Source organism: Ammospiza caudacuta, chromosome 3, assembly GCF_027887145.1.
Source record: "Ammospiza caudacuta isolate bAmmCau1 chromosome 3, bAmmCau1.pri, whole genome shotgun sequence".
NCBI classification, from domain to species: domain Eukaryota; kingdom Metazoa; phylum Chordata; class Aves; order Passeriformes; family Passerellidae; genus Ammospiza; species Ammospiza caudacuta.
In genome coordinates, this window is record NC_080595.1 from 107,901,992 (window position 1) to 108,046,170 (window position 144,179).

Genomic DNA, 144,179 nt, shown 5'->3' on the forward strand with positions numbered 1-144,179 from the left:
GCGGGAACCCGCACGGCCAGCCTGGAGCGCTGCGCACCGGAGGGAGCGCTCCGCGCCGCTGCCGAGCGGGGGCAGGGCGGCCGAGAGCCCTCCAGGAGAGTGAGGAGCGGGAGTCGCGCCCAAAAGCGCCCCGAAAGCTGTAAGAGGGCAGGGAGGATCACGCCGCCCGGTGAAGCAGGCACAGCATTTATCTGAGCTCTTCCCGAGGGTGTCTGCTTGTCTCCATCAGGCGTGAGCATTGACAAAACAAACAGCAAAGCGGCCGTTAGATTTGTCAGGGAAAGCTGGGCACCTTTTCTTTTCTTTCTTTTTTTTTTTTTTTTTTTTTTCTTTTTTTTTTTTTTCTCTCCTAAAGTCTGTTGCTCTGTTTCGTCCTGCACAGCTCCCCGGACAGAGCAGGCTTTGGAAAGACCTTTGTGAGACCGCTTTCCCAGCCAGAGAGGCTGAATCGCCTCTCCTCTCCTTCCAATTCACCTGCTTTTCACGCCAACAGAAACGCCCTTCCAGCTCCAGCACGGGGCGGTCATTTCCCAGCCAGGCTTTTGAGCACTAAATTGCAAACTCCGTTGCACCAATCGCATCTGGGTCTGTCTCCAAGAATTCAATAAACAAGCTGTATTAACTCCAACCAGAATTTATCTCGTAGACTGATGGAATTCGTCTTTTTTTTTTTCTTTTGCTTCTTCTGCTTCTTTTCCCCCCAAGGCCTCATATTCACCACTCAAAATTTAGCAGCCTGCCTTTGATAAATTACTCAAAGTAATCCCTGCAACTGCTAAGTCTGACTGGTTGACGTTGCGTTAGAAGTCTTCATAGCGGTATCTGTCTATAAAATATTCACTTGCGGACTACAAAGGGTGGATCATTTTTAATGACAAGATTCAGAACTGGAGGATGAAGGGAAAAGATTAATATCCGTGAATTCAAATAATTTAATTTCAAATACTGAACTTAGAACATTATATCCCACTAGTTTAAACACTGATGCAGATAAAATAGCAGATTCTCAGATGAATGAAGCGGCCGGAAGAATAGAGTTGTGGGGAATGTTGGGAATGAACATTAATACAAACTTTACGGGAACTTTTTTTTTTTTTTTTTTTTATTCTACACCTTTCTACGTTCTGTCTTCTGGGATAATCAGTTTCTAGCAGGGCAAAAACATACATGATATTACATGTACACGTGTGTATATCTATATACGCAGGGAGGGAGTTTTTTTTTCTCTAGAGATAGGTGGAGAAATCTATTTAGATAGAGGATTTTAATTTCAATGGGTAATGTGAGCTTGTGCAATCAAAGTTATCAATTTCTGTCCTTTTTGTTTAGATTTCTTAGTTAAATGTGTTTGTTATATCTACCCCGAGGAGAAGCAACTTGAAAGTGTAGCTTTTGAGTCATCTTATAAATACATCCCTGAGGCTGCCGCTCTTGCCGCTTTAAGCAGTTTTCATTAAAGCAGCCAGCTGCCTCTTTGTGTAGATTGGATTTTTTTAAAGCAATCACTTGTGAAGCCCCGGCCTCAGTTTTGTCTCTCCGCAGGCCCTTAAAGTTGAAGTTTCATTCATGTCTTGGGTCTCTCCGCCGAATCAGACTCCTCGGAGCAACACTGGAAAGAGCCACACGAAAGCACAGGCTTGAATACCTCACAGAGAAAGGTTAAAAAGGAAGCAGAGATCAAAACAATCCCATCTCACAAAAGGTGCATTAAATGCGCCCCAGCAATAAGCACAAATCTTCCAAGTTGGCCTTTAAAGCGAGCACCAGGAGTCTCACGTTTATTGCACCCAGCAATTCTCTGAGCGACTCTCCACGTCTTTGCACTCCTGGAGCATTTCCTCCTAAAACAACATCTAATGGGTAGATAATAGAGACGCGGAAAGGAGGCGCGGGGATTTCTCCCCCTCCTCCTTTCCTTTCAGCTGCGTGAGTCTATCTCAAGGTTTGGAGAGCAGAGTTTAAAAAAAAAAAAAAAAAAAAAAAAAAGCTTTTCACCTCTAAACACAACAGGCATATGCAAATACATATTCCCCACCCTGCAGCCGCACGCATCCAAAGGCGCAGAGGACCGCGCGTTTGGGGAGCGCTCCCCGAGCCCCCCGAGCCGGGCAGGCTGACGAGCGGCGGCTGGAAGCCGAGGCTCGCTAGGAACGAGCCGTGCTCTTGTTTTGCTGCTGGAAATTCAGCTTTCTCTCCGGCACGCACGGAGTTGAAACACCAGGGAATCCAACATCTCGTCAGCCGGAGCCCGCCGCGGCAGCTGGGGCGGGTGGCGGGCAGGGGACCCCCAGGTGGGGATCGGGGGGGGCCGGCGGGGGACGGCCACAGGACCCCCGCAAGCCGCCCGCGTCCTTCTGGATGCACCTGATGTGTATGCAGCACCTCGCCTCCCAGCCAGGACTCAGCTCCAGTTAAGTGGCGCTCTATGTATTTTATAGCGAATATTCTCGAGTAGCTGCACTGCAATGAAGGAGATATCAAGGAGGCCTGTCAGTTCAAAGCTTTTGGGGTTGTTTGAAAATCTTCTTCACGTCAAAGTAAGCAGCCCTAGTATTTGAACAGCTGCTTTGAACAGTGAAAAGGGCTGAGCTGAATCAAAACACTGCAGTGTCTGCCCAAGACACCGCATCACCTTCAACCTGCTTTTATGCGAGCAGAGAAAAGGAAAGAAAGGCTGGTGAGACCTCTAATCCCGCGGGGTCAGCTCCGCCAGAAAGGGGCCACATGACTGTCTCTTTTACATCCCTAGCGGCCCGGACCTGAGCGGCGAGCAGAGCCCGAGCCCGCGGCGGGCAGCGGAGAGGCGACAGCACCGGCGGTCGGGCGCTCGCTCCCCGCTCCTCGGCGCTCCTCTCCACGGGGGGAAACGGGAGCGGAGGATGCTTAAGGAGCGGTATTAATGACAGGGCTAACAATGATGGGGAGGACGAGGAGGTGGAGTCTGCGGCGGCTCTGAATGCACCGGCCGCGCTCCTCGCTGCTCCCAGCTGCGCCTCCGTGGGCGTGCGCTCCGCCGGGGAGGGGGCAGCCGGGACGGCGGGGGCCTCTGCCGGGGACAGCGGGGTTTGTCCGCCTCCTAAGGCCGCGGTGCTACTCCGGTAGCTGTGATTGCCGCTAGCCCGTGAGATGCGCCGCTGGGGCGGCGGGGGAGCGGCACGCAGGACGGTGCCCATAGTGGGCAGCACCTGCCCGAGGGCCGGCCGGGACAGACAGGGCCGGGGAGGGAGGACGGGAAATGCACGATTGGGGCAGGCCCGGAGGGGTTTCTCCCTTCCCAGAAAAGCGTTGGGTGAATCTCGCTGACCCCGTGTCCCGTCTGCTGGTGGCAGCGAGCCGCGGGGAGCGCGGGGCCGTCGGCTGCCCACGGGGCCCAGCTGTCCGTGGGGCGGGGACACGCCGTGGGGCCGGGGCACCAGGGAGCGGCCTCGGGGCAGCTCCGTGCTCGGCGAGCACCGCACGCTGGAGGCGCCCGCGTGAAAACCTCGCTCTGAAAGGACGCGTGGCGTGGTGGCCCCTCGTGTCTCGTCCACGCAAGAACTTTTGGCAGCGGAGCTGGAGGGAAAGCCGCCCCCGGCGGACCTTCGGCGGCCCCAGGAGCGGGCGGGAGGGCTGGCCCGGGCGCGGAGAGTGGGGCGGCTCTCCCAGGACGGTCCCCGCGATGCCTTGGCAGAAGCCTGCTGCGGACTTGCCCTGTTGTTTTGTTTCAACTCACTGGTCTACACCTAATTGGGAGGAGAGAGACGAGAAAATGAGCATCAAATTATAAAATTCCTGGGTGCCCAGTTGTTTACACACAGGAAACAAAAGGCACAGCTTCACTTCAGAGACACTGACTTCCCTCTCCGCAGCCCTCGCAGAAAAGGCAGTATTGTTCTTTCCTTCGCCTGCACCTCGAAGAAAGGGGGGGGAAAAGCCACCCCCAAACCTTAGGAAGAATCTCCACTCTTTCACGGACAAAGTTTGCGCCCCCCTCCTCCTCTCCTCCTCCCTCCCTCCCCTCCCCACCCCCCGGCAGAAGGAGCTCTTGATACGCCGCTAAACTAACGAAACGAGGTAACTCCTGCTGCGCCCCTTGTCTCAGGGCACTGGATATCCTGTTTATGCTGCTGCTGTGTATATGTTTATGTGCAGGAGCCCATCCCCCCTCTCCTCCACACCCCCACGCAGAGGAATATTTCGAGGCAAGGAGCCCTTCCAGCGCTCACGTTAAACACGATGATTTATAAACAACTCGCAGAAGAAAGCTGTTTCTTGTTAGTAGTAATAAATTCCCCGGTCCGCCCTATTGTGTTATTTCGATGAAGATAGTGGGAGCCTGCGACGCGCACCTAGCCCCGTGAGCAGTTTATTTTCGAGACAAAGCTATGGCTTTCAACTCAAAAATGGGCAGCGAACTCTTTTCGCGTCGGCCAGCCCGGCGTTGCTCATTCCTAAGAAATCCGAATCCAGTTCCAGGGTCTCCTTCCTTCCTGTCCGGGCCGCAACTTCTTTTCTTTTCTCTATCCCCCTCTTTTTTCCCTATTTGTTTTTTCCTTTTCCCACCACCCTCTCATGCCCATATTCCGCATCCACGCAGAGTCGCCAGCGCCGCTGAGGCGGTCCCGCAGGCACCCGGTCCCCACGGGACGGGACGAGCGGAACAAAACCACCTCCGCAGCGCCGAGGTGCGAAGCCCCGACATCCCCGCAGGAGCGGTGCGCCCCGGCGACCACCGGGTGGGGGCCGCCCGCTCCCCGCCCCCGGGGGCGCGGCGCTCCCGGGCCGCTCCGGCGGGGCTGGCGGCGAGGCGGCGCTGAGAAAGTTGGGGGTGGGCAGGCGAGCACCCCCGGCCCGCAGCGCCCGCTCCGGGGCGCAGAGACGCGCGTCGGGGCGCGAGCAACAGGAGCCGGCGGGCGCCCGGGCAGCGGCAGCGGCAGAGGCAGCATCCTCCCGCCGGCCGTGCGGTGCGGTGCGGAGCGGGGCGGGCCGGGGCGGGGCCGGTGACAGCGGCGGCGCGCCCCTGCCCTCTGCCGCGCTCCCCCCGCCCCGCGGCCGCCGCTCCCCCGCGCCCCGTTCCCCCTCGGAGTTGGGTAGGAGCGGGGGCGGGCCCGGGGCGGGGCCGGGGCGGGGCGCGGCCGGCGGGGCGCGCCAATGGCGGGCGGCGGCGGCGGCGGTCGCCGGGAGCGGCGGCGTCCGTCAGGGCGCGGGGAGCCAATGGCGTGCGGCGGCGGGGCGGGGCGGCCGCGCGTGCCTTCGCAGTGGGCCCCGCCGCGCGGGCCGGGGGGGCGCGGGCGCCGCGCGGCGCCCGAGGCGAAAAAGTAGCTGTCAAATGCGCGGCGCCTTTAACCGGCGCGATCAGTGCGGCTCGGCGAGTCATGGCGACCGCAGCCTCCAACCACTACAGCCTGCTCGCCTCCGGCTCCCCCATGGTGCACGCCGAGCCGCCCGGCGGCATGCAGCCCGGCGGCGGCTACCGCGACGCCGGCGCCCTGGTGCAGGCGGACTACGCGCTGCAGAGCAACGGGCACCCGCTGAGCCACGCTCACCAGTGGATCGCGGCGCTGTCCCACGGCGGCCCCGGCGGTGGCGGCGGCGGCGGCGGCGGCGGGGGCGGCGGCGGCGGCGGCGGCGGCGAGGCGCCCTGGTCGGCGGGCGCGCTGGGCCAGCCCGACATCAAGCCGGCGGTGGTGCAGGCGGGCGGGCGCGGCGACGAGCTGCCGCCGCCGCCGCAGCACCCGCCGCCGGGGCGGGCGCCGCACCTGGTGCACCACGGCGGCGGCGGCGGAGGGCACCACGCGGCGGCGGCGGCGGCGGCGGCGGCAGCGGCGTGGCGGGCGGGCGGCGCGGCGCACCTGCCGCCCGGCATGGCCGCGGCCAACGGCGCGCAGGCGGGGCTGCTCTACTCGCAGCCGCCCGGCTTCACCGTCAACGGGATGCTGGGCGCCGGGCAGCCGGGGCTGCACCACCACGGCCTGCGCGACGCCCACGAGGAGCCGCCGCCGGGGCCGCCGCACCACGGCCCCGAGCACCCGCCGCCGCCCCACGGCCCCCACCCCGGGGCGGCCGGGCCGGCACCGTCCGCCGCCGCCGCCGCGCCCCCCGGGCCGCCGCCGCACCACGACCCGCACTCCGACGAGGACACGCCGACCTCGGACGACCTGGAGCAGTTCGCCAAGCAGTTCAAGCAGCGGCGCATCAAACTGGGATTTACCCAAGCGGACGTGGGGCTGGCGCTGGGCACCCTCTACGGCAACGTCTTCTCGCAGACCACCATCTGCCGCTTCGAGGCCCTGCAGCTCAGCTTCAAGAACATGTGCAAGCTGAAGCCTTTGTTGAACAAGTGGTTGGAGGAGGCGGACTCCTCCTCGGGCAGCCCCACCAGCATAGACAAGATCGCGGCGCAGGGCCGCAAGCGGAAAAAGCGCACCTCCATCGAGGTGAGCGTCAAGGGCGCGCTGGAGAGCCACTTCCTCAAGTGCCCCAAGCCCTCCGCCCAGGAGATCACCTCGCTCGCGGACAGCCTACAGCTGGAGAAGGAGGTGGTGAGAGTGTGGTTTTGTAACAGGAGACAGAAAGAGAAGCGCATGACTCCCCCGGGAGGGACGCTGCCGGGCGCCGAGGACGTGTACGGGGCCAGCAGGGACACGCCGCCGCACCACGGGGTGCAGACCCCCGTGCAGTGAACTCGCGGCGGGGGCGCCCGGCCCCTCCTCCTCCTCTCCTCCTCCTCCTCCTCTCCTTCCCCCAACTTTTGATTGTCCTTTTTTTTCTTTTTTTTCTTTTTTTTTTTTTAATTTTATTTTCTCCTATCTTTAAAAAAAAAAAAAAGACAAAAAATCAAAAAAAGAAACAAACGCGAAAAAAAAGAGAAAAGAAAACAAAAAGCGAGCGAGCGAGAGGGCGAGCGCGAATCACAGCGGACAGACAGATAGACAGACAAAGCACCTGCACCACACCGTCCCTTAGACTGTAGGAGGTGTGATGCTGAATTTTGACCTTTCCAGGCGGGTGCCCGTGGACGGGAGTGGAGTGGGTACCGCGCACCGGCAGGCAGGCGGGCACCGGCAGGGCAGTGGCGGGCACCGGCAGGGCAGGCGCAGGGCGAAGCGGTTCGCACAAAACTCCCTCGCTCGCTGGCCAAAAGAGACGGCGCTGCCCTGCCGGGGAGGGGGCGGAGGAGAAAGGGGGGCACGGCCACCTCGGGTCCCCTCCGCAGCCCCCTCCCGCCACACAAAGGCAGATCGCATTGTGGAATGTCGCTCGGTGTTGGCACATGCTGCTGTGTTTATTTTCTGTGGATCCCCTGTATGAATATATATAAAGACAAAAAAAAAGAAAAAAAAAAAGGAAGAGAACTGAAAAGCTATCCCTTTTGATGTAGACAGTATTTAACCGTACCAATTTGCACTGCAAGAAAATCGAAGTTTACATAAACAAAATGTTTATTTTTTTCTTTTTTCCCCCTTCCTTTCCGACCTTAATTTTGCAAATGACTTGCATTTTCCACAGTGAGCGTTAGTCAACCAGTGACCGGTCTACAATATGTTACTGTGTTTTAGCCTTTGCTTTATGTGTATATGTGAACTTTTGTTATAAACAAGTATTCTTAAATACGTGTAACGCTTATTTTCTCCTTTTACCATAGCAAAAAGAATTAGTATATGTGTGTGTATGTATACATGTGCACGCTTGCACAGGCATACATATATACACATATATATAATCTCTCTATATACACATATATATGCACCTCCAGCTCCCATTCTCCAGAGATGTGACTCTCGTAATTGTTTAATACACGCCTTCAGTGGCAGGAGTCGAGTTTGGAGAAAGGAGAATAATGCAAATCAACAAAGTAAACTTCATTTTCAGGCAGTGTGTCCGGGGGTCGAGGCGCAGCCAAAGGGGGAGGAAAAGAATATGTGCAACCCTTCCAGACCGTGTCAGTGCGGGCCAGCAAGGCCTGGTGTGGAAAGGCAGAGAGGGAACAACGTGTTTCCAGAGTTTTCCCAGGAAAAGGGGCATTTCCTTGAGGGGGAAAGGGAATTATTTATCTCCCCCACCACCACCCCCTCAGTGTCCTTTCCTTCCCCTCCTCCCCTCCCTGCGTGCCTTTGGCATCCCCGGTCTCGCCTCCTGGGCCGATATCAGCCTCCAAACTTTCTTTTATTGAGCAGTTTTATGTCCAGGCAGAGCCAGGGAGAGCCCGAGGAGCTGCTGGGCCCGAGGTGGGGGTCGGGTGCTTACACCTGCCTGTAAACACACGCTGCCCCCTCCTCTCCACTGAGACCGTGTGCATTTCTTTTTCACTTTACTTTCCGTATTTATTTTATTTTCTGTTTGTATCCAGCCCCTCTCCCTTCCCATCCTCCCCTTGTCCTTTGGTCAGATTGTGGTATAATTTATTGAAGGAAAGGACCAGTTTTAACTTGGGCAGCCTTGTGTCTTTCACTGGGGAATGAAATTAAGTGGGAAAAAATGCCATTTTTCAATCCGTCTTTCTCACCCCCCCCCTCCCTTCGCTAATAGTTTTAAAGTGCATTTCGTGACATTATCTTGATGAGAAATGGTTAACTTCCCAAAATAAAAAAAAGAGGAAAAACCCACGGGGACAAAAAGGAAAAAAAATGGAAAAAAAAAAGGAAAACAAAAAGCTCTGAAGGGAAGCAGAGGAGCGGGACCTCGGAGCAGCGCATGTATGTGCGTGTGTCTGCGTGCGTGTTTGTGTACTTATGCACACACACAGCTATGCATATACATTAGAGGGACTTTATGATAGTTATAAATTCATAAAGGGATCATTTAGTCAGCACAAACGGGTGCTATAGAGACAAAGCATTTTTATAATCTAAAAGTTTACTTAGTTGAGTGTTGGACAATTATGGAGAAAAAAACAGTGAAGCATTCTCTCGCAGAACTCTCCTATAAATATTGCATTCAGTAGCTAAGGCTTTAGAATATGTTTCTCATTGTCTTTTAAAATGCCTGTGACACTGGGTTTTCTTTCCTTCTTTCTTTCTCCCTTTCTTACTTGCTTGCTTTCTTTCTTTCTTCTTGGTAAGACAGATGATGATTTCTAAGAGGCACATACATTAGCCTTTTTCCTGGTTTTCCAACAATTGTTAAAAAGATACGGGCACCAAGCTTTTCGCTTTTCTTTCTTTTTTTTTTTTTTTTTTGTTTGGTTTTTTTAATTTTTTGTTTGTTTGTTTATGTGTTGAGCTGCTTGTTATTTAAAGTGTTGAGGACTAGCGCCTAGTGAAGTGAATCAGATCAGGGCAGATCCAGTGGTAAAGGGAGGAAATGAACTTTCAGACACTTATTAATATGTGCGTAAGGTCAGACAACGGAGTTGAGAGGATGTTTGAGAAAGCCTCAAACTCCAAATAGGTTTACTAAAAAAAAAAGTTACCAAGCAAACCTTACCACTATGTATATATGTTTAATATTTGTCCTTTGAAATGCAGAAATAGTTTCAATGTTTTCTTTGTCTATTTTTCTTTTTTTTTTTTTTAAATGCTACCCAGGGAAATATTTTCATATCATTTTTAAGTGGCCTGCCTCAATGTATATTTATTTCTTTTAAAGCAAACAGGTTCTGGAAACTGTTTTTCTGTAGCTTTAAATGAGTAGGTGAACAAAATCTATATGGGATGTAATTTTTTTTTTGTTCAGTCTCTTTAAAAATACTTTGTTTTGGTACATTTGGATGTGCTTGTGGGGAAAAATAAAAACGCAGAGATCCTTATATATTTATGTTAAAGTAATATTTTATTATCTACATAAAACAGAAATGCACAATACCTTCATAGTTTCTTCTAATTATTGAAATATCGTTATTTTATTTTTAAAGATAGCACAGATTTGCATAGTTCTTAAGATCTGGAGGGAGAAGACCCCAGTACTTATACTGAGCTGAGTTCTGTGTAAAAGCACCGCCGTTCCTTTCTATTTCATGGAATTTTTGGAATAAATTTGATGCCTATACCGAGAGGTTCCACGCTTATAACTTTGAGGGTGGTGAAGGAGAGCCTCGGGAGCTGTGTTCATTGTGTCTCTCGGCCGATGAACCACAGCCGTGTGTGTTTTGGAGCATTGATTTCTGTGCGGGCAGGGCTGTCCTGCCTTTGATGCTGCTGGGGAGAGCTCAAGTTTTTTGCATGCTCTGGCGGAAGGCACGGGGGAGAAGAGGTTCGACTCTTCTCGGTCCCTTTTTATAATTTAACATCTGACTCCTTAAAAAAAAAAAAAAAGAGAGAGAGAGAGAAAGAAAAAAAGCAAAACAAAAAGGCGGGGCTTATTGATGGGAGTACCGTTTGGAGGAGGAAGGGAGAGCGCGGTGCCCAGCGGGGCTGCGCTCCCCCGGGCCGGGCCGGGCCGGGCCGGGCGGCGGCCCCGGTGTCGCGTTCGGTGTCGGCGGCTCCGTGCGGTGACGGGCGGGTCGGTTCGGCCGCAGGGTCCCGGCCGGGGCCCCGCGGGGCTGGCGCTGACAGGCGACATCGAGTGCGCGGTGTTCCCACGCGTGTTCGGGTCCTTGGCTGGCTCGGGTTCCTGAGCGCGATACCCTGCTCTGCTCCCCCCTCCCCTCCTTCGCGATAGTTTCCAGGCTTATTAAATTTAATCATCTTTTCTAACTTCTAGTCAATATTACACTCATCCCGAACAGATTCAGCTAAATGATCTTATCAATAGTTTCGAAGAGAAGTGACAGAAAGAAGAAGTGTTTTGTGACCGCAGACGTGCTGACGGGTAAAATGTTGAAGCTGGGTATGGATTTAGAAGTCCTTGGTCAATAGCCCGCGGAACGGGCTGCGGAAAGCGAGCAGCCTCTGCCCTCTGCAGGACACTCGGGTGGGCGCCCAGGGAATATTTCGCCTTTGGCGGCGGGCCCCGCTCCCGGGGAGCGCTCCCGTCTCGGGCGGGCAGGAGGCGATGGCGCGGACGGTGCCGGTGCCGGGGCAGGCCGGACGCGGGGATGGCGGCTCCGCCGGTGGCGGTGGCGCGGCTGCCGCTGCTCGGGGCAGGCCCGGCCGAGGTCCCGGGGCTGCTCCTCCGGGGCTCTTTGCCCGGAGAGAGGCTGACCTTACGGGAGAGACTTCGCTCGTCCTTCCGGACTGGTTGTGGGAAGGCCGGCTGGTTCGGGGGTCATTCTTTTTATCGCTTTCGATCTCTCTTTTAAGAGAAAGGAGGGGGGAAATGGAGCAGCCATAGGATGCTCCTTCCTCAGATGGATGTCAGGGTGTGCGGCGGCTCCTCGGGCTCCCTCGCTCTCATTTCCAGGCAGGGACACTCTGTCGTAGGTCAGATGTCAACAACAAAAGCCCTGTTTCCCTCAGTTCGCTCTCTCTCTGGTGGAGGCCGAAACTGGGAGGCGAGAGGAGAGTGTATATCATCAAGTCTGTCACCCCCAGTGTCCCCAGCCCCGCGGGGGCCAGAGGCAGCAGTCGGCGCTGCCCGGCCCGGGGAGCTCCCGCCGCCTCCCAGCTGCGCCGTCTTTCCTGATAGTGGGCAGTGGGGCCGGGGTTTGGAAAGAGAGAAGCGGAGGAAGGCGAAATCATCCTACAAATCCCCCAGGCTGGCCGGGATGGTGGCGGGCCAGGCGTCACTCTCGGGCTGGGCAGCTGTGAGAGCCCCGCTGGGGGCAGAGGCCGCGCTGTCTCCGTCGGGCTTTGCTGGCGGCAGTTCGGGGCTCCCCGTATCCCTTCTCCAGGGCCCCGGCTCCCGAGCGCTCCTCTGGCCGTGGCCGGGCCGCGGGGACAGCGAGGGACGGTCCCTGCTCCCTGCGCCCTCCCGGCCCGCGGCGCCGGCCCTGGCCCCAGCCTGGGGCTGCTCCGGCCCTCCGTGATCCGATGGGGGAAAGCCCTGCAAACCCTGCAAATCCTGCAAACCCTGCAAACCCCACAAACCCTGCTAACCCTGCAAACCCCGCAAACCCTGCTAACCCCGCAAACCATGCTAACCCTGCTAACCCTGCAAACCCTGTCCCCGGGCTGCCAACCCCTGCCTGCCGGGTTGTCCCAGGCCGCGCTGTTGGAGGTTTGGTGGCTCTTTGTTGCTGTGCCGTCGGTGAGCGGGACAGAGAGGTGACCCGGCCGGGGAAGGCAGGCGATGGCCTCCGCTGGGCGATGAGGCCCGGGGGAGAGCGATCACCGCTGGGCTTGGTCCGGTTAAACTTTGGCCGCAGATGCAGCTCTGGGGAAGGTGGCGGGCGTGGGGGACCCCAGGCCGAGCCTGGGCAGCGCCTTGCGGAGCAGGGAGTGGGGGTGAGGAAAGAAGGAAACTGCCCGCGGCTTTTTGGCTGTGCACGGGGCAGTGACGGCTTTCTGCGGCGTCCGGAACCGAGCCCGGGCGCTGGGGTCTGTCCTGGGAATCGTGGCTCTCCCGCCGCCCCTGTCCTGCGGGCGGGTGTCTGTTTGTTGGGCGTTTCGGAAGGGGCGCGACCTGGGCTGCCTCTCTGGCTTTAAATCTCGATGTGGAAAATATAAAAATCCAAGTTTTCAGAGTTGCAGACGCTAAGTTGGCTCTCTGTGAGCATGGCCGGGTGCCGTCGGGGATGTAGGAAGGCGTTCTGCAGAAGGGAGTTTGCCCTGGCTCGGACGGGCGACGCTGGGGAGCGGGCGCTTCTCCGGGGAGAATCAGTTAGAGCAAAGCCAAAGCGTGCTTCAGCAGAAATGGTAAAACAGAAAGCAAAGGCTTGTCTTCAGACCCGACTTCTCATCAAACTATAAACCAAACAAGTGGGCTCTCCGGCAGGCGAGTCCCAGTGCAGATTCTCACGCCGCAGTCGGCCTCGGCCCGTGGCCTGGCCCCAGCTGTGGGTCTCTTCCTTCGAAGCGTTTATCTCTCCCTGCAAACTCCCTGTAAATACCAGAGAAACTGGGCCAAGTGCCCCGGGCATGCCGGGGTTTCACGCAGGGCCCTCGGGCCGGGAAGGCCGCCCGTGCCGGAGCGGAGCCTCTTCCTGCCCCGCACCTCCGCCCGAGCGGTCCGGGCAGCGCCGCCAGCCCCGAGCATCCCGCGGGGACCCTGCGCTCCCGTCGGCGGGCAGAGAGAGAGGGATGGGGCAGGGACAGCGGCAGCAGAGCGGCCGAAGCTGTGCCCCCGTTACCGGGAGCAGCGGCTCAGGGGCTGGGGAGGGGGCGCCGGGACCCCTTGGCCCCAAGGAGGCCGCGGGTCTGGCCCGTGTCCGCCCGGCCCCGTCCGTGCGCTGCCGGGCCGGAGCAGGAGCTCTGCCTCCCTCGGCCAGGGGGATGCGGGGCTGGGGCCGCCCGGGAGCCCCATCGCGGCTCCGGCAGGGCCGGGGGGTTCGGGCCGGCCCAGCCCCGAGCTCCGGTCCCGTCCGGCTGCAGCTCCTCCGGCCCGCTCGCCAGGTCCCGCCGGGCCGGGCTGGGCCGTGCCGCGCCCTGTGTCCCTGGGCCTGTCGGCACCGATATCGTTTGTAAGGATTAAAAAGAGAGCAGGAAGTTGGCGTTTCTCTCTCCCCCTCCTCCTCGCACGGCGGTAAATCCTGGCAGGCTGAGGCCGCTTGTAAAAGTGATGACGGGACCGCCCTCCCCCTCCTCTTCCCCGTCCCGTCCCGGGAGCTGTGAGAGGCGCTCGTCTAAAAGTTCGGACTTGTTTTTAGCCAGCCTGACTCATTCATTAATTCTCCTTCCCTCCTTGATTCATTCATGTCTACAGTCATTCATTGCCAAGTCCATGGAGGCATCAGCTCCTTGGTCAGTAGGGGAGACGTACAAACAAGGATGGTGCTATTTATTTCCCTCTGCCTGTGGATTTCTAAGACGTTCAAGCAGGCACAATCATTAAACTAATTTGTATTTGATTGTTTGGGCGGACGGGGGTGAATTTTATTGCACTAAGCATTCAAGCACGCACGCATCGCTGATTACCAGTATACATTAAATAAAGTTGTTTGTACACATTGTCTTACCACATATAGGCAGTCTTATTATTCTAATTACTCTAATTAGTGCATTGAAATGTTTTCTACTTGATTTGAGGAGACAGTGATTAGTTCTATTACTTCTTTTAACTCTTATTTCATGGAAAACTGTTGATGCATGTTCCAATTACCTTGTTTTTCTCTTTAATATAGCGTGGGCCAAAATTATTATGAAATGATATTGTTAGCGGGTAGAAACATCCATCTATTTTCCCTTTCTAAAAGAACTTTCATTTTTTTGTATCCACCACCACCAGATAGAACACCCCCAAAGTGTTCACGAGTAATTACTTCTAGCCAAAGCAGCACGTTTCTTCTTTACGATTTCTTCTGCTAGTGCTTTAGTACTTTGTGGTTGTAGCATTAACCTTTATAATTTTTTTTTCCTAAAAAGAAAAAAAAAGGAGTCTGACATATACTTCACGCAAAGCGATTTCATAAGTTTTAAATTAAGGTTACTATTAATTGATAGGATCAGTTCATCAAACATGTTACTTCGATAGGGAATTGTAATTAAAACCTTAATCCCGTTTGAGACTTAGTTTTATCTTGAACACTTTCTTGAGGGATTTTTCCCCCCTTTTCCTCGGCGGTCGCCGCTTGAAGCACGGTGGGGGTACAGAGTGGAACCCAGACCCCACCAGGGCAGGGAGGTTATTTCGTTATCGAAATACCCGTCTTCACTATTGAGCCAATTGAGGTTTTGTGTCGAGTTTTGGGATGTGTGCGTGTTGGCCTTTTGTGTTGATGTGGCGGCCACTTAAACCCAGACGGTGACAAAGCGGGCGGCGGGGTTGGAATCTCGCCTTCCTTTCACGTTACGGACAGGGAGACTGGCTATTTCTCGGTCATAAAATACTGCCTTTTTTTTTGTTAGCTTCCCCCCCCCTCCTCTTTAGGTTAGTTTGTTAAATAAATAGGAAGGGATGGGGGGAAAATAAAGAAGGGATGGGGGAAGGAAAAAAAGAAAGAAACGCAAACCATCCCTTAAATTCTTGGAAGTCCAGGTCTGGAGGGAAATCTATGGAGTTACATAGGTAAATATTTGGCCTAGGCTGCTTATACTTTTAATATTTAAACTGGGATCATGGTGGATCTAAAGACGCCTTCCTAACCTTTGCCAATTGCCTGCGCGAGGAGAAATCCCGCAAGATGCACAAAGGGGCGAGACGGCTTCCACCGCCTCTGAGGAACGACCCCGCCGCCGGTGTGGCGGGGGAGCGGCTTTCCCCAGGGTCGGGCTGGCGGGGCACGGGCAGCGCTGGGGTTTGGGGCTGTTTGAAGGCGGGGGTCCCATTCCTGCTTCCCGCGGAGCAGCGTCTGGCCCCGCTCACCGGGCCGGGCTCAGCGCCGGCAGCGCCCCGGGCCGGGGAAAGGCGCCACGGGCCGGGACGGGATTGGGGCTGGGAACGGGGCCGGGGTTGGGGCTGGGAATGGGACCGGGATTGGGGCTGGGAAGGGGACCGGGATTGGGGCTGGGAATGGGACCGGGATTGGGGCCGGGACTGGGGCAGGGATTGGGGCTGGGAAGGGGACCGGGATTGGGGCTGGGAAGGGGACCGGGATTGGGGCCGGGATTGGGGCCGGGATTGGGGCTGGGAATGGGACCGGGATTGGGGCCGGGAACGGGGCCGGGGTTGGGGCTGGGAATGGGACCGGGATTGGGGCTGGGATCGGGGCCGGGATTGGGGCTGGGAATGGGACCGGGACTGGGGCTGGGATCGGGGCCGGGATTGGGGCTGGGAATGGGACCGGGACTGGGGCTGGGATCGGGGCCGGGATTGGGGCTGGGAATGGGACCGGGATTGGGATCGGGGCCGCGCGTGGAGCGCGGGCGCCCCCCAGCGGCCGCCGCCGCCGCGGGGGCTCCCCCGGGAAGGGCCGGGACGCATCCCGCATCCTGCATCCCGCATCCCGAATCCCCCATCCCGCACCCCGCATCTTGCATCCCGCACCCCGCACCCCTCATCCCCATGCTGCATCCTGCATCCTGCATCCCGCATCTTGCACACCGCACCCCGCATCCTGCATCCCCATCCCACACTCCGCATCTCCCATCCCCCATCCCGCATCCCGCATCCGGCGTTCTCCCATCCCGCATCCCCCATTCCACACCCCGCATCCTGCATCCCCATCCTGCATCCCGCATCCCCCTCCCCGCTCCCAGGCCCTGCGCTCTCCCTGAGAGCAAGGACGGCGGGGCTGGCCTCAGGGACACCCGTCGGAGAGGTCGCTGGAGCCCATGGTGCCTCTGGGAGGGGGATGACAAAGTCGTGAGTACACTTGTTGTCTTTTCTTCCTTTTTTTCTTTTTATTTTTTGGTGACTTGGTTTTGGTTTGTTTGGGTTTTTTTTTTTGGTTTTTCATTTGTTTTTATGTTTTGGGGGGTCTTTTGTGTGTTGTTTTTTGTTGTTGTTTTTAAAATATACACACAGAAACATAAAAATGCCATGTTAGAAATGTTGCTGGTCCTGTGGTCTAGAAGGGACTTTAAAAAACCCCCAAAAAACTACCACCCAGGAAATCCAAGGTTTATTTGTAAGCCCCCAAAAACTGGGAGAGATGCCATTTGCCACCTCTCCTTCCTCTGGGGAGCTGTGCAGTCCCTCAGACTGGCAATCCCTCTTCCAGCTCAGGCATGCTGGATAACAGGACCAAGCTCTGCCATTTCCCCGTGGCACAGCAGCAGACCCATGGCTGGTCCCGTGGAGGGGACACCCGTGGGACTCGGCTGCTCTGACCACGCTGCTGTGTGAGCGTCGTGTCGCTGCTGCTGCTGCCCTCAGGCTCGCAGGGAGGTGCGGCCCAGCACATCCAGGCACCCTTCAGCCTCCAGGAGCTGTTCCTGTCCCGCACATCCAGACACCCCCCAGGAGCTGTTCCTGCCCTGCACATCCCCAGCAAGCGAGGGCACCGCTGGGGCAGCAGGACCGGGGCAGGTCCCAGGGCCCTGAGCACAGCTCTGCCAGCACCTTCCCTTCTTCTGGGAAGGCAGGGGGCTCAAACCCCACCATCTCACCAAATGGCTTCTGTTCTTGCTGAAGGTAAACCACCCCACATGCCAGACCGGTGTCACCAAACACCTCCAAAAAAACCACAACAACCCCAAAACTCTCCTCCATCAGGTGAACCCCCCAGGATCAGAGATTTGGGGATAGCCCTGGTTTCCTGCAGAGCCTTTCTCATGGTGTCTGCTTGCTCTCTTTTTACAACAGCCTCCCCAGGCCATCTGAGATGTGTCAGGAGCTGGGCTCTGTATGTTGGGCCCACAACTTGTGGCAGCACGGGCTGGTACGACCACACAGGTTTACATCTTGTGTTTATTTCAGTGCTGCTGGTTTGTAACTACCACTTGCCATGCTGTGTATGTAGGTGCTGAAAATGTTAAAATATTGTGAATATCAAGAACCCAAGACGTTCAGACATTCTGCTGCAGCAGACTTCATTGCACTGAAAACTGATAAGTGACATATCACGATCTCAGAGTCTCTTGTTAACTCAACAAGCAAATTGAGCTGAAACAAAACAAAACAAAACACCCAAGACAGATTAAATTTTAGAAAGAAACAAGCATTCTGCACAGAGCTAATCACACTACAGGCAGCCAATACTGTAGCACTGAGCAGACATGGGAGAAAATAACCTGTTTTCCAGCTGAACATCAATGCTGGACTTGTTCAGCTAACAGAAAGAAGATGCTGTGGGTACAGCAGGAATTGGAAAGGTAAGCTGTGGCTACATCTTCAAGTACAGACCAAGTCTGTGTCCATCCTAGCTGTGGAGATAACTCTGTTCACAGTAGGCAAAATCCATAAGGTCCAGCCTCCAAAAGGAACAGCTGGCTTTGTCCCAGGGACCCTTCCTTAACCAGCTGATAAGTAAGGATTCATTTATTTGCTAATAGGTCTGAGGAGCTGGAGAACATTGGCCTTTTGCATACTAATTTTGCATGCATGCTCAGTATATATATAATATAATATATAATATATAATATATAATATATAATATATAATATATAATATATAATATATAATATATAATATATAATATATAATATATAATATATAATATATAATATATAATATATAATATATAATATATAATATATAATATATCGTATATCGTATATTGTATATCGTATATCGTATATCATATATAGTATATCATATATAGTATATCATATATCATATATCATATCATATCCCAAACCAGCAACTTTAAATTCTGGGCAGAATTGAGGCCTTTAGCTTAAAGCAGTCCCTCATTAATCATGCATGTCAGCCTCTTTGGATTGGGCAAGAGAGAGGACGCACAGACCAGCCTGCCCACCTGCCTTGTGCAGCCAGCCAAGAGAGGTGAGTGCTGCAGAGGACCTGCAGAGAGGCTCTCAGTCCATTTGGCTTTGCTCCTGCCTCCCCTCCAGCTGACCATTCAGAAATACAGGCCCAACCACAGCAGGGGCCAGGCACTTGAGGTTTCATATCCACAGATTCGATTTCACTCCTCTTCACTTCCCACGGGCTCTGCCCACAAGGCTGAGATCAATCTCGCTCTCCCCTGCCTGGCCAGCACTGTGGCTCCTGCCCTCCTGCCTCCACATCCCCAGTGAGAGGGCAGGAGGGGCTCACCCCGAGCACACACACACAACCCAGCAGCTAAGCCTCAGCTGCACCTGCAGTGAATTCCCCTTGGCCTGGATCCAAGGCTTCCCACATTCCAGCACTGCTCTCTGCCACACTGGGACCTGACTCTCACCAGAGGAATAAGGCTAGCTGCAGGAGGCTCCTGCTGGCCCCAAACACACAGCCCACATGGCCAAGGCAGGGGAAAGCCCACCATTTACATGTGCTGAATGACTTCTAGTTAAGGTAAAATTCAGCAGCTAGCAGAGTCTGGGTAAGGACACGCGGTGGAGTTTGCAGGAGACCTCAGAGGCAGTGGCTGCAGCAGCTGTGAGTGCTGTAAAACACGAATAACAGCCTCATTGAAATGTTACAATTCCAACCTGTTACCCAATACAGAACAGCATCCCAAGGGAACATGGACCATTTTCTCATATCTGTTTTGAGACAACATACAGCATTGCTATTTCTCGGCCAGAGGGAACAGCCTCTGCCTTCCCTGGGTAGATCCTGCTGTTGTGTGTGAACAGAGCCACAACAGATATGAATCATTCAGCAGCAGACAGAAAGATGCAAGAAGCTGGAATTCCCTCACTCTTCCAAATTTAAGCTCATTATTTTAGGAGGCTTCTGGGGAAAAGTGTTTTTTGTAAGGAGACAGTGCTGTGCTGAGGAAAAAGATATGCTAGGGAGCAAGGCAGAACATGTACTTCCTTGCAAAGAGACAGGAGACTGTATTGTTCACTTAGTCTCCTACAATATTTAAGGGAACTGAAAGATGTAAAAACCGCCTAAGGACTGTATATTTAGGAAAAGGCAAAAGAGGGGTTGTAACCTCACCCCCTCACAAAGGACTTTTTCCTATCAGGGCACAGACAGCACTGAATCATTAGCTGGACATCCTTAATCTGTGCCTCTTTAAGAATATCTGCCACTTTGAGCAGAGGAGACACAGATGTGAAAGCCTCTGCACCTTTTGGAGAGCAGCAGAACACCCATCGATCAATACTTTAACTTGAAAGCTGCCATAATTCTCTGAAAATACTGAATTATTTAAAAGTATAGATATAAAAAAAAAAATCAGAGCAGCATTGTAGATCTCTCAGTTTGATCAGTGCCCACAATATTTTGATTTTAAAAATTCTTTCTCTTGGGCAATTCAAAGATAGTGTTTTACTCTTGCATAACATTTTTCTCCATGAGTGTCATTAGTAACAGATACAGTAAACACTACCTGGTGACACACAAATGGAAAATGAATCAGAACTGCTTCAAAACTCCTCCCCAGGTCCAGCAGCAGCCACAGCATGGATAAAAACAGCCCAGGGTGCCTGAGGGCTATGTCCCACCATTTTTCTTCCCTTCCACAATCATTTTAAAAAGAGAAGCATCTTATACTCAGTACTAGGTAGGGGCTCTAGAAAAGGTATCTGCTGGGGGAATGAAAGTTCCCCATACTTGATACAAGGCACTGTATCAAGTCTAACAATGAATGTTATGGGGGGGGAAAAACTAGACATATGTTGAAAATAGCATGTCATCACCTTTAATGAACCCTCCCTGTGACAGATAATTTTGCAGACAAACCCTTTGCAATTACTAAGCAGAAGCAATGGCAAAACACAATGAAGATTTCTCTAAACAGAGATACCACACAGTAAGTTCTCTGAAGTTTATCCTAAACACAGTAATTTTCTTTTAGGTTCTTCTATTGTAGGCCTTCTGTGCTACAGTAATGTTAACATTTATTATTAGACACAGGTACTGGAAAAGATAACTTAAGTAGATTGCCAGTCACGTCTTTCACATTCAGTGCAGTTTTTAAATACAGACAATTTAATGCTTATTATATATATATTTTAAAATATTTTGCCTGTGGTGCACTTTGAGCCCTGAGCTTGTAGACAGTTAACAAGGCTAAATCTAAGGATGATTCATCCTTTCCACAAAGAAATTATGGAGACTGCATCACTGGCCTCCAGCTGCATTTAGAGACATGCTGGCCTGAAGTTTGAACTGAAATTGTTTGTGCATTTGCATCCAGAGGGGTGGGCATGACCTTGCTACAAAAATGCTGCTGCATTTATTTTACCTTCTGAAGATACCTGTCAGTTCAAAACTGCCTGGTCACAGCATCAGGGCATTTTGATTTCTAGCTCTAAAATACATGGGAGGGAAAGCATTATGTTAAAATCTGTTTGCGATAATAAATGCCTACATTGTATATGATAACATTTGATTTTACCAGTGAATAAACAATTGCAGCATGCATGGTATCAGATCTGCAGTGTTCTGTTTAAATTTCAGGCAAGATTGCCAACTGCATTGCAAAGTAACAGAGATAAGTTTGCATTTTTAATGTTTTCACAGAACACTAAACTTTCCTCACTCTGTCTAGACATAAAGCAGGTAAAAGTATGGGCATGGAGAACACATAACTCCTTAAGCTGCCCAAATAATAATGCACATCTGTCAAACAATAATGCAAAGAAGTGTATTACTGGCTCTCAGGCATCAAAGTCTGCAAATCCTGACATATTTTGAAATCTGGCTTTATCTGTGTAGGTTTTCAAACTGTTTGCATTACCAGAAGTGCCCCACAGAGGAAAGACAAGACACCTGACACAGTTCAGATTTTTGTGTGGATTTTCAATACTGTGAAAGAGGTATAATGAGAAACAGGGCCGCCAGAAATGATTCCTGAAACTGTACTTTAGCAGGCATCAAAAATCAGCTTTGTTTTGTCCAAATGCACAGAAGCCAGGTCCAGCCTTGTTCATACACTTCTGGATAAGTGTAAGCCACCAGCAGCTCTAAGTTGATGCTAGAAGACAATTTTAGCACATTTGAAATTAAACTGGCCTGAGGCAAAGCTGTGATACAAAAGCAGAACCCTTCAGGAGGTGCTGGAGATTAAAAGTCTTATTAAGAGTTTCTTTAGAGATGTTAGAAAACTCAAAGCTCTGTATCTGGTTGAGTTAATTGCCTTGAACAATTAACACTATCAGGAGAACCTAACACTCAAAAAAATTTGTCTAGAAGAAAATGGGCACTGATTAAACCAACATCAACTTTGGAACCTATAAAACCACTTTAGATAACTCATCAAAAGGAGGAAAAACTCCTGGCAAAGTAGTTGTTCATTTTCAATTCAACATTTGGGTTGATCTGGACGAGTAGAGTCCAGCTGATCACCTGTCCCCCTCTGGTGCCCATATTCAAAGCTGCAGAGGCCTTAATGTTTTTGCTAAATTCAGAATTTGTCATGTTACTTAAGCTCCACATTTAAAAGCAACTGTACCAGTGCGAACATAATTAAAGGGATTAAGAAATACCTTATGGTAACATAATTTGCACTAGACTAGGAAATTATTCTTGAAAGAAAGTCAACAATTATATTTTTCTTGGAGGTCTCTCTTGGTACATTGTAATCTCCATATTCTGCTTTATATCCCATCTGTCTACATACATCTGTTGTCTCTTGCTCTGTACCACAAACTGTTTCAGGCAGTGAAGCATCTATTTTGTGTAACACACCTAATTCCATGTGCTTCCATTGGACTAGAGGAAGCTAACCATTAAACAATAATACACTTCTCTAATAATAATTTTTTTAAAAGCTAGGTTACAAATCAATATAAAAAAACAACTTATTTCAAAATGAACAGTGATAAAAATATAACCAAACTGTTCCTCAGAATGCATCATATTGTGTTGTATTTTATTGGTTTTTAAAAGGAATGCACGAAAGGTCAATGAATGTAGACAAATAATTTATATTTTATTTATTCATTATTTTATGTACACTTGGCATTTTGCAACACAGTCAAAGGGAAACAAATTAAGTGCAAAGCAAGATAAATATTATAGGTTGAATATATTTTAAACACATTTCTGTCATCTCTGAATTAGCAGACACTGACAACTCAGGGAGAACATTAATTTCAAATTCTTTATACTGGCAGTAATGGAGTAAACTGCACAACACAGTATTATGGTATTTTAAATGATCCAACACAGCAGAAGAAAACAGGCTTAATTTCCTACACAGAAATCATTGGTTAACTTTTAAAGATAAGAAGATTTTATCTTCGAATTAGCAATATAAGGCATTAGATGATTTCTCCATAATAAATGAAATCCTTCATGAATACAGGGCTAACATCTCTGTTTTGTGTGTATGTGTGTATACAAGTCAACCCATACTTCATACCCCAAATGCATCAGTCAAATGAGGAGGAGCCAGGGATCCATGCCAGAGCTGTGGCTGCAAATGCAGACACAGGTAAACCTTTGGCTCTACACACAGAAAGAAAGAAGATACAGCAGCCAAATCTGAAAAGAAGGAATACACCAATAGCATTATCTTCCACTTAGTCAAGCAGAACACAGATTAGAAGAAAAACCTTGTTTTGAAATGCAATCAAATACTTGACTAAGTATAAAAGAAAAGCATGAGTCTCAGAGAGGAATATTAAAAATAAATGTAGATGTTAAGATAAACACCTCTAGTATACAAAGAGGATGAAACTAAAAGTGGATCAGCTAATTACCAAATAGGAACACAGAAAACAGATTTGGGATCTAAGACTGCACATCCAGAAAGGGCTCCTGGAATACTGACTGTATTTAGGACTGCAAAGGGGTGGATGTTAGCTTCATGGGCCAATGCAGCTTAAGATCAGGAAAACAGTCCTGAAAAAAACACATCAGAGAATGCTGCCCCTCCCTCCAGCTTAGATTTGCTAACCACTGCCTTCACCATACTTTAGACATGCTCTTATAAGCCTTTCTAATCGAAAACTTCCAGCATCTGTTTGGAAGGAAGGATCTTTTTTGGGGGATTTATTGAAGCCGTTTAGGACCTGAACATTCTCATATGTTCACAGTAGAATTTTATACTTTAGGGCTTGAGTCACCACCATGAGGTGCAAATAAACAACCTCACTTTGGACATTTTTGTGGCACAGCACTGAGATGAACTATGTAAAAATTTAGAAGCTTTGAATCACAATCAAAAGTGGCTATCCTCATTTATGCTAATTTGAATTAAAGCATTTGCACAACCAACATGCTCCCACCTGCTGCTTGTTATTCTTAATTGAAGCTAAATGCCCCCTTCCTTCTGCTTGCTTTAATAGCAAAATTGAGAGGATAAAAAAAAAAACCCAAACAACCAAAAGGACAACTACTAGAAAACAAGCAGTTTTCTAGTTTTAACTGAGATATTTTATAGGGAGCAATCAGATCCAGTTCAACTAACAGAGCAATGAAAGCGGCGGCCTTTGGTGGAAGCAAGTCAAGCTAGGGGACTAATAGAGAGCACCAAGGGGTAAGCAACCTCTTACTCTGAATCCACTGATGCTAGCTTCCAACAGAAATTGTATTGGGTCTACACAGACCTCTGCTTCTCCAAAGGTCAATTGAAGACCTCAATTGAAGACTAATCTGATCTGAATTACCCTACAGAAGAACCCATCTACTCAGTGACAGGACTCTAGGAGAATAGTGTCCTAACTTTAGTATCTACTCTAGATATTTAAAATTCAATGATATAAATATCCTCCAGCTACAGAAAATATGCTTAGAGGCAATTATCCCTTTTGTCCTTCTCAACTTGTTATTACAAAAAGGCATAACTTGCTTCTGGTGCCTACAGGCATAGCATGCACAGCACAGGTATTTACAGATAGTGTCTGGAACTATTCCCTCTATTGCTGCTCTTCCACCTTTACAGAAATTAGTTTCTTTAAAAGGTAATGCCATAGGAGTTTCTCGTTACATTACTCAAACCCCTATTGCAGCAGAAAATGGAGTGTACTATTAAATCATAAATACAATGCAAGTATTTTGTTGCTGGTTATGTGATGGGGGCAGGGAGAGAGACCTATTATGTTTAAATGAATCCAGGTGCTGGATTTAGGCATTTAAATGTGAAACTCTGGAGATGCCCTTCCTTCTCATCTGCACATGTGAATAAATGCGAGCAGGAAATTTCCCCAGGCAATTCACACACCTCACTTCCAGAGCTAGGCCAACCTCCACAACCCTCAACTCCACCATCTGCCTGGCAAGGACATGAATGCAAAATGCCACAAGATGCTGAAGAGCTGCAGTGGCTTAATGTTCATTAACAAAATCCAGAAAGATCACCATCACACAGATTTCACCATGACAGCTGAAGGGCACCTGTAATTGTCTGTATGCCAAAGTTAAATCAGAAAGTGCAAGGTCTCCCTGTGAACACATCAATCCCTGATTATTTTAATTTACTTTTAGTAACTATTCCAAAATAACTTCAAGCATAGACTAGCCATTAGATTCCAAATCCTAACCAAGCCAGCTATTTTCTTTGTTGGTTTCAGAACACTGGGTATGTGCAAAAATCTGTGGCACTGCCCTAAAGAAAAATCTAGAGAGACCAAGATGTGATAAAAGGGGACCCACCTCTGATGGTGAGCAGAGACAACTCCTGACAATGGTAAAATAGTAAACATTCAAAAGATGGGAACTCACCACAATTATACACAGTACCTCCCTAAAACACTCAAACATCTCACTGTTTTGTAAACTTGGTCCTCTTTTTCACCTGAATTTGAACATATGTTCAAATGTGTCATGTTGGACACTATGAACAGGTAACTGCTATCCTCAGTTTCCAACAAAGTAAGCAGGAATAACTGTCACCTAAACCATGGCAATCCCTATTCAGTGCAAGGTCTACATAAACAAATATTAAAGATATACAAACTAAACCATTCCTAGTGTATCCTCAGTTTCTACCCAGAAACTACTGCCAGTGCCCAAGAATAGGTTTATTTTTCTTAGTCCTTGGTGTAACTTTCAGGCTTTGGAGTGACAATCACACTCCCATAAAACAGTTGTGTGTTTTGTACGTTACAGATCTGCATGTTGAAAACGTTATCACAATTTTATTCCAGTTAAGTTGCATCTACATTTTCCTGCTAACTTAAACAGAGAGATACATTACTTCTCCCAAACAACAAAAAAAGGAAATGTAGAAGATTCTTGGGTTTGTTCTCAACATGCCAAATTCCTTATGACAGGTATTCTTTCTTTTCCCCTCTTGCTACCTTCTTCAGCAATCAGTACAATGAGGCAAAGAAACCAACAACAGGCATATTTCAGATGATAGAACAAAGAAGAAATGAGGCTGGAAAGGGACCTCTGGAGATCATCTAGTCCAGCCTCCACCAGCTCAAGCAGTCACTGCCCAGGATGATGAGTATCTCCAAGGATGGAGACTCCTCAGGCTCTCTAGGCAACTGTGCCATAGAATGTGTCATCTTGTGTTTCAGTTTGTGCACATTGCCTCTTGTCCTGTTCATGGGCATCACTGAGAAGAATCTGGCTCCCTCTTCTTCATTCTTTCCCTCCATGAAGTATTCCAATACATTGATCAGATTTCCCTTGAACGTTCTCCAGAGACTTTACCATTTTTACCCCCAAACGGCAGTTTGTCCTCAGAAAAGGACCCATTGCAAAAAATCTGAGCAATTGTCTACATGTATCTGTGTGTACATGTGTGAAATAGTTTCAATAAATAAAAAAAAACATGAATTCACAGCGGTAGGCAAAGAAAAAAATATTTTTATGTAGCTGATAAAAACGAAACAGAGACATTCTGACTTACTGCACAAACATGTACATGAAAGGTCAATATTAAGAGCATCTAAATGGTAAATCTTGATTTAGAAGTATGAGCATGTGATACTATGTGGAAAGCTGTGTTTCTGGGAAAGGTAGAGCTGAAGAGCTGATCTAGAGCAAGGCACTTATTTTCCTCACATCTATAAATAGCTCTGGCTACCCTTCCATGAGTTTCCCAATAAATCTGAATAAGTTCCCTTTTTTCTTTCCTCAACCTTCTTGACATTTATATTTCTTCAGAATCTAGGGAAAATGAGTTTTCAAATAGTTGAGGGTATTTTTATTCTTTTATTATTAGAAAAGGTGAACAAAACATGCAACAGAAAAACTTCATTCCCCACAATGGATGCCCTTCAGTTTAGGACATCCGTCCTAACTCTGTGCCATTTACCAACCTTAAGTGAAAACAAGACAAGGAAAAACCAGAGCTATGTAGCTCAAACAAAAGTATTTAGTCCATTAGTTGTAAAGGAAAATCTCACCACTGCCTCCCATTACAGAGGCTGAATCTTCTTGAGACTCTTCCTGCTGATGCATTTCTCTGGAGCTCCTGAGGATCTGTAACATGCAGCACTCATTTCTCAGCCCTTCCAAATGTCACTTATCACAACTTGTCCTGTGCTGCTAACTTTTATTAAAGAGCACCTTCTTGCACTTCATTGTCAAGTCAGATATCTAAAAATCACAGAAATCATCATCTCAGTAAAGGACTAATGCCTTCATTTGGGAAAAAACGCTGGCTGCATCTGACATAGCAAGTGCAGGTGCATTAAACCAGGGATTTCTAGTCCAGTAATTTCCAAAGCTACAACTTACAGAATCATTGTTAAAGAGCAATGAACATGTAAATCATCTATATAAAGTCATTCTCATAGTCCTCATAATAAAATGCTACATTTTATTTAGTTTTTGTAAATTTAGCAGTCCTGCTGATGTGACATGGGAAATATATCCCAAAAGATGCAGTAAGTACACACAGTAAGAACCAGGACTCAGCACACAATTTTTGCAAATGCACAGTGGGTGACATTTCTGATGACAGTAGAGCAGTTAAACTACTCAGTCTTAATTATAGCAATATGAAAGATTATCAAAATAGTGGCAATACATTAATTATGCTTGCCTGTTCAAGCATTTACAGAACTATGCATACAGCCAGTTAGGTATATGAGATTTTGGAAAAGGAAAAGAGGATGCATTTCCAAAAACCCAAACCCAAAAGCCAAATAAACTGATAACATAAAACAAATTATATACCACAGGTATTAGCAAGGGGCAGAAGCAGATCCTGGCATTAAGAAAACTCCTCAAGGGTTTCTCCTCAGAATTTCTGGGGATTTTTGGTTCTCTCTGGATGGAATTTGGAGGGTTTGAAGGCTTAAGGATGGATGTTGTTTCAGTCTTGTTTTTCAAGACAGATAGTACGGCACTGGATGGAATTAATCTCAGTTTAGTATCTAACCTGAGCTAAATCACAGCTTCCACAGTCTCCAGAGAGGCTCTCTAGAACATGATTCATTCTACTTTCCTGAAATGTCTGCCTTAGGAGATTAATAACTCTCTAGAGGTGCCCAGATTCCTCCCTTGAAGTAGATGTCTAACTTTCAGAGAACTACATTCAGGGAGATGAATTTTACTCACTGTGTACCATGATTCCTGGACATCTTATACCTGGGGAACTTAGCATAACAGCTCTAAGGAAACACAAAGGTTTTGGGAGGTTTTATTGTTTGTTCGCTGGTGGTTTTTTGTCTGAAACTTGGGCCTCCAAGTACATGGGGGATTATAAGGCCCAAACTCCCATGCAAAATTGTTCTATACAAGTCATGCTCACTGATGGACTTAATCAGGTGTATAATTTAAAGAACAGAAACCCCATCCATTTCATTGAGCTATGCAGCCACACAGCTCAAAATTATGAACACAAGTAAGTACACTACTGAATTAAAGCCTTGAAGAGTTTAGAAGATGCTTTAAATGGTAAAGTTATCATACTAGTTTTTGTGTTTTATTATTTATTTTATTGTTAAATTACCCAAGGAATTACATCTTTACCAACAGGCCATCCCACATCAATTTCATACAGGGGGTATGGAAGACCCCTTTAGCTTAAAAACAGGAGCAGTTCAGAGTACACCCCTTTTTTTGGACATGTTAGCCATTTTTTTTAACATTTGTTGCCAAAGCATATCTTTTACAAAGCTTCAGAAAGACAGATAACCAAACAACAGGATTAAAAAAAGGAATATCCTTAACAGCAGAATTTAGATAACATGACTGAGGTACAGACTAGTGATGGAGATGAGACCCAATTCAAGAGTAATTAAATTCCTCCAGTGAAGGAATTGACAGCATTCATTTTGGATTAAATTAAACTAGAATATAAATTTCCCTCTATGTGACTGCTTTGCAAGGAGACAGTCCACAGTAGTTATCAGACTTTGCATTCACTCTTCATACCCTGTAACCCCTTTCACGAGCAGACAAACCAAAAGGCACTTTGGCAAAACAACACTGGAAATTCAGCACATCTGTCCAGGCTTTTCCTGCTGCATGGTAGAGATGAACTCAGTCTCCAGGTAGAGTAAAGCAATAGTTGAAAGCAGAACTCCTATGAAACACCCTTTTTCTATTACACTCACTTTACAAAAGTAATTCCTACATGAAAAACTCTGAGATTTATACATATATGTTTATGTATGTACACATATCCAAAAGAATTCATATAAACACACGAACATGTGTATATATATAATTTATGCATACATATACATAAATAAATAGACACAAGTATAAGATAGCAGAACTAAAGAGACAGTGGCCTATTCTTGCTTCTCTGCGACATACAGGGAAGGTCTAAAAGCAAATTGTTTTCTTTATCCTACAAGTATTACAAATGTCAAGTCTGGTCTAACTTTGTTTTGCTGGAAGACTTCTTGGACTTATAAGGCCATAGCTAAAAGAGCTTCTTACTCTCTGATTGAAGGTTGAAGACTACAACTATAGATGGAAGTCATTCCCAATCACTTCTCTGCTCTTTGAATTAATTATATGTCAGTAATAGCCCAATTTTAAACAATCCAAATAAAAAGTCAACTTCAATTTATCTTCCAAGTGACAATAGAGAATTCCTGAAAATAACATTTTCCAACAGAACATGCAACATAAGAAAGAAAAAATCTTCCAGTGCGAACAAAATTTCAATTTAAACCTTCTTTACCTAAAAAGCAACAGAGAATGAAATTCTTTACACATATGTGATTACAAAAACACTTATTTGATTCAGTGATGAGAAAAACTCTATTATCTACCAAGTTTACCAGTTTGAAGGCACAATGGCTATCACTTCATCCACATCCCACTCTGTTTACAGTGAAAAACAAAATAGATCTCTATAGAAGAAAAAGGAGATAAACACAGAACAACCCCTGAGAAGTGAAATTTTACAACAAATACATTTGTTTTGAACTCTGTTCTTTGTAAACTCCCATTATCTGTACCTGTGTTCTCATGTAACTAGAATAATAATGTTTAATAATTACAATGAAAAATATAGACTAAAAAAAGTTACAAGTTCACAGAAAAACAAATGAACCCAAACATGATTGAGAGAAATGAGGTCTCACAGAGAATCATACAAAAGCTGTCATCTTTCAGTACAAAAAAAAAGTAAATAAATTTAAAGTTCTCTGACAATGTTCAGATTTCTAAAGAAGAAAAAAAATGGAATGGCATAAACTAGTTGGAAATCCCATAGTGCCATCTGTGTGGAGGGAAAAAATTAAAAAGCCAACTGTGCATGCCCTTCTTTGGATCTGGAATTCCCGAGAGATTCAGCAAAATTTAAAAATCTGAAGAACTAGGTCTTTCAATAAAATCAGATAAATGTTCTGTAGCTGTTTCATGACATGGTTTATAATGTATTGGCACCAGCACAAAGAGTTCAAAGCAGTCATTCAGGAGTCACAGAGATTGTCAGATTTTTAACGATTTGCAGCAGTCCTCTAGTAGCAGTTGGTTATTTACTGCAAGAACTGAAGTGTTCTTTGTCACTGATCTTCAGTACAATACGTCCTTCTCTCAGACAAAGTATTCTTCTTCTTCTTATTCCAGTAGGTAGTAAGTGCCATCAATACAAGAATAACAGAATCAGTATCAAAAGACAGCCTATATTTTATGGTCCATATGCATCAACAATGGCTAAAAAGGTAAAATTCTAAACCAAAGCTGTACAGAGCAACATACTCTAGCAGTGGTATTCAAGGGGAAAAAAAGAGAAAAGCTTCATCCAAGAAAGTGCAAAAGGAAGAAACTTCCAGAAATTGTCCATCAACACAGTTTTCCTTCTTCAGAGGTTAAGCAGTCTTAAAGAGAGTGCAATAGTACTTTGAGCTACTCTCCTCTTGGAAAAACAAAACAAAAACCCAAACAAAAAAAAATCCAGTAATAAGGTTTGGTAATTATGAAATCATCAAATTGTATTGCCCTTGTTTCAAACCCATTCTATTTTCATTGCTGTTTGACTGAACGAGGATGCTTGTTTTTACACCTGACAGCAGATTCGATGCCAGTGAAAGGACAGTTGCTAACACATTAGCCTAAGTTCTACTTTTCATGGTACTCTGCACAATAACCAGACATATCACAAATAAAGTCTTGACCATGACAGAAATTTGAAAAGAAAACTACCCCAGAGTTTTCTACACATCACCAGTTACAACATAAGTACTTGGCTTAAACTTTGTATCTCAATACCAAGAAGCAGCTGTCAATTTTATCTTTCATTTCTGCTCTAAGTTCAGGTGGTCCAGGTTCTTTCTTGCATTTATCTGTTGTGCTGCTTAGGCTGGACTGTGAAACATCACTACATCTATTTCAGGTGAAGAAAGGGAGAAAACTCTATCCGATACAATTCACTGCCAAAACTCAAAGAAGACAAAGAGCTTTTTCTATCTGCTCTTATACACACTTAAACTGGTTTTCAAATAACTAATTATAGGCCAGATGATAAAATCTTATGTTGCAGGTCAAACTAGAATGCTACAATATCTGTGTATGTATATACAAATACATATGGATACATTTATATATACACACACAAACACATGAAAAGGAAGCACCCATATTTTCCTTACTGATAAATATTGAACTTCTGCTTTCACCTGGATATTAACATAGTGTATTGTGTATAACACCCTGTGAAGGGACATTGAAGAAGACATTCATTTGCTTCTCATTAAAGCCAGACATATGGCTAGTATTTAAAAACATGCAGTGCCACCAATTAACAGAGCAAAATAATTCTTAGGTACAATATCAACTTAAAGAAACATAATACATTTAAATGTATTTTACCCATCTGTGTAGATAATTAATAGTTTCCACTATTTTACAGCAGATTTATATTCTCCTTAAAAAAAAAATCAGCGCAAATTTACAGGAAAACAACTCTGTCAAACGAGTTGCACAGCAGCATATGTAGGGAGTCACTGGGTGAAACTCTTTTTTATGAACACATTAGGAAAGTTGGCATTCAGTTCTAGCACAACTCTATTATCGATCTGTGAACAGAAGGACACGTCGAGTAAAGAAAGATCTTTACAAGACTCCAGCAATTTTCTTAAAGATGCAGGGCTCACCATCCTCGTTCCTGTGCAAAAACAAAACAAAACAGAATTGTAAAGTTACCAAGAAAAGTGCAGGATTTTAAGCTGTTACTATCATGCCATGAAAAAATGCTACTACAACACAACTTTTATCCAGATTATTTAAATGAGTTTTCAAATTAAAAGCTTCTTAGACAGCAAATAGACCTTTTACCTTTAAAAAGCCTAATGTATTTTGTTTAACTGCTTAAGTCACTGTCATTTCCTATTGGGGGGCACCTTTACAACTTCAAGGGGAATCTCTTACTAGAGAAGCCAGGCACCCAGAGCCACAAGCCCTCCCAGGGACCAATGCTGGGCTTAGGCAGCAGCATGGAAGGCCATGGCCATGCTCTCCTGTTGAGCACACAGACCATCAGCACAGCAGATGACTGACTATTCCAATTCCAAAGGCATCAGCAAGGCTCCCAGGGCTCAGAGCAAGTGTGGGTATTACACACATGCAGGGGCAGTTATTCAAGAGACTGCTGATCATACATATATGTATGTATAAAACATACATAAACCCTGCCAAAAACAAGACCACAGCGACTGAACTCCCAAGTGTCACACAGGGTCAGAGCAAGCATAGGATTCAGTCAGAAATAAATAAATAAATGTACATTTATAAGCACAAATCCACACATCCATTACAGCTGATGGACATGCAGACAGTCCAGCCCATGGTGCTTAGCACCTGGCCCATCTGACTGGGCTCTGGGGTGTGAGTCAGCTGTCTGAGGTGCTCAGTGCCCCTTGGGGACCTTACACCACGCAGGACATGCACACACAGCTGGCACGCAGGACACTGGACCCAGAGGAGGAGACTCATGCCTTACAGGAAAGGCTGGAAGCCTGGCTGGGTACTCTGGGCAAATGAACAGAGCCTGGGTGTCTACAGTGAGCTAAACTGCTCATCAAGCTTTCCCTCTAGAGAGTTTATGTATCCAACACTACTGCAGAAAACTGCAGGCAGACTTGAACTCACACAGCTCCATCTTCATCTAACTAGCACCCCAAAAAGCCATCTAGTTCAGGATCTTGTCTAGTGCCAGGGCCAATTATGTTCCCTACACTCCTTACCTCCCCTGCAAAAAAAGCAGCAGATTTTTTTAAAGTAGATTTTTACTGGTGAATCTTGTCAATTGCCAAAAATTATAATTTTAGGGTTACTAAAGCTATCTTTCATGCATTCTACTACTTTTTTGAATTTCTTCATATTTACAGCCCCTTCACAAGTTCCACAGTTTAACTACGTAATGTCAAAAAAAAAAAAAAAGGGGGAAAAACAAAAAACTCCAGCCTATTAGCTGCAATAATTAAGGTGCAATTAAAGAAGCATGAGATCATTCCCAATTCAGTATTTCTAAATCATGCATAGTCCCATGCACATCTCTTCTGTTCCCTCAAGGCCATCTGTTTTCTAGACTCTCTTGCATCTCAAAATGACCCCTGTTGTGTTGTTTCTGCACTAATTTTGTACTTTTGAAACTGGATGACCACAATAATACAGTGCACTGAGCACACAGTCAGTAATTGTATAGTAAGTCTTATGGTGTTTTTTCCATCTCATGTCTAAATAACCCAACTTTTCTCTATTCCCATTAGAATGATGCTGGGCAATGAGCTGATGTTTTCCAAAAATTGTCCACAGGATCTCTTTCCTACAAAATAGAAGCTAATATAAATCCAGTCCCCAATATATGTAGTTGATGTTATTTTGCCTTATGTGACTACTTTGTACTTGATTCAATGTTTTCTTCCTGCTTTATCACCTGTTTAATAAGTATCACAAGATCATTCTGCCGTTCTTCAGTGTTAAATTCCTCAGTTTAGGATTTTAAGATTTTTCCATCCTGAATACCTGTGTGTTATTCACCCCTCTGCCTGGATTACTTATAAGCAGATCAGAACAGACCCTTGGTGACATAACTTCACTGTGAAAAGAGATGATACATTCTTGTCCTCTGAAACACTCATAAACCAGGAAAAGACAGCTGAGTTACAAAAGCAGCACAACCTTGGCTGAAGTGTGTGAAAATCCAATCTTCTACGGATTGGAGTAGAGCTCACATTCACCAAGAACTTCAAGGAAGTTTAAAGGATGAGAGGCAAAGCCAATACTACACTTGCTGGGATGCAGCTCTTCATCTAAATATGGTAATGTCCTCTGTATGCCCACTGACTGACCTTCCCATGGCTGCCACTGGTTTACACAGAGAAAAAGATGATTTTACTGTTTTGTAGCTCCTAATCCAAGCCCTTTACAGAAGGCTGTGCCATGTTTGTAACCCTGCATTACTCTAGCACTGAGGATGATTTAAGAGATAGATCACACACCAGAAATAAGATTTCCAGAGCCCTGTATTTGAGCTCATTTAGAATCACTGCATAAATACCATTTAGTCCTAACAATTTATTATTGTTCAATGCATTGACTTGTTCAAAAGCTTTCTGTATTGGCATTCCAATTTAAGGCAGCTTTCCAGGCTAATCTCCTGGAAAGAATGGCTCTGATGTAGCAGCCTGCTTGATCCCCTCTGCCATGAACACCAAGGGACACAAGAGCTCTCCTGCAATAGCCTTGTACTGGGGGGAGCCTTCACACCTGGGCTGTCTACTGAGCCCAGCCACTCCTGTGAGCTTGTAACACAGCTGAAATACAGTATCTTTCACCTCTAGCCAGGGGTTCCTTAATGCTTCAACCTGCCTTACTGTGATTTTGTTTCACTTTCTAGATTCATCTTCCTATTTTCATTCTCTGAATGGGATTCAATTTCAGAAAGACTCTGGATGGTTTCATTAGTCTCCAGTACTGTTCTGCATAAGCAAGGAGGCATCTGAATGTGGTCTCCAATTATCCTATGTCAGGCTCTCAGATCAGCTGTTTTGAGGCATTACTGAACATCACCCAAGGACAGTCTTTGCTATCATGCCCCCAGATTTTATCTCCTCTACAGAGACTAAGCTTGTCATTATCACTATGATTTTAAACTCCCTTACATTATATAATCACCATCATCAGAACTGCCTGGTGGTTCATGCAACAGCCCCTGAAGATTTACACAGAAATTCTGTACCACACTTTATTTCTTCACTTCATTTGACCACACACTTTACCACAGTATCACTGTTCTACCATAAGGACCTGCTCTACCATTCCAAATGCAACTCTAGGAGCTACACATTATGCTACTTATCTTTTTTTCCACCAAGCCTTAAAATTGCTACTACATCAGCACCTTCATCTAAACCCAGCCTCATTTATGCATCACAGCTTTTATGCTTCAAGATCCAAACGTGTATTTCTACAAAAATTCTAGATTTAGATGCCTAGCCACAGATTTTTTGTGTAGGATGTTCTTCATTCCTTCCTACCTGAACTTTGATAGTTCTCCTATCATTTCATCCAAGACTTTTAATAGATTTGCAACTAAGTAGGTCATCCTAAATTGCATGTTTTATTGCACCTGGGCTTATTCCCCTCCTCAGAATTAAAATTTTATGTTAGGAAATACGTTTTTCTACAAGTAATCCAGTTGGGGTTTGGTTATTCACACCACAGGATAAATGCACATCATCTGTAGTCTTACTTTTATTTATACAATGTACAGTTAGTTATGTATGTATCCTAAAAGCCCATTCAAAAGCATTTCAGAATTTTAATACAGCACATTTTCCTTTGCTTTTGAAAGACTGGCAATGTAGCCTGCTAGTTAATTACTTATATAGAGCATTTTTCTTCTAGAGTTTGGAGGCTTTTGGACCTTTATGATTTACCATAACTTCTCCTCCATAGACTAATCAGCCATTTTTCAGAATACATACAAAACCAAAGCACTAAAATCTGCTATTTAGTTTCGTTGCTCAGTCAATTCTCTGTTACCACACTTGTAAAAGGCACCTCTGAGTAATGATCTCTTTGCTTGAACAATTATGCTTATTAGCTGTAAATAATTTAATTGATATCCATCATATATCAAAGCCTTCAAACTCTATAGCTGTTTAGGAGACCTGTGCAGGACAGCTATAAAAACTGCAGAACCCAAATTTTTAGAGCAAGAGACATTACTACACACCAAATAATATTTCAGAGTACCAACTCTTGAAAATAACTAGCACTCTTCCCTCAAATATTCTTACTTTTCTTACCTTTCCCTAGACCAGCCAAACTAGCCTTTTATTCTTTACATTTTATCCAATCTACTGCACACAACTCAAATTCAAAATTTTAATGTGCTACACATTTTCATGTTTGAATTGACTAACTACGTGTTGATGTTCTCAAGATAAAGCTGAAAACTTTGACAGCTGGCAAGGGGGCAGTTGGGTTTTCTGTTGCTCAGGAAGGTGTGGGAGGTGTTGGAATGTAGCTAGGAATACATGAATTTTGTGGTAACGAGGGTGTCTACTTTTCATTACTCTTTTTGTGCAGGACAGAGCAGTTGGACCTTCTGGGGAGCGAGGTTAATACCATTTACTCTTCACCCCTGACAGCAGCTGAGAACCCCACAGGAAGAAAACTCAGCAGCTGATGTGATGTGCAAGAAACGCTTTTGACACTGTCAATTCAGGTTGCCATCTGACTTGTCACATTGCTCAATGCTGATCACAGTTTGAAGACTGGTTTTTTAACTACTGGTCTAGAGGTGTCCACTTAACTTTTGATAGCACTGGCTGATGTACTGCGTCACTGCAGAACCGTCAGATGATCAGAGCTGGATCATTCTGACAGAGGGTGGAAACATGCCATGTCACTCAGCAAAAAAGATGTGGGCTGAGAAGGAAATGATACTTGTAAGCAGGCAGTTCAGGATGTAGTGGGTAAAAGAAAGCTCAGAACTGAAAGTTCAGGAGAAGCACATCCTCATGCATTCAGTGACACACACCACGCTTCCTCTTCCAAACTTATGATACAGCAGATATGGACAAGCGCATGATTTTTTTTAACAGAAATTTACTTTCTATGTTTTACACAGCACAAACACAGCCTGACATCCAACAATGCTTTACATGGACCAGTAAGTATACAGAGTCCTTGAAAACCAGCAGTTTTCATCTTTCACAGAGTCCTCTGACTCTGTAACAACGAAATTACCAAACAATTATGGTAAAGGACAGATGGGTAGCAAGCCTCAGGACCTATCACCTTCAAACAGCATCCACACTATATATAATGTAGATTTTTAATCCCTTACAGTTCAACAAGATTTCTTTCAGAGGCTTAGACTACTCCACCCCTGAAGCTATTGCGATGATAAATAACCCATAACTGAAACAAGAAGTTTTCTCTGTCAAGTTTATAAGTTCTAACAACTAAAGAGAGACACTAATATAGTGTCTTGAACACTGATGATTGCAGTGAAGGGAAGACATTCTGACCCTTACTTAGCTAAGTGTTTGTATGCAGGAAAAAACCTCGCTTTTACATAGCTTTGTTGAAGCAAAAGAAGTTCCCTTACAGCACACAGGGCTAACCCAGCAGCAATACCTCTACACCCTTCACAATGCACACGCAAGCCAGACGTTTCTTTACCTGGGAGATGACAAAGGATATAATGAGCGCACTTCTCATTCCTTTACATCACAGAGAAGACCCACTGTTCAAGGTTACTCTTGCAAAGCTGAGCTCTGACCTCTTACAGCTTCAGCCCTGTTGTCACACTTCTACTGAAGGACAAAAACATACTACACATTCATGCAGGTTAAAGTAACAGGGTGGCCCTGTATCACATGCCCAAAGCAAGAGCACATTCAGAGATTTGTGACTTCCTTGGTACTCCTGCACAGCGAGAGACTCACTCCTTAGTTCAGACAACAGAGACTTCTGCACTGACATGGCAACACCTGGCAACTCTACCTCCAGATGACACAGTGTGGTTCTACTTGACAGCTCTTTCTTGTAACCACAGACTGCAGTGGTTACTACATTCAGACAAAAAAAATTAACACAGTTTCCTCGCTGTTGCCAAAAAAGCAGGGTAAGTCCTTCCCATACATAGTGAATATCACATTGTACTGACTTGTTTACAGCAGAGGACAACCTTTTTTTCACCCTACCAAGTATTTCTCTGCAGGAAGAAAGAAATAATTTTTTGCAGATTATTAATTTTGCAGGAAATTCAACTGGATATCCCCTAGAGGAGATTTATGTGAACACACCATGCAATCTCACAGGAAATATTTGACTACAAATCCATCTGACTCAGAAATATTGGTAAGCACCAGGGAACAGAACAAACTCCTTTTCCACTTTCACGTTACTTTTCAAAAAAAATCATTAGGATGTCCAACTGAATTAAAATCTGAATTCAAACACTAAAGAAATGTGGCAGCAAGCCTTCCCTGCTGTCAGACAGGCAACAGCAGTAACAGACTATCCATGAGTTCAACACAGCCATACTATTCTCTGGGGAGCCCCTGGTGCAGAAAGGAGGTCTGAGCACTTTGTGGGCAGACACGAGGCCATGGCAACAGAAGCACATGCAAGTGGGTGGTCAGGGGCAGCCAAGTGCTTCTTACAGACTTATTTCCCTACACCATTTGGAAACTTCTCGTGTCTGAGCAGGGCAGTGTGCCCATGATAATTTAGCTGCAGAGCAGATTCTCCTAAAGATACACAAAGCACAGTAGCCTTGGGGGGCATAAACATATCTACAGCTTGAACTCGGTGGAGTTAAGGCTTTTTCTGTTCATATGTCTTTCCCACATTGGTCCAAAGGCAACTCTCTCAGTCAAAAGTGAGTAAAACTCTTCATCATTACTGAAGAGTGTACTGGAATGTCAATCTGAAGCCATATGGTAAATACTTTGAAATTATAAATGCTGGTAAGAATAAATCCTTAAACTAGCTTGGAAAATTATCCATGTTGATGCTCTCAGTTCTGTGCAGTAACCCTCTCAACCTAAATGTAATATTTTCATTACAATTATTAAACATTAGAAGTATACAGAGCAACTACTTTATTCCCTTTCATTTAAATATTCCTTTTTCAGCTATCCTGTGAAACTAAGTTGGTAAAACCATGAAGAATTTTCTCCCACACTGATGTCACAAACATCTCTGCTGTCCTACATTATTATAAAAAGAAAACCTCATATGCCACCATAAAAGAATAAATTCAGCATCACACAAAACTACACTTCTCAAAGTCCTTACTCAAGAGTTCAAAGTATATTTACTTTAGGTCTCTAAAAATATTTTCAACTATGGAAACTGCAGAGGATTAGAAATTTCAGATTTGCTATGCTTTTTGACCCCCCATCACTTGCTTCCCACCTTACTAGAAAGTCTATTTAGGTTTTGTTTTTAATTACCCTTTCATCTTTAATAACTCAAATTCACTTACCAATAAAAGTGATGAATAAATTCAGTATTGCATAGTACATAACATATATTATATAATATATAACAAATATTTATTGCACAAAAGCAAAATGTTTATTGATCACAGACTCATGCTATAAATATACTTTGTCACACTTCAAAGAAATAAAAACATAAACAAAAGTAGAAAGAATTATAAGAAATTTCATCTTCTGATAATCAAAAGAGAAAGTCTTCAGTTAAAAAAGCTGATGGTCATGCAAATAAAAGTCAGTGGAAAAAAAATTTTGCACTTAAATTCCAGTTTAAGGAATTTATACTCAGCAGTCAAATTACACAGCTGGTATAAATCTACTGGCTTCTAAGTCAGAAATCGTGAAGTGAGCTAAACGTCTCTCCTTTTTTTCACATGCAAAAACATAATTTTAAGAAATAATTATTTAACAAATATGTCTGGAAGACAGTTTGGTACTAAGGACTCCTTTCTAGCTGAAAGGCTTTAAAGACACCGTAAAACAAATCCAACACTCCCCCTTCTCTTACCCAGTATATCCAGCTGCCGTAGGTGCGTGCAGTTGGCAGCGAGCTCCTCGATGTCAGTGTCACACACAGACCTGTTGGCCGTAAGGAAGAGCTTCTGCAGGTTGGGCAGTTTGCGTGCAAGGTTTGTGAAGCAGCCAGTGCTGCTCTGGAGCGTAGGACACCAACCAAGGTCAAGCTCTTCCAAAAGCTGGCAGCCCGAAGCCAACTCCGCGATCCCGCTTTCTGTTATGTTTTTACATCTCCACAAATCCAGACTGCGAAGCTTTTTGCACTTTGCTCCCATCATGCTTGCTATAAGGTCATAGTCTTCAATCTGCAAGGAAAGCAGACGCTCCGTCATGTGCAGCATCCTTCCAGACATACAGAGGTGTTTCAAGGTTTGCTTCCTAACACACACAACGCATCTGGCTCAAGCATTTGTAATTTCTAAAAATCGTTCATTGCATGGTACAGTGAGATCTACTTTTATAAAAGACAAAAATAAAATTAAATTCTTATAAACCCCAGACTCGGCTGCTTTTAAATTCACTTAATACTGAGGATCAAACCGCAGCAAAAGTTGTTTCTTTGAAGAAACTTTTTTTGCACAGTTGTTTTCCCCTTTAAAGATGATTATAGCAGCTTTTATGACCACAGGAAGTGCAACTACTGAAGAATGATTGAAGTACTCATTTCCATTTTAAGTTGATCAGTTGCTGCATCTCCTTATGAAAGTCTTATTAATTACTTGTTAAGTGATTACACATATAGAGAATGTCCAAAAACTTAGGAAAAGGCTGAAGAACTCTGAGAAAGCCTACAAGCCATTTTAGGCCAACTTAGCTTTACTTTAGTACATGACCCTTACATATATGACCAAGCTGCATCATCTTGGACCTTCCAAAAGAGTAGAGTCTTGTATAAACCTCACATTTAACACAGCTTTGTGAAACAAACCCAGATTGGTTCCAAAGCGAGTGCACAGACACACACACACACAGACAGACACACACACACACAATCCGCCCACACTCTGAATGGTCCCAGCACTCACCATGACGCAGCTGCCCAGGCTGAGGTGCTGCAGCTCCGAGCAGAAGTTCAAGATACTGAGCAGGGCTGTTTGCTGCCACGGGGGAACACATCAGAAGGAAATACAGAAAGTGAAACAAAGAGAAGAGGTCAATTAGACATTAAAGGCTGTCACCACATTTCTTGAAATACAGCTCAAAACTCTTTTACAGGTGCCTCAAATGCCACTTAATGAGTCTCTGGGTACTTTACCCATTGATTGGCTTACAGACATGGTAATCGTTACAAATCTTTATGCAAGTCACTGTGGCTGGGGCTGTGTGCTGCCCTGAAGACACCCACACCCCACTGACCTATCTGCTCATGTCCCCCAGGAGGGCTGGTGAAGAGTGCAGCAAGATCAAATAACAGGCAAGGCCAGGCTGCAAACACAGAGGGCTGGCCACACACCAGGAGAAGACGGCAGGCTCTGACATTCTCCCATCAGCTGCAGCCTGATGGAGCTGCCAATAGAGCTGCACAGCACCAGGGCTGGGCTGGGGACTTCAGTGTCAAAGGCGGCTCCGTGCTGACAAGGATGCTGACAGCCACTGAGCACTTGTCACTACTGTCACGCTGACTGAAACAGATACAATGGGTATTTTACACTCCTGTTCCTGCCATTTAAGGTTGCCATTATTTGCAGAAAGTACTGCACATTGCTCAACCTGAAACTGACTGCAACATCAGATGCACCTTACAAAAGTGCACAGCTGGTCTGTTCCACAAAGGAAACTTTTACAGATTTTTTACCTGTGTTTCTAAGATACAAAAAAGATCCTTCTGCATTGTCTGTAGACATATTTTGTTTTGTATTTGGAAATGCTCACAGTGTGAAAAAAAACCAATATAATCTGGGATTCACATCACAAATACCTGCGCATCATAATTAAAACATCACTTCATTAGGACTTTGTGATCTATATGAGCTTTAAAACAGGACTAGACCTCACAGCCTAGTTAACAACAAGAATATGAGCATTTCTACAGGATATACAACAGTTTGTAATAGAAAAAAATCCAAGCAATATACAAGTGACAAAGTAAGCTGCTATTAAGTGTAATTACAACAAGAACACTAATCAACAATGTTTGTATGCAGGGGTAGTATAATTTATAGTTTCTTTAAATATAAATTTTCTTGTTTTCAGAAAGTTTATCGTAAAATGCTTTAGTTAATTTCCTCCATTACATTCCAATGGAACTTGGCAGAAAGATGATCCTTTGCCGTATCACCAAGAAGAAACATCTGATTCCTGGAAAGACTGGCAGACACAGAAGAGGGACATAGCATGGGGCATTCACAGAGACATTTCAGACATTTAATTTAGGTGTCTCCAAGGCGCAATTATAAATACCCAACACTTGACATGCTGAATCTTGATTCCAGCTTGGCCTTCTAAGATTTGATTTCCCAAAGGCAGCCTAAAAGTAGATGTTAAGAATAAGCCTTCCTCACATTTATCTTCGTAGATGTCCTACAAAGTCACTGTCCCTTGCTTGCTTGACTTTCATTCACTTTTTAAAGGAAAAGGTAGCTAGGGAATGGAATGCAAGCATTAAAAAGTCATTATTCAAGAGGTTATTAATAATATTTTAAGGTTGGTAAATGTGTAAATATTGAATTCATTTTAAATTGAGCAGTTAATAAGCAAATGGCTCATTTGGATCATGAAAGAGGAATAAACAAATAACTCAAAGAGAATGAGACACAGTCTTTCCTATTCAACTCAGTGAAAGCTATGAGCTTCAGAACCTACTCAGATGCACAAATTAAGAGCAAAATCTCCAAACCCCTGTCTCCAAGAATATTGGAGCTAAACAAATCAGCCTCTAACTGCACACAGAGCTCCAAACAAGGCTTCTGCAGGTATTCAGATGTCTCCACAGGAAAGCTGAATATATTGCTGCATTCTACCAAGTCTTTCAGTAATGGTTTCCAGATTGGAATTTAAACACTGGCCTGAAAGGATGGGAAACAGCAATCTCTTTCCTTACTTGACACAAACAGTACAAAAGTGAACAGTGACTCTGAACAGCTGGTAGGATGTGAGATCAATTCCATGCCTCTTCTGAGAGGAGTGAAATAGAGAGGAGGACTACTATTCATAGTTATCTTGATAGATAATTGAGCTCCATGTGTTAACTTCAACAGGAATGTCATGGATCTCTCAGAGTACCTTTTTAGTCCCTCTCTTTTTCAAGACAGTCCTTCCTGTACTGCCATGCCCTGAGGCTACATTTTCAAAGGTCTTTTCACAATCTATTACTTTAAACTATTATTTAAAAAACAAAAACAACTTTAGAAAAAAAGCACTAGAAATCTGAGTAATAGAAGGGAGCTTGGTAGAACACCATGTCATACCATCACAAATCATGCCAAGTCAAGCCCAAGAGTAAACAACCACATACTCAACATTCATCTCACTGGCTATATTAATTCCTCTTCTAGGGCTCACACATGCCCACACACAGCAAACCAGATTTCCTTCAGACACAGTGTCTGTTCTTCTGTAACTGAGGTGGGCTTTGCATATGTCATGCAAGAAGAAAAAACCCTTTGTGCATGCCTAGCTGTGTCTCACTCAGTTGAGAATCCAGGTGGCAAAAGACATGAAAATAGCAGGAGAGAATGGCAGCTCTCAGAATCCATATGCACCCCACATAGGAGGATGATCATTGTAATAACCTGTCTGTGTCAAGCCATCTGTCAGTACCACAACATGAGCGACACCACTCCTACTGCAGCGAAGGAGAACAGCCAGGCAGTCACCCCGTCCTGGAGCTCTAACAGGCCAACCTTCCAATGTCAGAGCGCTTCACAAGAGGAGCCTGAACCTGGAGTCTAACTTCACTTTCTTGGCCAAGCAGAGACATTCAAATCAAAGACTATCCATCTAACAACATTCTTCAGCCTGGCAGCCAAGACATTTATAGTTTGGAGATTTCTTGAGTTTTTCCTGAAACAAAGGCAAAGTTTAGCTTTGTACCTGCTCCCTTTTAAAGGGATTGAGAGAGAGTGGATGATTATAAAAACCCATAAAAAACCACTCTAGAAACAAACTTTAGATAAGATTTACTTTTGTTAAATGGAATAATGGCATCAGCGGTCTAAATTTCTTTTGCCATCCAAGCAAAACAAAACCTACCAAAATAATAAATGTTTCAAAGATGCCACAGACAACAGAAAAAGTTCAAAGTGAGTGAATAAAATGGTCTGCTCTATCCTCCATTCCCAGGAAAGAGGTTTTTAGATGAGGAAAACAGAGTGAAGAAGTTGTTTTCAGAGAGAAGACAGAAGTGATGTCAAACTGATTGGAAGGATATGACAGTGCTGCTAAACACAACCTTACAGAGCATATTTCAGAAATATTTTAAGGCATAATAGTTAGTCATAAACCTCAGAAAAGGGGAAGATGGCCTGAAGCTTCTCTGAAATCTTTATATACAGGTACAACAAATGTCTCTCAGAAAGGACATCAACACAGCTGATCCTGGCTTGACCAGGAGATGAGATTACCATTTGAAATCCTACTTTTCTCCAAGACAGGTGACAGGTCTGTCCAAACATCAGTCCTCCACCCTGTAATACACACCTGGATACACACAATAATACTTACTGGGACACAGTTCTGTGCTGTGTATACTTTCATATAAACAGGTGGTATTGGACTGAATTGCCTCCTGTCTTTGTAAAGGCCTTGGCCATCACACAAGGTCTGACTTTGATGTTGTAAAAGTACTGCTGGTTTCAACAGACACCCCCAGCACAAAAACCAAACACTGGTGCCAGAGCAATACACTTGGCAAGACTGACTCTTGCTTGGCTTTTTCAGTTTGTTTTTTCATTCATGATCCAGCAGAAAGCACAAATCATTTCTGATGTTAGTATGATAAAGAAAGCATCCAACAAATAGCCTGAGCTCAATGTCTGTTCAAACAGAAAACCCTTCTGTCTGTGACTCACCTGTGAAAGATGCACTTAGAACATTTAACTATTTACTCATTGCAGTTTCACTGTCAAGTAGTTAGAGATTAAAAAATATAAAAAGGATTAAAAAATACAAATGATGCACTATAATATGGCTATCACATAACAACTCCACTACCATGCTACAAGGCATAAGTGCACCACAGTGTGACTCTGGAAGATTAAAGGAAGAGCTTAAGAAAAACAACATTTTGCTTTGGGTTAGAGAAGAAATAGTCTGGAGCTTTTAATTATCTTGTAAGAGGCTTTTAAATTTGTAACTGTTTTACTGGAGACAAACAACAGGTTGTTTCTTCTCCTTCTCAGAAGAACCACGTCTGACATAAATTGGGAATTCTTCCAGTCCCTCAATAAAACAAGAGTCTAAGTCTTTTAAAACACTTTTTTTCTTCTGCAATTGTTTCTTCAAATTTTTCAGTGACGTTACTGCTAAGACAAAGGAATCTAAAAATTATCTTTAGATAATTAACGACTGCTTTCTCCCTTCCCTTGCTTGCTATGTTTTTAATCAGAGTTACTAATTCTCCAGTTGACCTTTTTGTTGAAGAAAAAATTGAATTATATAGGATTTAATTTTGTATTTTTAACATTAAAAATCCAAGTTTCTAGTAGAAAATATTTCCCTCAATTGCCAACCCCACAATCCTGCCTCAGTGAGGAGGGGTAAATGTGGTAAAGAGGAGGTAACTCTGCAGGGTGCTGTAAGTAATCTGTCTTCCTAAAACTATCAAAGTCAATGACTTTTCAATGAATTCCTTGAAATTCTTGGAACCTGAGATACTGAAAGAAAGAAGAACTGGAGAACTGTGAAGGCCAAGCCAATGAAATCTGTGTCTCTCTCAAGCCGACCAATCACATCCATAATTCTCAGGAGCTGATTCTTTACTAGAAAAATCAAAATATTCTTAGAACTGCACAGAAAGGCTCCTCTGTTCATGATCTGAGCATGGGCTTCCCAAGCAGAAGCTTTTGTTCCCAAAAGGTTTAAATTTACAGCAAGGGATGCTGGAATTGCCTGACTCACCCAGAGAAACACACAACTGTGGCAACAGATTAGCCCAAAACATTTCTAACTTCAGCATACACACCATAAGTGCTACTTACTGTAGTTAAATTAAAATTTATTTTCAAATAGTTGATGTATCAGTCCACCTTAAGCCAGTGAAATAGCATTCCATAGCTACCACACCCATAAAAGTTCTGGCACACTAGAACCACCTGTAGTAAAAAACCCAACCAACCAAACAAGGAAGTCCTCAAAAGAAACCAATTCTATTTCAATCTGAGTGCCAGTACTGCTATAGATATTTGTAATTACAAACAGCCCCCCCATACAAATGTAAAATACAATCTTGTTAAGACTGTCAAAAGTAATTAAAAATCTACAGAAATTCACAATTCTTATTTTTTCCTCCCTTTGGCATTATATAGCACTAAAATAAAGCCAAAACTCAACTGTTTGGGTGAGGGGATTTTCTTGGCACAGTCTGTGAAAGAACTAAGTCAGAAATTACTTGGCATCTGCTGTCTACCACGATTAAAAACCTCATTGGATGCAAAGCCAGAATTCTGTAAACTTCTGTTGAACCATGCCTTTTGGAAGGTACAACAGGGCAAACCAATATTGCCTGTAAGGAAAAAAATTGTCTACTTCAGGAATTTCCAGGTATTGTACCTCTGCATCTAAAAATCTACAATCATGCTGCAGTAGTCCCCAAAAGCAATTTTTTTTAACAGAAAGGAGAATGTAATACATTAATAATGTAGAAAAGCAAATGTAGGATAAAGCTGAAATACAATTTTCATCTAAATCTGCTCCAACAAAGAAATTGTACAATATGATTTTCCCTTCCATTTTCCCCCACACCCACAGTATTTCAAAGCATCAAGATAATTTCAGTTCCAGACTTCTTGGTCTATGATATTTCAAAACAATTATGCTAAAGATACGAGGTACTGTGAGTGGTTTATAGAGAGCAGATGCATACTAATAAACATGTGAGAGTCAGTGGTTTAAACAGATAAAAAACTACAAAATTAATTTTAGATAATTACAAAGCACTAGCCTTAGTTTTCAGAAAAAGTTTTCATACCTGCTAGTTGCCCAGAAAGCACTCATTTTCAGACTGCTTCTGAGGTTTTGAGTTCTGAGTATAAATACCTATTCTCAGTAGCTTATTTTTTACGGAAAAAACCTCACATCTGGGGATAGTACAAAACATTCAATAATACATGAAATACATAATACACTATTTCTTGAAACTGTACTTGCATCTAGAGGTCTACAGAGCTATTCAAGTTGTTCACTGTCTATTGGTCTATTTTTCACTATATGTTATTTTTCAGCTAAATAAAATGTTACAGAAAATGTCAGGGAATCATATGTTACATTAGAACTAAATGGTGGCCAAATTTGTTTAATGCACAAGTCCTTCAGTTCCCTGAAATATTTAAAGAGGAAACAAATAGAAGAGGTCACCTCATCCTTTGCAATGGTGTTTGTGTGGCCTTTTGGAAGAACAAGATGATGCCCATGTAGTCCCAGAAAGAGAGAGATATCCCCTGCAAGTATCCAATCACTTTGTGGCCAGAAATTATTATACCTCTTAAACAACATTGAACAATCCTTTCCTCAAATTTTCCAGATAAAAAAAGGTTGAGCTTTGTTACAAACTGAACTTCCAGCAACCTAGAAAAGCATATTAAGTTATGCACAGTATTTCATGTCCTTACACACACCCCTATGTAGAGTATCCTATACAGTATCACACGTCAGAGAATCTCAGTCTTCTTTGTATCTATCCTCATGCCACAGCTACAGAATTAATAAGTTGCTACTACACAAATTGTATCGACAGAAGAAGGGTAGCATCCAGAAACCTTCCAACTGGCCACAGTCAGAGATCAGGAACACAAAGCTCCCAGGTTAAATTCCCAATTAGTGTCATCAGCACTATGAGAATCACAGAAGAGTTAAGCATGGGAAGGAACTCCTGGAAACTGTTTAGCTCAGAGCACCTGGACCCAGCTCAGCTGGCATCTCCAAACTGACTGAAAAATGCTGGCAAGAGATGTAGGACCCAGTCCCTTTCCAGGATGAGGCCCCCACCCTGTCCTTAAACACCACAATCACAAGGGTAATGCGTAATGCCCTCTGCCATTAATGCAGACAATTTTCTTTTATAGATTTCAAATAAACATGGCAGCAAATCATTTTCCTCCATACTAGAAGCTGGCATTAGAACAGGAATTCTATTCTCCCCAAGTATCCATCAGCTATCACCTTGGAAGATACAACATGGAAAGAAACATGATGAAAAGGGAGACAGTTGAAGTGTATTCATTAAAAATCTGCTGTCCATATCTCCCTAATGCACATGGATTATAGGACCATTTCTGAGATACCATTTTTGAGACAGTGATAAAACTTCCGTCTCCAAAACTTTATGACATGTTTAAAAACACTGATGCAACATGGACATTCCTAAGTGTGAGGTAAGAGAAGAACAAGGTGGAATGAGCCTTATTAATGAGTGCAGGTGTAGCCTCTCAAAAGTCACAACAACCTGGCTCTTCAGAAACAGACCCAGTATCATTTGCAAGCTGGGTTCAGAATATACAGGGAATCAGAATATACAGGGACACCTTTTTGTTCTCTACAGCTACTTGGCAGTGCCAGGGGCACAGCAGGGACTGGGACACAGCAACACAGCAATTACTGAATTACTTCAATGAAAGTAATAGTCTCTGCAGTTAATTAAATTACTGTATTTTGATTTTGCTGTATTTGGTCAAATTATGTCCTCCCTTATGTCTGCAAATCTGTTTTACAACTTCTTTCTTCCCCCCCACTTCACATTACAGGCTCAGACAACCAAATTCCACACTGTGAGCCTGACATGAAATCAAAAAGCACCATCAAGGCCCTGTATCCCACAATTGTCACTGACTGAACTTGATTCCAAGAATCCACATTCCATGTACAGCCTTTCACCCTTTTTTTTCCCCCCACTATTTGCCTGCAGCTCTTCATCCTAAAGATTCATACCCAAGCCAATGGAACTTTGCCAAACTGAAAACCCTTTAAACAATAGCTCTCAAAAGTATGATGTGACCCATAATAGGGTATTTCTGAAAACACTGTAGGACATTTTCATGGCAGAATTAACTGTTATATTGCTCACAGTATAAGAAAATAAGAGTTATTACATTTACTGCTATGATTCTTCTGCTTCCTTTTGGTATCCAAGATTTCCAGTGTCCTCTCTTGCAGCTACCCAAGTTCCAAATTTGCTTTTGGTCAAAATTATCAGAGATAAAAATCTATAAATACAACACTTTCTTTAAAATGTGTGAAAAACAAAGTCCTTTGTCCATTGTAATTAGATTTGAATTTAGTTCATGTTGTATCTCAAATATAATTGCAATACCAACTTTACATTTTTTTTCTTTACACATTAGAAAGATTTCAGAATATCATGCAATATGAAATATATAATCTTACATTAAAATTTACACCCATCAGTAAGAAGACTGACAAGTTCTTCTACTGTAATTTTGGCTTTGGTTTCCTTAAAATACTTTTTTGGATGCATGATTTATATGGACTAAATACTTCACAATAGCATTCAATTAAGAAAATATTCCTGCTCAAGGATAAAGATGTGCATTGCCAAGTACTGTATACAATAATACATTGTTCATTGTATTCTTCAAAAGTATAAAGGCCAACAAGTGCTTTAGTCATGCTGTGAATACACTCTGAACAAACACTAAGGAATTATGTATCAGTAAATACTAATTCCATCAGCACAAAAATCCAACAGGTATAACAGTGGTGTTGAGCACAAAGAAATTACATTTATAAAAAGTTGAGATCAGTTTCTCAAAGCAAGATACAAATTACTCAAGCATATACATAACCAAAGAACCTTTAAGAATCTTTATTAATTAATTTAAAACACCGGAAAAATGAGCCACATTTGGTGGGGAGGAGGATAGCCATGCAGGATACTTTTTTCACTAATTGAAAAGTTACTGCAAGTCACTGGACTTGCCTTCTTCTAACAGAAATGTTGAAATCATTCAAAGGTATTGGAAGCTTCAATTCAGAGGTTACAAAAAAATTCTATCCACAAAACCTCACACTCAATATGTCAAGGAAATAACATTACAGATGGCCTTAAGAATCAGCAGGGTTAAGACCAAAGACTGCAACATTCTCCAATGTTGTAGACAGCAACGTTCCAAAGCAGCAGTACACTAAGTAGCAAAACACCAGCCCTGCCCATTTCACTAAAAACATACACTTAAAAACTCCAGCTTTGATTACACAAACAATGACAAAATTTTTAAACACAAAACCTATTCAAAGAAAACAGCTAAAGAAGAAACTGTAATTACAATTGCTCAGACAATATAACTTTATTAATTTCATTAACTTTCCATTGTCCTCAAAATCTCTGCACCTAAAAAAAAATCATTAATAGTAGAGTGTTTCCTTAGAATTTATCTATTAGTGTCACTGTAATCATATACATGGGAAAAGTACAACAAATACTTTAAATTTAGATGTTGAAAGAACTTTTTTCCTCTTTTTTAGTATTAAAAGTCAAAAAAGTAAAGGAAAAGGGTACAGCAGGACTTAGACTGCAAGAAAATCCTGGATCTGGGCAGGTACTTGGGAGTGTGTAAGGGAGAAATACCATTTATTTTATTAAAATGTTAATTCTGTATTTTTTATCAAGCATAATAATGCAAAACCAGAAACAGCATTATTACATACTGGCAAATAGGATGGAGAATCTTCATCTCTTCCTATGTTATTTAATCACGTCCAAATACACAACCAAAAGAAAAAACTGTACTGTTTACCCAGATGTGCTCTAACACATGAAATTTTTGTAGTTTAATTTGGTCATTGCTTGGTTTAGGAAAAAAGCAAGCCCCTGAATTATTTAGAAAAACAGTCTAAATGAAATGAACAGATTTTTCTTTTGGTTTCTTCTTGGATTTTGAAACAGAACTTTAACAGAGCACTGTATCAGCTCTGTTCTTATCACCTTCTTATTTTCTCATAATAAACACATACTTGTTATCAGTTTGCATTTTTTTCTTAGTGGATTCACAGCCTCAGATTCTTTTCACTGAGCAGATCCAGTTGGCAACAATACAATGCCAAGTTCTTGGTTAATCATTAGCATTGTTCCTCTGTTTGCTCCTCAGAAGCTCCAACAATGAAGACAGCAGTAGAAATTTCACAAAAATCAAGAATACTAACAGCTCTTTGACAAGTTTTAGAGAAGTCTCAATCACTTGACAGCATGCTTGATTAATCTATCCTTTTTTGCATATAGCCATCACTTACTAACAAGATTTCTGTACCAGCTGAAAAGTACAGAAGGAATGGCAGCCTATTCTGTACAGATAACCAAAGGTTTGCATTAAGAGAAGCTCATATTGAGAAAGATAATGTTATTTCTACAAATCTGACTTTTGTAGTTCTAATGCTCTAATTCAAGTCCTATGCCACATCTTCATTCTTTCCCTTTTATTTTTTGACCTGTGATGTACAATGTATATTGTTAAGTGGCTTCATATTAACAAGTGACACCCAAACATCGTCTCAAATTTACCTATTTAAATTTCCAGATATTTCTCTTCCACTGTTTATTAGGAACAGTGCCTTTTGTTCAAACATACATATAAAATGGAAGCACAATCTTGTATAAACTTGATCATGAATGAATGTTCTTGTCAGCTACAAGCTGCATGTCCATACACATGAGAGGGAGAAGTGAATCTTCACAATGTAAGGGCTTCAAAGTCAGGAAATATTTACCCACACTCAGCTTAATTTCAGGCTCTGCTCAGCAAAGCAATAGCAGAGGAATGAGTTACCATTCACCTCAGACCATTCACCTACATTGTATCTGCTGCACTATTACAAGCATGAAGTCTCAAACTTCAGAAGTTACCTGAGTAGAATCAAGAAGATTCTGATCAATCAACAGTAAAACTAAAAAAATTATACAATCACTACCTCTGATACAGTGATCTTTCCTGGATCTGAAAAAGCTTTGTAAATTTGAGCCAAGAGCCAAAATGAAATAAAGAGATTTATCCAAAATTAACAAAAAGACTAGTATTGTAGAAACAGAACAGATACATCCAAGGCACCAATACAGCTCTATTCAAAAAACGCAGGGCTCACCAGTTTTCTTTGTGAAAATTGTAATTGCTTGAAGAAAATATTAATTTCTTGAAGAAAATAAGAATTGCTTCAATACAGAGAGCAGCCACCACAAAGCCATGGTGACTGCACACCCCACAGTGAGCACCACTCACACCAGGTAAATCACCCTTCAATCCAACTACCTTGTGTTACCCACTCCATTGCAGACACCTGGCCGGAACTTGGGCACAAACAAACTTAGGATTCACCAAATAAAGAACAAGACCCAACTAACTCTAACATGTGTGTCAGGTGTGAACTGCTTATGAATGCAATATTGTTGTCTTAACTCCAGATGTCCCTTGCACATCTAGCTGACAGAAGCTACTGCTCCAGCTTCATTCCCTTCATCCCACCACAGATTAACTCCCCACACAATCCAGAGTCACAGCCTGACTTCTGTGCACCAAAAGCACAAACACAAGTAACGCACACAACCAAACCCTTCTTAAAATGTTTAATCTAGAACTAGAAGCCAGGAAAAAAGCCTGCAGAGACGGGATTGCCCGCATTCTGGCACAGCTTTTGCAACACAAAAGTAGAACAGCTTCCCGGTAAACCATGGTGGCAAGGTTGTAACACCTGAGTAATGTAGCTACTGAGAGAGACTGGAATTTTTCTGATTCAAACTGCTAAGTTTATAAGAATACAATATTTGTAAAATGTAGCAAACCACAACAGACTTCTCAGCTACTTGTGGCACACAAACCCATTCTATCTTAGAGAGGAAATGTGTCGCAGCAAGCAGTAACAACTCTGATTTGGGCAAGTAACTGTATAAAGAGATAATTTTTAGACTGTAAATGAGAAGTTTCATAAAAAACTTGTGTTCCGTGTCTCAATTAGTGCTAATATCCAAAGACTGTAGGAATCTAGAAATTAGCAAATCATTTGAAAGGAGAGAACGCCGAGAATTAAAGGAAGTTACTAAACATGGTAATTTTACAAATATATTTGCCAATACAGTTTGACTAGAGTACACTTCAAAATACAAGAAAAGCTTTAAATTTGTAATTTTACCACATTGCTCAAAACAGGTGGTGAAAAGTCACCAACCTACCATGAGAGCTAAAACACACAGGCCAAGAGCTATTCTGAAAATAAAAAACCACCCTAAGGTTTTTGAAACTACCTTTGGATTTTCTGAGTTTAGCTCTGAGTTGACACTCAAAATACTAATTTACTACTTCATTATTGGGAAAAAACCAAACCCCAAACCAGCTTTATCAGGATTGAAATACTTATTGCAAAGGCTGAAAATAGCTGTTCCTACCTCCACTTTCGTTCTGTAGAGAATGAGACGCTTTAGGCTGCCCACTTTGGCTATGTGGTTGAAAGCCTGAGGTGGTATTTTATCACATGATGAGAGATTTAATTCCTGAAGATTTGGACACGTTTCAGTGATGACCTCCAAGCATGTTTCATTGAGGAAATGGCCACAAGACAACTCAAGACGTACTAGCTCAGAGCCACAGACTTTCAGGAACCTGTAAAAGAAGCCCATGTTTTAAGGGAAAAATTAACACTCTTTCAGGTGAGAGTCTGAGTACTGTCAAAATCTTAACCATGTAAACCAGGAAATAATTCCTTTCAACAAAGAAAAGACAATGGTCTCGATAGTTCTGTTTTGGTTTAGGAAGTGAGAACATGCTTTGTTATTAACTCTGAGATAATGGAGCAAAGTAAAACACTGATCATGTTTGAAATGTTTTAAAACAGTTGAAGCCAGTTTTGACAATGGCCTACAAGTTTACACCAATAATTTCATATTTATCTCAGGAAGATCTGCAAATATAAAAATTAGGTTATAAATGGATGATCTATTCAGAATTGTTTTAAGACTTCCAGGAAAAAAAAAATCTCATTCTTTTCATTAACAAGTCAGAATCAACACTTGCTAGCTGTTCTAGAACACAAATTCCTGAGGAATATATGGAATATATGACTTTCATTGGAATTATAAAAAATTAATATATCATATGAGAAAAGACCCAAAATGTAGAAACTTTGATGGTCTCTATATTTTGCTTCCCTGTCAGAGATCTTGTGTCAGAATCTCAAGCTCTTTTATCTCTAATCTGAGCTTTAACCAAAATGACATAAACTTAGTCCCTTTTCATTTCAAAGATAACCTTCAAACCATAAATTAACCACTAGGCTTGTAAGCTTGATATTTAAGAAGATTAAAAAGCCCCCACAATTGCCATGCTTATATTTTGATAGTTCCTCCACTAGAAAAACTAGTGTCTTAAACTACAGGTTGTAATGAGTTTCCCATGCTATTTCCTAGAATAATGGATCTACTCGTGAAAAAGTATGAATTAGTTGCTCTAAATAAATATTCTGATCTGCTCTCTTACCAGTTCTATCCTACAAAAACATTCAGGCAGACAAAGCAGCTTCAGGTTCTGACACTTCCACCATGAAGTCAGTATTACTTCTTGGGTTTAACTGATGGAATAAACATGCCAGACAGACAAGGCTCCTGCTTGCATTAAAACCTATTGCTGCAAGGAAAGAGTTACCAGCCTTCCCAAGCATTTGTTCATGCTGAAGCTTAGTAAAGAAATTGCTGCTGGTCTCAGAAGAAGACACATTCAGGGAGGCATTCCTTAATGACACCCAAGCCCAAGACTTGAAGTCCATCTTTCAAGATCCAAGTTTTCAAGCTGCCTCCTTTCCTTGTTTTTTCATTACTCACTCGTACTTGCTGTTCATTATCACCTTTCTTTATTCCTTTCACCTTGCATATTACATGGCCTTAGTGTGATTATATAGACCCTATGTAATACAGAGGGAAAAGGAGATTCCAGGGTGGCATCTCCATCCCTGCATGTTTCCAAGAGTCACCTGAAACCTTGACTGACCTGATCTAGCGCTGGGGACACTGGCACTTCAAGTGGGAGCTTGGAGTAGACGACCTTCAGAGGTCCCTAACAGCCAACATTTCTATGAGCCTAAGCAAACAGAAACAAAGAGAGGGTCTGAGACACTCAGAAAGGGGAGACATAAGCCCCAGAGCCGCAGGAGTTCTGCCATGGACGGTCTGCAAGTCTGCTCCTCCATTGTTTTTTTCTAACTCTGCAATCTCTATTTAGGCTCTATTTTAGCTTTTAAAGTCAGAGTTTAATAAAACACCAAGCAGTTTCCATACTGGACACAGTGAATTCACAGAGACTGGTAAGCCTTCCTGTGGGAATGTCAGAGCTGAAATGACATGACAATTCACAACAATTAACATCAGGTATTTAAACATTAAAGTGCTATTTTAGACTAGCAATAGAGTTCGACACTATTATGGAGAAATGCAGGATGGAAATCCCCTGGAAATCAGAGTAGAGATATATGGACACATTGCTGATTACCAATTAGCCAATTCCTCTATTTAATGAGTGCTTTAACAATACATTCACACAGCTTCTTTCATCAACAAATTATCAGGTTTGTTTGAATGATGGTATTTTCCATAAAACTTTGTCAGTCACCACTTATTATACCTCTAGCTTTTAATTTGTTAACAAATAAATATTTTATGAATGACTCCATTACAATAATGGATGTTAGTTTAACTGCCATATAATTTAACAGGGTTTGGCTGTTATAAATGTTAGTAGAGATCAATGCTTTTCTCCTTCTAGGACTATTAAAAGTTAACATTACCAGGTCAGGGAAACACTCAGTTATGCCCCCAGACATGGAGAAGAACTCCAGGCTCACCAGCTGGAGGAATTATTATCCTCATAACATTTTATATAAACTCATTACACTTGAAACACACAGGCAGAGACCAAACACAGTGACAGCAACAAACACTGCCCTTCATGGCTTTGCTGCCTTGTTGGAAAAGGTTATTTAGGAGACATGAAACAGAAACAAAAGGGGGACAAGGTACATGCAGCAGCAGGGTACAAGAATGAGTGGACATGCATGTAGGAAAGAGAGGAACAGAAGGAGGAATCTGAGGAAGTCAACAAGCAGCACAGGGCAGAGAACACTGGGCAGAAGTGCACAGTTCTGTGGGGACACCTGATCTTTGTTTGAATTAAACAGACTGCTCAGGATACAGGTTTTTGCTGCTGTCTTTCCACATGGATCTCCACGCAGAGCCATATGGCAAGGTTCTCATACTTTCAAAACAAATGTGCCATGGTCTTCATACTTCTGAGACTTAACAGCCTCTGAGTGACTGGATTGATTTAGCTGATCTGAAAACAAACAACACCCAAAAAAGCACCTTCCACCCAAATCAAAATTTCTTCACATTTCTTCACATACTTCTCCTTTAATCACTGAGGATTGACTGGTTCCTGTTCTCAGTCTCTCCTCTGTTCTGCAGTCATCCATCCCTTTAGTTTTGTTTTTATTATCAATATTTTATACACACCATTTCTGAAGTGATTTCTCTTCATCCCTTCATGTTTGCTTTAAAATATGACTGAACAACCTAGGATAATGTTCACATTTCTTTTGCTAGACAGTGCATTGGGCCTTTCCCTTGAAGTTTATCCTCATGTTAGACAGCAGCATTTCAGGCCTTGTGGTTGTTCAGTTTTGCTTCTTTCTGGTTTTTGGAGCGTGGAGAGGGGCCCTCTTTTGTTGTTTGTTTGAGGTTTTTTTCCCAGAGGGGAGGGGATTGTTGTTTTTCATTAAAAAAGGAATCCCACTTTCTATCACCTTCTGCCTACTCTCAAGAACTGCTGCTTATTTTCAATCCCTCAAGCTTTTGGGAAGTAAGCTCTAGTGAAGTTTTCCTGAAACATCAGATATATCTATTAGCAGGCAGGATGATATTTGCTCATGGTTAAACCCATCATGATCATAGGGTCACTTAGCCCACTAACAATTTCCAGTCTTGTAATTCATGTGTACATCATAAACATATCTCATGATCCAAAATTAAAATCCAAGGTACAAGAGATAGTACTCTTCATTAAAGAATGGAAGACCTCCCAAACAAAATTCTCAAAATACCTTTAGACATGTGCTTATGTAGGTAGTGAACACATCACATTTCCTCCAATGCTTTCTGGTGGATCTAGAACCTATAATTAACTCTTAGTTTAATGATCCTCATTTACTTTATATTCCCCAGTTCAAAATAACTGAAAATTCTACAAGAAGTAGGGATCACAGTCCTGTTCTCTTTCATTTACTCATCCTTCCTAAATGCAATTAGCTACATCGTTTTACATTCCTTTAGTGCAATTAACACAACAGTTTTCTATTATGCTGATTTTACCAAATCTTTATTCAATTAAAATCTTCACTACTGATTTTATACTCATTGGCATATATTTGAATTTGGTATTCAAGAAAGAGGGTGGAAAAGGGAAGCAACTTCTATTTGTGAATAACACAGGGTTGGACAGAATTCTTTTCCTTTAGCACTTTCCCTTGTAATGTTACCTTACATTAGCATCCATATAAGGGATGTTATCTCTGTTACTTGACAGATATAATACTTCCCCATTTGCCAGGTCTTCCTCCTAGAATCAGTATTTCATAAAACAGCCATTTCTGTCTACTTCAAGCCAACCACATGCTCCCTCCAGCTACTCAGGTCTCCTGTTTCCAGAGCCTGTCACCAGACAAGCAAAATGTCAAAACTCACCTGGATTTTATTCTTCCTCATTTCACTTCTAAGATCTTGAGAACCCCTCTTTCTTACTTAGTTCTATCTGTATGATTACTTGCACAAGCTCACAGAGCATTATTTCTGCCTTACAGTTTTACATTTAATAAAATGGTTTGTAGAATTCAATTTTAATATAATTCTTAAAGATCTGTTCATATATTTTTAAATTCACAGTGATGCTTTTCCTTTCAAGACTGCCATGTTACATGACAGCAGCAGCATTTAGCACAGATAATTGTAACCAAAGTGTTAAGGCTGGTATGAGTGGAGAACAACTGGGTACACAGAGGTGTAGGAGAAGGCAAAAGAACAAATGGCATCACAAGGGCTGGGACAGAGTTGTGTGTTGGTGGAAGTCAGATTAGCAGGTCACTGACACCCTTGAACACTTGTGCAGGCAGTTTCTCAGGGCACACAGATCAGGAGATGAAGGATAGGACCAGCACAGGATGGTGAGACCACATGCCAGACAAATTGATTTGGATACACATCTTGGTTCTCTTGGCACATGCAAGTATTCATGCTCAAGAGTGAGACTTTGTAAGGTAATTTGGTTTTAAAATTAAGTCACTTTCCCTTCCTCTAGCTATTCTAATTGGTACAATGTTATTTCCTACTCTAGCATGTATTATACTTCCTTTTTGGTAAGTAAATCCTAAAACATGGCATGTAAGTAAGTAGAATATCAAGTATCCGATCTTGTACTTTTCTCAACACAGATAAACTATACCAAGAAAAACATGCAAAAAAATGTTGTAACTTACTCTCAGCCAACCCAAGTTTTACTAAAAACCTCTGGAAATTAAAGCAAGAGACAGATCTGATTGTTAAATTGAGAATCCCTGTGAAGTCACACATTGCTCCCTTTTTCTGTGACTGTTTGGTGCATATTTCAGTAATTTCTCTGACCCTGCTACTAGTTTGACTTCTAGCAAAGCCTCACCAAATTAAATATTGTCAGAACACACTTCTACTAAAGGCAATGAAAGCCTTCAATTGTCAACAACAACAAAACTGTTAAAGAAATATTCCTGGATGTGCTTTTCATGCAAATACTGCATCACTAACCTGAAAATAAAACACTATTAATTCATTTTCACAGTGTAAAATGTCAGATGTAAATAAAAATCCTAATTCCTCAGATATTTAAAGCAAGAGAGTTTAAACAAGTTAATGCAATTACCAGTAAGCCAAGGAAATCTGCATGCAGAACTCAGTTTTTAAACTGTCATTGTCCTTGAGCTGTTTAAACCCCAGAGCATTAATTCAGCATCTCAATATTTACTACTCCTCCAATCAACTCCCCTCACTTTTCTTATATAGGTCCTACCCTCCCACACTGATATTTCCCCCTGGCATGAAGAGATGCACCAGACCTCTAAAGCCAAGAGAAATGCAGAGCTGCTTATGTAATGCTTGCTGTGAAATCTTTGCTTATTCTCTGTCATTTTACATTCCAAGCTCCTGAGACTGCTCAGATACTCCTTTCACTTTTCTGTACACTTTTAGTTCAATCTAATATAAAGTTTAGTTAATTTATATTATATGCTGAAATGAAAAATTTATGATAGTAATTTTTAGCCCTAAGGAGTAGATGTTATCAATAAGTTAAAATACCTTCAGCTTTGCCTCAGGATGTTCATATGCCTGAAGCATTCTGTCTTCTCATGATAATACAGTATTTCCTCCAGTCACATTCCCTAAAATTGCTTTTAACTTCTTTTCACTCTAACACATTTCTGAAGAAAATATGTATTTTCAATCATTTCTTAGTATTTTCAATCATTTCATGCATATATGAACATTGTAAAATGACAAATTTATACAAGCTACTACTTATAAGACTGTCATAAGAAACAACAGATAAAAACATTTTTGAAAGATATTTTCCAAAATAAGATTTAAGCAAGAATAGCATTTAAACATACCCTGACTTGTAGAAATCATAACTTAAACTGTACAACGGTAAGAATTAAACCAACTCTACCAGTTTTGAATTCAACACTGACAACTGTAATTCCAAATGCTGAGAAAAATGCAAAAATATATGTATCCCGGTTTTGGACAAAAGGAAAAATTATTAAAAGCAAATCTTGTTCTAATGAGTCTCCTCTATTAGTAGATACTTTCATAGCAAATAAGCAGCAAATTTTCCTCTCCTAGAGGTCAGCAAATTTGACAAAGGTGCTGATGAAGACCATCAAAAGAAAAACTTAGGCTGGGGATTTCACTAGAAAAGGCTTTTACAGAAGAAAAGGTTGCAAAATCATTTCTATAACAGAAAAAAGTTTAAAACCAGACCTAGTTACAGTGGAGAAATTTTGTTCCACAAGGAAAATGATAAGCACAGTTTAGACATGCAAATTATTTAACTTATAACTTTGCTTCTAAAATTTATGATTGAATTGCACCTCCCATTCCAACACTGCATCCATCCTTTCCAAGAAACACTTTTTCCTAAAGCTAATTTCAGAATTGCAACAATGTCAAATTTTTATTCCCATTTGTTACAAATAAATAATTCCTTATAAGAAATAGAAACTTATAGATTTAATTTACTTACAGAGTATTAACATACAAATAATGAATATTTATTATCTAAAAACACTGTGTGCATATACATGTTACTAGTAATTCAGCACTGAAGAAAAAAATTAGTAATAGTAATTTTCAGCTAAGTAGAAGTCAGAAATGCCAGTTTCTGACTGGTAAAGTTTATAAGTCTCTGAATCTGGCAATAATTTCTTACAATACTACGAAGACTTTTCGCAGTACTGTATACTAAAAAAACAATAAATCATGGAAATGAAAAAAGTTGCCACAAAGATTCAGATATGTTAAGTTTTCAAAAGACAGACTTAATAGCTAAGCATCAGAAAGCAGGCACTTCATGATTTCAGAGTTGAATTCTCAATTAAAGCTTGCATATTTATCCTCTGCATAAAGTATCTAACACAAAATCCAAATTTAGGAGAAATTTTTGTACCCAATTCAACTAACTGATGTATATTTTCTTTCCCTACCAATAAGCACAAAAGAGGCACAGGATTCTTGGATTATACTGGAGGGTCTGGAAAAACAGGAGACATTCCCATTTTGTCATCTTGACAAAATATTTCTTTAAAATATTTTACTTCCTCAGGTAAGGAACTTAGGCACGAAAGGAAAGAAAATGTCTGCATACTTGAGTTAACCTTTTTATTCAGAAAACAAATGAGAGTTAAGAGAACGTTTTCAGATCTATTAAACACTTTTGTTTCTTATCAGTCAATTTCTGCTTTCACCTGCCATTGCTGATTACCCCTTAGTTGCAGCAACAACTTTTGCTTAAATGAAATGCATTGATAGAAGCTGTTTAACTAATGCAAATGAGCAAAGAAGCAAGAAATGATATCTTAAAAAAGCAGAGAACATGGCTGTTACAGAGAGAAGAATCCCTGCAAATTTGCTATTTTAATGACCTACACCACAGTCATATTTTCAGCTCATTGGAATTTGCACATGCAACCCCCCTGTTTTCCAACAGGGCTAATATTTTAAATCACTTTTATGAAAATATTTGCATTTACATTGGACTCCAGTGATTACTTGGCTCATACCATGTGAGCATGCAATCAGTTTATTACTGCAGCCATTCTAATACTGTCCTACTGATGACTCATCTGTACAAAGAACAACCACAAACATTTTCCTTGCGAGAGGGATTTTTGATAGCTCAGTTCTAGCAGAGTGGTTCAGAAGCCCAGAAGAAAGCAAAACACTGCTCCTCCTGGAAGCAGCCTTTCAGTCACAAGCAGCTTGGAACATGCAGATTCTTCAGACTGCTATGGACTTCTGCTGCTATATTTAGTATCTCCTACTGTTTCAGCTGTTCCTTTTTTCTACACCATAACATTCACACCCTTTACAGTAAATCCAGTACATTTTTTGCCTTTTAATAAAGTTTCAAATACTTAGTGAAACTACCGTGCAGCAGCTCTGCAAACAGAGCTTGTCAAAACATTTCGGTACATTTGACACTGACCTGCTGAATCCAGAAACAGAGATGGCTCCCCTGTTTCCAGTCCAAGATAAATTCAGCCACTGGATGAGTGTGCAGCGAGACTGTAGGTGCTCCAGGGATGTGTCATTAATCCTTGCCCAGTAAGGTTGTAAACTGAGATGAATGTACTGCAGAGGGTCACAGCAATGTTGATACAGTAGCTTACAAGTTTGTGCTAGTCTACACAGGTCTGGCACTGTAAGGTGACTCAAAATCAACTGGATGAGCTATATTAAAAAACAGGGAAGAAAAAGTCACAGATGGTAATATAGCACTTAAAACATTAAGGGAAAACTGCAAAGGAATAAGAAAATGTGTTTTAACTTCAAGGAAAGGAAAACCTTTTAAGTAAAAGTAACTTCTCAAATAAATCAATTAACTATTAAACAGAACTGCACTGCCTTCTCAATTTGACAACATGCTAAACAAGAAAGGAAAAAGCAGATCAGCATATGAAAGTGACAGGAAGCTTTCAAATCAAAAATTTCTTTACCCATGCTAATTTAAACAGTGATACATACGTAAACACTATGTTTATATATTTCCTTTCACTAAGTCTGCTCTTTCATTGAGCAGAACACAGAACTGGCATCCTCCTTCTTCTCTGTGTTTGGTTTTTAAGATGGGAGATATTTGCAAAGTACATGGAAAAACTATATCACGTCCCAGTTTCCCCACACCCTAAACCAATTTCAGATTTATTCCTCTTCTCACTGCTTTAAAAATCAGTGTTTTGTCTTCTTATATCCTCTCCTCTGGACTATGCAACCGGGTAAAAAATTCAACATAATCAGATCTCCTTTTACCATCTCTCCCTTGCTGTAATACTTTTTGAGAGCATTTTTGTTCTACACCAGAGTAAAATCTGAACAGCAAAACCCCTTTTTAACTGCATCAGTTGAATCATCTCAGCTTCAGAATAATCACCAGCCTTTCTGACTAGCATCACTGTAACAGTTTTTGTAATAACTTATGTCACACTCAGGAACTAAGAAATATCCCTCCTCTCTGTTTTCCTTTCCAAGGAATGATCAACACAGACACAAATACTCTCTTTAGGAAATAAAAACGCCCGACAAAATAAAGAAATCCCCTTTAGCTTAGCAACTGAGAGAAAATGCACTTGAAAAGTGAAATCTAAAAATTAATGTTTACTTTACCAGAGTTGTCTCTAGCAGATATAAGTACCTGCACTCAAGTTATATAACTTAAACTGACTGTTATCAAGCAGAGTGGGAAAGAGTAACTCACCAAAATGAATCAGAGTAAATGAAAAAACTACAACTCACAAATCAACTCTAAAGGAAGAGAAACCTGTCCCTTCAAAATACCAACGTTTCATTTTAACGTCTTACAAGGATTCATAAGACAAATCCGCCAAAAATCAGAATAAAATCTGTGACGTAAAACGAAAATGGGGCTTTTAGTGAGATCCAAACAGATTGTACTTCCAATGCATCACTTTATTATGCAGCTACTTTCCACCTCCCCTCCTCCCCCCTTCATTTTTGGAACAACAAAACAATTCAACTTCCTGCAAAATGGAAAATGTTACTTCCTACTCAGCTCCAGATTTAGTATTTAGATTTCTAACAAGATCTACGTATCTTAAAACATTTTAGCTTAACTCCAATGCAAAAATACAGTGTTTGATATACTCCAGTTTCTTTCATATTTGGTTTCAAGTCTTTCATCTTCTCTTCTCCTTGCATGTCCCTTTCCCTAAAAACAGCCCAGACTTTTGTCTCTGCAGGTCTCTGCAACTCAGATTGATGCAGAGAACCAGCAGAGATATTTCAATGTAACAGCATATATAAAAATATATATATGCACATTTAATAACTGCAGTTACATTAAAATCAGCAAAGTTTGCACTAAACTGACATTTAGGAACCTGCTGACATTTTGAAACCTAAAATATCCAAAATAACTAGGATCTAACAAAGACATAATCCCAAGTTAATATCTTGAATTTTGCAAACTTTCAGCTAATCCACACTATGTAAGTCAGCTAAATATCTATTTTATTAATGCCTTTTCCCTCAGATTTTTCTCCCATAGTTTCTAGAGCTGAAAGGTCAGCAGAGGCCACACAATTAGCAGAATTTATGTCTACAATTAATGTATCTGATAAAAGCAAAGTAATACAAGCTTCATTCAGTGAGAAAAAAGCTATTTTGTAACTTCTGAGCAATACAGAGAATGGTGAATGAAACTATAAATGACTGAACAATGTCCATTTACACTAACTGATTACTTCAATGAGTATTTTGTAACACACAGAGTGTCTTTCCACACCTGAGATGAAATTGCCCCCATTTCAATCAAAAAAATCTATCTTTATTTTTTACTGAATTTGCGCTACTTCATAATATACGGAATGAAAACACACCATGAAATGTCACTCCTAGGTTATTATGTTATAAAGTGTTTTTTTCCTGGCTTTTGATTAAACAAAAATAACAGGTTCAAAACGTACAGGCTAATAACCATTAATCACCATTAGCCTGGAGTCTGGTGTCTGTCAGGAACACACTTTTTGTGTCTGTGTACCCTAGCATAAAGTACAATTTGATATCATAATGAGTTTGTGACAAGATGTGCTGAACTGTGCTATGCTGTGTTTGTGGTGATTCCAAGAATGCTACAGAAATGAGTATCTGCTTTGAAAGCTAATCTCATAATGTAGTTTCTCACAGACAGTTTTTACTGTGATTTTTTTTTTCACGGTTTTCACTGTGAAAAATTATGACAATCATTATTATTTCACACTTTCTTATAAATCAATCAGTAAAAATAAAGTTTATTGGAAAAAGAACAGAAAGAAAAGAAAATATAATTTCTACAACCCTGATTGCCTTTTTAGGCTATGATGGACTAAGAATACAAGAGTACTTCCTCTCCCATTTCCAGGGAAAATAAGGCACATGCTAGCTTTAAACCAGGTGTATTTTTTGAACTACCAAGTAAAAAATATCGTTAAAAAAAAAATTAGCTTCTTACCTACTACAAATTTGCCTATAAGCCCACACAGAATTGCCACTAACCAGTACAGAGGGCAAAACTTTGCTTACTGAACCAGAAGTTTCTCTGACTTTTTAAGCTTTTTGTTGAAAAACAGCAAGCAACAACCATTTGTACTTATAAAATACTTTCTCTTGGTAGAGCACAATAACACCCAACTTGGTTTTGTCAGAAAAGAATGTCTGGATGCTGGTCAAACCTACAGTACTCGCACTTTCTACAAATTTCCTTTTTCAGTTCTTCCAAATGAAGATGAAATGGTTTTCCAATTAAAAAAATACACTGGCCTATGCAAACCACTCATTCAGAAACAGACAAATGAACAACCTGCAATTTTTTGACTCTTGCAGCTAGAGCTGCTACAGCTTAGGATCCATTTAATTAGAACTGATATTAAAACATGGTCACGTCAAGGACAAAGGATATGCGCACAAAGAGACAAAGACAGAAGACATGAAGAAGATGGTATTTTAGGGCTTTTGACATTTCTCAGCATAGTGTAAGAAAACACACATCCCTGGTTCCACACAGTACGACTCGCACCAGCAAACACACACACATTTATTAGTGCATGTGAACACCAGCAGACATGAATAGCTCATAAAGTTTGTTGGCAGCTTTTGGGAAACTCAGCTTCAAGGAATGACAAAGATGTAATTTATATCTTTGTATACCAAAATTTTTACCAAAAAATATTTTGGACTGGAGCATGCAGAGTCTTCTGACTCTCCTCTCTGGAGAAAAATAAACTGAGTTTTTAGTAGCCAGCCCACCTTGGTGAGTCTCAAATGCACAACATGGATGCTATGCAGGTATTCCTCAGCTTTCCCAAAAGCTTTGAATTCGGTCAGGCCTTCAGACTTCAAGTATTCCTGCAAAGCCAACTCAGACTAAGGCCTTACTCCTTCCACCTGGCAAGCAGCATAAGATGGTCAATGATCTGGGAGGGGAGACCAGGGCATGAAGTCTCTCCTCTAAAATCCTTCCTCAATTTTAGGGTAGTTCTGGAGAAGAGATCACAGACAGTACAAGCACTTCACAGCTAATTAACAGCTGCTTAACACCATCCAGGGTTAGGGAAGGAAAATTCTCTCACTAGGTCATCTAAAAATTTACAGTTTCTTCTGCAGAAGTCTATGCCCCAGGAAGCTGAGCGGTTTTTTGGGGTTTTGGGGTTTTTTTGTTTTTTTTTTTTTTTAGACAGGAGCAATTCTAAAATGCCTTTGGAGTTTATACAGCAGCAAACCATTCCTATTGCCATTCTGAGGAACAACATATCCTATGAATGATAGTCTATGGAAGTTTCAGAAATATAAAGGCAAAAAAAAAAAAAAAAAAGGCTGGAGGAACTGCTGCCTACTTAGCAAAACCCACTCAGCTTGTATATTTTGTGAAGTACAGAGGACAGTATGAAAAAGCATCAAACAGCTCAAATAAGGAACAGGAACATTTATGAAAACTTAGGGCAGTGGCACATTGACAATCAATACAGACCTACAGAAAAGGTGCAATTTTTCATGCAATGCCTCAATCAAAACCAGAAGGAGTCAGCAATTGCCTTACTTCACCCACAGTTTGAACACTTCCCCTAAAAAGCTGACATTTGTCAGTCTTAAACAGAGCATGCAGAGTACTGCTTCCATATCCAATGTGATAAAAATTGTCAGACCACCAAGTACAACATTTTTGTTACTCCAATGCCCAACCCTTCCAGCTGGACTAGAAAGTAGGACACTGGGATTTTTGCTGTCACAAAACCAGCACAGAAATAGTCTTTTATGGTTTTCTGACAAATATTCCACCCATATTTTCAGTTTCTTTAAACCAAGGCAGAAGGAAAAAGATGTTCTTGGTATCGACAGACCATATAAATTTATTCATGAAACCAAACATGCTAAAAAATGGATAAAAGAGGAAGCTGGTAGACAAAAAGAAGAGCAGAAAAACAAAATAAAGTATACGGAGACAGAAGTTCATAGGTGCAACAAGACTACACAAATACTTCCTAAATTAAAATTTTAATATGTGTAATCAAGCAGTATGGTTGGATTCAATGATCTTGGACGTCTTTTGCAACCTTCATGATCCTATGATCATGTGGGAAAGAAAAGAGATTGATCAATCTCTCTGATATTTTAGTATATTACAAATCAATTTATCCAGCCTTCTCAAACAAGAAAAATTCCCACATTTAAATGAAGTTTTATCTGCAGTTAATTTCCTTGAATTACTAACACCAACATGTTTTCAAACTTTCATACAATTATGCAAAGTACTTTCTTTACTTCAGTACTGCCATGCAAGCATCAACAGTAAAATGTATTAAACACCATGTGTACTCTGGGGGAAAAAACAAACAACCAAACACTTCAAGAGCTAACTCATGATAAAATTAGTTTCCTTATTTATTATTCCACTGCATCAACAAAAAAAAGAACCTCAAACGAAACTCAAGAGGTTTGGTTTCAAGAGAAGTTTCAAGAGAAGACAGTAAGAGTTGTTACATTCTCTTCTCTTTACAAGCACAGCAAACTTCTGCAGGCTGCTAGGGTGGATGGTCACCCAAGCACGGCCTTCATTTGTCAAACTGGGGTACTTAGAGTCAAAAGATGTGGTAAGACTGAAATACTATTTGATCAGAAGAGGCATTTCTGCAAGCACCCTCCAATCCATGGCAGCACACCTCACCCTCCCTTTCAAAAGCGAGTCTGGTTCAAGCCACAAGCTCTCTGAGCATTTGCTGAGCTACCACTGAATGAATGAACACCTGCTGCCTCTGCCAGACCGCAGCAGGAACAATCCTGCCTCTGCCCGAGTCTGACCAGCAAGTAAAGGCTCCTTTCCACGATGTGCCAACAGTTTATTTCAGGAGAGGTGATGATAATTGTTTCATCTCTCAATTCTTACTCCAGTCAGGGTACCAGCCTTCATAAACAGCTGTACCCCCCTGAGAATTGCCTGGCCTGCACATGGTATTCAGCAATCATACTCCACAATTTCATTATACTGGAAATTAGAGGAAAGAAAATACTCATCTACACACTCTGAGCAACCATTGCGCTGCCAGGGGAGCTGAAAGGAGTTTGTTCACAACTGTTTTCTGTGTTAATGACAGAATAAAAAGTAGCAAGCATAAAAAGAAGACAGCGTGTTGAAGTTCAGCTATAACATATTTTACCTGCACCACAATTCAAAACTTAGCTGGATGGGAAAAGCTCATTTAATAATAATATTAAAATATTATGGCACTTTCAAGAACAAAGCTCTCTAAGTTTTGTAAGAGAGAGAAAACAGGAAAAAGAACTTTTAGCCTATTGCAAACTCTTTCCACTTCCAGATGTTGACTGAATCTTTTCATATCTCTTCTGTGTATTTTCTTTGTCAAGCATGAGGACTAAAAACCTACTGGAAAACTGCTAAAAGCTTTTAAGTTCAAGAGCTGGAAATTCAAGGCTACAGTATCTGGTGTAAAAACTGTGTGAGTGCAAAGATCCTTGAGAAGTAAGAGTGCAGTAACTATGAAAATACTTAACATCCACCCATGGAAGCAGACAGACTTACAGAACTCAGGCATACCTATACAGTAAATGCAGGAGATTCACAAGGAATGCAAGGAACGGGGAAAAAACAACAATCCTGACCAATACTCTGTAAAGCACCTTTGCACCCTTAACAATCAAGACAATGATTGATGGTAAACATGCTTTTCTTACCTCATAAGGCAGTTTATCAAAATATCCATTAGTTGGCCATTCCCTGAGGGTAACAATGCTGAATTGTTTATTAAGGGCATCCATTCCACAGGCAAATTTTTCTTCATCCTCATCTTCATCTATATCATTCATATCAATCATGGAAGTCTTAAGTGAAAGCACAGGCCTCTCTTTCACACCATGTAGTACCACTGCATCCAATTCAGTGTAATAGTCCAGAAGGGAGCTGTTCACCTCCAGTCGGATCAAGTTTGTGGGGAAGTTTATCTGCTTGATACAAGGTGTGAACTGCCGAGCCTGAGGACCATTCACCTTTGTAGGTGCCTCAGACCAAAGTATTTCCCATCTGGGAAAAAAAAAAACAAACACACATACAGTACAGGAATTAAAATCAAGTTACTAAAGCAATTCCTGAGCACAGTAAGAGGGCAACATCATCTGTCAGAAGTATTTAACAAGCAAGAAAAAGGCTGAAAAATGATTTATGATACTTACAGTTTCCCAAGATTTGATAAATACTCTACGGATGAATTTAATTCCTGGTAAACTCACACTAATTCATGACCTTAGCATATTTTCTCCACTGAATAACAAAACAAGCTATAGAGTCACAGTCAGTCACTTGTGTTAGTGTTATCTGTGACCAAGTTTATCTAGCAACTCACAGGTAAGGTAATGAAACAAATGGATTGCTGATGTCTTCACAATGATGGCGTGTCAGTGTAAGTACACAAGCAACACTCTTGCCTGTAACCCAAAGAGAGTCATCTGACCTCTTATTTCCTACAAAATAAAAGAAAAAGATCCCCACCACTCAGACTATTTAATATCAAACCTGTCCAAATTACAGTATTACAAATTAGTAAAAAAATTTAAATTTTACTGTGTTTATCTGCCTAGGCAAGCAAAATGTTCCTTTTATGAGTAATTCAGTGACATATTAGCAAAGAAAGTAGAAACTTCAAGTCATTTTTGAAAGAGTCCTTTGCAAAAGATGCCAGCATTTTTAAACTGCTGAACTGGAAAGCCTTTCTCCTCTTTGGTCCAGTAAGAGACAAAAGAAGTTCAAGGCATATACTGAACTACCATACATAGCATGGTACATACCTTACTTCAGTACACAGACCCCAGATCTCCTCCATCAAGTGACAGGGAAACCTGCTGCCAACTGAGTAACCTGGAGGAACCAAGTCTTACATTGGATCTTCAGCACTCCCAAGCCCCAACTTCAAGGATTTCTCTCAGACTTCTTGTCCTATTACATGAATCTCAGAAGCACTCTAGATAGAGTTCTTACTTCAGTACTGGCTCCCCAGTACCTCAGCATCTTGGCTTCCCCTACCAGACACCACTACTTTGAACTTACACAGAAACAAATGCTTTAACTTTTTCCATCATATCAGAAAGTGAAAAAATGCAGGGATTTTCATTAAAACACTTCACACAACATAAGTAAGGTTAAGAAGTTTGATATTTGGAAAAAAAAAAAAAAAAGGAAAAAGGGAAAATCAAGAAAATTAATCCACATTGGCCATAACTTCCATTTCACAATGAACATTTTCAGGTATGCAGAGATAAATTTTCCTATCCTACATCATGCTGCTCTCCAAGTACCTTATAATAGAATGGGAGACTTGCAGAACTCTTACGTCCAAAGGAAAACAACCCCAAACTAAAACCAAACATAAAGAGTAGTGAGCATCTGGTACATCAAAGTACTAACACAGGAGAGTGGACAGCTCTACCCTAAAATTAAGAGTTTTCATAAGAGAGACATAGTATTAAGAAAAGATTTCATTGATTTACAAAATGAATGTCTATTCATGGCAAAGGAACAGGTGTAGTCCCACTGTCACATCCTCTCACACAGGTCGATTCTCTAAGCAAATACTCAGTGCTGGCAAGGCACATGACCTTCTTTGAACACACCCAGACCACCATCTGACATTTTGCTTAGACACTTCCATGTACCCACTCAAAGTAGCCTTGGGGAAACTCAAAGGCTATTTTTTCACTAATCTAACACACATTGGACCATCAACTTCTAGCAGAATGTGTCTGTTATTGACTTCTCCTTTTGGACCCTGGAGAGAGGATTATCTAGCAGCAGCAGAGCTCTTAAAAAAAAATAATGTATCTGAAGATCTGGGCTCATCAAATTGCAGTGCAATAACCAGCTCCAGCAGGCAGTAGCTAGTTTCCAGTCTTTGTAATAAACTAGAGAAAATGGAAGACACGTAGCATGATTTCACAATCTTGTGAAGCTTCACATTGCATACCAAATGCTGATGAACAATAAAACCAGTGACAATTTTCCACTGTCCTTGTCATCCTGTTTACTTCTCATCAACAGCCCACCAATCTAACTTCAAAGAAGTTAGCTCTTGGTTTATCTGGAAAAACTCAAGTTTATCAGGTTGATTTGATGATGCTCTCTGCCTTGCTGGCACCACAAACAAGAGCAGGCAATAGCAGCTGCTCTGAGTCAGGGCTGGCAAATCTTTCCCATGTGTAGACATGGTAAATCCTTCCCATGCTCCTACCCCATTACTACAAGTGGAAGTGATCTCTTCCTCTGGGATCACCACTGTGACACTTAAACAGACTGCACGTAATCAGAATGGGAGTGAAGAATTCACACGGGGATCAAAAAAGTCTGAATTTCCATGAGGCTTCAGAAAGAATTTCATTCTTCTGTTCTGGAACATTCTTCTCTTAGGATAATCCACCTAAAAATCTTTCATAAGAAAGGCATTTTGACAGTCAGTCCTGGTTTGAGGATATGTATCACAATCAGTTTCCCTAGGAAGGTCACCTGCATCTGTTTCAAGCTTACAATGTTCAATAAGCTATTTAACCCAAAACAAAGAGAAACTGAATCCCAATAAATACCTTTAAAGAAGTCAAAGGATTTCTGCCTGCTCCACACCCTGAGTTAATTAAGCAGCTCTCAAAAATCAAGTAGAATCAAATGAATTGAGATAGTACATTGTCCTCCAGTCTTGCAGATATTCAGTAACAGCTGATCAAAGATGTCACACTGAGAATGCTTTGATTAGGTTTCATCAGAAACCACTGTGCTAGAAAGCCTCAGTGTTTCCAGCAAGGAGTGCCAGGCAAAGCCTGAACAAGAGTCAGCAACATCTGTATTTTCTCTAGTAATTGAAGAAAAGGAGGACATTAAGTGAGTGTCCCCATTCAGCCATAGACTCAGTTTTCCCATTATATTTTTTTGTGTCCCATGGAGACAGACAGGAACTCAATTTTCTCTGATACTAAAGACTCCATACATCTATGCGGTTAAGAAAAAAAAAAAATTCCATCCTTCTTCCTTTACCATGAAGAAAAATACTGTCTAGTGATTTCTAGGCTGAGAATCATACTTGGAAGGTCTGTGTCAAATGATAGCATAGATTTAAAGCTTGACTAATTTTTTGTTGACCTAATGTTGTTGGGAAGGTTTTTAATGGTTAAGATGATGCCTGAGCAGACCTGGTTACTTCTGAAGAAATATATGTAATAAGAGAGAGTCTTTGAAAAGGGGTCTTCTAGGAAAAGTAATCAGATTTCTCTCCTGCAGGACAAGATTAACCTTTGCTTGCAATTGCTGAGGTTTCTTGTATTGTCAAATCGAGATAGGTGTAGAAAGTTAAAAAAGCACTACAAGCAATCCAGTAAATGCCTCAAGAAACCAATAGCTGAGCTAAAGTTAAAAACTAATAGCTGAGTTAAAAGCCAATAGAAGGGAGAGTTCCGGATAGACCAACAAGGAGAACATGAGGATTCTCAGAGAATATAACCACTCCTTTGATAAAAATGCAACTTGTGCAACAATTAAAATCACATGCTGCTCTTAGCCAAGCAACTGCACAGCAGAAATCTGTAGATTACCTAGGAGAAAACATCTCCTGCCTGCAAACATACCAGGGATGCTTCAGCACACTATTTCAAACCAACCTGGAAAGTGTACCCCTGACCTCAGCTGTGAGCTCATAAACACAAAAGGCAGGGGAGACTGGGAAGATCATGAGCACAATTTAAGAATCATTCAGATTAGGCTGATAAGCAGAGTTCAAAGCAGTTTAATTATTATGAGAAAATACAAAGCAAATTTTCATTTCTACCAAGAGTTCAATTCTGAAATACCAGAGACAGCAGACAGAACTCCAAGCATGGTCAGGACACTTAAAACAGCAAAAGGTACTTCAAGTAACCGCTCTGTCTACATGAGCTTTTTAGGAGCTTCTCAAAAATGACTGTATTCCATGAACTCAGAATTCATTTTTCTATGACAGGCATCGAAACAAGAAAAAGCTGTTCGCCTGAAGATGTCAAAACAAGTTTTAAGTACGGATGCAAATGTCCAGAACTTGTGTGTTACACATAGGTGAGATACAGGCCCGAAGGTTCCTTATCACACGCTAATGTGTTGATGGTATCAGCAGAGTTTTGGGTGTTTTCATCTGAGATTCTCAGTGAAAGAACCATCTGAATGCCACTCTCTACATGATATTTTACATTCAGTACACTGCCTTTCTGGTTTCACTCCCTTTTTTTAAAGGGGGAGGGGGAGGCAGAGAAAGAGGTTCCATAAAACATTTTGATCCCTGTCCAGGCTGCTTAAATACAATAAATTTCCCACTGGAAGGAGAAGGAGCCTTTTATTTTGTCCATCTTCATTAGCTTGCTGCTCTGGTTTGTAGCAGCTTCTGTCTCTACAGGCTTTAAGACTTTCAGAAACAAACTTTGCATACAGCAAACACAGTTAAGCTTGGAGATACTGAGCCATGCTCAATTTTCTAGTAAAATTCGAAATGACATGAAATTAAATAAATTAAATAGAAATAAACAACAGGAATACACAAGGCAGAATGGAAGTGGTCCCAGACAAATGATTATGGTATCTCATCCGTGAGAAAAAACCTACTAAGTGTCACACCTTATCTGTAGCAAACAAGAAAAAAATAATTACAAGATAATCTCTAATTACTGAAGAAGCAATCACTGCATTGTAGGAAGGACATATGCTATGAAATATTACCCCAAGTACAGCCACAGATTCCAGACTTGTTAGCAATCTCTGATTTTGAGCTTTTAATAAAAGAACATGACTGTACAGTATAACACATATATGACAGAAAAACAACAGTCAAATCAAATTTTAGAAGACCACAACAGGAGAATAGGGACCACTTTTTTGTTTCATATTACAAACTTAAAAACCTAAGTTATTTTTATAAAAGAAAAAGTTGAAAAAGTTCTGAAACAATTATTTTTGACTTTCCCATTTACACAAAGACTCACAACAACTAACTATAAGAATATCAAAATGTATCAAAAGGGCTAACACTGAAGAATCCACTGGGAAATCATCAACAGCAAGCCTTCTGCGTAAAAAAGGAGGAAAAAAACAGGAAAAAACCCCATTTTTCTCATGATAGAGGCTAGCTATAATTTACCCATCAATCTAATACACTATGAAAAACAAAGAAAACACTCTTGGTTGGGTTCAGCTTATGCTGCATTTGTCCCCACCACGTGAGTGTAGAGCTCTGCCTCTTCCACTGGCTGAAGCTTGGTGACAACACAGAATGTGCACTACTGTACACTAGTAAAATAATCACAACACAGCACAATCAAAAATAGGGATTGATTTCTTCACCACATAAAATTGAGACTTTATGTTACAACATGTCCCTAATCTCAGACTATTATTTTTTTCTTGGGTTTTCTGCACTTGGTTAATTCACATAACAAATCTGTACATGGAATGTTAGTATAGCTTAAGGAATTACCTACACTTCTCACCAATCGGGATAGGAGAGACACAAATGAAAAGCACAAAACGTTTCCATGTGTTAGAACAGCAGTTCCTCTGACATTGATAATTTTTAAAAATTGTTTTATGTAGAGAAAAGTGATGTAATGCCTTCTGTGTTTGAAGCAGTGAAAGATATGAGAGGACAGAGAATCCTCCAGCTGCTGGATGCCAGTTAAACCATAATGAAAAAAAAGCCAAACTGTCATGTTCTAAGCATGAGGATTACCTGGAAACAATTGCAAACCCTCTGAGAAGTAAATGCTTATTCCCATCCCATGAAGATGTGACGCCACCTCCAAAGACACTGAATAAAGCTCACCTGAGACAGCATCATACAAAGCTGCAACAGCAGTGCTCAGTGCACCAGCAAGAAAGGAACATGACCAAAGAGCATGTTCTAAACATCTGCAAGAGCTGTTCTTTCATGCAACTGAAGCATAAAGTGAGTAATACATTGGCCAAGTATGCAGGTGTTAGCCATTTTTTAACAAAAATATGTAAAATTCTCTTGAGCAAGAGCTGTGATACACTAGCTCCTCATAAAGAGACTTGCAGCCTCGAAGCTTTTGTCCTCAGCAAAGTTTTGACTTCACTGACAGTTTGGCCTTCTTTGTATATCAAGTATGAGCTGGTGAAAGAGAACTTTCCTAATGACCTGCCCTTTCCACACTGGTGTTCAAAAACATGTACAGTGTCAGCTGATAAAACAAAGCAGCACACACAAGTTTCATCGGTAATAACCCAAGTATCAAAAAACAAAGTATCAAAATAGTCAGAAGAGGAAAACAAGGTTCTAAGTGCCTTTTGAGTAAGTAGGTCATGGCCTTTTTTAACAGAAGAAAATAGTATGGCAATGCTTCAAGACCAAAACATCAGTCAAACAAGGAATCACCTGAGATTACAGCAGCATTCCATCTTCAAAAAAAAAAGAATTCTTAGTTGATATCTCAGAGAATTTTTGGAGGTAAAAACAAGAGATCAAGAACAGAAGCAGAAAAGAGACTGCGCTCTTGCAACTCTTCAGATTCCTCTCACAAAGGTGAGCAAAAGAACAGAGAAAAAATATTGTGTCCCTGATGTGGAGAAAGGGTTCCTTCATCTTCCCTTCATGACACCATACATAAGACATGGCCTTCTTTAGAAAAAAAGAGACAAACCAAATGCTCAGCTCCAAACACACAAATCCTGCAGAGCAAAGGTAAGCAAACAGAAGAAAGCATCCCTCTAACACTTCTCTAGCATCAAGACTAACAATTATTGAAGAGGCAGCACAGACTACTCCTTCCAAGGATGCCTGAGACAACCTTTTTCCAACCAGAATAGTTAACCTATGCAGGCAGGACAAGGGGCATTCTTGCCTACATATTAAAAAGCAAAATCCTACAAAACTTTCATTTTGAAGAAGAGCATTTGAGCTCTCACTCTGACCACACCTCAAGAGAAGTCATAAAGCCCATACCCCAAAGTTTTATATTAGTATTTTCACTTCCATCTCCTTTTAGCTCTCTGTGCAATTTTCTATATCTCTTGTTTTGTTTACCTAATTAAACAGGTCCTTCAATTAACTATTTTTGAGCTTTCCTCCAATCTGTGCTTCAACATAAAGAAATAAGATCTACATCACAAAATAAAAAAGTAAAATGGAAGTTCACAGAGTAATTGCCCAGAAGTCATTTCACATTAGGTTCTGAATTTGAAAGTCTAAAGCTGCCTTCACCACATACCATTCTGTAAATAAGTTCTGTATTACAGTGCCAAAAGCACTCATACTTCTAAAGTTAGGTGGCCTATTATTATTACTTTGACCTGTCACTGTTCCTTGAATTCAGATGTTTACTTCAGAGCTATACAACATATCATATTCTCATTAGATCTGTAAAACAAGCAACTGCACTTAGCCACAGCAGATGACAGAAGCCTACAAAATATATTAACTGGGAATTTTGAATATAAACCATGACACCTGATTTTCCAAGGGTTTTTGAATGATCATCAATGGCCCAGTATTAGAAAGCAAGGGATAATAAGTTAGACCTAAAAATATACTTTTTAGTGGCATCTGTAAAAGGTAAGTCAGTAAAAAAATCACCCAACATCCACATTAGCACTACTTATACCACCAAAGTGTGTGTTTCATAATAATATCGTATTTGCTGGCATACTAATCTTTACAGGACACATTTTGTTAAGTATTCCTTCTATCAGCTCTCCCTTCCTTTATATCTTTGGTATTATTTAATCTCTCTTTGATAAGGACTACTTCAATTGCACATACTGACAGCTTTTCCCAATGTTTTTCCCCACTACATGATTTGACCTGTTCACTTGCTCCTTCCATTCCTATTTCCTCACCTCCTCACTAAGAGCTTCTCACCTCACACACAATGTTTTTCTTTACTATCTTACCATTCCCCAGATTACCACACTCCTGATCCTGCAACTGGAATTTCATCAAGACTTCCTAATATAAGGAAAACCAACAGGATCAAATCTGCTTCTTTTAGATGAAGTGAGTATAAAAACAAGTTGAGCTCACCATCCTTTGACCAGACCAAAAATAAAGATCAGACAAATGGTATCACCTTTTGTCTGACTGTTCTGTGCTTCTGGTTTCAGCTTCATTTCCATATGAATAGTTACAGTGCCTAATTATACTATACATTCAGTCTAAAGCATGCAGAGAAGAAAGAGTCCATGGCTACTTGAAGCAGGATGTTACAGCAGCCATGAATCCTCAACCTCTTTTACACAATTTCTTCTTGCTACTGAAGGAAGAGCTCAGACCTACCACTACAGAAGTAGTGTTTTATACAGATGTAGTAATTATTGCCCATAAAAATTCCAACATCAAAACTATTACACAAATTAAAGTTGATATTAGGACATGCATTAATTCCAAAAAAAGTCTATATCTATGAAGCTGCTATCAAAACAAGACACCACAGTTTTAAAAACATGCAGAAATAAAGAAAATTTTAGTCAGTCAGATACAAAACTGAAAAATATTAGGAAGCAAACCTCACTAAACAGTCCTATTTGTAGCACTTAACATCTTACAGGAAAGCATAAAGAAGAAAAAAATTACAGGAAAGCATAAAGAAGAAAAAAATTACCTTACTTCAGCTGGTGGATTTTGTGAGTAAGGATTTGCAGAGCATGCCAAAATCCTGACTACAGCTCCAGGATGATAGGTTTCCAGAATGTGCACTGCAGTGGGATAAACTGGTTCTTCAAAAGCAAGTTCCACATAGTCCTGGCTACAGAAGGTGGATGGAGTCCTCTTGAAAGGCAGCCGGGCGCTCGGGCAGCGATCCCACCAGGTGCCGTAAGTTCGAAAGACCGCAGTCTGGGTAAAGTCACCAGAACTAGGGTACACGTTGGGAATCCCTGCTAAATTCCACATGGTATAGGACATGCTGTTCTCACTGCCATAGTGAGAGCTGAAATCCAACACTTCTTTGGCATACTGAACTATCTCAACGTTGATGGGCAAGGCGCGGGTGTTGGATTCAATGGCCCTCCGACTGTTCATCTCTCCTCTCGTCGCTGTCCTCGCCCGGCGCCGAAGGCACATGTAGTAAAACATGCTCAGGACTGTTAGCATGGGAAACACTGGTGGCATCTAGATAGGTCTTAGGAAGATGCAAAAAGTCAGGAGTCCTTTGTAAGTTGCATTAACTGCCTGTGGTGTTTTGGAAAAGAGCTGATAAAACAGAATGAATAAACACAGTGAGTAGACACAGAATTCTTAGAAAGCAAATTGTGCCGTTTTGAATATCGTCTTAAACAAAGTACTGCTACTAAAATATTAATAAATTATTGTATTTTATTGTAAGACAATTGTTTAGTTGGAAGCTACTAAGTGTGGCTTCCCATTTACTTTTTACCTTACTTGACATTCATTTTTTGTTTAAAAAAAAAAGATATGAAGAAATATCAGCCAAAACCAGCCCTCAAGCAACAAAAAAACTAATGGTCAAAATAAGCATTATCTTTAGGGATTTATTACAAGAAAATTGCAGTGACTCAGGGAAATTAATTCAAGTAAGAAATGAAATTTGGCCCATGCTGTAAACAACTGTGAAAGCATATCTGAAGATAGACCTTCCCATTGTGAAGACACAGCTTCTTAAAACCACTGTGAATGGTTTTACTTTCTTAAAAGAAGAGTAAATGGCCTTAAAAAGTGAAAAGAAGGAGCTTTTGGGCTGTTAATCTAAACTTAAACCACTGCTTCCTCTATCAGAGCACTAATCTGAAAGAAGAGTCACAAAAATACTGCCTTTACCATTTGAAGCTGTCCATGACAGCACACAGCAACAACAGAAGGGTCATCAGCCTCCCAAAGGATGCTCAGAATTCACTAACAACATCATCTTCCTTTAAACCATGCAACAAATGAGGTCTTCAAAAGAGTCCTGGCATCAGAAGCAGAAGTCCCCATAGAAAGCATTTTAATTCTGACAAGAGAAAGTATTTTCATTAAAGTAGCAATTCAGTTAAACACAAAATGTACTAGATCTGCATACTTTAAAAACCCAACACAGAATATACTCTTAATTAAGAATATCGATGTGTTTTACACAGATGACACCAACAAGTAAAACAATCAAATAAGCAGGTTTAGCAATTAGAAAAAGCTAAATTAGAGCTAAACTACTTTACTAAGGTTTTCTGTTTACAACAGTGAAGAAGCATTTATAGCTGAATGTTCCTACAGGACACAGGAGGGCTGTATCATATTCCTACTAATAAGGATCCTCTTACATATGCTTGTCCCATATTGAGCAGCTGCTCCATACCTGCGTGATGTAAACTGTGAGTTTTACCAACACACAACAAAATGTGCCGTGTATTCTCCAATTTCCACTGGCACTACCCAACACACTCAGGCTATGAGTTCACAAACTTCCTCACAAACTGGCCTTCTCATTAACTTGTCCATCAGCTTTACTAAGAGAGAATAAGGAGCAATGCCTGTAACCCGTTAGAGGCCAAGCAGGGATGACTAAGCATGTCTCAAAATAGAATAAATGTTTCTTCAACAGCCCCTGCGGGAGTTGCCGCTTAGTTTACCACAGGATACACACTGTGGTAATCTCTGAACCAACAGATGTGACCCTTCTATTGCAGAAGACACCTCAAGTAACAACAAACACGATGCCTCACACTGCCAGGCAGACACGCCATGTATTTAATGTCTGCAGTGGGTACAAGTGACACCCTACTGTAGCATTTTTGGGAGCATACGTTTAGAGTAGGGTAAATTACTAAACAAATGGAAGCTTTTTAAAGTCTCTACACAGATCTACAGTGTGTTTTTTAGGTCAGTTGCTCATTCCCATACTCACAAACACACAGAGATGTACGAACAGCTCTCTTTGGCGTGAACATGTCCAGCAAGAAGGCACTTGTGGTAACAGATAAGGACAGGCTGCACTATTTGCCCATTTGACTCAGGACAGAAAGAAAGTTTACTAATGAAGTGCTCAATTCTCACTTTCTTGCTTCTACTATTATTGGCCTTTAGTTTAGTTTCACATGTTGATGTAGCTGTCAAGGACATGAATTACTCCTGATACTCAGTGCAGAAGGAAATGCATAAAACAATATGCAAGATTTACTTCAGGCTGCCCTGAAACACCAAGAACCAATAATGTCACATTTCCCACAAACAACCTAAGCCACCCTTCAGAAAAGACACTGGGAAAAAAAAGTAGCACATCCCTGAACCTTTCCTCCTTAAAAGAAAGGAAAAAAAAAGAAAAAAGAAACAACTCCAAACTGAAAATAGTTATTTTATTTTTTCAAAGCAGAGATGCTTTGATGTAAGATGAAGTAAAGATTACAAATACATTCTCCTTCTGGATTTTCTCCCTCTTAAAAAAAAAGATCTATTTAAAGAATATGCCAACAGACATTAAACTTCAACAAATGTTCTGCTATCAAGCCCTGAAATCATGGCTAGATCAGCATATACACCACCTTCAAACTCAAAATTTTCATGATTAAGAAAAATACAGCATTACAGATCTCAATTTTAAGAATCATTCAGCTGTGGTACTCGAATATCAGTGGGAATCACTTATCTCACATATGCAACCTACACAACCTGACATCTGCACTGCAAACTCCAGCCTTTCTCTGGCCACAGCCTGCAGTTCTTGTGGCACTGTAAAACCCAGCTGTGCTCCTCATCTTAGCTTGTCCAACAGCAGCAAAACCATCCAGCAGTTCAGGACTGTATGTCAGCCAGCTGGCCAGTTTAAGCCAGGTCTAAGAGAAGAAATAACTGAAATCATGCTGAAGATTTTCCATTAGCAATAATGTTAATTTGGGTCATTCTCCCTCTAGCAGCTTATTAATGTCATAAAACCAGTAAAAATTTGAAATCCTTGACATTGACACAACTTCATCAGTTTTGGCTGGCATTGGTCAACAGGTCCAAAAGTAAATAAGTAGGAACTGAAAGCTTTCATGTAAACTTACTAGTCTAAACAACAGAAATGGAGACAAATTAAAGAGTTAAAAACAGTATCAGATATAGTAGCTTATAACAAGAAAGACAAAACCACTGTAAAAGAAGGATTAAATAACCATTAGGACTACAATACAAATAGGAATTCTTCTTCTGGCACTTTAAAAGAAGCATTAGGAATTGTGCGGCGTTAAAAAGACAAATGAAAAATTGCTCCAGAGGTTAAAGGATAATAAGCTAGTGAAAGAATTACATTAAATACACATCAGTAGGGCCAGATGATACAAAGAGATTTTTTTTCAGGAACTACCAGAAGTCAAGCTGATTTCTAATTGACAGGATTTAACTTTGCAAAAAAAGATAAAAATGCAGACTCAGGTCTACGCAAAGCATCACGATAAACAGCTCTGGAGCTCATGTACATGCAAAGTTTATGTCAAAAGCTCCCCCTTCCCTCAAATTGCTTGATTATTTTAAAGAGATCCACTTAGGCCCATGCAACTATGTCTTCTGATCTCTGGCTGGGTCCTTGGCCTGCTGTATATTATTTTTTTTTTTTTGTACAGGCATAATTATGCTAAACTAAAGCCTAATAAAGGGTTCTTATAAGGGTGTCTTTTTATCCTCCTCCCAAGCAGCAGCCTTCTACATATTTTATTTCTTTTATATGTATATATTTTTTTTTCCTGTCAATACCATTAAATGGACTGAAATAGTGCTATGAAATACCAGAACCAGTTTTCAGTCTGATGTCCCCAAACCATCTTGGTGAGTGCTGGCTTGAGGGGGGAGCAAGACTGCACAGGTCCCAAGCCAGACCAGCTCAAAGGACTCCCAAAATGTTATCTCTACTTTAACAGACAGGACTCCAGAAAACCACTTTGGACTAGACTTGGAATAAAACTTTTTTAAGCGATATTTTCTTTCAAAATACATTGGAGTCCATCACGTTATTTACAATATCTCCTACCCAGAGTATTATGTAATTTATAACTATTTCAATTATATGGGCAAGCCTCCTTTTTCTAACCCTTCTTTTCTTCATGCTATACATACAGAAAGGCTTCTAAGACTGTAATTCACTATTTCCTTCTTCCAAGCACAGAAAACCTAGAGAAAATAAAACATCTTACAGCTTCTGTACGGATCTCATGGGAAAAGGCACTAATTAAGTTAAAGCATTCCAAAGCACTAGACCTCTTCAGTCTACTTTGCCTCTTTTTACAGGGAATTTTTGTATACAAATCTATTTTCAAGCTTTGAAGCAACTCATCCAATTAATGACTCCTGTACTTGAAAAAACAGCATGAAGCTGAGTCAGGGCAGGTTTAGGTGGGTATGAGGAGAATGTTTTTCACTCAGAAGATGGCTGGGCACTGGAGCAGGCTCTCCAGAGAAGCGGTGACAGCACCAGTCCTGTCTGAGTTCAAGAAGCATTTGGACAATGCTGTCATGTCATTGTTGGACTGTCCTGTGCAGGGCCAGAAGTTGGACTCGATGATCCTGATGGGTCCCTTCCACCTCAGAATATTCTATGATTCTACCTGTTCATTTTGGTTAGCTTGGCAAATGCAACTCCTCAATAGCCACAATTTTATCCCATACAAGCAGAAACAGTACAGAGCTATTCACCAACCAGACTGCTGAGAAAAGGTGGGAAGTACACAGAAAAATACTTGAGATTTCAAAGGGCTGTGAAATGAAGGATTTCTGCAAAAACATAACAAGTAACAGATACTAGATTTAGGAAAAAAAAATGGCACATTTTATCCCTGAGCCATCCCTGGAAAAGCACATGATAGGAAAGAGTTTGTACTATTTCAAGAGAAGCAAATGTTGTACATGCTAGTCATGCATACACCAGGTTTGATTCTTAAAGCCAGTGAAGTAATAACTCCTGTTCACACCAGCTTTGCTAATCTCACATTTGGGAGCAGTGAGCAATTCTCCTTCATCTGACTATAAAAGAAAAAGCAACATTGACAAATTTCAAAGAATGTATAAATGACAAAAACAAGGGCTCATATGATCTCTGAAGAAAGATTAATGCAATTTAATATGTGTGTCTTAGATAAAAGACAGTAAATGGGAAATCTCTTAATTATCTTTGTACACTAATGCACAGAGGGAATACTGGATCCTTACATTACAGTCTAAAACAGAGTACTTCTACCACAGGTTAGCATCTCTTGCTGTTAATTACCAAGATTATACCAACATCTACACTCAACTTGTTGAAACTAGAAGCTATTCTTAATTAAAAATTAATAAGCTATTACCAGTAGACTTTAAACTCAGGCCCCATTTGCTGCATTTCTTCCCATAATATATTCTGGCACTTAATAAGCCACTTCACACACACTTCTAACTAATAATTCTACTGTTTGAAAAAATTGCAGTATATTGCAATTTTATCTATCTAAAATCCTACATTGTCTTCATGAGCACCAAAACAGGCAAAATCCAAGAATTTCTGGTTACTTCAGTGACGGCACTCCTGCTAGGACCAGACTCATGATGTGGTTCAGCACAGAGATACAATGGAGACAAAAGTTCCTTTGGCACCTATTACACATACAAAGTGTCTTATGGAGGCGTGTCTTAACAGAAATTGTTTCTCAACATGAGTAAATCATCATGTAGCCCTTTCTATTGACAGTCTAAAGTTACCAGCATTATGCCACTTCATTCTCACCAACAACCCTTCCAGCTGTGGTGAAACTCTCCCCTTCATGAAAAAAAAAAAAAAAATTAAATTCCCCACACATTTTAAAAAGAAATTTGTGTGCACTTGTCTTATTTGCCTTTTCACTTTTCTCTTGAGATATTATACGGCCTCTCCAGGCAGGCATACTCTGTACAGCATTTACTTGTTGGTCAGCTGCCTCCTCACTGCATGGATCGCAGGTATTAGGCCATGCAGTTGGTACCTGCCACTGTCACAGAATTGATGAATCAATTGGGTTGGAAAAGGCCTCTGAGATCAACAAGTTCAACCTGTGACCTAAAAGCACCATGTCACCCAGACCATTGCACTAAGTGCCGTGTTTCCTTAAACAGCTCCAAGGACAGTGACTCCATCACCTCCCTGGGCAGCCCATTCCAGTGTCTAGCCACCTCTTTGGTGGACAAATTCTTCCTCATGGCAAACTTAAATCTCCCCTGGCACAGCTTAAGTCTGTGTTCTCTCGTCCTAATCATGTCCGTTCACATCCAACTGATGTCCATTTGTCAGCCTGCACTGGTAGCAAATAACAATCCACAAGAAGTGAAGCACCCCAAAGTACACACCTAAAAAACGAAATAAAATAGTATCGCTAGTTCAGCTCCTATCCTGCTTTCTGTCGTGTTGTGAAGCCGTGTTAAGTGTGGAACACCGCAGGAACCGAGGAGCGGCGGCGGACCCGCAGGGGAGAGGAGCACAACCCGTGCCTGCCCTGCCCGCTTTGTCTGGTCCCGGCACTATTCCTCCCGTCCTCCCTGCTCCATCCCATCCCTACCCCTTCCCACTCCTGGGGTGCCCGCGCTCCCTTCCCCGGGGGGACAGCTCCTTTCCCCGGTGGGCAGCTCCCGCCGAGGCCTAGGGACAGCGGCGGGCAGGTGCGGACGGGACTGCCCGGTGCCGCCTCTGCCTTCCGCCTCCCCTCCCCGACAGCAGCATCGGCCCGGCCCGGCCCCGCCAGCCTGCCCCGGGCGAGCGGGCGGACGGGGAGCGCACACCCGCGGCCGCCCGCCCCCGCCGCGCAGGGCCGGCCCCGCACCGGGGCTGCTGCAAGGCCCGGCGCTGCGGCCCCCCCGCGCCCGCCCGGCAGCAGCACCACCGCCGCCGCCACCCTACCCCGTCCGGAGGGCGGAGCTGCCCGGGCCGCCGGAGCCGCCGCCGCGCCGGGCGCCGCCGGAAGCAGCGCGCACGGAGGGCGGCGGGGGCGGGAACCGGGGGAAGCGGCGCGGCGGGGGCGGGGCCGGCGGCTGCGCCTGCCCGAGCCCCGGCGTGGGGCGGGCCCGTGCGGGCAGCGGCGCGGAGGGTTTGCTGTGGGATAGGGGAGTGCCGGAATGACCAGGGTTGGAAGGGCCCTTAAAGATCATCTAGCCCCAGCCCCACTGCCATGCGCCGGGACCCCCAGCACTAGAACTGATTGCTCAAAGCTCCATCCAACCTGGCCTTGAGCAATGCCAGGGATGGGGCATCCACGGCTTCTCTGAACAACCTGTTCCAGTGTCTCACCGTTCTCACAGTTAAGAACTTCTTCTTGTTGTCTAACATAAATTTCCCCTTTTTCAGTTTGTACTACCACAACAAGGACAGGTGCAGAGTCCCAGCAGCTTCCCTGTCAGCCCCTTCAGACACTGGAAAGTTGCCATGAGGTCTCCACAAAACCATCTCTTCTCCAGACTGAGCAGCCCCAACTTGCTCAGCATTCATAGGGGAGATGCTCTAGTCTGGACTTGCTTCAAAACTTTCATGTTGTCCTTACGCTGGGCACACCATAATTGTACACAGTGCTACAGGTGGGATCTCACCAGAGCAGAGTAGAGGGGGAAAATCACCTCCCTGACCCTGCTGGCCACACTGCTTTTGATGCAGCCCAGGACTCATTGGTTTTCTGGACTATGAGTGCACACTGCTGGCTCGTGTTGAGTTTTTCATCAGCCATCACACCTAAGTCTTTCCCCACAGTGTGGCTCTCAGTCACTTCTCCACCCAACATGTAGGTGTGTCAGGGATTGCCACAATCCTGGTGCAGGACTTCACACTTTGCTTTGTTGAACTTCATGAGATTCACACAGCCCACCTCTCAAGTGTGTCAGGGTCCCTCTGGGGGACATCCCTTCCCTCCAGGCTGTTGAATTATTGGATGTTGTGCTTTGTGACTCAGGCCCACTCTGCTTTGTGCCTTGTTAGCTCTGCAGACATAAAGGCCATGGTGAGGTGGGTGCTGTGAGCCACCCTCTCAGGATGAGCCCCGGCTTGGTTTCTCACAGAAAACCAGGCAGCGTGTCTTGCCCTAGCCCCAGGCCAGCTGGATTATGCTTTCAATGTCATGTTTGAGTTCCTAGCATGCCATAAGGGCAGCCCTATTTTTAATTGATCTTAAAATGTACTTACTCCAGCACACTATGGTGCCTCTTGGGTTGCTACCTGGTGTATTGCAAAGGAAATGTCATATAATTTAATTTGGTGCTTTCTCTCCCAACTACCCCCCCTTCCAGTTAGAGCTTCTGCAATAATCACTGAAATTGCTGTTACTCCATCTGGTCTCCTCAGGTTTCCATCAAGGCTCCATGTTAGATGGTGCCTGGGATAACTCAGTTGCCGTAGAAAATAAAGTTGGTGACTTTTACTAGGTGGTCAAACATAATTCTAAAAATCCAGAAAATATGCAAATAGTTGCTATGTAAGGTGCTTTTTGTATAATCCTTTAATATAAATTCTATGCATTTGTAATAAATTTCCAATATAGAAATATATAAGTTTAGTACAGAATGCGTTTTGGTTGCTAACTGCAGTGGCAGACAAGCCACCTCACAGTCCCGATTTCCACAAGGGACATGCCAGGATGACCAGCTTCCAGGTGATTTGTAGACCTGCATACACCTGTGTGCACACATACAGAAATGCACATATACACACATGTTTTATGTGCCTCAGACACCACTGTACTGTTTCAAAATAATAATTCAAGCCCCAAATTTTAAGACACTGCTTCCATGGAAGAGGAAGCTAGACCCTTCAGGTTTCAGTGACAACAATGTAGAGTGCCTTTTGACATCATTTATCCTCACCTCAATCCTACAGTCGCATGCAAGCTCTAGAGTATTTATAAAGGTGCTTTCAATAAACACCTTCCCAGGGAGCGTCCAACTCAAAGTTTGAATTTTTAATACAAAATAAAATTGGAAACAAGAATTTGAATAAGTTTGGTGAGTCAGAAAGTAGGTTAGGGATGAAAAGTTTGTAGTTTATTTTATTTATAATATTGCTTTCATTTTAGGTTTTGTACCTCTCATGCTATCCTCTCTTTTCAAATTAAGCGAAGAGAAAATACTTGGAACACACCATTTATCTAACCCATTTAATTGGTTAATTTAACAAATTATCTAACCCCTTCTATTAGCATTCAGTCCCCTAAGAAGAGGAATGCAAAAGTTTCTATTTCTGTCTATTGTCAGCTTTAAAGAGAAAGCAAGCAAGAGACATCTGTACAGAGTTCTGTGTTTGGCCAAATTGTTCCTATCCTTTGTTTTTGTGTTGTGTGGAGGTTGAATTCTGTATCAGTGCAAAACCTAGATGGATATGAAAAGTTTTTCTCTCAGTCCACTCATCTGCCAGCTCACAGAGGCTGGAACAGATTGCTCTTAAATTTAGCATTGTCAAAGTTCTGTGTTTGGTCTGGTCTGCTGGGCTTATTCTATAAATCACAGGGAGACCTGGATACCTCCAGGTGATCCAACATATCCCCTTCTCTCCTATGATAGGTGCCTAAGGGACATGGAAGTTGTCACTGTTTGGAGGTACATCTCTCTCCACTTCAGATAGACCATCCTCAAGCTTTCAGACAGAAAATGTATGAACACATCCTTAACAAGCTAGAGAAATTACTACACCAACTCCATCATTATTCACAGAGGCTGCCCGATGGCATGTGGCATTTTAAAACTGCAGAAAGACTAGTATGTATTGAAAGGGATAGAGGGCATTGGGTGACAGTGTCCTTTTTGTCTAGGCTGCTGTCTCAAAGTCATGCTATGTGCACTCAAGATGTGCTCCAAATTACTGTCAAATTGTCATTCCACAGCCTTTGCAAAAACCAATTGATGATCTGTTTTTATTCAACAGTTATCCACATCTGGAGCTGACAGATAATTTCCAGTGAGCTATGGCACATGAACACTTTTTACATATTTCTATATCCACATCAGCAGTAAAACTAGGCATAGAATACATCCCAGAAATAGTCCACTGTTGAATGGAAATACAGTGGTAAAGCAGTACAGGAAACCTTCTGTTTGTAACATAAGAGTGAGACTTGGCTTCTCTGTGTTAATCAAACTTTGTAATCACCAAATTCATGTTTTAACAGCATCCTGCTTCTTCTTCAGGTTTTTCTCTTTATTATAACCAGTGGTATGTCTTGCCCATTAGGGGAAATCTTAACTGAAGTCAGTAGGAATACTGTTATTTCAAAAATAGGCGTAGAGCATGGAAAGCTTGTAAGTGGCATAAAAAGTTATGTCTGTGTATATGCCAAAAGTACATAAAGGAGAGATGTGACTGGTGACATTTCATGACTTTTGGCTCCCAAGACAGGTGACTAGGCCTTGATTCCACAGTCAGGTACTTCAACTGATACCAAGGCACCATTGTGATAACCAATTAAAATGTCCAGAGAGAAACTTTCTACAGGAGGAGGTAAAGATACCACACACCAGCTATTGGTCTTTGGAGGTCAAAGGCTCATTTACATTCTACACTCACAAAAGGTGTCCAGATCCACTTTTCCAGGCAAAGTGGTTGTTGGAAAAGCACATGTAGCAGAGGGATTTATAGTGAGAACAAAGAATCTGCTGATGGAGCAGTGAGGCTTACCTGAGCCTTGTGCAAACACTTAGAAGACAACTCCCAGTGGATACAGGGTAACACTTTAGTTAAGTTTGCAAACAAGGGAGGTCTGTTTTGCTGCTTCTAACATATTTATTGAGAAAACGTTTTGTAAGTAAACAATTCATGCAGGAAACTAGCTGACTTTGAAGTCAGCAGGTCCTGCTCCTAGCAGGGAACTGATCTGAATTTTGTTACCACTTTGCAAAGCTTTGTATATTAAAATGTTAAACTGAACCCTAAAAATAATGAAATCATTTTAATCAGTGAGTTATTTTTAATACAACAGACTTAGCCAAGTGCTAAGTGCAAAGCAGCACTGAGTGCGTATGCATAACACCATTGCCACTGGTGTGAATTGTTCTTTCTGGCTTCCTCTGCATCCCCGGATATTAACCCAGCATGGGAAACATCTCGCTGCCTTTTGGACCAGCATTACTGCTTTTTGATATGTGAAATTACATATATTCTTTGAAATGGAAGAGAAAGTATACTAAGTCAATGAGACTGAGTAAGTTCGTAGGTGTTCCCATGATCCAGGCCTAACAATTCTTTGGCTGATATGTTAGCTGGAACTCTTTTTTCAAAAGGAATTTTTTTTATTCCCTGTGGGGTTTTTTCCCATGTAACAATATTTTGTGTAGCATTCTCTCTTTCTCTGCTATATTCTATGAAAATGCTGTATTGTGTAGTTGATCATATTTACTGCATTTTAGCTTTATTTTCTTGTATTTTATCAAAAGATAAAAGAGAAGAATGTGCCACAGTACAAGTATGTGCTTAAATTTTATATGCTATTAAACAACTGCTGTGTTTCATTTGTGTCTCTGCTGCTTGTTACTAGTTCTTGGTAGATCACATTGAATTTAGGCTATAGATTTATTGAGCAAGGGTGATGTCTTGCTTTGTCTCCCATAAAGTCCCTAGTATACATAATTTTATATATTTATATATTATGTGACAGTAACAGATTCAGCATTTGAATGGTTAACCACTGCCCTTGCTGTGTAAATACTCCACATGATATGTAATTAAGCTTTAAGAAAAAAGCATAAAGATTGAGAAAATGCTGATTTATCAAAATACAGTATTACCTGGACATATCATGGTTAAACATCTTTCTTCTTTCCTTTTTGTCTTCCTGCAGAAATATGAGCAGTATTCCTAAAGCCTGGAAAGGATGTGCTGACTGAAGTCTTTATGAGATTTTTAATGAGGATTAGGGAATCTGAGATAGCAAAATCTACTGTATACAAGGAGGTTGTTGTGCAAGAATCTTCAGACAAGTTTTAGACCAGAATCCTTTGTCAGCAACAGTAGGATCCATTAAGGATAATATGCTAATTTTAACCAGCAATAGCCTTCATATAGGGATCTAAAGAGACAGAGATAGATACAATCTTATTAAGCTTTTGCGTTGACACTGCACAGCTTGTTCCTGCATTCAACTGAAATTTAAGAGCGGAGCTGTAAAACCTATACAGCATTTTAGGAAGATATACAGTAACGTTGAAACCTGAATAACAATTGAAAGAATGAGTAGAAAATTCCCTTAGCCCTTGGGCTACCACCATTTTTCTCTTCCAGCAGACAAGTAAATGCTCTAGGTGTCTATGCCATAAAAAATTTTCCCAGAGGCAATTCTGGCAAAGCACCTACTTTCTTCAAACCAGACTTGCTGCTTTAACCTTCTGAATGTCAAATTTCTAAAAGTAAGTGCTCCTGGTGCACTGCTGGCTGTTTCTACTCTAGGCTTTCCTTGCAGCCTGCCAGCAGTGCAGAGAGGTATCACAGGCAGGTACACTCAAGGAGTAGGGACAATTGATTCCTTCCTTATAACAAGAGAGCTGTAAGGTACATTTAAACAATGTCTCATTGTAATTTCACAATGGAAAGAAAGTTCTAACAATTAGAAGGATAATTAGTGTTTTATGAGACATGATATTGACTGGTAGTAATTGTTAATCAGCTCAAGTATCATTTATCATGCCAGTAATTTTTCTTTAGAAATTTATCAGTGATTTAATATTTTAATGTATAATGGCTGTAAGAACTGTCTGGAAGCAAGGAGCAGATGATGGGTAGTTTTGAGATAGATGAGTAAAATGTCCACACTGCATTTTTCAGCACTAAAACCAGGGGAATAGATACAGCTGCAGTGCAGTACTTCAATGTTTGCACATCTGAGTCATATTGATTTCAACAGAGATATGTCATTAAGCCTCACAAAAAGACATTGTCATCCTCTCATCAAGCATCACACAACTATTTTAAACTCTCTACAATGCATTCATATGACCAGAGATATTTTTATAGGTCAGTTGTGTTCCATAGCTACAAAACAGTGGTTCGTCCACTGCTGTCACATTTCACAATAGCATGATCAGTCAAATCAGAACTTAGCAAAGCTGAAGAGTTACAGATGCTTGACAGTTAGATGATTCCACCAAGAAATCTTGAAAAGCATTGAAAAGAAACCTGGAAAGCATTGAAAAGTACTGTAAAGTTCCTATTGCTGCTCAAATTGGATCAATGTTAGCATTGTTATCAGCAGCACTGAGTGCAGAAGCTGGAGGTTCATTGCAATGTCTTAAGCTTCTGATATGGTACATCAGATGGGCAAAAGTTCTCTTTCAGAAAGAGCATGTGCATCCACAGATGCAGAAAAGCTGCTTTCAGCCATGTAAATATGCCAACAGTAAAACCATATGCTTATTTAGTATCTTTCTCCATTGCTAGGGATACTACATGTATGAAAAGTAAAATTGATGGATCAAAAGACAATATAAGAAAAGGTGTCTATAAAAGTTAAGGTTATGGTGCTTGATGTATTTTATTAAAAAAAGAGAGACAAGGAAATATACAAAGCATTTTGAAAAGCTTATTTTGTGATGGAACGGTTCAAAATATATATTAGAATTCAGCATCCTATTTTGTTGCCTTCTTTTAAAACAAAATTACTCCTGAATTTTAGTGAAGGAAAGTTTGGAAGGTCCAAATATTTGCAAGATTTAAAAAGTCATGGGAAATCTACCACAGCTTGGGCAGTTAATGACCTAATGACCTCCTGGTTAACCTAATGAATCCTCTTCAACAAGCAAGGGCACAAAAAAGGAAGTTATCTTCTCAAAGAGATAAGGTCAATTTGCCAGCAGAAATAATCCTCCTCTCAGAGTTGAGGAAAAATGGTTTCCGGTTGTCCATCTGAGCTTGTCATTCAAGCATTTTTCCAAACTGTAGAGAAAACTAGGGAAATGGATTGAGAAAGAGGGCTCATCTTGCTAGGGCAGGTGTGTAAAGCTGGCAAGAAGTCTCCAGTTCTGATCTTTGTCCTTTTTGTCTTGAGCAGATAATGTGTAAGTAAAGAAAGTGACACTTCCCTAAATACATAAGCTTTTAGCAGCCAGTCTCAGGAAAGACTTAATGAGCTTCAGCTTTTAACTAGAAGGTTGTATCCACCTTCTTTCCCTGCTATACCAACAGCTAAAACATATGCTGTGTGTGTGTGCTTGTAAATTCCATATGTGCAGACGCACATAGGAACACTCCTGATCTCTTTAATTTGTGCAAGTCCCTTAAGTGTGGATATGGTACAAATACAAAATAGCACAGTGCACAGCCAAATGTCTGACCCAAGCCTTCTCTGCTTAATAATGAACTTGCTACAGCAATAGAAACAACTGGACTAAGTTGCTTCTGAAGTATGCATGGGCACCATGTTGGCATTCAAATGACCAGAATATAAAAGCCGTGGGTGAGTCTGGGGTTTTTCCATTCTTGGCTAATAATTATACTGGAATTTTCCTTAGCAGGCTGGATACTCTATTTCCATCTTACAGCTGGTTAGAAACAAGCAAGCTGTTAGTTACAAGTAAATTGGGTCAGTTTATTTAGCTATCTCCTTCTGTTTTGCAACCTTCTAGCTTTTGAAATTGTCATATTTTCTTGCAATAATTTGGCTGGTTTCCCTAATTGATAAAGTATGTTCATGATCTAGATCATATTTATAAATAGAGTGCTAATGGGAGGCAATATCAAGCAACATGATGTCGTATTGGTACACAGGGGAATTGTAATGGGCAGAACACCTACATGTAAGTTCTCCATTAAACACTGCCAGGAAGAAATACAGGAAAATGGAAGTAAATTCTAGCTGATCCTAAACAAGAAGAACTAGGCATTATTTTAAAATAATTCCTTTTCTGCATCCACACATCATGATTGCTTTGGATAGGTCTTACAGCATAATGGGAGGTGCTGGTTCCTAGCTATAAAATTACCAGCACTGAGAAACTTCAAGACCACAGGTATGTTCAGGCTGAGTCCAACACAACAGAGTCACACATTGTTAAACCTGCATGGTCTCTGATTTTATCAGCTCTGGGTTGATTCCTGGTGTGTTAATGAAGACCTAGGCACAGTTTTCTTGATCAACGTAAGGCTCATAACTTGTTACTTAAGCAGTAAAGAAAGGTTTCATTTTTTTTGAGCTGTTGCATCTGATACCTCAATTATTCATCCTGGGAATTAATGTACAATTAACATGAATTTGTGCTGTCATGGAAATCGATGGTTACATTAATTTGGATGCAATTGTTGAAAGAATTTTGAATAATGAAAAGGCTGATAAAAATATCTTTGTATTGGACACAGCTCAGACTGTGTAAGGAACAATTTTTTAAATGTAGAAATATCTTCATATTTGTTCCATTGTCCCTTCAGTTTCAGGCTACTAGGCACTGTGTGCCAATGACTTCCCCTAATTATGATCATTCAATAGTTTTTGACTACAAGTATATATAAAAGAATTGGCCTGCTTCTATATTGATTTTTACACTTTGAAGTGACTGGAATTAACCCATTATAAAGTAGCATAAGGAAGATCTTAGGTAGGTCAGTTCTTCCTGAAGGTTTTTCCTCCAGCATATCATGAGATTTGTCAGGGAGTTACTGGTAACACAATTAATTAGTTTGTCCAGAAACAAGGTAACAGTGTGCAGTTGCTAAGAACACTGGAATAAGTTTTTCAGGGCTGAGTGATTTTATTCTTAGTTTTTAAATAGAGCAGTTTCCTGAGAAGACTGGTGTTTGTTTTGGATCTGTTGATTTCTCTGTTCCTGAATCAAAGGCTTTCCTTACTGTTTGGAGGACATAGCTAGAGATCACCAGTCCAAGCATGAAGCTGCAATGATGTCTGCAGCTCCTGCATGAGTCTGGGATGCACAGAAAACTGCATGTGTGAGAGCAGCCCACTACCTCCACACAGGGGACACCAAGTTATTTGGAATAACCAGCAAAATTAAACAGGGTTGGGGTTTTTTTGCTGCCTGCTGTTAGCTTCCAGTACTCATTAATGAAATATATTTATCATTGTTTATGATTTTTCCCCTATTCTATTATTATAACCCTTTAGACAGAGTGTTGTCCTGTCCCTGGCTTCCTGATGATCACTTATTCTGGGCACATAGTTCTGAAGGTGGCATTGTTATTGGCTGAACCTACTAACTGCTTGAGAAAATGTTGATTACTTCCCATTCCTGAAAATTAATCCTGAAACCTTCCTGAACTATATTAATCAACTCCTTTAACTTTTTCTCCAGTGGAGAAGGTGGAGGCCAGCAGTGTCATCCAAGAGCAGGTGCTCCTCCCTGCCTCATTAGCACCTTGCCTTCTTCAGCTGCAAAATCCCCAAACTCAAGAGGGCTATTTATAGCTTTTACAAAGCTCCCTTGGCCTGTCCTGTGTCTCAGCCAACCATTTGTCTGCCTCTTCCATGGTGTTAAATCAGCCCCTCGTGACAGCACCCTCAAGACGCGCAGAAGCAGCGACTCTGGGATGTCATGGCAGGCGTGAAGGAGATGGATGGCAGCTGGAATGGGGGACCAATGGGAGCATTTAAACACACCAGCTTCTGAGAGACTGAGTCAGAAATCGGGAGAATAAGAATGATCAAAGGGGAACAGGAAGGCGTAGGAGCGGGGAGGAGCAGGGACTCCCATGAATAAGAACTGGATGTATCTCAAGACAGGAGGATAATGTCATAATGCCTACAGAGCAGATAATGGTAACAAATTACTTTTAATTTTTTAATATGTGTGTCCAGAATGTATTATGTTCAGAGTAAGAGAGGGCACTTAGCCCTAATAATAGAAGCCATGCTAAGGGAAAAAAAAGGGAATATTTTCTTCCCTGCATTTGCAATAATTATCTTCTGACAGTTATCCTTGCACGATGTCCCAAAATCAAATACTGCTGTTGCATTGTGATGAGCAAGAATCTTTGTAGTCCTCTGCCTCAATAGGTATGTCTCAACAGCTGTCCCTGTGGTTTCAGGGTACCTGTGGATGACGTTTCTTTCCATAAGCAAGGCAGCACAGCCTGACTAGCCAAGCGTGTTACTCTCAAGAACCAGGCCAACCTACCTCCATACACATGGGATACTGGGAATAAGAATCAGTGTTTCAGGATGGAATGAAAAATGCTGTGTTTCTAATGACATTAGGGGTAACCACAATGACAAGTGCTTTTTTATGACATTAAAAAGTAGGAACCTTTAAATGTTGATAGCAGAGGTGTGCAGTGCAAGTTAATTTTCAGCACATTGGAAATGAGTCTGTACATCCTCCTGCTTACAGTAATAGCTATGCACACACGTGGAAATCAAATGCTCTAGGTAATAACACCCAGGTTGGCTGCAGCCAGCTGAGTGACCTTACATATCTATCACTTATCTATGTATGCAGATGCTCCCCCATCTAAAAGGAGGATTAATGATGTTACTTCAGAGAGCTAATGAGAGAATGAACCACTTAATGTTTGATTCACAAGAGCTGTAAAGCATGATATAGACAGTGTTTGTTTTTAATTCCTCCCTCTATCATTCTGGCTAATAGGTAGTATTTTTCATATTCATGCCATTATTAAAATCATATTCTATTTCCTAGATAATCCAAAGCATCTTTCTTATACTCTTTTTTCTTGCTTCTTTTCCACTGAGCATTTTTCCTTCAGGCTACCTGGGTTGCAGAATCTCAGTTTAACAATATGCATTGGTTAGAAGATACAGGTGGGTAGGATCATGTGTGTGTACCCTTCCCACAAGAGTCACAACCAAAGGACTTTATTCTCCTCTTACAATACCTAATGATCGCTGATTTTTCTTCCGTTTCAGGATCTCATTATTGAGATCCAGTTTACTCTTCTGGATGGAAATTGTTTAAAGGATCAGACTCAGAATTTTTCCTCCCACTTCTATAAAGCTGAAAGTGGTTGTTCTCAAACAGTGTCTGTCCACATCTGGATAGAGCATACAGGCTTTTCCATCTGGTTCTTGCACCAGCTAACAAACATGAAAAGACATCATCTGCAAATGATATGAAGCATCATGTGTCATTTCTTTCTTATTTAATACCAGGGGACTTGGGATTTTGCAAATATTTTTACAGAGTCTTAGAACCACCTGTATAAAAATTGGTTCATATTCAAAAATGACAGATCACCTGTGCTTGTTAAAATAAAAAGTAGCAGCAATTACACACTTGTGATACAAATAAGAATTCTGATCTCTGTTCTTCTGCTTCTTTTTTGTTTTCATTTTTTCCAGTAAAATTTCTCAATGTCAAACCCATACATTCATTGAACAAATCAGGCTATGTCCTGTCCTATTACAAGCATAAGTGTTCCAGGAACATAGTTTAAGGATGAGGCAGGTCCCATTTAGAACTCCCGAATGGCTCTTGTATTTCCTTTAAGACAAAAAACAATAAATCACACTTTTATTTCCTTCTGTTACAGGCTATTAGCCTTGCCAATGTAAGATGCTTTCTTATAGCAACTGAGAGAGCAGTTCATTTGAAGCCTGCATTAAAAATGTGTTTCCACACTACTCTCTTTCCAGTCCACCCAGTTAGAGAGTTTCTTTTTACATCTGACTTTCCATCTGGATTCAGAGCATTCTGAAAAATCCGTTCTCCCTCTTCCAGGGGTTAAATTTCTGCTAACAAATATGGACTATTTGATATGAAAACCATTATTGTTTGATATGTCAAATAAAACATTTGTCAATCAAAAGTCTTTAAGCGCTGGGCTGTGTGACATTTACTCTTTTATAAACCGACAAAGTCCCTGGTGGCATGCCTTTCTTCCTCTCATTTAAATAGTGGTAGAAGAACAAATCACACTTCAGGGCAAGTTGATAACTGCCAGTCACGATTTCTGCCTTGTTTACTATAATGAGCAGGGTAATAAATGCATCTGACCATTTCAGCTGGCATTTGCATAGATGAATGATTTGTCCAGTCAGTCGCTCTCCAGTGATTTGGGCCTTTTTGTCAGCACAAAGAGCATTCAGTCTCCCTGGAATTTACAGCAGCCAAGCTCTCATTAGCAAACATCCTTTACCATGAATGATTCAAATAATTACCACTGAAATAATAAACTGTTTCACAAAAACATTTTATTTGATGGCTCCAAACATCAACTTTTCTGAATTGTTGACATTCAAATAAGCCAGAGAGCTTTATTGTTGAGCAACAATGATTCCCTTGTAAAAGGGTGGGCATTGTTTTACCTCCAGCAGACCTTTAAACTTGGCCAGATATCAAATGTGTCCCTCAAACAGCCAGCCAACATGCTGGGTAATTGGAGGGCACGTACCAGATGGAGCCATAGTAAAACTGTATGTTCAGGCTCCCAACTAATTTTCACTAGATTTACTAAGGATATTGTGAGTGTAAAATTCCAGACTAATTAGCAGCAAGTTATCTCTTTGCTTCTACAGGAGTTCTGTAATTATTAAATGGGTCTGCTTGCACTGAGTGCTCAGTTCTGGGTTCTCTTCTGTAATGGCATTCTAGTGCATAATTAAGTGTTATTTGATATAGTTTTGGAGTTCAATCAAATGAGCAAGCAACAATTATATCCCATTATGATCTCCTCTAGTGCCTGACAGTGGGAATGATGTCACTGTATTTCCAAACCCATGAGGCAAAAGGAATTTCCTGCTATCATTCTCCTTACCCTATTAGCATGCATAATTAGGAAAGTTTTATTAGTTAATTTAGAGTAAGGCCATTTACTACAGCTTTTCATAGGCTGCAGGAATGTATTCAGTTTTCACTGCAGCATTGTTTGTATGGGTATGTGCATGAAATTATTATCTTAATATCAAGAGAACGGGATTCAATTGCACATTTTATACTTCTCTTAACTGTAAGAAAACAAAATAGAACAACAGAAGGGGGAAATATTTTACTCATTATAGCACATTCTTCATTGCATGATTTCACTTTCACATTATGGTCAGGTAGGTAACAGTAATCTCAAACAGCCTAATACCTGAGACCTTGATATTCAGAAATAGAATAACTGAGCCCTGATTTTCATTCACAGGCCCTTTATATTCCTCTGGCAAGATAAATTTCTTCTGCTGCCATGGAGAGGTAGAGAGCTCTTAAAATATGTGAAAGTCAGGCCAGTAAAATTAAATACATTAGAACACATGACTGTTATTTGCAAGCCATAAAGCACACTCCCTAAGATATAATGTCTAATAATTGTCCTGAGTCAGGAAGGCAAATATTTAGAACTCAACTTTTCACACTAAGGTATTTGCAATAGGATGAACAAAATCTGCCTCATTTTTATTCACCCAAAGGTAATTGCCCATTACAACATCCACATTTGGGGCTATATATTCTATTTAAGCATCAAGCTTTGTGAGCTGAACCCAAGTGAGCAAAGTAACTTAGATAAATTGAACACCATCTTTGAGCTTTCCAAATTTGTCCATGGGCATTTCTTCTTCATCCGGCCAAGACAATTCAAGTTCAGTCTAGTTTAGTTATTTTTTATTTCCTCCTGCTGCTTCTCTAATCTATAGCTAGTACCTAGTTTAAATAGACTATTTCTCATCCTCCTTTTTGACTTTTCAGGTGCAACATTAGAAGGAAATCAAGAAATCCCTTAATAATTCACTTTTGACTGATATATAGGGGTTTTTTGCTTAAATTTCTGTTCCATTTTGGTGCTGATGGAGCTAAGGAACAGACAGAATTGGCTGGGGCCATTTACAGATGACCAAATGTGAAGAATATTTTCTATACCTTCTGATAGTTTCATGTTCTTTTAGACTGAGAGGAGCTTGCTCTCTTGCAATGAAGAAGAGTAAACAGTTAAAAGCACTGCTGCTTACTAGAACAGTCCAATGAACATGTCAGCAGGAGGAGAACCTGCATGTTTATATTTAACTCACAGTTTGCTCGCTGTAGTTCTTCTGTAGTAAATTGTTCATGCTGTTACCATCCTGCCAGTGAGGCACAGTGAATGTTCTGCTTCTGTCACCACCAAACGAGACTGTAAAGTTCAGTTAATTAATGACCTATTCAATCTCAAACTGCAGACATCTCGGACATCACCACAATTTAAACAGCAGTAAAAAAACATCCTGTTTCGATGAGAGAAAAAAACTCCTGAATTTAAAGTGGGATTCAGCTCCAGATGTAGTTGTGTAGGAGGCAGGTGTGTAAACTCTCATCTGAGTGAGTTGAGACCTTGTTAATACTGTCAGAGGATATGGAGAACAAAGTCAAGTCTCTGTTGACTATAAAGAGTAGAACTCTACAAGTTACAAAGGAAGATGAGGTGTCTTGTTCACTGGTAGAGATCTCCATGTGGACACCTGAGTCTCAGTTTAGTTACTTAAATATAGGCACTTTGTGTTATTTTAAATATTCTGTGGAATCTAAGCCATCTGTACAGGGCTCTGAGCAATTTCCACACCTCTGGAACAGCAGCTGGAGGCTTAGTGCAAGCAAAATACCACTAAAACTCATGTCTGCCACTCTAAAAAAAGTATTTTAATTCCTCCTCAGGCCTACAAATCCATAAACACTGAAAATTCTAGCTTTGACAAAACTGGAGCACCCTAAGTAGAGTTGTTTTTAGACAGAGTAGCAGAATAGGTGCCTGTCTAATGCTGCACACTGCTGCTGGCAGGAAAATAGCATGCAAAGGACCATTTACATAATACTCAGCTCCTTGGGTGCATGGTGCCTTCCTCACATCTCCCCAGTCAACCTCCACTGCTGCTCCCATTTCTACCTGGTAGGGGAGTAAAAGGTACAGTCCCAGTAACTGCTTACAGGAAGAGGTTGTATTTTATTTTTCCAGTTCACTTTGTTGTGCTTATGTAGGGGGATAGAATATAAGAAAATAAAGATAGTGTAGAAAGTAATCTTACCCCTAAGGAGTTGCAGCTGGGCCAGTTATCAAAGATTAGGAACAGGCCTGACTTTACCAGGCCACAGCTGTAGCCAATGAGAAGAAGATGCTATAAATGAGTGGGGTGGGTCGTTGAGAAGGGAACTGGAGTCAGTGGCTGCTTTGTGAAGGAGAAAGAGTCAGTGCTCTGAGGAGATGCCCATGAGAAACAACAAGAAGGTATGGAACTTTTGTGATAAGGAGACAACAGTATGGAGCCCCTGAAATAAGATGGTAACATGATTTAATCATCAAGGCATTGCAACTCCTTTTAATTGTAAAATGCAGCTGCAGTTTATTAGGAAAATATTTTTTAAATTTCTCATGTGTTTTCCTTTCTAATTAGGAGATTTCCTACACTATGTCTGACTGTTGTTCACTTTTACAACAGACAAGCATAGTAATATTAAGCAAGCCTGAAAAATGCCCCCTTTTTTCATCCACTGCTGTGACAAGATTTTAACTGGTAGATTTAAAACTTTAAACACAGAAGACTTTCTGTAAGTGTGTTTTGTTTGCAGCTATATTATCTGTAGTAAAATTGGCAAATTAAAAATGGACTTGTAAACTACCCAAAAGCTGTCAATCTGGAAGTGCTGGGTTTTTTGAGTTTAATTCAGACCATTTCAAGTCATATTTTAGTGAAGCACACCCTAAATTTATCATGAGTAGATATCAAATAATTTTCTGTCCCATGTAAAACTTGTTCTGAATATGGAAATGTTACTTAGCAAAATGCCTACCAAAATTTTATATGACTTCTCAAATGGAAATAAATATCAATTTATTTTAAGCCATTTCTTATCCTTTTAATTTACCAGTGAGGTTCTTCTTGAGAAGAACCAGTTACACAACAAAAGTAAACTTTTCATTAGAGCTATCACATATTATAATATTCCTAATTTCAGACAGGCAAACAAACTTAATTAACAAAATTAGTTTTCAGTGATATCCAGGGTAAGTTAGGAGCTTAATGTGACATACATGGTTCATACTGCAGTCAGTGCTAGAATGACTTAAGGTATAAAGTATTGCACAGAATGTGAAGGATTTCAAGGTAATGCAACTTTAGAGTTATGCTCCAGTTAGCCCATTGTATTATACCTTGGTCTGTGTGTACTGGATGTTCATACTTTTATCATTGTGGTCTTTTCCTGAACACCCTGGCCCTTCTTTGGCAGTATATTTAGGAACTGTCAGAGTTAGGAGTACACTAAAGTACATTGGGTGACTCAGTTTTGTGAGACTGTTCTCTACTTGAACTCTTTGGCAAAGTTTCAGTGAGACCTGAGGGGGGAAAAAAGACATTTCTCATAGGAAGCAAACTTCCATCTTCCAGGATGGATGCCTTCACAAATGATGTGTTCATAACCAGGGGCAAATGCTCAGCTTGCTATTGTCACATAAACAAGCACCAGGGTCTGTTGATCTGGGCAACAATAAGATGCTAAAAACCTGATTTCTCTTCTTTTGTGGGTAAGTCACAACAAGTGACCATTTATGAAGTCTGTCCTCAAATCTCATGACTCTGAAGTCTGTGTTCTTTGTGTATGCAGATTTACTGTTTAAGAGCTAAAAAAAGCTCAACAGGCTCTGAACAATAAATAAATCCCATTACTGAATTTTCTTCTAAGTCATGTCCTCTGCAAAACTGTCTGACTCCTCCAGAGGTGAGTCATTTGGCCTGAAATCTCCTTGTCAGTGAGCCAGATCCTGCCTTCTTTTCTGTCCCTCCTGTAATGATCCCTGGCAATTCCCCAGTGCAGAAAGTGTAAATCAGCCCATGGCTGTGCCTTTGCCACAGGGCAAGTGTTCTCAGAGGTCCTGCTAAAGAGCATTTCAGCTTCCTTGCTTCTATGCAGTCCAGGCCTTGCTAGGATGCTAAGCCAGTTTCCTAATGCTGCAGAATCTGCATTTCCTACATTTGTACTGCTCTTATGTCTGTGCCATATAGTCTCAGATGAACAAATGTAGTGAAGAGAAGGAGATGGTGGCTCATGAGTGGGAGAAATTGTATTTAATGTGCAAACTGTGCATAGTGGCACAGACCATAGCCAGTACACAAGGTTGTCAAAGCAAAACAGCTACAGATGGCAGGGAGTGGAAGAGCTCCTGTGGCACCCAGATTAACCAAAATTAAGAAGGTAACAAAATCACAATATTGTTTATTTTCATTCCAGTCCAAATCCTAAAACTTCCACATCATCTTCTACAGCCATTGACCTGACTCTGGAGTTGGAGAAGTACTGGAAAATAAAAGAGGAGCTATGCAAAAAGCTTAACATAGAGATATTATGCCTTATCCTTTAGATCTGTAACAACTGAAAATGCAGCCTGTTAAGCCTGCAGAGCCCTCCATCCTCAGAAACCCAAGTGTTTCCAGGGAATCCTCCCTATCCAGCACCAAAGTTGTTGCTGTAGAGCTGGTTTGCAGTGGTAAGAGTGATGCTCTGCCTTTCTGAGACACAGCACTGTGAGCACAAAAAGAGCTTCTTCCCTTTCCCTCTCATCTGCCCTCTTTCCAGGAGAGCAGCAGCTGCTGGACTTTGCCTTGAAACCTTCCCCCTGCACTGAGCATCTGCACTGCACATTCCCTAAGCTTGATTTAACTTTGCTGGAGACAGCAAGGAGTTAAACTCCCACTGTACTGAATGAAGCTGTACAAAAAGGATGTGACTCCCACATATCCCAAACTTTCAGATGCCAAGCATATTTTCTTGAATGAAAGCTCTTTTGGTATTTTTCATTGGAGGAGGGAAAATGCATTTCAGAAGAATCAAAACCAACAAAGAGATTACAGATAGCCAATATAACACTGCACATATTATGATGAACGAGTACAGTAAACATGGATGGCTAATTAAGGGAGTTCTTGAGAATGTCTTGTAACAGGATTGCTGTATACATTTCTGATGAGCCATCCTTTAAAGGATTCACATTCAGGAAGTACAATGGAAAGTCTTGTTCTTCCTACCAGAACTACTTTATCAAAAAGCTAAAGTCATTTTTATTATTTACTGAGCTCACAGTAGTGATCAGAGTTTCCAGGTGTTAATCTAGCTGCTTAACAAATCTTGCTAAAGACAGCTGCTGACTCAGATTTCTCAGGGAGAAAAGCAGAAGGAGATACTCCTCTCATCTCTTTCCAGATCGTCCACCTGGGTTTCTTTGGGGCCAAGTAGCATCTCTGCAGATCTTAGATGCAGTCATTACTTCCTCCATGTATTTCTTCAGTTTGAACTACTGGGTTAATATGAAATTTGTGCTGCAGCTCACTAGAGCAGTGTTTTTTACAAAGCTGAGTGCAAAATCTTCCATCCTGCCTTTCAGGGACAGACCTGAAGGGGAATCCAACCAGTAAGTGCCTTGTCTGTGAACATTTGCCTGCAGTGACCCCAAGCAAAGCCAGCAGTGGGAAGGCAATTTGGAGGGTGCATAACTGGGGCCCTTCTTTGCTCTTCATTCCTTCAGTAGTGCAGTTTGACTCCTACAGAATTGAGAGAATTTGCTGGGACAGAGCAGAAACTGAAGTTGCATGTCCTGAATCTCAGCCCTGTTAATGCATCCACTGGAAAATCTCTTCTTCACTTCATCTAAAAACCCACCATCCATTATATATATTAAAAAACCCAAACAAACCACAAAAACACAACACAACAGTTCTAGTTTCTTATTAATATTTAGTGCTCTCAAAGGAATAAAACTTTCCCCCTTGCTGCTGTCACCACCCTCAGCTCCCCACTCTTGTCTTCCAGAGTTACAGCAGAAAATCTGTGCGCACAATGGAGTCACTAAAGGTAAATTATGCTTGGCCAGCTTGGTCATTAGAAAAGAGCAAAATGTCACTAACAGAATCTAAAGCACTCTGAGAATCATCATTCCTACTGTAAGTAGGAAGCATTCCTACTTACAGAATAACTGTTAGAATTTTGTCTGGCCTGCTTCTAGCTTCTTTGACTCTAATGAATATAAGGGCCATCTAGCCCAAGATGCTTTTTTCAGCAGATTGGAGGGCAGATGGCTACAAAAAAGTATGAGAATATAGAAAACACATAGTGATATTTCCCAAAAATACTCTCCTAGCAACCACATATTGTCATCTCAGAGGCTTTCTGAACCAGAGAGAGTGTTTGGTTTTTCACAGCCATTGGTGGATTTCTCTTCCATGAATGGCTCTGAAATAGAAGCAAGGAACAAGCCAGAGACACCACTACATTTACTTATCTAAATGTAGAGGTCAATGGAATAAAAATATCATGAAAAAAAATCCAGCTTTTTTGTCTTAATGCAGAAGGCACTGTTTTTCATGCTGATGGTACCACAGTACATAGTCAGCTGAAAATTTAAGTATGCTTTATTCATCTCCATAATGTGGATACACCAGAGGAGTCATGCTCTAGCAGTATAAATTACAAGAGTCTTCATGAAGTCAGTAAGTTTCCCTGCATAAACCACAGGAAAATTTGGCTCACCATAGTTTCCCTGTTTAAGATTCTCTTGATAAACAAGGCTGTTAAGAAATATTGCATGTATTCTTGAGCTGCAGATAAAAATTATGGAGGTTTGTGAAGAGAAATTGCTCAAAAAATGTCAAATAAAAAGAACTGCATGCTCTATGTTGTAATTAAAGGAGCTAAAGAGTATTGTGGATAGCCTTGTATGATGTAAGATAGTACAATTTTATTCTGTTTAGGAAAGTTTACTATCCAACTTTATCAGACTTCACAAAATTTCAGTATGATATTTTAAAATCTATGTAAAACAGCAAGAAGACAGATATGTGCAACACCATGAATATAAATGCAAGCCATTTAAAATATATCTAAGCGAGCAATCCAGTAACAATCTGATCATGCAGGAGAAAAACAGATAATCTGAATTTGTCTACATCCATGTCTCTCTCTGTAAATATCTATCTATGCATACTCATAAATATTTCATCTGGATCTAGCTTGAATTTGGATTCAGCTCCTAACCTAGATGGGCAGAGTTCACAAATTGCCTGTTGAGTGATCCTGCTTTGTTTTGTAAGTGTGTAAGGATGTGATTCTCACAGCTGATAGTGACTCAAAAATCCTCAAAGAAAAACTCCTGAAGGACAATATCTTTGGTTCTGATTAGCCAAACACCTTAGATTCTTGCTGCAAGGTGCATTATGGAAGGTAGTGAATTCACTGCTCAATTTCATATTAGAGGGACAGAAGTGAGGACTTGGTTCCTAAATAGCTTTTTCTGTTGACCTTTGCAGCTGACCACCCAGGGCACTCAGTTGTAACACTGTTGAGCACCTATGGAATGTTTGTTCTGTGCCTGGGAAGATTTTTCTTAAATCAGGAGCAGTATGAATAAGATTTTTATCCCCAGAGGTTTGGGGTGATTTTGTAATACCTGAAAATTAAGGACACCTGTGACATTTTTTATTTGCTTATATAAAATTAGTTTTCATTGGTATGAAATACAGAACAAAGAACCATATATCTTTAGCTCATCTTTTCTATAAAGTTTTTCTTTTAAAAAATTTCTGCTGCAACATGCGTGTTTGTATATCTGTATTCAGGAAAGACAATGGCTTTGCCCATGAAAAGAATTTTAGGGTGAAGATAACTGGTTTTCTATATTCTGTCCATTCTAAACTGGCTTTGGCTGAGAAGAAACACTTGAATCTCTTTCTAAAAGGTATATTTTCAGGTAGATGTTAGATCTTGAAAACAAGAGCTTGGCAATAAATGTCTGCTCAAACATAATTATAGCATTGCTACTGTGATGTCAAAGAAAACCTTTCAGCCCTACCTGACCAGCCTGACTTGAGCTGTCAGCACCTGCAGTGCTGCCCCCCAACACATTGCCTTGGCTGAGCCAACAATTTTTTTCTGAAGATTTCCACCAGATCTGTTTTTATACATCATCTAGATGTGTAGCACTAAGCAAAAGTGTAAATATCTGGAAAAATTTGCACAAATCTCAATTGTGTCCTCATAAAGCTTCACAGAGTAAAGCACATGAAAAAAAATTGCCCAGTTGTCTTTTTATAGACCAATTTTTAATGAACTTTTTTCTCTTCTTCCACTTTAAATCAGTTGAAAACAGACTGTGTGAAATGTACCTCCTGTTACATAGTACTACCAAGCTCTGGAGTAGCTGAAATGACAGCATGCATGGGTAGCTGCAGCACAGAGAGCTCCAGGCAAATCCTCACACAACACAAATTTCACAAATTCGGGTCCCGATTCAGCAGAGTCCCTAAAACATGAGCATAACATTAAGGGTACAAATAGTCCCAGTGAAGCCAGTGGAATGATGCTCCCTCTAGTTGAGGGCTGTGTGCTGAGGCACATGTGCACAAACAAAGCCACAGAAAGCCCATCTATCTCTCAAACAGCCCTGCTGACAGCTGCTGGATGCGGACCAGTGTGCCCGGTGCCACTGCGGCTCCTGCCGCCGTGACTGCCTGTGTCACCCCGCCTGGGGCCGGGGAGCCCTGGCAGCTGCTCTCCAGGGCCAAGGGAGACTGTAATGAGCAGGAGGGAAGCAGGCACAAGGGCCACATGGAGCTGTAAGGAGCAAGGGAGAGAGATGTGTTGGCTGCAATAAATCCCCTCGCTGGAGCCATAAAACTTGGATTTCTCTGTTAATAGGGCTCTGAGTTCCTCTGTAATGTCATCAGGAAAAAATTACAGCATTTGAGATAAGGACGAGGAAGCATCTTGAAGGTTTAGGCTGATTCAAACTAATTTGATCGGACTGTTTATTCATTAAGACAATATACTCTTAAATACATCAGACGATACTGAACTGAAATCAGTTCAGAGTATACAATCAGAGTATATTGTGTATATTCTGTTCCCTTAAAAGCATAGGATCTCTTCCTAAGCTCACCTACATACACTAAGAGAGGTGGACTGGAACAAAGATCTATCATAGTAATCTCTGAAGGGATACCTGATGTAGGGTTGTAATTCACCACAGCATGGAGCAGTTAGCCATGTGCCTCTAGCATCCCTGTCCCCTTAGAGAAAAATTAGATAAGGCTGGCAGGGCCTCTGCAGTCTGACTCAATCTAATCTGAAGACTGTAGATATTTATCTTGAATGTACAGTGGGAAGAAACTCTACCCATGCTGCATTACCCTTGTTTTCAAAGGAAATGAGGTCAATGTTGTCATGTTTTGTGATTGCATGTGCAGCCACACCCTCTCTTCACACCAAGGCACCATCAGAACAAAAGAACCATCAGAACTTTGGCTGGTTCTGACCAAATTTGGCAGAGGGGCAATAGGCCCAAAGACACAAGCTCCTGTGGTTTTGTGAAGGAAGGCAGATGCCCAAGGGAGGGAGACCCACCTGAAAGAAAGGCAGGAGTGTGTGTTCAGCCCTTCTTCAACATGAAGAATCATGGAAACCTCAGCTGTGGCAGAGGCTTGCTCAGGGCAAATCCCTCCATAGCAGAGACACCCACCAGTCTGTGGGAAGCCAAGCTCCTGCAGTCCTACTGACCAGGAAGCCACCAGGAAGCTTCCAAAGAGAAGAGGAAGGCACTGGCTGGAAGATAATGACACTTATCAACTGATTTAATATACTTCTACTGGTAAAATCTTAGCACTTGTCACAGTTTTAACTTTCTAAGGTGGGTTCTGGACTGCACCTGACAGTGCTGCTCAGCCTGCCCACTGTACAGCTGGGGCAAGATAAAAGCAAGCATTTTCTGCACATCAAGCTGGTTCAGTTCCAGTGCAGAGCGTGGACCTGCCTGAGTGCAAGTGGAGCTGTCAGCTCATACAGGCTTCACTGTCAAGGGCTGTGTCATCTGTCAGTGTCGGTTCCAGCTCACTGTACCACATAGAGGCGATGCACTGGTGCCTCCCAATTGATAACACGCTGCCAGAAGCATGTTACTTTCTCATCTGTCTTCTTGTAGCTGTCAAAACTGGAATCCATTAATTAGTTTGTTGTTGTGAATTTTATTTGTTCTGAGGACATGTAAATTTCAAAGTAAGACACGGGAAAAAAGAAAAAAAAAAGCAACCAACAAACCAGGAGGAAGGTGCCAATGGGGGGTTCACAAACCCTAAGTGGCAGCTATTAGGAAGGGTAAGTGCCTGCTACAAGAGCCCCATCTAAGTGGGTATAATGATGTGGCTAGTTTCACCACATTGCTTTTAATGAGACTGAGCTGCTTACAGGGAGCGAGATGTAGTGACAGCTAAGGAGAGGCAAGAAAGCAAGGCACAAACTAGGAGAGTCAGCTGGGTTGAGAAGACTCTGCTTATTGTTTGTGTGAGGGGTTTTTCATAATTTACATTGTTACTTAGTGGAGGGAAGGTTTGACTGAGCTTCATTTCTCTATATTTTACATCTCATGAAAGACATACTGTGATTTCAGAATGAGATTTTGCCAGCTCTGTGTGTTAAAAACGAGATGCTAGCACTTGAGTGCACAATGCCATCTCTAAGCAGAGCAGAAGTTTCAATTTCAAATATTGTTTATTTTTATTTTACACAGGTGTTTTTTTGCACTCTCACCTTTTCATGGTGTCAGCAAAGAGATTTAAGGTAAAAGTTTCAGAAGCTCCCCAAGTGAGTCTGCATGACTGGAGAATCAATGGGACCTTAGTGCAACTGTGTGGTGTAGCAATGAAATGGCAGCACATGAGCACAGCCTTGGAACCAGCCTCCCCACAGGCATCAGGAGAGCTCGGGAGCTCCCTCACAGGCACACAGACACACCAGGCAGAGGCAGACTCAGGCAGATGCTCAGGCAGCCTGAGCTGAAGCAGCCACCAGGATTTTCCAAGCCATTGCTGCCACATGCTCTCTTGTTTCTAAGCTCAGTCACTTTCAAATTTGTAATCAAGCTCATGTACTGCTTAGTATTTCTGAAGTTCCCATCATAAGGAATACCACACACTAGCTAACTCCAGCTTGGCTGTCTCTCTTTCTAAAAAACCCTACAAGGTAAACTACCTATAGGAAACCATGTGTTAGATGTTTTGGTACTCTAATTCCCTCTACTGGAAGGGCAATTTGCTGATGCTGTGACTAGACATGATTTGTTTTAACATTTTCTTTAAAGAAATGACAAAATACTTTCCTAGATTCTGTCCTCAAAATAGCTGCTTCTCTCTGAAAAATCAAGATATCTCCTTCTTTTTGTCCCAAATTATGCCAACCAAGGGCATATAAATATATTGGCCCAGCATAAAAGGTGGGACTATATATTAACAGATAAGACAAACCTGCTTCCAGGAAATCAGATCCTTTCTTTGCTTTTGCAGTGGTTACAGAAAAGGAAATGAAGTCCAAATTTGCAATTCAACAAGGTTACTTGGGTGTCAATAAAATACCTTTCATCAACGCTTTATGGCCATTGTACTTGGATATCTTCATTTGCATGCATTTGCCTCGTGTGGCAATGCTCACTTTCCTAGGTATGTGTTCATCTTTTTTAATATCCATTGAAAATTTGGCTCAGAATCAGCTCTTTAGTGGTTTAAGTTCATCCGCTCACACAGGTAATCCATGAAAGAACAGGTATTTTAAATGCTCAGAGAAATAAATTGCTGCTTTATGTGTGGTTTGGGTGTTTTAGGTACTCCCATAAAGAAAAATAAATACTGTTTATGATCACTGGTTATATACTTGTATATCTGAAATCCTGAAATCTCACAGCGTGGATGATGATCTCAATGTTATATGCAGGAATGGAGTGTTTGAACTTTGTCAGAGCTGTTGCTGTTGCCTCTGCCTTCAAAGCCACCCAAACCTGGCCAGAACAGCAGATTGCACACAGTCAGGCTCGAGGCTGGAACAAAAAGGCTAAAAACTAAATATTTGCACTGTGCCAGGAGGAAAGGGACAGCCAAATGCAGCCTCCTTGGCTCTGCTCTTTGCTCCTGCACTCAGGGGTATCAGTGCTCCCCTTCTCCTCACCTGCACACTTGGAAGACAAGGAAAGTGCCCACCTGCCCATGTGTACCAGCTGAGCTCCAGCAGGCTGGCAGGCAGGGTCCTTCCCAGGCTATTCATCTGCTTGGAAAACAGGAAAAGCAGGAAGCTGCATCCTCCTGGCTGGGGGACAGGAGTTACCCCTCTGGGTGGGGAGAAAGCACCAAGGAGCTATGAGGAAGTGAGCACCAAAATGCCTCCCTGGAGGGCTCCCTGGACTTGGCCTGTTAGAGCAACTACATTTTTATGCACTGCAGTGATGGTGTGGGGCCCCCGTACTGCAGGTGCTCGTAAAAATAAGCAACAGCTACTGTGGATATTTATTGCCTTATTTTGGGAATCTTATCTCTCAAGTAGCAGCAAACAGAGTAATTTGAATACGGTTGCTGGCTGAGATGAGCATGAAATCAGAAGTGTTTGTTGGACAGAGTCTTTTCAATGTGCATGGCACTACAGGATTTTCTGGAGAGGGATGGGACAGAGGGATGGCACTTGAGGAGTGGCTGGCGAGCAGGACCCACCTGCAGGGTGCTTTGATGGGAGCTCTCAGTGCTGGCAGACAAGACCCAGAGCTGTGAGGCTGCTTCTTCATCCCTCATGCCCTATTGGCACAAGGGCAGGACACCTTACCTATGGGTCTTGTAGGGCTCCTGGGGTCTGTGACCATCTTCGTCCAGAGTCAGTGTCAAGCTTTGCCTCTGTGTGCAATGGAAAGATTTTAAGAGATTCCTCTTCAGTGGGGTTTGTCCTGGGACATTTTGCAAGATGGGAATGATGGCATTTACAGCTAGATTAGAGATAATCTCTTCATGGTCAAGTTGTATGGCATAGGTCAGCTATCAATGATACAACCAATTGTTCTGTTGTAGAAGGTGCAAACTAGATTGCCCTAAAACAGCCTCACCTCACTTCCCGCAGGAATAGAGAGGCATATACCCCAGCTGGTAGTTTATAATAAAGTCCTTCAGGAGTACATTTGCCTATGAATACTTAAAGAAAGCTTCTGCTTTCTGCGGTGGATAGAAATTCATACTTTTATTCACACTTTTTTCTTAATGACCTTCTGCCATAAGAGCAATTTGCTTAGTCCACTCCAGGTGATTTTGCATGATTTGCAAATCTAATTTTTATCTCCACGTCTCACATTTGAAAATTTTTTGCCACCATATTAATTTAACATTTTTATCTTTTACCTACCCAGACAGCTCATCGTGACCTTTAAATTCACTTACAAAGGATAACCCATTGGTTAATCTGGACCAATTGGCCTCAGTTACAGGCTTGGTGACAAATCATTATTTCTACTCCAGCTCTTTAATTGGCCAGAATGCTCTTTTTTATCAGATATATTAGCTGTCAGAAGTGTCTGCTAGCCTTTGCGTACTTCCTGGATGGTGTCCAGGTCATTAAAGCAACATCTTCGGTTCAAGTCTGGAATATTTATCCTGTGCCAAAATCCTAACTTTCTCCCTGCTTTTAATTAATTAAAGCCTGAAGAATGCTAGATGGGTCATTCTACAGGCAAGCCTTTTGAAATGGGAACAACTGATACAAAATGTTTCATGCTCCTTTTTCTTTTACTCGTTCAGCAGTTTTGCTTCACAAATCACAATTTTAGACTATTTAAATTTCATCTGGTTGAAGTATTTTACTTTTATTTCTGCTGAATTATTTTGCATGACAATAAGGCAGGCACAGTTTCATGGGCAAAGAGGGAACAGCAGGAGCCGAAGGGGCTGTAACCCCCAGCATAGGATGGGAGAGCAGCATCCCTCTCCATAGTCATTCCCCCCCTGCTAAAAGGGATGAAGTCTCACCAGGAATGAATCCTCTGAGGATCAGAACCAGCTTTTGAGGGAAGAGAACACCCCCCAGCTCTGGCCAGTTCTCACAAACCTCTGCCTGCAGGGAGCAGCCAGACAGCTGAATCTCACCTCCCCTGTGCTGCTGTGCCTGACACAGCTCTGCAAGGTGCTCGGGCACTACCTGCACAGCTAGAATACATGACCCACCACCTTTCTGTATTTAATGTCTAACAGAGAGGCTGGTAACATAATAGTCCTTCATCCCTTGCACTCCAGAGCAGTAACATCAAGATTTTGATTGCCTTGGTACCATAAATATTGTATTCACCAGCCAAGGAGAGCTGGTTAAAATAAACCTTTACAATGCACATTTATTTATTATTTTATACCACTGTGTTTACTGCCATTCATAGTCTGTATTCTCTGTCAGTGACTCACAACAGAACAGAAGACTTCTTGAAAGGAGATGTGGTTAAGTGTGGTGATTTCTTCATTTCTATGTAGTAAAATATTGTTCCTTGAAGACACATCTTGTAATATCTCTTGAAATTTCCTTTATGCTAGTCTTCAACATAAAAATCTGAAGTCATCTCTATGATAAAAATGGATTGAGAGTCTTTAAAATGTCAAAAGTTTATTCCAGTTTTGTCACTGTTATGTGAATCTGAAAATAGATCTACCCCGGTGAAGATCTGTTTTGTTACAAATATTTCTTGCAGCTTCATGTTCTTCCAGCTGTAATATTAACACTGTGAAGTGTAAGGCTGGTGTCTAAAGGTGTGCCAAATGGAGATGTACTTTGAATGGCAAATGATTGAAAATTGATGTAAAGTTTCTATTTTTGCTTCATGCTTTTGGCTTATAGAGCAAAAGCAATGTATTTTAAAACGTTTTGCGGGGGGGAGTTTGTTATGGGTTTTTTTGTTTTGGTGGGGGTTTTTTGTTGTTGTTTTTGTTGGTTTATTTGCTGGCTCTCTGCTTTCTGTGTATGTTCCTTTTCATATTTATTTCTTATTTGGATTTGGATAATCTTTGAATAGTTGAAGAACGTTTCTAGGAGAGCAATGTTCCTGCTTTGCTGATCCCTTTGCAGGGATCAGACTTCACTATTGTTCAGATTTTTTCCAGCAATGTTTTTCAGGCAAAACAACAGCCCTTAAGTAAAATCACGGGGGCCACATGACCTGAATGAGGCAGAAGGGCTCCACTAGACGCGCTCCCTATTGAAACCTGCAGTGTCACCTATCAGCGCTCTCCTCAATCCCCAGCATACAGTATGTTTAAATGCTGTGTAAATACAGCTTCTGCACTTGCATTTATCTTTGTCTGGGCTCTGCCGTGGCGCTGCCAGACGATGCAGGAGCACGGGGAGGGGGAGCGGAGGCCGGGCGGGGAGCGCGTCCGCCCGGGCTGATGGAAGGAAGCGCTCGGGCCGCGCTGACGGGAGCGGGTCCGGCGGTCACCGAGCCGGCTCGCGCCGCCCGCCGCGGGCTGCGAGGGTTGCAAACCTGCCGGGGGTTTTGTAAGGGGAGGGTGAGGGTTGGCAAGGGTCACAGGATGCGGTTGCACGGATCCCATTCAGGAGGAGGCCCTTGACGTGCGTTTGTTCTCAAGGAAGGATTTTGCTGTAGCTCAAAATGAGCCGTGTCTCAGCCATGCCTTGGATTTTTCTCCCCTACATTATAGTAAATGTAAGTCTCTCAGAATTGCCTTTCCTTTTGGCATCTAAACCTGATGCAGAGGTTCTTCCTAAATTCTGTGAATTCTATGATTTTTAAAATCTATGTCCGTTCTGTTTTCTTCTTATTTTTTTTTTTTAGTCAATAAACAGTTTACTTAATTAGACTATTTCAAAGGTGGCAAGAGCAGACTTTAAAAATCAGTATTGCAAAAATTAACCTTGTGCTTGAAATGTTAACATGCACTCCTGAGGAGAGTCTTACAAGCTAGGAAAAAATCCAAAAATTTGCTTTTGGACCAAAATACCAATGTGAATAACATTTAGAAAATACAAAATATATAGAAAATAAAGATGCCAGACCAAGGAAAAAAATTTAAAACACACATAGTTGCTGAGTTACTTGGTTTGCTTCACACAGTTCCTTATGTACATTGGGTAGGCAAGGAGAAATTAAACTTGGGCTGTTGTTTAATTTTGAATTCATAGCTTAAAGTCCTTCATGTATTCTCTTTGGAAGTAAAATAGGTATAACATGAATACTGTAGCTCAGTGGTACCCAAAATCCAAATAGAGAATGAAGAAAAAAGAAAATTAAGAAATCTCAAGGAAATCCCCATGTCAACATACTTAACAATTCAGTTTCATAAAACCAGCCTTGTATATTAGAGGGTATGTATTAATTACACTTTTAAAAGGCTTTGCATGAGAATATTCAGAATAACTGCAAAAAGCAAATCTTGTGCAGAAAAGTCATTCATCCTGCCAAATATGAAGGCACCACTCCAGAGCATCTGCATTAGAAAGTTCCTCAAATAAATTTTTTTTTTACATTGGAAGACAGTCATTCTACTAACCTGTCCTCAGAATCAGCTGAGTCATTTTTAATTGAATTCTTTCAGATCAGCCATCCTGAAATAAGCCACTGAATGAAAAATCTCCACTCACATGGTTGGAACTTGTCGGCTGAAAGCAGAATGCCCATAGAGAGGATCAGTGTACCCTAAGCGAAGCAGGAGCTTATCCTGTCATGAGCACGTGGGGCACAACACCATTCAGGCATCATCTCCAAAAGGGCTTTCTTCCAGAAGCTGGGGAACAGTGCTTGCAATGGCAGCACCTTTGCTTTCCAAGGAGCTGAACACAGTGCTGTATATCTGAAACACGTGGAGGACTATGACTCAAAATGTCCATTTTAGCACCAAATCTGGAACTCACGTTTTGGCTCAAACTGAGTTATTCATTATGTTCACTATACAAGCTAATCAGAAATTGAATTGAGGAGACTCTCATAGGCAATTATGAACTATCTTCTAACTTACCTTCTTCCAGAGAAGGGGAATAAACCTTCAGTGAAAGCAAGATTAAACTAGGTTTAATTTTAAGCTGAGTCCACAATAGTTTAGTCTTCAGCTTGTCAGCTGAACTGCTAAGTTCTATATAATGTATTAGTACTGCAGCCTCTCAGGATATGTAGATGCACTGTGCAGGGTATTCCAGCATTTGGTATAAAACGGTCTCTCGATAAACCCAGCACTAAAAGTAGGAATGGCAGCAGCGTTTGTCAGTGCCAAGCTCAGTGTCTACAGCCTCCTCAACATTGTTAGCTGTTGAGCTCTTGGCTTGTTTGGCTGCTTTTTAAGCATGTTCAGCCTATGAACTCCTCTGGATGTCAAACTGCAGCTGATGATCTGCTGCTTGGAGTTGGAAACATTTGGTGGGATTTTACAGGGACCTGATGTAAGTACCATGGAAATCAGGTGCAGGCCACTGCCTTTGCCAAGAAAACTGCTTTAAAGCTTATTGTAAGGCAGAAGCGGGGGATGTAATCCAGGGGTAATCTTTGTCCATTTCTCTGTTTGTCATGTCTGATCTGTATTAATATTCATCCTAACCCGACCCCAGTGGGAAATTACTATGCATTTGTTCTAAATCGGTCAAAACTCCTGAACCAGCCATATGGTGTGAATCCCTGTTTGTCTGGTAGCGCCGAGCCCATCTTTCACAGCCCTGATGCACATACAAAACTGTCTGCTTTCACTGCTTCATAACAGTGTTGTAAATATAGCTGAACTTGTGAAAGAAACAAGGTGTTAATTGATGGTGTACATATTCGTCCTCTTAAACGTCTGCTCCTAAACTACTTTTCACGGTTTCTAAGGAAACCCTTATTCCTTAAAATGGCCAAGGTTCTTGTTCATAATACAGTTTCAAATCTTAATTATCTAAAGCACTTTTTGCTGTGAGGGGAAAGGTGTAGATATGGCCCATCTGTATATTCAACAGTTACTTTGAACTTGGAGGAAGGGAAGATTTTTGTCGGCACTGACTGTAGGAAACCATCAATTCTCACATTATGGGAAATGTGATACTGTATTTTCAACTCCAGCTCCTGACTTTCTCAATTAAGACAGTGTGAGACATGCCAGAAGAAAGGGACTGTGTGTCTGATCATGTGCAGGCAGTTGAAACAGTTTTCTGTGGTTGCTTCATCGTTGTACCTGTTCATTTTATCTGGGTGTGCCGAGATGGGTTGGCATCCCACGAAGGAAAGGTCACTGCCAATAACCACAATGCCTTACCTTCCTTACCTTCTCATTGCTTTTCTTCCCCACTGCATCCCACCAGGCAGACTGCAGCACAGGTATCAAACTCAAGTGACCAAAGCTGGAGAACAGCTGTCTGTTGATGCATCCCTGGGCAATGGATCCTCCTGGATTTTCTTCCCCAGCCTACAGCACACTAACTTATTAAATCCCCTAGGATCATGTTCTTTTCCTGCAAGAGAAACTGCTGCGTTGGTCCAAACAAGATTAAGGTTTCTAAATCAGAGCATGTGTCTATTATGCTATATTTGATTTACATCTCAAATGTATACTCTGTAGCTCACAGTGCTTTGTAACTACACTGTGGCAAAAGCCACATAAAAAAATCCCAGATCTGAACAGACCTGGTAGGATACCTGAGCATCAGGTGTGAGCCATGTGTCTGCTGTCTTACACTCTACAGTGCAGCTATCTGCCCCCCTTGAAACACTGCATATCCTCCAGCTGCTTGGACATGTGCGGATCCCTTCCCTTAGCAGAGGCAAAGGAAGGGATGTTCAGGAAAGCTCAGAAGTGACCATTCCTGTCATATCAACCCTTCTCACAAAGCTGCATGAGCTAACTTAGGAATCATCTCTTTATTTGCTTTTAAGCAAGCAAAGCTTCAGAAAAAAATGATGATATGTGATTTTGTATTTCCAAATCATTACTGAAAAAACAAACTTCTAGGTCTGCCAAATCCTTGGCTCTGCTAATACCCTGAAGCTTCCCAGGGCTGTATGAAGATGAGCAATGTTCTCTGGCCCTCAAAATCCTTGCAGTTCCAAGGCAGAAAATGAAGTGTCCTGCATTTCTGAGGCACAGAATCCAACTGGCATTGTTTTATTACCCCCATGCACTGCTAGTCCTTCCCAATTCATTTTTAGATGGGATTGCATTTTCCCCCAGAAAGAAAAGGGAATTGCTCGGACTGTATTGTAACATCTGAGTCACTGCCAAAGAAGATTACTAAACCATGTGGATAAAGCTGCCCAATTGCAGGTGGACAACTTGTTGTTGTTATCAAATAACTCTCCATCAGTCCTGTCTTTCAGCCACTCAACAACTGCCTTGGTAGAAATTACTGAACACATTTTCACTGCCATAAAAATTGGCCAGGGCTATATTTCTGGATTCCAAGAAAGCTTCTGACAGCCAACCATGATACTTTATGTAATAAGTTGTCAGCACACTGTGTATCACCTAACGCTGTCACTTGGCTTAGGTCAAAGCTGTCAAATTGCCAACAAAATATTGTTACTAGAAGCACTAAATCTTCTTTTCAGCCTAGTCCTGTTGGGGTCCATCAGGCATAGTCCTTGGCCTGTTATTGTTTATGCTGTGTTTAAATGACCTACCACATGAATATGCATGAAAAACAAAGCTTACATACATGTAGACAACATTGCCAGCAGATGCTGCAGTCACATTTCAAAAGGATCTGTGAACCACCAGGGAAGGACCACTCATGGTCTGCTTATGGTTTTACAAGCACATGTATAAAATGTTCCACATCACCACCATCATCAAAGCTTAGACATAGAGCTTGTCTGTTATGCATGCAGTTTGCATTTATGTTGTACATTAAATTGACATCGAGTTATAGGTGACCCTTTGACTATAAAAAGATGAATTTTGGAAAACTCATGCAACCCTGGGGTGAGAGGCCAAGACACAAGAGAGACACCTGAGAGGGGGATTTGGGAGCTGTCCTGGCTGGGATACAGATGTGAGCTGCACCAATGTAGCTGATCTCTGGAGGCTTCTTCTTTCTTCTGGGTTGTGGTGTAACAACTGCTCAGCTGATCCTAGAGGTGGAGAAAGGATGGAATGAGAAGAAAGAGCCTATAGTCAGGACAAGATCTCTGTTGAGAATGTGGGACCATAAGGATTGAATTGTGGGTGTGATGCTCACACTGCAAGGATGGCTTTGGAGAACAGAAACAATTTTTTCTTCATTTTATAAAAAGAAGACTTGAAGGGCCAAAAGCAGTGAATTGTCTTCTGTTTCCTCAAATATCTTTAGTCAGCCTTGTAAAAACAGCCTTCCTAAAGCATTGCACACAAACAAATAGTTTCAAAAGCACAGAGGTGTTTTAAGGATGTGCACACGTCCATCACAGGCAATACATGCTGCAGAGTGCAAAACAATATTGGGCTCTCTTGTCTGTGTGGCAGCAAGTAGAGGGAGGTCAGCATCAGTGCCAGTGTGATTTCTTCTTGACCCCTGAAACATCTGTGAAACTTTACATTGATGAAACCCCTTTACCATTAGTGGGAGTAATTCTCCTTATATTGGAATGAGCAAGAACTGAGCCAGGCCCTTGGAGAAAGTACAGCAGTGAGACATTGTTACATATCATAATGAGGTATCATATGATACCTCATTAGACAGAGATAGAGAAGACTGAGGGGACCTCAGCGAGGCATTACAGTACTTAAAGGGAGCTTATAAAAAAAGAGAGAGCCACTTTTTACATGGGCAGATAGTGATAGGACAACAGGGGCCAGTTAAACCAAAAGAGCAGAGATTTGTATTAAATGATGTAAAGAAATTCTTCCAGTGAGGCACTTGAAAAGGTTGTCCAGACAAGTTGTAAATGCCCCATCCCTGGAAGGGTTCAAGGCCAGGCTGAATGGGGTTTTGCACAACCCAGTCTAGTGGGTGGCAGGGGTTGGAAACTTTAGGATCTCTTCAAACCCAAACCATTCTGTGATTTGGTGAACCAGAGATTCAGAACAGGAATTTCAAAAGTAACCTATGGGTTGAGGCTCCTCAGTTCCTAGATCCTGGTGTAAGTCTTAGATTCCCTAATGCTGAGAATTAACAATGTCTAAAACTTAAGACATCAACATTCCATGCAGAAAGGCTGCTCTAGCCTAAAAAACACTTTTGCAAATGGGATGAGAGGGCTCAGTGCATCACCTTACACCAGCCTTTGCAGAAATGTCCCCACCTGAGATGTTTGCATTCCTTGTCACAGCAGCTGCATCTGTACTGCTGAATTAAATGGAGGACGTGTTCTCTGGCTCAGACAGGCACAGCCTTTCCAGCTGCATATCACTAGGCCCTGGCTCTCCCATGGACTCTGCAGGATGCTCCCACAGGCCTGAGATATAAAAGTGACATTCTGGCTTTGTCATTGCTGAATTTGGCTCTGAATCACGAGGGTTGCAGACCATGACAGTGATGTTTCCCTAGCAGGAACCCCAGGCACTCTGCTGCAACTGCATGAGATGAGGCATTGAACAAAGCATCCTGGATGCCTGCAGGAGAGCAGCAGCAGAACCTGGTGTGCCCTCACAGACTGTGCCAGCTGCATCCTGGTGCTCCCTGAGGGAGGGGAGTCAGCACATCTCAAGACTACAGCGAGGTGTGAGCTCACAGCTGATGGTGAAGCAGCCTGGACAGCCTGCAGTCAGGCTTGCTCCCAGCCCTGTGTGATCTAGCAGCACAGGCACAGCCTGTTACAACTTGATTCTTGCTTTGAGAGCAAGTGCCAGGCTCATCCGTGGGGTGTGATGTGTGACTGTGGCTCCTGGATCACTCTGCCACTGCAATCCAGGCGTGACACAGCCTGCAGTCTCCTACACTGCTGCCCTTCACTTTCTGGGAGCCCAGCCTGACACTTGTGGTAATTTGTGCCTAGTCCTGTGTTGCTTGAGAGATGAACAAAAGGATGAAATCATTTTATTTGGCAGTTTTATGTATGACTGGGAGGAAAAAAAAATCCCTAAACTTGGGTCCCTTTTTTCCCTTTAATATAAAGCAACTGTTAGGAGCATTTACAGATCTATACATTTAGGTTCTCATTGCTTTGGTTAATGATTTGATTTAAATGGCAGCAAAGGTTCTACCAACTCTGCACTATTGATTATGTGGTCAATAACTGGATACAATTGTTATGCCAAAATGCATTCTTATATTAATGCTGATGTGAAGACATTTCAAAATATAAAGCAGCAGTGGATATGTTGTGACTCAGAGCAGAGAATCAAAGTCACAGCATGGGATGGCAATAAAGAAAAGAACACAGTAATGAGGAGAAAAGTCTAAGAGAGAAAAAAAGGCAGCACTTGACAGACTCTTTGCAAGTTAGAAAACAAGCAGTTCTGAGAGCTGCATTGTTAATGAAGCCTAGTTTACTATGAAATTGTGTCCTATATTCCTGTTCCACCCCTCCCCACCAACCATCCCAAATCCTCACCCCATTCCCTATGGCTTGGATGGCCTCCCCCTGCATCCTCCCCCATGCCCTTGTCCTCTCCCAGCACTGTCACCTCTCTGCCATCCCCCAGGTGCCCTGGCCTGTCCCAAGGGACGAGAGTGCCACTTGTCTGGGCAGTGATGGCCCCGTGCTTGGCCAGCTGGCAGCCAAACCCCGCAGATCACTGCTGGGCTCAGGCTCCTGCCGCTGAGCTCCTCCCGCAGGAAATCTCCAGCACAGCATTGCCTTGGATCCCTCTTCCTTTTGCAGATGCTGCTTTTCACAGTTTCTGATAAAATTGCCTATCTGAGAGCTACAGTCTGTAAAACTTGTTTACATCAATCATCAGTGGATTAAAGAAGTTATGAGGAATGGGATTGGAAAAAATGAGGGATTGAGTCTTAGGAAGGTAAAAGTTTAAGTCTTTTTTTTCCCTTGCAAAACAGGGAAACTTTGTCAGAATTCCTCTCCTGTATCTGCTTTTCCAAATGAGAGCTACAACAAACAGCTCTGATCAAAAGTCACAGTTACAGCCTCTTTCAAATGCTCATTTTCTCTTTTAATAGATAGTCAGGTTAGCTACTTTTTGGCATTACATAAAGTCCACGTAAATAAGGCCAACAACTAAAACAGCCTCCGTTTTCCTCAGCCATTGGTATGCCATGGAAAAAAGTAATGCTGACCTCTGAAAAAACTGCAGCTGCATGCTCAGCTCAGCCTGAGCTTTGGCTCATGGCCATATCCCTCATTTTAACTGGGACTTGTGGAGTCATGAGGCTCCCACTCTTTCATCCCGGGGTGTTTGGGGATAGCTGAGGCAGAAATTACACAAGAAGTAATCAAGAGGTTTCAGTGTTCACAGCGACCCAGGGTTCTGCACAGGACTGCTTGATGGCATAATTAAAGGTCTAATTCAGAAACCAGAATTAAAGTTCATCTGCTGCTTTTAAGCTTTTTCCCTGCTTTTGGACATTTATTTTTTCTTCATTAGTAATATTCTAAGAGAACACCTATGGATATTTTTTATTTCTTTAAAATTACTGGAATAGATTTAGTCTGCTACATTCATAGATCTGTTAGTGCCAGGAGGTACAATCTGGAATCAAACTTTCTGTCTCATTTGATGTAAAATTTCCTGAGTTGTATGGATAAAACTTGGACACTAGCAGTGACAAGCATCTCTCTGGCAGCTTATTGGAAAGATTTCCATACAACTCCAATAGACACTGAGAAAAGCAAAGTGTGATTTATATACTCCTACACTAGGCATTCCCACGGAACCACTAGGCTGTGATCACAACACATTATTAAATGCAGAGAACATGACAAAAACAGGACATTTTATAAAAACCCTTACCATTTTTTCAAATCACAGCTAATTTCCACCAGCTGACAGAAAACCCATTTTGTTCTTCTACACATCCTCTTTCTCAAAAATGTCCAGTTTATGTTTGTTTTGACAAGTCTGGTCTCATTTTTTAAAAGTGTTATGTTTTTAAAGTTTAAAATATGCCTAAGCCAACCACCTTTCCAAGTAAATGGATAAATAAGTAATTACAGAACTGAGAAAATGCTGACAGTTGCAAAGGAAGAGGTAAAGAGTAACAAATCAGGAGCAGGTGAGAAGGTGAAGTGGTTATATGGTCCTAAGTGCAGGCCTTGAACAGAGCTGTGTTTATGAACAAGTTCAGCACACACACATGTCACACATTGAGGGTAATTGTGGCCATATGGCAGAGTGTGGAACTGCCAGGAGTGACAGTGTGACTAAATCATCCCTGTGTATGTGACCACCTCATTGACTCCCTGACCATCCATCCATCTCTGCTGAAGCTCTTGAGATGTTCCAAACCTCCAAATGGATAAAAGCTTTTCTTCTAAACTAATTTGCAAGGACATTTCTTTTGTATTTCCTGCTCAAGCATCAGGACAGATGCTTTATATCACTGGGAAGGAAACCTCTCCTTCCCAAAGATGTAGAGGTTACCAGAGTCACAGAGGAGGTTGAGGCTCCCTTTGAGCCTGGGAAGAATGTGAGAGAATGGACTTTCAATGAAGTACAATTCTATGGGTTAAAATCTATTGTAGGCTATTTCAAGAAGCTTTTATGGCTTCCTCTGGGTTGTGGATCCATATTTACTTCCTTCCTGGCAAGACTATGGTTCAAGGTTATGGATCCACATTGAAATTTAATAGTTACTTCAACATCAGAAATATTTGTTTCACTTGTATCTCCCAATGTCATAGAAGTTCAAATACTGCTGCAGCAATATTTTAAGGGAGAAAACCGAGTTAAAAATTTGAGGCCAATAGGTCAAATATTCTATCATTTAAAAAAAAAAGAGGAAGGAAGCTGAGCATCTATTTCTTAAAAGATATTCAGAAGACCACCAGATCTTATGCTGAAATTTTCGTTTTAGAAGATGTGTGTTTTAAAAATGCAAAAGAAGAATCTTAATCAAAGAAAGTTCACTTCATTCCCTTCCCCCACTTTTGAAAGAAAATAAAATATGAAAATTCAAATTGAAGAGTGTATCTGTGAGACACTTGAAGATGCTACCCAAGGGTGTTCACTGCAGAGAGGAGGATAGCTGTATTAAAATGAATAATTTTGTGGGGAAAGGATAGAGAGTTGTTGCTGTAAGAAAAAAATCTTTTTGATTGACATGAGAAATTGCTGCCACATGAAACAGTTCATCTTCTTTGAAGGGCTCTTTTGTCAGTGAGGTCAGGTCAAAGAGGTTTGAAAGGTCCTCATCAAAGGAAGTTGCCCTTCTAGGCCCAGTGCATTCCCTTGCTGGAGCAGCCTTGGCTTCAGGAGCTGTATGGAGATGTGGGAAGCCGGGGGATGGCAGCTGCATAGCTAAGCAACCAGGGCTGGCTGAGCCATGAATCAACACTGTCACCTGCTGTGGGCAAGAGGATCTCCTCGTCCTCCAGGCTGGAGGAGAGCTGCTGCACAGGGGCGAGTGCTCCCTGGTCTGGCCACTGTCCTGCTCAGCTTGTGTGTGTAAATACAGAGCAGGAGGGGTCCCTGTGCTCACCACCCTGTGCCCCAAAGCCAGGGTTTGGGTTTGCAGCTGAAACAGCAATGTGAGCCCTTTCCCACCTTTCCTGTCTCAGTGCTAGTCCTTGGACACCCTCCCTTATCCTAGGAGCAAGAGTCCAGGTTATTCCACTTGGTGAAGGAGCACTGTCCCTGGGGAGGGCACAACAGCTCTTTGCAATAGGAAGGAGGAACAAACATTAAATTCTAGCCCTAACCCTCTAGTCCAACATGCCTATGTCCCCTCTCTGCCCTGATGTCACTTAGCCACTAGTCTCTAGTTTTGTAGGTGTTCCCCACCACCACACTCAATGACAGAGATGTTGAATATCCAAACCCAGGGTGTAGGGTCTCAGACCCAACCTAGCCAGTCACTGCACTGAGCTGGGCTCAGCCAAAACAAGCCAGTCCTTCAGCCTGAGAATCCCATTCCTCACTTCCACCCTGCTCCCACAGCTCCAGTGGGACCTGGTGTCTCCCTGCAGAAAGAGAGTGCAGGAATTAGCATCTCATTGAGATGAGAGATGCAGCTCCCACCTCTGCCAGAGATGTGCAGAGCCCAGCCCTGGTAAAGGTCAGTTCATTTTTAAAATTTTTTTTTCAGAGTAATTTTTAGTAAGGCTCAAAAATTTGGGAGTTTCTGTTTATTCTCTGAAAGGAAGTTGCCCTTCTGATATAATCGTGTGACTCCAGGCTCTGCTTCCTTAAGTAGGAATTTCAGATGCTCAGTGCCTTAAAGCCTCACTCAGCTGATTGCAGGCAGTTTTCCCCGCTGCTTGCTCAGCTCACATCTCAAGCTACGTGAAAAATCACCTCTGTTGATTAGGACAGGGCTTTCCTTCCTGATTGCATTGCCCTGTTTACTGTCATTGAATTCTTGAATCAGGAGGATGTTTTGTTTGTTTCTCAAATTTTAATTGCTGTATGACTTTCCTCTTCTTCGCTAACCTGCTCTTATGTTTTAGCAAACAGTTCCAGAGGTAATTGCTGAATTTATATATTCATGGAAATCCAGCAGATATGTACGATAATAGCACAATTTGATATTTATGAAGCGCCACTTTTCTATAAAGGTAGAATTTCAGTTAATTATCACCGGCCTGTTTATTAACACTTGGAAATGGAAAAATAATGAATGGGCACATCGTTTATTCATTAAAATGCTGCTGATGAGTTGGCCCATTCATAAATTAGTCTTGCATTTCACTCCAGCGTAGCACTGCCTGCGCTGGTGGGTTTTGAAGGTCAATTGTACTTTAACCCATGGCTTCCTGCAAAGGGGGAATCTGTCACCTTGGACTGTGATCACAGTGAGTCTTGTCAACCAAACAGAGTCATTCTGTGAGCATTTTGGCTGGCAGAGTGTGGAGGAAAAGGGGGAGAGCTGCAGCTAGCTGCACTGCTCAGGACCTAATTCTCTTCCACTTGGAAGCAGTGCATCTGTCTCCATCAGACAGCGAGGATTGATGCACTGGGGTGGGGAGGCACTGCTCTGGACATTCTGATTTGTCTTCTGGAATCAGTGCCCTTCCCTCCCACAGACAAAATCCAAGCTGTTCTTGGGGAAAGTGCCACTTTGCTGTTGTCCCTCTGATGAGAAATCCCACCCCTCTGACTGGCAGAGCTATGTGGGCAGTGAATTTTAATATAGGTGCAGGTGAAATTCAGAGCAAGCATCTGAATATTTTGGGACAATTCTTACCCTTTTTATTTGGGACCCCTCTTCCATCCCTGGGAGGAGTGTGTGAGGGTATGCAGAGCCCTGTGGGAGAGGAAGGACAGCAGGAGCAGAGCTGAGACAGAGGGGCTGGGCAGAGGACACCTCCTCAATGCTGTTTGATATTCGGGGCAGCATTGAGAAGATGCTACACTAGAATGAGATCTAGTAAAGAGACTTTTTCCTGAACTGCTACAGTCATTAAAATTATCAAAGACTTCTTTCCAGTATAATTTTAGCCCTGGGTCAGTATAAAATTGTGTATTTCATTCTGCCCATCCTCAGGCCGGATGTTGCCTGGTGCAGTTGAGGAACCGCGGATAACTGCTGCCCTGGGGGCAGCTGGACTTTTCTGCAAAGTTTGCTGGATGTCTTTGTGCAGGAGGGCCACTGAAATGTCAGCTGTTATGAGTGCAACCACTCTGCCAGATGTGCTAAACATGACAAAGATGAGAAAGTAGGTGCTGAACTATTCTATGATGGTTAAGTAGAGAAAATGTCTTTGAAGCCATCTCGAGCTGATGCCCATTTCCAATAGGTTTGGAGTAATCCACAACACAGCTGGAGCTTGAGAGAGACCTGAGGTGTGAAATGACACAATGAATAGCTAATAGTGGCTGCTTCCTGGACAAAATACCTGCCAATATCAAAAGTAAAGCGAGCACTTCTGGCTGTGGGCTCTGTTACTGGCAGAAAGCAGCTCTTCCGAGAAAAAAACCTGCATTGCTAAGGGAAGGAAAGCTAAAGAAGTGTAGCACAGTAGCTCCAGGCCTGGAGATCAGCCTCCCTCCCACATGTCTGGATCAAGCTCTGTAGCAGGCCCAGGATGTCCAGCTCCTCTGAGCATGGTCAGCAGTGGTGTTGGCTGGGTGCTCCTGTGCCACTAAGGTGTTTTTACAGGATTCTATTCCATTCCAATAGCACGATCCCTGCTTGCTCAGGTAAGGAGGGTTAAAAGATTTGTTTTAGGAACAACAGCAAGGCAAAATAGTGATCCCAAAGGGCCACAGAAGGACAGATGTGATTATCTAAACATGAAGCCACCTATCAGCAAGGTGGGTTTTCTGAAAACAGACCCACAGTGACCTTGAGTGGGACCAAGATCTCCTGAGTGTTCATGCTGCACAGATCTGTCCAGAGAAGAGTCCAGGCTGCTAACACTGGTTGATAGCACTATATATTGGCTTATTTTTCCAGTGGCATGTTTGAAAACAAGAATGCAAGAATCAAGTTGAGGGTGGGTTGTTTTTAGCTGTCTTTAAAAATGCATAAAGTTTTGCTTCAAGTGTCACTGTTGGAGTTTTACTATTATGCTAACAATCCCGGCTACCCGCTGAATGCAACGGGCTACAGGCTTCATTTGGGGATTTTGCCTACTGTGAGCATTTTTTAGTTTCTTTTAAAATAAAATACCATTCTCAAGTGCCCACCTTTCAGAGTTTCTTTCATATTTTTTTTTAATAAAAGGAAGTTTAGAGAAATTATCTCTGCATTCATACATGTTGCTTATGAAGTCAAAGTATTTCTCCATTGTTTTTTCCCTCATCAGCTACAATTAAAATGCAAAACCCAGCCAAACTTTTGCTCAGTTCAAGGTACACTGCATTCTTTTAAGCACTGTGTTTCTTCATGAAATAGCCAACTTAATTTTAAAATACATGTCAAATAAAATGACTAGCAAGGACAAACTAAAGTTAACATTTGACTTTCTTTTGAAGTACAACTAATTTTCTTGCAAAAGTACAGCATCAGTTCCTGCAAAGCAGTTCTTTTGTTATTGATTGGAGAGATATAATATATAAAGCTGCTGCCTGTAACACTCTACAATAATTAAAAGTACTTAATCATGCAGCTTGGAGATTTATTTTAAAAGCACAAAATATGTTCCTTATTGTGATTCACAGGAATTTACTGGTCTAATTTCTTTAGAGACCAGCAGGAATATATATTGACTCTGGTTTATTTATAAACCAGCTATTTAAATTACCAAGTTATTTACATTGTTATTGTCTCCATCATTTAGTCACCATTTGCAAAGATTTCACATTGCTCTTAATTTGGCACTCCCTAGTGCTGGTAGTACTTATGGGAGAGGGTTATTTAGGAGGTAGTCAAGCAAACCATCTTGGTATGGGTGATCTCCTTCTTGCCCCAGACAGGTTTGTTCTCTTGGTGACCTTCTTTGAAAGGAGACAACATGCAGAACTGCACCCTGGAGGGTGTTGCAGCTACTTATCATCACGGTACCAGAAGGAAATAAGGCAAATTGCGAGGACACGTAGATCCAGGAGGTTGGGTTGCCCTCAAGGTCTGTATTAAAAAACCTCTGGCCAGATGTTTATAACATTACCCAGCTGTAAATTGTTCTGTTGGGGAGGACAGAGAGCACCAGAGGAGGGGCATGGTGACTGAAGTCCCCTGAGATTCTGATTTGTTTCTGGGATTACGTGAAGGAAAGAACAGACTTAGTCCACCAAAAATGTATGTAAAACATCTAGACCACAAGGCTCTGAAGTTACTATAAGACTGTCTGAGGAAAACAGTTATTAAAGGAATATTTCATTCCTGATGCTGAGGACATTACCTACTCTTTATTTTCATTCCTAGCAGCATTTTTTTGTCAAAGCCTAAAGCACACAGAACACTACTTTATTTTCACAGCACTCACTCTCCCTTTCTTCTTTCCTTTTCTCCCTTAAAGTCTGTGTGTAGAGGATTGAGAACAACAGCTATTATTTAACGTGTGGCCTTTACCTCGTGGCTGAAGGACCTCCCTGGATGTCTCCATCGAGACACAGCTGTTGAGCAGACCGTGTTGGAGAGCAGCCCCCGTGGCCCCGTGGGGAGGAGGGCAGCAGGAGCCTCCACTTGGAGAGGCTGTGGGGAGAGGGTGAGGTGCCCTGGGGAGGCAGGCAGCCCCTGCACGGCGGCAGAGCTGCCAGGCACGGCACAGCACGGCCGGGAGGTGCCATCGCGCCAAAGCCTTTCAGAGCGCATGAAAGCGACTGCAACTCGAGTGTCTGCGCTGGGCTCTGCTTTCAGTCCGCTTCAGGATGATTGTCTCCAGGGTGAGCTTGGAGAGGCAACTCATGTTTTAGCTCGGGTTGACCTCAGCGCAGCAGGGACTGGGAGCTGCGTGCAATTATACAGCTCAGTTTTCATTTCCAACAGAAGAAAAACGAATGGATTCAAAACACCCAAGTAGAAAAAAAAACCCCACAGATGTTTGCAAGCAGTGAGGTTTATTTCCTTCTAGATGATCCAAGAAGGAGTCTCAGACAGAGGGAAAAGCACCATGAACACCTCACCATCCACATGCAAGAGCTGTTTCAGGGCAAAGTTGTCACCTTAAAAGCACGGCTTGGTGCGGTGCCCAACCAAGGTGTTCACCAGCCATAGTGACTGCACTCCCATGTTTTATTGTGGCTGCTGCTGTGATGAAAAAGCCAACAACAACAAATAAACTCTCTGAGATAATGGGTCTCTTCCACAAGGAGATGATTTCTTCTTTCTTAAAACACAAATTGCTGAAGTGCACACTGCTTTGTTGCCTTGTATTTCTAAACATTCCACATAAGGGATGAATCCCTCCCCTTACACAATGCGGGCAGATTCAGAGCACATTTTGGAATAAGTAGAATTTTAATTTTTTTTCCAGAGGTCTTTGGATCATAGCATTGGACTTTTTATATTCAGAAGAGTTTTAAGGGAGCTGAAAGAGTTTCAGAGGCATGGGTCTTTTCTCAAGCCAAGAGATGTTGATCCAGAAATTTTACAACACTGTACTTTCTCTCAAGATATCCAAAATGCCATGAATTATGTATCCAACCTTGAAATGTTGTTAAAAATATAATAGAAAGTCACACGTGCACATTTAAGTTTTTACAATACTTACACTTCATAGTTTTGAGCCAGATTTCTTCCCCTCTGTGACATTTGTCCACACTGAGAACTGAGTCCAAAATATGCTTAAGGGCAATTGAAAGTTGTTTGGAATTTTTTTGATTCAAAGCCTTTACCTACTGTGCAAGCTGCCAAAAATCCAAACAGTTCAAAAACACTGGGCACCTCATTTTCAGTTTTTCTCAGCAGTCATTCCATTTATTTCTTTGGAGCTTTAATATTCTTGCAAGTTTTATTTAATTTTCACATCGTGCATTTTGAGTTCATTTCTGTGGAGTGCCTTTAATAGATATTGTTTTTATTTCCAGCATACAGATCTTCATCGTTATTTATTGTTAATGTTTCCTCTTGGACTAAACCCAAGAAACTGAAGAACTTGGCTCCAGAATATGGCAGACACATAGAGGGAATGCTCTGACAAGTGAATTTGGGATTTAATTGGCTTGTACCACTAGATGTTGGATTTGAAATGTATTGACAGAAAAGGACTGAAAGAGAAGCCTTGAACAGTACAAGCATTATTACCCTGATAAAATGGAGAGCAAAATGAGTAGTGACATTCCTTTTTCTGGTTGTTATTGGCCACCCAGCCTCCCCCAAGCCAGCAGGGAAGCTGCTCTTCAGTAAATCTTCAGCTGGTGCAAAGCAATTTCCTTTGCAAGTCAGGGCAGGTATGTCCTTTTATACCACCTGTGCATGTTTGCTGCTGCATTTGCAAGGGAAAGACAGATAGTAAGATGAATATTAGAACTGCATCTGGCAACAAAAGAAAGTCTCCAGACCAGAATCTGACTGATCTGAAAAAGAAGTACATAACAGGTTTATTTCAACCCACGTGGACAGTAGATGCAGCCATTCACTTACAGATAGGACAGAGGATAATATCTCCCCATTCTCTGAACTTCATAATCTGAACTCTGTGGAGAGATAAAAAAAAGGTTAAAAAAAACCCAAAACCCAAAGAAAAAAAAAAAGAGCCCAGACACATTAGGGGAAATTCCAGAAGAATCTGCTCAGAGCACCAGTTGCTGTCAAGGATTCTGGTATTCATCCATCTTCCCTCTTAAAACCTTTCATTATCAATAATAAAGATAATTCAACTACGAGTAGATCCTATTTTACACTGAGAAGGGCTAACTATAGTCAAGGGCAAGTCATGAAAAAAAATCTATTCTGAATTTTCAAATTGTGAGAAAAGGAGACCTTGTGTCACACTAAAAAGAAAAACCTTCATTCGCATAGGTATTGAAATCCTGACCTTCCCTGCTCTGAGCCACATTACTCAGAAGGGAGGGTGGAGGGAGAGAGAGAGGGGCAGAAAATGAGAGGTACAGATTGCCTTATGTCATCAATTTGTGCATTGTAAATGAAATTAGAATACATACTTTTATGACACTAAGTGCTAATTCTTCAGATCTTAATTGATGCAGGGGGTGAATTTACTTGATTAAAGACAGTAAAACCCAAACCAGCAGAGATTTCTGCTTAAAAGGAGCTTACATGTTATGATCTGTAAAGGAACCTGAAAACTGCAAAATTAAATACACTACTATATTTCTTAGAAGAGATAAGTTTATTCCTACATGGAATGTATTTAATTATTACCAAATCCATTTTCTCTGAAACTCTTAGTTTCAATAACCTTTCACAGTGAAACAATACCTACATTAAGGAGTCCTAATCCAATGTGTGTTCTGGTGCAGCAAAAGGAAGTGCTACAAACATCTCTCAGATTTAGCAAATTACTTATTTGTTCTCCCCTTCTAAGTCGAATTATGTGCAGCATTTCTGAGAATGCATATTTCTCGTCACTTGGATTAGTATAGGTGTACACAGCGGATTGCCTTTGTCAAATATCAGGTATCTTAAAAAGCAACTTTTACTTCTACAGGGAATATTTGTCAGTCAGGTTTGCAAGAGCATTCTGATTCACTTACACATTGCTAGAAGCATCCAGACCACCTGCTACTGCTGTTTATTATTGGAGAGGGGTTTTAGTCCTTCTTCTGGCTCTCCATGCAGGTAATACAGTAAGTATACAATTCAGTTGTGATTACACAACAGAATGGGCCAAAACTCTGCAGATTTGGAAACATTTTGTTGGGTGGCTGGTGAGGCAAGAGAGGAGGGTAATGGTTTGTAGGGCTCCTTTGTCCTGCAGGCATCAGCCAGTGCAGCAGATGGATCAGTCCCTAAGCAGAGACCCTTCCCAAATCTTAGTGTTGTCTAGGTGTCAGTGGGCACAAAACAGGGTCCTGTCATTCTTAGGCTTTAGGATTATATTAGAGAGGAACATAATAATTTCTTTCATCTCTTTGAAACCGTATATCCTTAACTCCATATGTGAGTGCAATAAATGCAAGTCTGTTCCTGCAACACCCTTCCCATGGGCTTTAACACATCCGCAATTTTTGCACAAACCTGGGTCCATATAATCACATTCACTAATCAGTTTCACTAATTGCCTGCACATTGCATTACAAATGAGATCCTGACTCTCCTGCAGGACAAAGTAAAGGTGCAAGTGCACAGGGATAGTGCAAGTCTCCCTCTGCTTCCCACACCAACAAATCTCACCTTCTCAGCCCTGAGAAGAGGCTGTGTGTGCCAGTCACTGCTCTGGTGAGTCAAGAAGCAGCAGTGCTGGTCCAGCCTTCAGCCTTTGTAATGAAGCCATTTTCTCCTGAAACAGGACAAAATTTATTTCAAGCAGAATTCTAAACAGTCTTTAACTTATAAAGTCATGTCATGCCAGGGACAGATTTGAACCAGTAACCTACGTAGAAAAAGGCTTTATATCATGTGCTTTTTCCCTTAGCAAATAAGTCACCTACAGCCCAAACATTGGTCCTTGGATTTAAAAATACTTTGCTGCATATTTATAATCTCCTTTTTGTATATTTATGTCTCTAATATTTGTAAATTCTTATTATGCATCCCTCTCCCACTCTTAATCATCACCTAGCAAAGATAACTAGCTATCTTTCCCCTTGTAAATGAATTCACTCCATGCCCCTAATTATTTTTGTAAGTCTCGTTGCTCCTGTAAGACAGAATCTTATGATTAAGGAAGTGCCTCAAATGAATTCATTTTTCCTGAATTATGCCTGCAACAAAATCCAAAAAGGGTGTGAGACTTTACTTCAGGTGCTGCTCTACTGTATATTCTATTTCAGCTTCTAGAGACATTTTTATTCTCATTTTCATAGCCAAGTTGCCTTTTGCCATTCCTGATAGTTTCATTGAACATTCCTGTTCTGTTTCATTGCCATTTCTTCCAGTTTATCTGCTTTTCAGAATATATATATTTATGGATAATTTTTCATTAGCAGTTTTTTTTTTAATCCAAGTTAAATATATGTCACAATATGTGTTACAGCTGATTACAAATTTTTAGACTGGGAGGGCTTTGATCAGCCTGGTCTGGTAAAAGGTACCTCTGCCCATGGCAGGGAGTTGGAACCAAATGATCTTTAGGGTCCCTTCCCACCCAAACTATTCTATGAATTCTGTGATTTTTTTTTTTGGTTTTTTGTGTCAGACAGAAAAAGCCCTCTAGAAGAAAGTATTTGTTCACCTTCCCAGCTGTCTTTGGCACCCTGATGGGTTAAAACTTACACAGGTGGCAAGAATCACCCATGTACCTGACTCATCTTCAGCCCCTCTTATGGCTGACGTTCTGCAGAGGGTTTGCTGTCCCAGGCAGGCTAAATGTTATTTTCCCTAAAACAAAGGTTTCACTTTGCCACTCATTGCTATTCATCCCAGTCTTCTTCCACAAGGCAACATTACATGTTTTCCAATTCATGAACAGGTCCAGGAGCTCCAGTCCCATTTCCATCTGTTGCACTCTATTTGTTGCTTAAATGAAAGACCTGACTTACACTGCAGGCCTGAGGAACAACTGGCATTCAAAACCAAACGTTTTTAGATAAAGATTGAAGGAAAAGTGATGAAGGAAACACAGACAGGGGGAGAAAAGAACAAAAGATAAAAGATTATGACAAGTGAGAAACATAGAGATGGCACTGATTTCATGATTTGAATTTATTTTAAAGCCATTCAATTGTCATTTACACAGATAATTACTGGCAACTGCAAGAGAAATATTTACAGGAATTTTGATGCTCATCTGTTACAGTAATATGAAAGAGCATTGATCCAAACCTGCTATCCTGCTTCAACAGATTCGATCCAAACCTCTTATATCACATCAGCCAGGAAATTTAAATTGCAATAGGGTCAATTATATTCATCAGCTCTTGCTTTGGCTTCTCAGAGGGACTTGGGGTTTATGAGATACTGAGAACCACATGAAAAGCAGCAGCAGTGCTGTGGTACCTTCTCCTTTATATGTCTGTTCAGAGTCATCTTTATTTCACTATGCATTGTAATGTCCCATTCAAGCCTGTATTACTTTTTTCTTGTAAAACCATAAGAAAAGGTTATGACTTCATCAAAACATTTAACTCATCAAACAGCCATATTGTTGGTTCCCTCCTTGGTAGAGCATTTTCTGTTAAAAGCAAACAGAATCCCATCAACATTTTTAGATAAGTAAAAATGGAAACAAATTTAGCTTTCTAGAAGGCTTATGGTAGCTCTGCTTGTTCTTTGGTGACACAGTAACAGCAAAAAACACTGACATCTGAACTGCAAATGGTGTGCTTCCTAATGCTTACCAAGGAGCCTATTCTTTCATAGCCTTAAAAATATTTTATTCAGTGAATTTAAGCCATTTGAGTACATGCCAGATTGATTCTTCCAAAAGCAATGTGTTATGTATATATGTCCAATGTATATATGTCCAAAACTAGTTAAGAAGTTCACTAAAAGACAACCTTTTTATTTAAATTTTCTCATAACTATAGACCAGAAAGAAAAGTAAGAGAACCATTGCCACCTGTGTGATCTTCAAATAAAATAAGACTTTTAATTAAAAAATGGTTACAAATTAATGGTTTTTTTAATTTTTTTTCACCCAGCCTGTGAGCTGGATGCATGCTTACCTACAGGATGTGCACAGTGTAAACAGGTAAAAGAACAATCAACAAGAAGTCCATAGCAAGGAATATTACATACAGAAGAGGTTTCAATTAGTCAGAGTTTTAATGGGATGGAGAAGAGAATCAAAAATTGGTAATGAGGGAGGTATTAAACTATATTAGAGAAAATCCCTTGATCCCCATTGTAAGAAAACACAAGAAGAGAGAGATTAGGCTGAGCAATAACAGAAGGAAACTATGAGGAAAACAAGGAAATGACAATTATTGAATTTACTGAAAAAACTTGCAAACACACAGTTGAGGCCAATCCCGCACACTCTATGGCTAGAGGAGCAGACATGCATATTTCATCTTTGATAGCTACCTGCCACATACCAGAACTAAAACAAGCATTTTTCAGACAGCCTGATAATCCCCATGCTCAATTTATGTGGATTAGATGAAATTTCCTCTTTCTTTTCAGCAATTTTGGCAGACCACTGTACATTACCAAGGGCTGCCATTATCTTCCTCTGAACACCAGCAAAATGGTTTGTAATTTTATCTCAGTATTACCAAAGAAACCTGTAATCTCTAGCGACGTTATTTTAAATAATGCAGCCCAGCAATCACATCAACAAGCAGAATCCTCACAAATTAGGAAGATTTTATCTGAAAGAAAACAACATTATTTATTTTCTATCACTTGCCTTCAAAATAAAATCACCCAGGCATCTTAAGAATGTAAACAAAAAGTGTAAATTCATTTTCCCCCACAGAGGAAACACATTGGATAGATACAAAAAGCCCTGTACTAAAAGTGATGCATTTTGGTAGGACTGGTGTAACTGGCAGTGTGTTCAGCAAAATCAATATGTTGCAATCTGTCATTACACACTGGACTGCTATCAAAATGCCCTCTGATAACTGGCCATCTAGATAGATATTTACTAGATTTAATCTCCTTCTCTAGTAGGGGTTTGAAATGCAACAAATTTGGTCAACATTTCTAAACAAGGCTGTTGAGTGGTGTTAGTTGCAGCAGAAAACCCCGCAACCCAGGAATTTTTCTTTTTGTCTGTAAATGTCAACTTTTTACCAATTTGTGGTTTCCATCACAAAACAGTATGGATAACTCAAATTAACCCATTCTGGTCACCTTCTGAGACATTTTTCCAGGGTCCTAATGGGCAAAGGATCACAATGCCAAGCAGGGCAGGCATTTATGGGAAGATCAGTGTATTACATAGCAGTCCATCAATATTAGCTACTCAGATCAATACTTTTTTAAAAACAGTAAGTTAAAATGTTATTAGAAATGGGCCTTTTCAGATGTGAACATTTTAGCCTCAGCAGCAAAAATAATGCTTTATATGGGTTATAGCAGTAAACCAAAAATAGGACTGAACTGTTATCTCATGATGTTGCATAATGAGCTCTGTGAACTAATGAATCCTAAATCATTTCAGGGCCAGTCTTATTTTCACTGACACAGAGAGTTCCTCTGTGTGTGTGTGTGTGTGTGTGTGTGTGTGTGCCCATGTCATTATAAATTGTGCTTATTATTTCTGCTCACCACCTTAATGATGGAGCCACTTCAGCATTTCAACACAGTCAGCAAGAACACTCACTCAGGAAACTGGAGGGAGGTTTTTTTATGGGCATTCATATCCCTCTTGCTAGAATTATACCTATACAAATATATATTTCACTGACCTTTCCCTTACTTAACATTAGTGTGATGTTTTCATTTCCACAGGTGACCTGCAGGGACTGGGGATAATTTTTCCTTTCCTCACCATACAGTTTGGCTTCTGGCAGGCTTTTTTCTACTTTACTCTGAATCAGCTTAGACTGGTTATAATTGGACAAAATACTGGGTGTTTTGGATGCATCCTTTACCTGAGTGCTTTAGTGCTCCACATCACATTGGTAGGGACTCAAGAAAAGCAGGGACCCAGCTTGTCCGTGGCATGTAGGAGTGATCCACATCTTAGAGTTGCTGAGATGCTTCCCTGTAATCCCCTCACTGTTGAGGGACTGCAGATAAAGGTTCTGCCTTTCAGTATCACAGGTCTCTTCAGGTCCTTTGCAGCTTTTTTGAATCTTGCATGACTGGCAGCTCTTGGGGCACATGAATGAGGTGCTCTGCTCACCCATCCTCCTGGGCACAATTGTGTCACCTTGCTGCTTATCACTGGGCACGAGACTTGTTAACCTGTGCAGCCTTTCTTTGCAAGCAGTAAGTGGGAGCACAAGAGAATTGTTTGCAAATTCAAGATAATTGCACTGAAAATATCTCAACCCCAATTGTTTGCAAACTATCAAGCATTTTCTTCATAAGCTGCTTTGGGCTGGAAAACCCTATAAAATTACGAGGTCTTGTTAGTATACTTTCCTTACCATTCTTCTTTGGGTAGGAGTGTAGGTTTGGCTAATGATTTCCTTGGAAAGCAGCTGTACTAATAAGGAGATGTACACACTCAGGCTGGAACCCTTCTCGGTCACTGTGATTGCTCCCCCCTAGCCAAGGCATTTTGTGAAATATGGTAATTAACACAGCATCCTCAGACAGCCTAAATTTATTGTGATTTATATGTTCAGGAGTCTTGGTAAAAGGCCAGTGCTGGCATTTCTTTAACTAATAATTATTGTGTTTTATTGTTGTTGTTCTCTAACACATTAATGAGCAAGGACCCAGCTTTATTAGAATTCACTTGGCCCCACAGTTCCATGCATATTTATTATGCAAGAGAATAGGATTCTCTTCCTCTAGCCTTCACTAATTTAAAAGAAGATATCCTCAATGAAATGTATTCAAATATTTTGACATTTTGCTTCACCTCACTTACAGAGCAGAAATTGTTTCTGACAGTTATTATACAGTACGGGAATCCTGCTGTTTCACTCTGCTGAAGCGCAGGTTGAAAAGACACAGCAATTGCATTTTGTTCAAAGAGTGATTCTCTGGCCTAGAAATAGCAACACTGTCAGCTGTGATTCACTGGAAGTTTAGATAATATCCACTCTGTACCTCTCCACCAAGAACATGGAATAGTTTTTTTCCTCTCCTTCTACTTCTTAAAACAGAAGAAAAATGAATCAAAGTGCTGGGTTAGAAGGGAAATTTAGTGCCTCCAACTTTGGGATCTGAAGTAGACGGATGTGTAGATTTTGAAATGTAAGTGAAAACTGGGAGAAATTGGAATTTTTGCCTTCTTTCAGATAGATGCTTTCAGTTTTGTGTTGTAAACAGATCTATTTACAAGACAAATTAAAAGAGATAACAAATATAAATAACTGAGTATTTTCAGAGATTTTAAATTACCAAAATAATTATAGGCAGCACCTGCCTAATTATTCTATTGTATCATGCTTCCAGTCATGTTACATGTGTGGCAATATCTTTTTTAAGCAGAATAGGATCATATATAAAACATAATGGCAAATTTCTTAGCTCATGCTCCCAAAATTGCCTTGTAATGTGAAAACCTCAGCCTTTTTTCGTCCCATTTTAGAATGCATTTTGGTGCTTTTTTGAATACATATAGGTTGATGAAAGAATTTTGCCTTTAGATCTATACAATCAACTCTGAGCAGAGTTAGGAAGAGTAGTAGCATATTTAACACTTTAATTGAGCCCAAAGTTTCACAAGGATTGTTTATTCGATGGCAAGTAGAAGAGCACTTGGATAATCTAAAGCAGGAGGAGGAAAAATACAAGAAAAAAAACTGTGAAAGGCTCTCCTGCATGCTTTGCTGCTCCCCTTATTGTTCATGTTATGCAGATCCTACATCAGAACGGAGGGTTCTCTTTTCAGAATAAGAAAGAGGAAGCCGAAAGCTCAGTGAAAAGAAATCACAATAGTGGTATTTAGTACAGTTCTTTAAGATTTCAGAAACTGAGTTTCTGTCAAAACCACAGAATATTGCAGAAGGGGGTAGGAGACAGTGATAAAGGGCTCGTTCTTGTAAAAGGGGATTGTTCAGCTGTAATCTCTGTTCATGCTCCTGTCGTATCATGGGAGAATCTGACTATTACATTGATGAGAAAATAATGAATGTAATATCTGAGAAAATCACAGGACTTGAGTTGCTTCCTAACTTTTCCATGCAAAAAAAAAAAAGCCTCCCATACAGAGACAGACATGACTAACTGGAGTGAAATAATGAGAGCAGCTGCAGGATGTGGCCCTCCTCGTCCTGAGGTGCAAGTCTGGACTGTCAGATGCGATGAGCAGCAAGGCGTGCGAGCTCGGATCACACCCCAGTCTATTAAGGCAAGCAAATGGAAGCTGTAAATCAGATTTCAGTTCCTGCCACTTTGTCAGGGGGCTGGAGGAAATAGGACACGTGTGAAGGGCTCCCCAGAAGGCCTGGAAGGGAGCAGCACGCTGCCACTCTCCTCTGCCAGTCGCTCAGGCATGAGGCACGCTCACCCTCACAGAGCTGTGCAGACACAGCCAGAGCCTGCTGGGAGAATCACCCACTAAGGAACCACCCCAGTTTAGGCAGGGCATCACTGACTGTCCAGTGTCTGTTCTCCCCTCATCAGAGCCACATCCAGCAGCTTTCTCAGTATCCCCACCTCATGTTAAAGCTCTTCCTCACAAAACATGAGCCTGTCCATATTCCTCACAAGGTACAGCTCCTGGCCCCCCACCCCTCAAGAAATTATCTTCTTGGACACCTTGTCCTGCAGAAAAAAGTCATCACACACACAGATATAACAGAGTGTCAAAGCCTGGGATAAATGGGTTGATCTTAATTGGACCTCTGCTTCCACATTGTGTTCCTAGAGAATCACACTTTGTAGACGGCAAAATCTCTCAGGGATCCACTGCTGGCAGAACAGGGTGTCTTCTGGAATCATGATTTCATAATTTCATAGTCAAAAAAAAACTTGTATTGCCTTTGATCACCATATTTATGTGAAATGTCAGCTGATATTTAGGTAACTCTATGTGCCAGTTTGTGCAGTGGGTGACACCACTGGAATGGATGATTTAAGGGGCATTGACTGTGAGGACTTAGAGGAAGATACAGAACATCTGTACAGTGCCTAGCATCATGCAGATATGTAAATAATCAGCTGTATGCACTGCCTGGACTCAGCCCTCTTTGTGGGACATGCCACTATCTTGCTTCTCACAGTGCCTGGAAATGTCCCTATCTACTTCTTTGTGCTCTCTCAGCTGTTCTCCTACGCTGTTACTAAGCCCAGGACTGACAGAAACAGCAAGGTAAACTGCTTGCAGACAGGCTTTAATGAGCACTGTTCACACACCGCAGTTCTCCATGGGTCAAGAAAATAAGCAGTGACAGAATTAAGAATCATTCAATACCAACCCAATGCCAGTATTAGAGCAAAGACTGATTATGCAGAACCAAAATTCAATTCTAATAAATGCAAATGCATAGACTTCATAATGAAAGCATATGGAAGCGTAAAAAAATCAAACCAAACCAAAACAGCAGGATTGCATTAATAAACACACTTTTTGAAGTCCAGACAAAGAGTACACACAGAGAGTCCCAGCAGCTGGTGCTCCATGGCATTGCCCGCCACAGCAGCAGCGTGCAGCGATCACCACAGCTGCTCTACTCACCTGGGACATTGTCAACAAGATGTTGGATTAAGCCCTTTTTTCACCTAGAGATGGGGTAAGTGAGAGGTGCTTTAAGAACTTTTATTCTATTTTCAATCTCATGAGAAGGGTGAAACACTACAGATGTTATAATTCATACCATTACAGTCAGAAGTAAACTACTTCTTAGTTACAATACACTATAAGTGTTTCTTGGCCTATCAGCTTTAGCCACACTCTGCTGTAAATGCCTTAAAGACAATCATGTAAAATTACCCCTCGTGGCTCCTACTACAATGCATCTTTCATAGTTCTATTTCTCCAAAGTATTTAGTCTTATTTGCAAAGCCACCTTTTGAAACTTATTTCCAGTTCCATTTCTCTCCCAACAGTGTCTGTCCTATTCCACAGCATTTCTAAATCAGCATTTCTTATCTCAAGGTTTACATATAGATGCATACTATGTGAACCTTCTGTCAAGCTTTGAAAGCTCTCAACAAATTCATTTCCCACACCAAGAGAAAGCGTATGCAATGACTAAGCTCAGGTGCCAGGGCCTGAGCTGCCCCTGTCCCATGCAAGAAGAGGTGCCCCAAGACTTCAACGTGTCTCAACACAGAAAGTCTGGTCACTTGACTCACACTCGTGATAGGATGCAAAAGAGCTTAGGAGAGTGGAAATGGAGCAATGCAGACTGTGATCACAAGTCATAATATTTGTACCTTCTGTTCTGCTGATTTAAAAATTACGTTCACTTCTAGTATCCACTGCAATAAGTTTTCTAGCCAGTTTCTTTTGACCATCTGTTTCCACAGCTGACCTTTGGAGACAGGAGTATTAGTGGGCTATGCAATTCCTCCTCAAATCTTGAGCAAATTCTGCTGCTCATATTTCAGCACTGATTTCTCCATAAATGACTGTGCTAAACTTTCCAGGCTTGTGATTGCTCGGGTGCAACCCTTTCCATTCATATTAATTGGCACTGAGTTTATTTAAACACATATCAAGAGGTCTCAGAGGTTACTCCTATTTTGTAAACCATTGGATATAAAAAGCAACTGAATGTATCAGAGAATTCTACTACCTAATTACAATATCTGCAGAGATATTTTTTCTCATTTAAGCAGAGTAAAATCCAGTAGTTCAGTTTTACTTCTACTTAGTAAGTTAGAACTATGGCCTTTTCTTATTTTAATTGTTCAGAGGACAATTAAATCCCTCCCAATACCTTTACCAGCTGTTTCCCTAAGAGATCTATCTGGGTATTTCTGCGATCCCAATCATCACAGTCTCTCTGCTAATCCCAAGGACTATATTCATAGATTTCTGTTTGCAAAATCCCCATGGGATGTGATAGTGTCGTTATCTCCATTGTACAAATAAGAAACAGACACACAGAGAGATGAAGGGTTCCCAGCTGGGAGAGAAGGGCCAGATTCCCCTGGGATTAGTGCAGTGAAAGGCTCAGTACCCCAGTGGTCCCTTCCACCACAAAAGCCTGCAATGCAGATGCTCTGCCCATGTGCAGAGGAAGACTAGATAAATCCAGCAGCAGAAAACCAGGGGCCTCTCTCAGGGTACCTGGGGGCTGAGGAAGGTGTTCTTGGCCCAATGGGCCAGGCTCCCTCAGCACAGAACAAAAATGATCAGCAATAATAGCTGAACACGAAAAAAATCATGCTATTTTTCTTTGCCTGGAAAACCAGGTGGGATGGAGCTTTCTTTCTGTGAGAGAGAGATGTCTTGCATAGAGCAGAAGCTGTTGCTTAGATGAACCATGGCAAAGTGAGGCCAATTTCCACTGGGGTTAATGTACCCTTTTACAAATTTGGTCCTGTGATTATTCTGGGTCATATATGAAATCTGTGAGGCTGGCAAGGCACCAAACTCATCTCTCCTAATCGATGTGCAGTTTCCTAATTGCTGATCAGTCTATGTTTTTAAGCTTTCAGATCCCATATTAACATAAAGTCCTAGCATCAGTTGAGCTCTTCTTAATGGAATAGCACTTAGAGCAAAATTGATGCCTCCTTAAGAGCAAGTCAGTTCTGAAATGACATGTTTCTGCCAGATGTTGGGCATGTTCTTGGAAGGCAGCGTGCTCACTGGGTATCATAACCAGAGAATTGTTGAATTCATTGCAACAAATGCTGGTTTGGTCACTATTTCTTCTCAGACATACTCCAGAACAGGGTTTTGCCTATGTAAGGGCTTCAGGATTTAGCCCAAAAATAATAAAGAGGAAAAACAAATCCTCTATATACCTCATTTTGGAAAGCTAAAAACATTTGCTCCCAGATTTCTCACAAGTTTACAAAAAAAATCATGTTCTCCTTCTAGCTAATGCTGAATTGGCAGCACAGGAGTTGATCTTTCTGCCTGGGTCATGAAGGAGTAGTCAGCAGTAGGCTTTGGGCTGGACTCCAGACCTCTGCAGAATGGTAACTACCTGAATAAAAATCACATTGTTAATAAGACAGGACTGCAGCAAGACAGGCAATGAGTACATTAAAATCTAGGATATGCAAAGCAGCTCACTAGGCTTCTTCACTGAAAGTTTCAAGAACATTTTGGTTGTGCCCACATTGGTTACCAGTGCAGACCAGGGTGAAAACCTACAGAGCATAGAGAGAGACAGGGGGTTCAGAGAACCTGATCTCAATCCTGTGCAAATTCTTGAATGCCCATGTGTGGCTGAGGTGATTTCCTACTGCAGATACATTCTTAATGCCCATTTTGAGACTGGCTGTTGCTATTTGTTCTCAATTTTTTAAAGAAACTGCTTCCAGGCTGGAGGTGTCATTTGGTTCATAATTCTGCCATGGTTGCTTTGTCTTAAAAGTTTGGGACCATGCTATCCCACTGATTAGGGAGAGCAGAAGTCTTTCAGCACTACACACCTCAGACATTTAAAACACCTTCTTTCAGTCTTCTAGAGCATTAATTCTGTATGGCACATAGCCCTGCATCAGTTTCAACTTTGATCTTGAGAAACCACTCAAAGCAGAGACTAGTATTTAAATCTAATGCCCTTATTAGTTCACTCTTGTTCATCTTCCAAATAGAATATCTTGTAGACTTTCATACCAAATGTTGAGATGCCAGTGGTGTGGATGCAGAGAGATGTGATGTGCACTATCATCCACAGCTAACAGAAAACACAATGACCTTGATTTGAACACAGGCACCTTAGGTGACAGACCTATGCTAAAGGGCAGTCAGATCTCACGTTGTCATTTCAAAGTGTGTATTCAGTGTAACTTTTTAGAAAACAAGATGAAATATAATTCTTTAGCTTCAAAGGAGTCTTTTTGAAAGTTGTGATATTTCAACAAAAGATGACAACGTGCCACCACAGAATAACTCGTGAATGCAAATACGGCTCACCTCATTGTTCCTGGCTTTCTTCAGAAGCTGCACATCTTACTTTTCTAAAAAATGTAGGCTGGAGAACTAACAGAATTTAAAAGAACTTCCTTTCAATGTGAAGAGTTGTAAGAGTGTTAGTTCTACAAGTCTTTAAGGAAATCCAATTATAAGTTCCTTTATATTCATACACCTTGCCAAAAGAGGAACTTTTTTCTCCATTGATGTCATATTCTCAGTGGGGACTCCGCCGTGACATCGGTGCTGAGTTTCAGTGCCTTTCTCATTAGGAGATGACTGCCATCAATTCCCCAGAGACTGGGGTGGGACCCTGCCATGCTCTCCTAGCCAGCAGCATGTTGTAAAAGGGGCTTCATGTTCACAAGCTTGCATAAAAGTTCTCTAAGGCCACTGGCTTCAAATTTTTAAATGTGTCCTCTTCTGAGAAAGGCACATTCTAAAAGTACTTGTTCCCATATTGTACCATGAACTTCTGAGCAAAATGTTTTCACTTCCCCTCCTTTTACAGCAGTACATAATCACAGGTGGTTACTAACATCATCATTATTACTACTATTATTATCATCATCATCATTATTATTTTATCCCAAGCAGTTTTAACAGGTTTCTGTTTGCCAGACTTTAAATGAAATAATAGCATCATACTGATGATATCTGGTGTAGTGCCTACAAATTTACAAACAACAGTGAATTTGGGGAAATCTAGAGTTACAAAAGATCAAGAGAGTAATAGAAGGAGCATTAATTCTCTCTGCTCTATGTCAGTCTTATGAAAGATCTTTTAATACCCACAAGTATTTGAAACACTTTCAAATTAAGAACCTCCTATCTCCTTTGCCAATCCCATTTGCTGCAGTATTTCTGGTAACAATCCCTTCCTTGTAGGCCCTGGTGCTGCGATGACCAATTCCACTTCTCTTTGTTTAGACATTTATATTTCCAGCGGACATGACAGAAATGCAGCAAGCCCTAGACAGCCTTTGTGCCATTGCACTAGCATTCCAGGACAAAGGCTCCTCCAGACCTGAGAATACTGAGGCAGGGGGATGTAAAACATCACAGATGGGAGGATGCCTGCACCACCAATTTGGCAGAAGAAGGATGAGACCACATCAGCCTCTCCATTCAGATCCAGAGGGTGGTTTCACTGTAAGCCTTCCCACTGCACTGCACTTACAGAGCTCCAGCTCTCACCACAGCTCATGCCTGGAGCAGATTTGCTCTGGGGGAGAGGCATTTCATGGTCTCTGATAAAGGCCTCTAAACCTGTGCAGGGTGAATGGGAGGCTTTGGCACCACTGAGTAATGTTACCTACCTGCTCCTGCCAGCCATGCTGGCCTGCTGGCACAGACACGGCCAAGGAGGGAGAACTGGGGTAAAATCTGTGACTGCTGCCACCAGTCAGCAGCTCCACAAGCATTTAAACCTCAGAAATGTGCAAAATGTTTACTCTCTGTCTGTTTTATACAAAGTGTCTGGACAATCCAGAGCTATTCCGTCAGATGACTTTCACGGTCCTCATGGATCCAACATGCTCTCCTTCAATGCATTTTAAAAAGTCTATCATGCTGCCACTGCTCACTTAATCACAGATAGCATGCTATTATTACTAGAGATTTCCCTTTAAATAATTAAGGATGTTTCCTGAGGCTTCTCTAAGATCTACAGCTGATAGCAGTAAAGTTTAAGGCTTTTGTATCAGTATATCAGAGACACACTTCATGTGGCTGAGGCTGAAGGGAGAACATCACACTTA

The 144,179-nt window shown here is 41.6% G+C and overlaps 2 protein-coding genes across 2 annotated transcripts; one reads left to right on the forward strand and one right to left on the reverse strand.

Annotated features, from left to right (window-relative positions):
- The first annotated feature begins 5,354 nt into the window (after positions 1–5,354).
- POU3F2 (POU class 3 homeobox 2) lies at positions 5,355–6,662 on the forward strand. Its single transcript, XM_058802573.1, has one exon. It carries the CDS (start codon positions 5,355–5,357, stop codon positions 6,660–6,662), a length of 1,308 nt encoding a protein of 435 aa, XP_058658556.1.
- Positions 6,663–26,144: 19,482 nt separating this feature from the next.
- On the reverse strand, positions 26,145–78,696 carry FBXL4 (F-box and leucine rich repeat protein 4). The gene is made up of 8 exons (XM_058801675.1): positions 78,531–78,696; positions 77,356–77,945; positions 68,422–68,767; positions 61,667–61,911; positions 53,281–53,494; positions 40,766–40,837; positions 39,733–40,045; positions 26,145–31,867 (listed from the first exon to the last, which is right to left on the reverse strand). The coding sequence occupies exons 2-8, from the start codon at positions 77,862–77,864 to the stop codon at positions 31,704–31,706; spliced, it is 1,863 nt and encodes a 620-aa protein (XP_058657658.1). The 5' UTR covers positions 77,865–77,945; positions 78,531–78,696; the 3' UTR covers positions 26,145–31,703.
- Positions 78,697–144,179: the final 65,483 nt, after the last annotated feature.

What these genes read in the sequence shown, in the direction of transcription:
- POU3F2 (XM_058802573.1), top strand. Translation starts at nt 5,355, where the DNA reads ATGGCGACCGCAGCCTCCAACCACTACAGCCTGCTCGCCTCCGGCTCC.
- FBXL4 (XM_058801675.1), bottom strand. Translation starts at nt 77,864, where the DNA reads ATGCCACCAGTGTTTCCCATGCTAACAGTCCTGAGCATGTTTTACTAC. An exon ending in TTGATAAACTGCCTTATGAG is followed by an intron (nt 61,912 to 68,421) that starts GTAAGAAAAGCA and finishes TTTTTAATATAG; the next exon opens with CTCATCCAGTTGATTTTGAG. An exon ending in TCTGTTTCTGGATTCAGCAG is followed by an intron (nt 53,495 to 61,666) that starts GTCAGTGTCAAA and finishes CTTCTTTTACAG; the next exon opens with GTTCCTGAAAGTCTGTGGCT.